At 39.7% G+C, this 117568-nt stretch overlaps 7 protein-coding genes across 7 annotated transcripts; 4 read left to right on the forward strand and 3 right to left on the reverse strand.

Annotated features, from left to right (window-relative positions):
• The first annotated feature begins 10437 nt into the window (after positions 1–10437).
• Positions 10438–11400, forward strand: LOC109554066 (olfactory receptor 8A1-like). The gene has a single exon (XM_019954365.2). It carries the CDS (start codon positions 10441–10443, stop codon positions 11398–11400), a length of 960 nt encoding a protein of 319 aa, XP_019809924.2. The 5' UTR covers positions 10438–10440.
• Positions 11401–28931: 17531 nt separating this feature from the next.
• LOC109554067 (olfactory receptor 8B12-like) lies at positions 28932–29873 on the reverse strand. The gene has a single exon (XM_019954366.2). The coding sequence runs from the start codon at positions 29871–29873 to the stop codon at positions 28932–28934; it is 942 nt and encodes a 313-aa protein (XP_019809925.2).
• Positions 29874–49179: 19306 nt separating this feature from the next.
• On the reverse strand, positions 49180–50121 carry LOC139180679 (olfactory receptor 8B12-like). The gene has a single exon (XM_070782795.1). It carries the CDS (start codon positions 50119–50121, stop codon positions 49180–49182), a length of 942 nt encoding a protein of 313 aa, XP_070638896.1.
• Positions 50122–66696: 16575 nt separating this feature from the next.
• Positions 66697–67867, forward strand: LOC109554254 (olfactory receptor 8A1-like). Its single transcript, XM_019954569.2, has one exon. It carries the CDS (start codon positions 66700–66702, stop codon positions 67615–67617), a length of 918 nt encoding a protein of 305 aa, XP_019810128.2. The 5' UTR covers positions 66697–66699; the 3' UTR covers positions 67618–67867.
• A 9829-nt stretch (positions 67868–77696) lies between these two features.
• LOC109554076 (olfactory receptor 8B12-like) lies at positions 77697–78638 on the reverse strand. The gene has a single exon (XM_019954389.2). The coding sequence runs from the start codon at positions 78636–78638 to the stop codon at positions 77697–77699; it is 942 nt and encodes a 313-aa protein (XP_019809948.2).
• A 12540-nt stretch (positions 78639–91178) lies between these two features.
• LOC109554253 (olfactory receptor 8A1-like) lies at positions 91179–92114 on the forward strand. Its single transcript, XM_019954568.2, has one exon. It carries the CDS (start codon positions 91188–91190, stop codon positions 92112–92114), a length of 927 nt encoding a protein of 308 aa, XP_019810127.2. The 5' UTR covers positions 91179–91187.
• Positions 92115–103012: 10898 nt separating this feature from the next.
• LOC109554077 (olfactory receptor 8A1-like) lies at positions 103013–103942 on the forward strand. The gene has a single exon (XM_019954390.2). The coding sequence runs from the start codon at positions 103013–103015 to the stop codon at positions 103940–103942; it is 930 nt and encodes a 309-aa protein (XP_019809949.2).
• Positions 103943–117568: the final 13626 nt, after the last annotated feature.

Below are 117568 nucleotides of genomic sequence, written 5' to 3' on the forward strand. Positions count from 1 at the left end.
ATAAAAATACAACCCATAATATATTAATTCCACCAATAAAAAACATAAGGAAAGACAGCATTTCAATCAATTTTTTAAAATTAATGCATCACATAGTTTAAAATTCAAATGCTACTAAAAGAGTAGTCAAGAAAACTAATGGTTGCCTTCCCCAAGCAGCCCCACGTCCACTCTGCCATCCAGAGAAAACCACTTTCAAGTATGTTTCCTCTGGTATTCACTTCTGTGTTTCCCCATTATATGCTTATAATAAATACACTTTGAGGATTTTATTATTTTAGACATTATTCATGGCCTGAAATAGGGTCTAAGTCATAATGCGTGCTAAGTCACTTTAGTTGTGTCTAATTCTTTGCTACCCTATGGACTGTAGCTTGCCAGGCTCCTCTGTCCATGGGACCTCCAGGCAAGAATACTGGAGCGGGTTGCCACGTCCTCCTCCAGGGGATCTTTCCAACCCAGGGATGAAACCCACATCTCTTACTACATCTCCTGCATTGGCAAACAAGTTACTTATCACTAGCACAACCTAGATAGCATATTCAAAAGCAGAGACATTACTTTGCCAACAAAGTTTCGTCTAGTCAAGGCTATGGTTTTTCCTGTGTTTTTCCTCACATCATGTATGGATGTGAGAGTTGGACTGTGAAGAAGGCTGAGCGCGAAGAACTGATGCTTTTGAACTGTGGTGTTGGAGAAGACTGTTGAGAGTCCCTTGGACTGCAAGTAGATCCAACCAGTCCATTCTGAAGGAGATCAGCCCTTCAGATTTCTTTGGAAGGAATGATGCTAAAGCTGAAACTCCAGTACTTTGGCCACCTCATGCAAAGACTTGACTCATTGGAAAAGACTCTGATGCTGGGAGGGATTGGGGGCAGGAGGAGAAGGGGATGACAGAGGATGAGATGGCTGGATGGCATCACTGACTCGATGGACGTGAGTCTGAGTGAACTCCGGGAGTTGGTGATGGACAGAGAGGCCTGGCGTGCTGCGATTCATGGGGTCGCAAAGAGTCGGACACGACTGAGCGACTGATCTGATCTGATCTGAGCACCACCTAGAAAGCCCCTAAGTCATAATGGTTATTAAAAAATATTTCTTGAATGCATTACCTCCACTTAATATAGGTGCAGAATTATCTAAAACTCCTTCACCTCAGTACCCCTCCCTATTCTCCCAAAACACTTTTAATACAGTTTTTGGTTCTCAGTATTCCATGCCTACCAGATTAGAACTATGTTTTAATGCAGACTTCCTTATCATACTTAATTCTGCAGAGAATCATCACTGTAGAGACAAATATTTACTTTGGATTGTGTTTCCTTATTTGTACTATTTGTAAGTTTTCTGGAATCGTAATAATTGCCCAATAACAAGTACCTCTCCTTTATATTTTCACATGCTCCATAGTATCTAAGTATTCATTACTATTATTTTCCAAATCTCCAAATATTTGAGACAATCCACCAACTTCATTTCTCTACTAAAGGCCTCCATGCTCTATTCTTTCTGGACTTTTTCTCCTAGAGTTCCCTTTGCAGCTCTCTTGTGTTGAGTCCCCTCTATCCCAAGTCCTGAAATCCTTGTCTTCAGATGCCTCATCTCATATCTGCTTTTTGTATTTTGTTTATGACTCTCCTTTCTCTCTTCTCTCTCTCTCTCTTCCTTTGGCTAGACACTTTTCCTTTACTGATATTTTCAGACTGTTTTTCATTTCATTGATTTCTTTCTACTGTTTACCTATTTCCTTGATTTGTGTGTTTATCTGTATTTCTTCCTTAATTCTGATTATTTTGTAGCCTATTAAGGTGGAAAACTAGATTAATGATTTTAGAATTTTCTTCTGTTCTAAAGTGTCACTTAATGACAAGTTTCACTATTAGAATTGTTTTAGCAGCATTCCAAAATGTTTTATTGATTTATCTTCTTGTTCATTCAGTTCAAAATATTATTTTCTAATTTAATTTGTGATTTCTTCTTCGACCCATGTTTAATTTTCAAGTATATTATCATTTTCTAGATATCTCACCACAAATTATTTGTAGTTTGTTTTGATAAAGGTACATACCATATATGATTTCAACTTTTTAAGGGTACTGTGGTTTGTCTTAAGGTTTCCCAGGTAGCTCAGCAGTAAAGAATCTAAATGCCAGTGCAGGAGACCATGGTTTGATCTCTGGGTCAGGAACATCCCCTCAAGGAGGAAATGGCATCTCACTCCAGTATTCTTGTCTGGAGAATCCCTTAGACAGAGGAGCCTGGCAGGCTACAGTCCATGGGTTCAGACACGACCGAGCACACACATGCATGTGGTATGATTACTCAGAATAGGCTTTATCCTGAAAAGTGCTCCATGTGTACCTGAAAGATTGTGTATTCTGGGTGCAGTGTTCCAAAAATGTCAATTTGTGAGTTTCTGTGTTGTTACTTATTTCTCTACTAGTTCTATCAATTAATTTTTTTATAAAAAAGAGTATTGCAATCTTGAACTAATGGTGGACTTTTTATACTCTCAGTTCTGTCATTTGGGTTCATGTGTTTTGAAACACTGTTAATAGGTAAAATTCTTTGTGAGTTTTATGTCACCTTAATGAATTGACTTCTTTATCATTATGAAATGCCCCTTGTTATTGCTAGTAATATTTCTTGCTTTGAGGTCTGCTTTTATTAATGCTGATATACTCAGTCTGGCTTTCTTTTGATTGATATTTGCATTGTATATTTCTTCCATACTTAAAGTTTTAACTATTGGTATGGCTTCCCTAGTAGTTCAGTTGGTAAAGAATCTGCCTGCAATGCAGGAGACCCAGGTTCAATCCCTGGGTCAGAAAGATCCCCTGGAGAAGGAAATGGCAACCCACTCCAGTACTCTTGCCTGGAGAATTCCATGGACAGAGGAGCCTGGTAGACTATAGTCCATGGGATCCAAAGAGTCAGACACGACTGTGCAACTATGTTCATCTATATTTAAAGTGGATTTCTTGGTAAAGAGTATAATTGGGTAATACCTTTTATCTAGTCTAACAAAAATTTGCATTTAAATTAGAACATTGAAGGTCTTTCCATTTAATTCAGTCATCAATGTGGTTGAGATTAGGTCTACCATCTTGCTACTGGTTTTCTACTTCTACCAATTGCTCTTTATGACATTTTTTTCTTTGACTCTTCTGTACTAGTTGAGTGCTTTGATGGTAATATTTTATCTCCACTATTGGATTATTAGCTGTGACTCTTCATTTTACTACTACTTAGATGTTGTTTTAGGTGTTACAATATTTATTCTTGGGGGTTTGTCCAACTGGAGGGTAGCATGGAAAATTCCTACAGGCAGTTCCTACAGGTAAGCTGATGTAGTCACTGGGATCATGATGTATTTTTCCCTCCTCTAAGGAATCATTTTGGTGCTGCCTGTGTTCAAATGTCTAGAAATAGTTTTTTCATATATCTTGTCTGATCTTCTAGTCGTTTATGGTGTAAATACAGTTCCTGTATGAGTTCACCCTTTGTGGGAGGAAGTGGAAGTCCGCACATTAACTTTTTTTTTTTTTTTTCTCCACAACAAAGCCAGCTCTAGATCCAGATTACCTGGTTCCTATTTCAACTGTCTTCTCATGATAGATACCAAATGAATGAATTTCCCTGGTCATTCATTATAATGAATAATACAATGACAATGCCTTTATTTTCACAAAGTTTATACTCCAGTGAACATCAACCCAATATGTTCCCTACCCATGTATAAATTATATTCTCTTTTGTCACACATGGACTTCCCTGGTGGCTCAGATGGTAAAAGCATCTGCCTACAATGCGGGAGACCCAGGTTCAATCCCTGGGTTGGAAAGATCCCCTGGAGAAGGAAATGGCAGCCCATTCCAGTATTCTTGCCTGGAAAATCCCATGGACAGAGGAGCCTGACAGGCTGCAGTCCATGGGGTCGCAAAGAGTCAGACACGACTGAGGGACTTCACTTTCACTTTCATGTCTTGGCTATTATAAATACTGCTGCTATAAATATTGGGTTGCATGTATTTTTTTAATTATATTTTCCTCCACATATATGCCTAGGAGTGGAATTGAAGGCCATATGGTGGCTGTTTTTAGTCTTTATGGAACCTCCATACTGTTCCCCGTACTGGCTGTACCAATCTACATTCCACCAACAGGGCAGCATGGTTCCCATTTCTCCAGTGTGTGTTATTTATAGACTTTTTGATGAAGGCCATTCTGATGGGTATGAGGTGATACCTCTTTGTAGTTTTGACTTGCATTTCTCTAATGATTAGCAGTGTTGAGCATATTTTTATGTGCTAGTGGGCCATCTGTATGTCTTCTCTACAGAACTGATTATTTAGACCTTCTGCACTTTTTTTTGATTGGGTTGTTTGTTTTTTTCAATATTGAGGTATATAATTTTTATATATATTCATATATTTTGGAAATTAAGCCTTTGTTGGTTGCTTTATTTGCATAATTTTTTCTCTTGTTCTGTAGTTTATCTTTTCATTTTATTTATGGTTTCCTTTCCTGTACAAAAATGTTTAAATTTAATTAGGTCCCATTTATTCATTTTCCCTTTTGTTTTAATTACTCTGGGGGACAGATCTAAAAAGATATTGCTGTGATTTAGGTCAAAGAGTGTTCTGCCTTCCTCTAGGAGTTTTATAGTATCCAGTCTTACATCTAGATCTTTAATCCATTTTGAGTTTATTTTTGTGTATGAGATAGTGTTCCAATTTCATTTTTCACATTTAGCTGTCCAGTTTTCCCAGCACCAATTGTTGGAGAATCTATCTTTTAAAACTCCATTGTATAGTTTTGCATCCTTTGACATAAGTTAACTGACCATTAGTGCACTGGTATATTTCTGAGCTTTCTATTTTGTTTATTTTGTTCCATTGATCTCTGTCTCTTTTTGTGCCAGTACCATGCTGTTTTGATTACTTTGTAGTATAGTCTGAAGTCAGAGAGTGTGATTTTTCCAGCTCTATTCTTCTTTCTCAGGATTGGTTTGAATAGTTGAGGCCTTTGGGTTTTGATAAAAATTTTTAAATTCCTTGTTCTAGTTTTGTGGAAAATGCCATTGGTAGTTTGATAGAGTTTGCATTGAGTCTGTAGATAGCCTTGAGTAGTATGGTCATTCTGACAATACTGATTCTTCCAACCAAAGAATATGGTATATCTTTCCATTTTTGTCTTAAGCTTCTTTCATCAATGTCTTATAGGTCTTTTGCCTCCTTAGGCAGACTTATTCCTAGGTATTTTACTCTTTTTGATGTGATGGTAAATGGGATTGTTTCCTTACTTTCTCTTTCTGATCTTTTGTTTGTGGTGCATAGAAATGCAACAGATTTCTGTATATCAATTTGGTATCCTGAAACTTTAATGAATTCATTCAAGAGCTCCAATAGGTTTTTTTTTTTTTTTTTTTTTTTTTTGGTAGCATCTTCAGGATTTTCTAAGTATCAGATCAAATCAGATCAGATCAGTCACTCAGTCGTGCCCGACTCTTTGCGACCCCATGAATCACAGCACGCCAGGCCTCCCTGTCCATCACCAACTCCCGGAGTTCACTCAGACTCACGTCCATCGAGTCAGTGATGCCATCCATCATTGTCGTCCCCTTCTCCTCCTGCCCCCAATCCCTCCCAGCATCAGAGTCTTTTCCAATAGTCAACTCTTCACATGAGGTGGCCAAAGTACTGGAGTTTCAGCTTTAGCATCATTCCTTCCAAAGAAATCCCAGGGCTGATCTCCTTCAGAATGGACTGGTTGGATCTCCTTGCAGTCCAAGGGACTCTCAACAGTCTTCTCCAACACCACAGTTCAAAAGCATCCATTCTTCGGTGCTCAGCCTTCTTCACAGTCCAACTCTCACATCCATACATGACCACTGGAAAAACCAGAGCCTTGACTAGACGAACCTTTGTTGGCAAAGTAATGTCTCTGCTTTTGAATATGCTGTCTAGGTTGGTCATAGCTTTCCTTCCAAGGAGTAAGCGTCTTTTAATTTCATGGCTGCAGTCACCATCTGTAGTGATTTTGGAGCCCAGAAAAATAAAGTCGCCATGTTTCCACTGTTTCCCCATCTATTTCCCACGAAGTGATGGGACCGGATGCAATAATCTTCGTTTTCTGAATGTTGAGTTTTAAACCAGCTTTTTCACTCTCCACTTTGACTTTCATCAAGAGGCTTTTGAGTTCCTCTTCACTTTCTGCCATAACGGTGGTGTCATCTGCATATCTGAGGTCATTGATATTTCTCCCGGCAATCTTGATTCCAGCTTGTGCTTCTTCCAGCCCAGCGTTTCTCATGATGTACTCTGCATATAAGTTAAATAAACAGGGTGACAATATACAGCCTTGACGTACTCCTTTTCCTATTTGGAACCAGTCTGGTGTTCCATGTCCAGTTCTAACTGTTGCTTCCTGACCTGCATACAAATTTCTCAAGAGGCAGGTCAGGTGGTCTGGTATTCCCATCTCTTTCAGAATTTTCCATAGTTGATTGTGATCCACACAGTCAAAGGCTTTGGCATAGTCAATAAAGCAGAAATAGATGTTTTTCTGGAACTCTCTTGCTTTTTCCATGATCCAGGAGATGTTGGCAATTATCTCTGGTTCCTCTGCCTTTTCTAAAACCAGCTTGAACATCAGGAAGTTCACGGTTCACATATTGCTGAAGCCTGGCTTGGAGAATTTTGAGCATTACTTTACTAGCGTGTGAGATGAGTGCAATTGTGTGGTAGTTTGAGCATTCTTTGGCATTGCCTTCCTTTGGGATTGGAATGAAAATGGACCTTTTCCAGTCCTGTGGCCACTGCTGAGTTTTCCAAATTTCTGCAAACTGAGCATAAATAAATGAAATAGAGATTGAAAACAATATAAAAGATTAGTGAAATGAAAAACTGGTTCTTTGAAAAGGTAATCAAAATTGATAAAACATTAGCCATATTCATCAAGAGAAAAAAGAGACTCATTCTATGAGTTCACCCTCACCCTGATACCAAAAGCAAACAAAGATACCACAAAAAAGAAAATTACAAGTCAATATCACTGATGAACATAGATACAAAACTCAACAAATACCAGCAAACTAAATCCAACAATGCATTAAAAGGATCATACAACATGATCAAGTAAGATTTACCCCAGGGAATCAAAGATGGTTCAGTACTCACAAATCAATCAATGTGATATACCATGTTAACAAATTGAAATAAAAAACTCCTTGTCACATCAACAGAAGAGAAAATAGCTGTTGATGAAGTTCATCATCCACTCTTTATGTTGAGAATGTATTTCAACATAATAAAGGCCATATATGACAAACCCACAGATCACATCATACTTAATGGTGAAAAGCTGAAAGCTTTGCCTCTAATATCAGGAACAAGACAAAGATGTCCACTCTTTTATTCAAAATAGTTTTTAGTCAAAACAGTGACTTTTATTCAACACAGTTTTGAAAGTCCTAACTAAAGTAGAAAAGAAAAAAATAAAAAGAATTCAAATTGGAAAAGAAGAAATACAACTATCACTGTTGACAAGACTTGCTTAAGACAAATTTTAAACTGCCATTTTGACTTAGATATACCAAGATTCCTTCCAGGCAGTCTTAGGCATCTACATATTATTAACATCAGCTAAAAGTCTTCTCTGTACTGATTAGATTGGACTAAAGATGGACAAACAATAGGTAGTAATCTAGAAATCAACAACATAGAAACAGAAAAATGATGAAGCAACAGGAGAGACAGTGAATATTCTAAAGGATATACTTGATGTGAGAAGAAAAAGTGACCAAGATCATCTAACAAATAGGGATCCCAAGATTTAAAGATAAGCAAAGAAAGGGATAAGAGAAGATGTACACACGCCGTTCAAATAATGTTGCTCTTGATCTGTAAGTTGTACTGTATTCTGTTTCTACTTCCACCTACTTCTAAGCCTGGTCCAACATGAATTTTTCCTGAGTCCTTTCAACACAGTGGAGGGCAGTCTCAAACTCTTCCTCAGGAGCTTTGTTTAATGCAGTATAAACTGCTTTCCATGCCAAAATTTCAAGCTACAAAGGCATTCTGGTTACAATAAGCATAAAACTTAAAATAAAATCCTTTACTGACTTTAGTTGAATTTTGCCTGTCCAGAAACATCAGTTCAGTTCAGTCCCTCAGTTGTATCTGACTCTTTGCGACCCCACGGACCAAAGCACACCAGGCTTCCCTGTCCAACACCAACTCCCATGGCTTGCTCAAACTCATATCCATTGAGTTGGTGATGCCATCCAACCATCTCATCATCTGTTGTCCCCTTCTCCTCCCGCCTTCAATCTTACCAATATCAGGATCTTTTCAAATGAGTCAGTTCTTCTCAGGTGGCCAAAGTATTGGAGTTTCAGCTTCAGCATCTGTCCTTCCAATGAATATTCAGGACTGATTTCCTTTAGGATGGACGGGTTGGATCTCCTTGCCATCCAAGGGACTCTCAACAGTGTTATCCAACACTACAGTTCAAAAGCATCAATTATTTGGCACTCAGATTTCTCTATAGTCCAACTCTCATGTTCATACATGACTACTAGAAAAACTGTAGCTTTGACTAGATGGACCTTTGTTGGTAAATAATGTCTCTTTTTAGTATATTGGAGAAGGAAATGGCAACCCACTCCAGTGTTCTTGCCTGGAGAATCCCAGGGGAGCCTGGTGGGTTGCCGTCTATGGGGTCACAAAAAGTCGGACACGACTGAAGCGACTTAGCAGCAGCAGCAGCAGCAGCTTTTTAGTATGCTGTCTAGATTGGTCATAGCTTTTCTTCCAAGGATTGTATTTTAATTTCATGGCTGCAGTCACCATCTACAGTGATTCTGGAGCCCAAAAAACTAAAGTCTGTCACTGTTTCCATTGTTTCTCCATCTATTTGCCATGAAGTGATGGGACTGGATGCCATGATCTTAGTTTTCTGAATGTTGAGCTTTAAGCCAGATTTTCACTCTCTTCTTTCACTTTCATCAAGAGGCTCTTTAGTTCTTCACTTTCTGCCATTAGGGTGGTGTCATCTGCATATCTGAGGTGATTGATATTTCTCCTGACAATCTTTATTCCAGCTGGTGCTTCATCCAGCCTGGCATTTCGCATGTTGTACTCTGCATATAAGTTAAATAAGCAGGGTGACAATACCCAGCCTTGACGTACTCCTTTCCCGATTTGGAACCAGTCTGTTTTTCCACATCTGTTTCTAACTGTTGCTTCTTGACCTACATACAGATTTCTCAGGAGGCAGGTCAGGGGGTCTGGTATTCCCATCTCTTAAAGAATTTTCCACAGTTTGTTGTGATAGACACAGTCAAAGGCTTTGGTATAGTCAATAAAGCAAAAGTAAATGTTTTTCTGGAACTCTCTTGATGTTTCGATGATCCAATGGATGTTGGCAATTTGATCTCTGGTTCCTCTGCCTTTTCGAAATCTAGCTTGGACATCTGGAAGTTCATGGTTCACATACTGTTGAAGCTTGGCTTGGAGAATTTCGAGCATTACTTTGCTAGCGTGTGAGATGAGTGCAATTGTGCGGTAGTTTGAACATACTTTGCCATTGCCTTTCAGAAACATAGCACTCAATAACCACAAAATCCCAGTAAATTAGAATTAATGTAAGTATAAACCTGACATCATTATTTTTTAAATCTCATCAGGTGATATTTATGTGTAACCAGAACTAAGAATAACTGTCCTAAGACCACAGGTTCAGTGAAAAATTACTACAAATTCCATATGCCTAATGAAAATGTACACTTGTATAGCAACAGAATATTTGGAAAATATTGAGTTGGCAAATTGTTTGGGTTTTCCGCAACATCTTACAGAAAACCCTGAACAATAGCCAATCCAATATTTCATGTATATTATTCCATTATATTTTTAACTTTGAAAATTGATATTGTAACTCCATATAATTCTCAAATGTGGAAACTGACTTGTCATTCAGTAATTGGAAGGGCTCTATCATCCCACACTATCTGGATTTAAGATAAGGTGACCTCATGCTTTCATTTCATGGGGAGTATTTTGGGATTGCAGAGATGATAAGGGCCTTTTTCTTTCTGGAGCAAAATTCAACTTTGGTCTCATAAATAAAACACACTTGTAGTTACCTCCAGGGTACTTGGAAAATATGAGAGTGGAAAGGCTCTATAGGGACCCCTATTTTCTCCAACTTCATATTCTTCAAACCATGCCATAATTGTAGGAATCCTAGAAAACATTAGACATGAAGAGACAAACAACTAGAAAAAATGAGTTCAAGATCACTCACTCAGGAACAGAAACTGATACCTACCCACACCAGAAAGGCTCATATATGGTTATTTATAAGTATCTTCAGGGGCTTATGTTTTCATAAGCTCTTATTTCTTTTTTCCACAGAGCTCCCAACCAGAGGAGAATGGCTGCACAAAACCACTCCACAGTGAAAGAGTTCATTCTTGGAGGTTTAATAAATCAGCCAGAGCTCCAACTACCATTCTTCTTCCTCTTCCTTGGGATCTACTCAGTCACCATGATAGGGAACCTGGGTGTGATAACACTGATTTGTCTGAATGCTCAGCTTCATACACCCATGTACTACTTTCTCAGCAGTCTATCACTATTAGATCTCTGCTACTCCTCTGTCATTACCCCTAAGATGCTGGTGAACTTTGTGTCAGAAAAGAACACCATCTCCTATGCAGGGTGCATGGCCCAGTTCTACTTCTTCATTGTGTTTGTCATTGCTGAGTGTTACATGCTGACAGTGATGGCCTATGACCGCTATGTTGCCATCTGCAGACCTCTGCTTTACAACATCATCATGTCTCATGGAGTCTGCTCCCTCCTGGTGGCTGCAGTCTATACCATGGGGCTCATTGGCTCAACCATAGAAATTGGCCTCATGTTAAAACTATCCTATTGTGAGCACCTCATCAGTTACTACTTCTGTGATGTTGTCCCACTCATGAAGCTCTCCTGCTCCAGCACTTATCATATTGAAATAACAACTTTCTTTTTGGCTGGATTTAACATCATAGTCACCAGCTTAACAATCTTTGTTTCCTATGCTTTTATTCTCTCCAGCATTCTCCGTATCCACTCCACAGAGGGAAGGTCCAAAGCCTTCAGTACATGCAGCTCCCATCTTGCAGCTGTGGGATTGTTTTATGGATCTACCACATTCTTGTACTTAAAACCCCCCACACGCAGTTCCCTGGCCCAGGAGAATGTCGTCTCCCTGTTCTACACCACAGGAATACCCATGCTGAACCCCCTAATCTACAGCTTGAGAAATAAGGAAGTGAAAGCTGCCATGCAGAAAACACTAAGGAGAAAACTCTTTGGATGCAAATGTCATTATTCTTTTTCAGGTTGAAAATTGGTAGAGAAATATAGAGGAGAAGCCCTGTAAAAATTTACATACATATAATGGAAAAACAACCACTTATCAATATGATTTATTGAATGTATTTGCTAATTTTTTCCAATTCCCTTTCTCCCTCTCACATCTCTCATGTCTTACTCTGCTTGAATCTTTCTGGTTTCAAGTGGTCTTTTGTTTTGCTTGAGATCAGTTATTTGGTTGGTTGGTTTATTTATGCTTTGCCCTCTGGTAAACAAGGAGATCCAACCAGTCCATTCTGAAGGAGATCAGCCCTGGGATTTCTTTGGAAGGAATGATGCTAAAGATGAAGCTCCAGTACTTTGACCACCTCACGCGAAGAGTTGACTCATTGGAAAAGACTCTGATGCTGGGAGGGATTGGGGGCAGGAGGAGAAGGGGACGACAGAGGATGAGATGGCTGGATGGCATCACTGACTCAATGGACGTGAGTCTGAGTGAACTCCAGGAGTTGGTGATGGATAGGGAGGCCTGGCGTGCTGCGATTCATGGGGTTGCAAAGAGTCGGACACGACTGATGGACTGAACTGAACTGAGCTGAACTGAAAACATGTATCTTGATTATAGCATAAGTTTAGAACATCTAGCAATGAGTTCCATACTGTTCATGGGGTTCTCATGACAAGAATACTGGAGTGGTTTGCTGTTCCCTTCTCCAGTGGACCACATTTTGTCAGAGAACTATCCATTGATTTTTCCCCAACTAGCCCTTTAGAGTACACAGACAAATAGGGATGAATTAAGAAGTCATAAGAAATAGCAAATAGTCTCTTTCTCACCCAGATTTATCCCACTTTTCTCTTTTATTATACTTTTACTGTGTCCTTATACCTGCCACAACTATTGTTTTCCTAAAATGTCCTTCAGCTGAAAATTTATTTCCCCTCCTTTTCCTCTGCGGAGGCAAAACTTTAACGGCCAGTCTTTTGCTGCAAAGCTTAATGTGACAATTAATACACAAAGTAACCAAGTATCCTTGACCCATATGTCTGATCTCCATCTCTGCCATGATCATTTAAATGGTGCCTTCACCCAGTTATTACTATCACCATAGGATCATCACTGAATTATCACCATCCATCTCACATTCATGGATGCTAGGCCAACATATAAGTGTTTGATGGAATTAGTTCATTTCTCAGATGAGGAAACTTTAAGTTAAGTAATCTCAGATAACATAGCTGCTAAACAATTAACGCTGAGATTCACACTGACGGATCGTCATCCCCCCTCTCTCGGCCAACAGTATCTCTGTGTATCCCGCTATTCTTAGCATAATTATAAATTTCCAATGTTTAACTTTTCCTTCCATTATCTTCCCACAGCTTGCAGACATCCAAGGAATATTAGACATCCTTGTAGTCTTTTCTCCATGCTAAATAACATTCTGCAATCTCCGCCTATATGACTCAGTAAACCAGTTGACCTGGTACAAAATGTCTTTCACCATTTCACTGAAACAATGAGTTAGAGAATTAGTTGCCTTGCACTGAAAATATTTGAGGGCATTCTTTTCATTATCATTCATAATTTTTTAATAATACTAAGCTAATTATCAGTCCTCTGTCATTTTAATTATTTAGATACAGTATTTCATAACTTGATGCAGAAAAATGAACAATTCTAAATTTCTTAAGCAGAAAGAATTTAATACAGGAAACTAAATGTTCAGATATTTTTCTTGCTATTTTTAACAGGTGTCACAAAGAGTCGGACACGACTGAGCAACTGAACTGAACTGAACTTTAAATATATCCTGCCATTCCCTTCTGGCCTGCAGAATTTCTGCTGAAAGATCAGCTGTTAAGCCTATGGGGTTTCCCTTGTATGTTACTTGTTGCTTCTCCCAGGCTGCTTTTCATAGTCTTTCTTTGTGTTTAGTCTTCATTAGTTGGATTAGTATGTATCTTGGCATGTTTCTCCTTGGGTTTATCCTGTATGGGACTCTTTGTGCCTCTTGGACTTGGTTGACTATTTCCTTTTCCATGTTGGGGAAATTTTCAACTATACTCTCTTCAAAAATTTTTCTCATATCCTCTCTTTTTCTCTTCTCTTTCTGGGACCCCTATAATTCTAAGGTTGGTGCATTTGATATTGTCTCAGAGGCCTCTGAAACTATCCTCAGTTCCTGTCATTCTTTTTACTTTATTCCACTCTTCATAAGTTACTTCTACCATTTTATCTTCCAGCTCACTGACTTGTTCTTCTGCTTCAGATATTCTGCTATTGATTCCTTCTAGGGTATTTTTAATTTCAGTAATTGTGCTGTTTGTCTCTGTATGTTTGTTCTTTAATTCTTCTAGGTCTTTGTTGATTCTTGCATTTTCTCCATTTTGTTTTCAAGGTTTTTGATCATCTTTACTATCACTATTCTAAATCCTTTTTAGGTAGTTTGCCTATTTCCTCTTCATTTATTTGGACTTCTGTGTTTCTAGTTTGTTCTTTTGTTTGTGTAGTATCTCTCTGTCTTTTCATTATTTTTTTAACTTATTGTGTTTGAGGTCTCCTTTTCCCAGGCTTCAAGGCAAGTTGAATTCTTTCCTTGAAGAAAATTGAATTCTTTCTTCTTTTTGGTTTCTGCCCTCCTAAGGTTGGTCCAGTGGTTTCTGTAAGCTTCATATAGGGTGATATTTGTGCTGAGTTTCCATTTGTTTGTTTGTTTTTCCTCTGGTGGGCAAGGCCGAGTGAGTTTGGAATCCTGTCTGCTGATGATTGGGTTTACACTTTTGTTTTGTTTGTTGTTTAGATAAGGCATCCTGCACAAGGTGCTACTGGTGGTTGGCTGATGCTGGATCTTGTATTCAAGTTGTTTCCTTTGTCTGAGTTCTCACTATTTGATACTCCCTAGGGTTAGTTCTCTGGGAATCTAGGATCTTGAAGTCAGTGCTCCACTCCAAAGGCTCAGGGCTTGATCTCTGGTCACAAGTAGTTTGTTATGGCATTAAGTGAGATTAAAACAAACACACTAAAACCAAAGATGAAACCCAGGCATATGGCAGTTACAAAATCAGGCAAATAATAATTAAAATAATGGAATATACACGTAAACATATATACCCATAAGCAAAGTCAAAACAGTCCAACTAAAATGAAGTACAGTAGATTGACCCAGCAAACAAAGGAAATCAAAAGTTATATTTACCATTTAAGAACAAAACTAACTAAAGCACAAACTGGAAAACAAAACTAAAGCAAAGTGCCAGGTGGAGAATAAAGCAATGAAAACAAAACTAACAGATATGTTAAGAGGAAAGGAAAGAAAGAAAGAATAGATGTGCAATGTTAAATAGAGGTAGATGAAGAAGAGTAATATACACTAAAGATTAACTGCAAGGACAGTTAAGGAAAAGAACAGTAGGAAAGGAAAACAAAGGAATAAATGTAGAAAAAATGTAATAGAATTTTAAAAATTAAAATTATTTTTAAAAGAAGAAAGAAAAAGGAGGAAAAAGGAAAACTCCAAAGAAGTGCAAAAGCCCAATGTAGAGGCAGAGTTTTATAATAGAAGAAAAGGTGTGATTGAATATACACATATACACATATGCTGCTGCTGCTGCTAAGTTGCGTCAGTCCTGTCCGACTCTGTGCAACCCCGTAGATGGCAGCCCACCAGGCTCCCCATCCCTGGGATTCTCCAGGCAAGAACACTGGAGTGGGTTGCCATTTCCTCCTCCAGTGCATGAAAGTAAAAAGTGAAAGTAAAGTCACTCAGTCGTGTCTGACTCTTAGCGACCCCATGGACTGCAGCCCACCAGACTCCTCTGTCCATGGGATTCTCCAGGCAAAAGTACTGGAGTGGGGTGCCATTGCCTTCTCCAATATATACCCATAAGCAAAATCAAAACAGTCCAACAAAAATATAGTACAATAGATTGACCTGGCTAATAAAGGAAACCAAATTTATATCTACCAAAATAAAGCACTAACTAAATAAGGCACAGAACTAAAGCACAAACTGAAAAAAAAAAAAAAAAGCAAGGTGCCAATTTGAGAATAAAGCAATGAAAATAGAACATATGTTGATAGGAAAGGTGAAAATGAAAAGAAAGAAAGATTATCTAGATATGCAAAGTTAAATAGAGGTAAATAAGGATTTACATATATTAAAGATGAACTGCAAGGGGAAAAGAACAGTAGGAAAAGGAAAAAAAAAAGTAGGAATAAATGTAGAAAAAATGATGGGTTTTAAAAATTAAAATTAAAAAAAGAGAGGAAAACTCCACAGAACTGCAAAAACTCAATGTAGAGGCAGAGATTTACAACAACAATAAAAAATATGACTGAGAAAAAAATTTTTTAAGCTCAAAAGCGTAATTGGATTTCATACTGCCTACAAAATCAACAACTACAACAGGGGGTGGAGGAAGGAAAAAAAAAAAAAAAAACAAGAAAAAAAAATCCAAAAGATTCTATAGAACAAGTCAAAAAATAAGAATAATAAATGTTTTTCTTGAGTCACTGCTGTCAGAGTCCTTTCTGTCGCTGGGAGTCACGGTCCACCTCACCTCCCTAGGATGCCCTCCAAAACCATGCTGATCTCTGGACCTGCTGTGGGGGCAGCTCAGAGTATAATCAGGTCCTATTCCTGTGTGTTCTTACCACCAATGTCCACAGCTATCAGAACTAATGCATTTTCTTTCGTGGGAGCTCTCAATGACCTTTAATATATTCCATAAGCATAGTCTGTCTGTTTGACCGTGTGGATTTAATCTGCAGCTTGTACAGCTGGTGGGAAGGTTTGGGTCTTCTTCCTTAGTCACACTGCCGCTAGGTTTAAACTGTGGTTTTATTTCCACCTCTACATGTGGGTCGTCCACTGGGGTTTGCTCCTGAGTCTGCCCTGGAGGACTTGGGTTTGCCGCTGTGAGGGCCAGGTGTGGAGGTGATGCAGCTGCTTGGGTCGCAGGGGTTCTGGCAGCACTAGGTACTCAGGGGCACTGGTGGATAGGGCTGCAGGAAATATAGTGCTCTAGAAGGGTATGGCAACCAGTATTGGCCAATACGCTCCAGTATTCTTGTCTGGAGAAACCCCCTCCCTGACAGAGAAGCCTGGCAGGCCACAGTCTACAGGGTCGCAAAGAGTTGGACATGACCAAAGCGACCCTGCATGCATAGACACAAGACTTTTTTTTGCCTGTGGCAGCTCTGCCCCAGTGAAAGTTGAGCGTGAATGTGGTGCAGCTGTTTGGCTTTGAGGGACCCTGGCGACACCAAGTGTGCAAGGACACAGAGTGCCTCCCCTGCAGGGGTTATGGCCCTATCAGGGTCTTATCGAGCCCCTTGGAGCTGGCGATCAGAAGGCCTCTTTGGCTAGTCTTTCTCTGTAGCTCCACCCTCATGCACTTAGAGGGCTCCCTTCCCTGGGATCCTTTTCTTTTGTTTGGCACATCAGGCACATACAGGGGCCCCCCTGACTGGGGGGCACTTAAAGGAGCACCCTAGTGGGGTCCTACTCTGAAGTTCAGTGCCTCAGGCATTTGATGGGCAAGCCTCTCTATTGTTCAGCTGCCAATGCTGGCATGTGGGGGAAGACAGGCTATGGTGATGGCTCCACCCCTTACATGTGACTCAGCAATATTGCCTTGCTTCCATGGCTACCTGGCTTTCCTTCACAGGCATTTCCAACCACAATTTCCTCCCTCACATTCTATCGATCCGTCTCTCTGCAGTCAACAGCACCTCTCAACCTGGGATTGCTCCACACTCCCTAAACTCCAGATCCCAGCTGCTGCACCTTCCAGAGGACCAGAGTGCCTGTCCAGGGTACGTATGGTTGTGTCAAGAACTGTCTGATTCTCATTCTATTTAGGCTGCCACAGATCAGCTGTTTCACTCTCAGCCTTAAATGTTTCTCCTCTGACTCAGACAATTGCCCCAGTGTGCAGATTGGACCCCTGCTTCAGTTCCCCCACCCACTGAGTGCAGGTCCAGTCTTACTAACACTCCTGTTTTTCCCCCTAGTTCCTTCATCCTACTGAGTTTTGTGTGGTTCTATATATTCTTTTCCACAGGTCAGGTACCCCTGTCCACTGTCAGCTGGTGTTCTGCATGCACTTATGTGTCTGAAGGTGTGTTCCTGATGTATCCATGGAGAGAGATGTACTCCATGTCCAGCTACTCCTCTGCCATCTTGTTCTCCTTCTGTATATCTTCTTTGATGATATATCTTCCAAGGTCTGAGAGATGAGTTGTTGCCAAGGTTCTGGGGAATGGCAGGATGGACAGGTAGAACACAAGAGTATTTTTAGGACAGTGAAACAACTTGTATGTCACTATAAATGTTTATATATATATATATCACTATACATTTGTCAAAATCCACAAAATGCACAATACCAAGAGTGCCCGAATGTCATCTATGGACTTGGGTGGCAATGATGTATCAATGTGGATTCAAAAGTCATAACAAATGTGCAAGAGATATGTGGGAAATCTCTGTACGTTCACTTCAATTTTGCTTTGAGCCAAAAACTGCTCCAAAGAAAAATAATGTCTTTTTTTGAAAATGGTTTTTATATTCACAGTTACCAACAGAAGAAAGCATGCCATACCATGAGGGCTAAACACAGAAGCACAGGCTTGGTCAGGAAGCAAAAAGAGAGGATGTAACTGGACAAGAGACTTTATTGTGTTTTCCACATGGAATAATGAGCAGGGCAGACTAAGCAGGTTTAGGATTGGCTAGTTTGAATAATTTCAGCTGGTTCTGGAACACAAGGGCTGTCCCCAGTTGTATAGAAACTGAATTTGGCTTAGTTAGGGCAGATGGATAGTGGCCCAGAGTTTGAGAGCACAGTAAACGGGGTTGTTGGGTGTATGGGTCCAGTAGTGGTTGGTTTGCATTTGAAGCTACACTCATAAATGAAGGAATTCATCACAACTAAGCCTGCTTCATAAGAAATGCTAAAAAGCATTCTTCAAGCTGATGTTCAGTTCAATTCAATCGCTAAGTCGTGTCCAACTCTTTGCGACCCCATGAACCGCAGCTGATGAAATGGAACTAATTAATAACATGAAAATGTTTGAAAATACACAAGTTAAATGTAAGTATATAGTCAAACTCGGAATACTACTATGATATAATATGGTGGTATCCAAGCCACTAAACTCTAATATGAAGGTTAAAAGACAAAATTATTAAAATAACTATAGCTACAATATTGTGTTACTGGATTATTGTTGTTAGTCTGTAAGTAGTGTCTGACTCTTTACAACCCAATGGACTGCAACATGCCAGGCTTCCCCCTCCTTCATTATCTCCCTGAGTTTGTTCAAATTCATGTCCATTGAGTCAATCATGCTAATAACCATCTCATCCTCTGTCACTCCTTTCTCCTGTTGTCTACAATCTTTCCCAGCATCAGGGTCTTTTCCATTGAGTCAGCTCTTCGCATCAGGTGGCCAAAGTACTGGAGTTTCAGCTTCAGCATCAGTCCTTCCAATGAATGTTCAGGGTTGATTTCCTTTAGGATTCATTGGTTTGATCTCCTTGCAGCCCGCAGGATTCTCAAGAGTCTTCTCCAGCACCACAGTTTGAAAGCATCAGTTCTTCAGCACTCTGCCTTCTTTATGGTCCAACTCTCACAACCATACAAGACTACTGGAAAAACCAAAGCTTTGATCATATGGACCTTTGTCAGCAAGCTGATGTCTCTCCTTTTTAATATGTTTTCTAGGTTTGTCATAGCTTTCCTTCCAAGAAGGAAGCATCTTGTAATTTCATGTTACTGATATACAATATGCTAATGGATATACAATATGAAAAGAACTAAGCTGTGTCAGCAGGGAGAGAGTAAAAGCGTAAAGTTTTTGTACACAATTGAATTAAGTTGCTGTCAGCATAAAATAGACTGTTATATCTATAAAATGTTTTATGTATGCCTCATGTAAACTCAAAGCAAAAAACCTAAAAGATACACAAAAGATAAAGAGAAGGTAGTCAAAGTACACTCATATGGAAAATTATTCAAAAAGGAAAGTAGCCAGAGAGGAGAAAACATACAAAAGAGCTACAAAATAGCCAGAAAACAATAAGATATCATTAGTACGTTGTTACCTATCAACTATTACTCTTAATATAAATGAATTAAATTCACCTATCAAAGGCATAGAGTAACTGGATGAATTAAAAAAAAAAAAAACTCAACTATATGATTCCTGTAAGAGACTCACTTCAGGTTTACTGACACACATGGAGTCAAAAGCCTCTTGAAGAAAGTGAAAGTGGAGAGTGAAAAAGTTGGCTTAAAGCTCAACATTCAGAAAACGAAGATCATGGCATCTGGCCCCATAACTTCATGGGAAATAGATGGGGACACAGTGGAAACAGTGTCAGACTTTATTTTGGGGGGCTCCAAAATTACTGCAGATGGTGACTACAGCCAGGAAATTAAAAGACGCTTACTCCTTGGAAGGAAAGCTATGACCAACCTAGATAGCATATTCAAAAGCAGAGACATTTCTTTGCCAACAAAGGTCCGTCTAGTCAAGGCTATGGTTTTTCCAGTGGTCAAGTATGGATGTGAGAGTTGGACTGTGAAGAAAGCTGAATGCCAAAGAATTGATGCTTTTGAACTGTGGTGTTGGAGAAGACTCTTGAGAGTCCCTTGGACTGCAAGGAGATCCAACCAGTCCATCCTAAAGGAGATCAGCCCTGGGTGTTCTTTGTAAGGAATGATGCTAAAGCTGAAACTCCAGTACTTTGGCCACCTCATGAAAAGAGTGGACTCATTGGAAAAGACTCTGATGCTGGGAGGGATTGGGGGCAGGAGGAGAAGGGGACGACAGAGGATGAGATGGCTGGATGGCATCACTTACTCGATGGACGTGAGTCTGAGTGAACTCCGGGAGTTGGTGATGGACAGAGAGGCCTGGTGTGCTGCGATTCATGGGGTCGCAAAGAGTCGGACACGACTGAGCAACTGAAATGAACTGAACTGAACTGATGGAGTCAAAGTGAAAGGAAGGGAAAAGATAGTTTATACAAGTCAAAATAAAAAAGGACAATGGTAGCATAGTTATATCTGACAAAGTAGGCATCAAATTTAACATGATCACAAGGGACAAAAAATTGTCATTAGATAATGACAAGAGGATAATTCATCAAAGGAATAGAATAACCATAAATTATATGCACTAAATATCTAAGCATCCAATTAATCAGATACTAACAGATCTGAAGGGAGACATTGACAACAATACAAAAAGAACACATGGTTACGACACCCCACTGCCAATAATGGATAGATCACCCAGACAAAAAAGTAAAAAGGAAATGTCAAACTTGAACTATGCTTTAGACTAAATTGTCCTAACAGACATCTATAGAATATACCATCCCACAGCAGTGGAATACTTGTCAAAGACACACAGAACATTTTCTAGGATATATTACATGACAGTTCATAAAGAAGCCCTAGGAAATTTTAAAAGACTGAAATCATGCAAAGCATCTCTTTTGTCCACATTTGTATGAAACTAGAAATCAGTAACATGAGAAAAGCCAGAAAATTCACAAATATGTGGAAATTAAACAGCATACTCCTGAAATACCAGTCGGTCAAAGAATAATTTTTTTTTAAATCTTGAGATAAACTGAATGGAAATACAACATACCAAATCTTATGGGCTACAACAAAAGCAGTTCTAAGAGTGAAATTTTTCCTGCTAATTTTTATTGAAGTATAGTTGATTTACAATGTTGTGTTAGTTTCTCATATACAACAAAGTAATTCAGACAGATGTATAGATAAACATAGATTGTGTGTGTGCTCAGTAGCTTTAGTCTTGTCCAACTCTTTGTGAATCTATGGACTGTAGACTGCCAAGCTCCTCTGGTCATAGGATTCTCCAAGTAAGAATACCGGTGTGAGTTGCCATTTCCTTCTCCAGGGGATCTTCCCGACCCAGGGATTAGACCCGAATCTCCTGTGCCTCCTGCATTGCAGATGGGTTCTTTACTGCTGAGTCACTGGGAAAGCCATAAATATGGCTTTCTCAGAATCATCTTGATTATGTCTTATTACGGTACTTTAAAAAAATTTTTTTAATGCAGTTCCCTGTGCTATAGTAGGACCTTCTGCTTTATCTATTTAAATATAGGAGTTTATGTGTGCTAATCCCAAACTTTGTTTTTTTAGTTTTGTTTTGTTTTTAATTTAAATTTATTTATTTTAATTGGAGGCTAATTGCTTTACAATATTTTATTGGTTCTGCCACACATCAACATGAATCTGCCATGGGTGTAGATGTGTTCCCCATACTGAACCCCCCCCTCCCACCCTCCCTCCCCGTACCATCCCTCCGGGTCATCCCAGTGTACCAGCCCCAAGCATCCTGTATCGAACCTGGAATTGCGATTCGTTTCTTATATGATATTATACATGTTTCCATGCCATTCTCCCAAATCATCCCACCCTCTCCCTCACCCAAAGAGTCCAAAAGACTGTTCTATACATCTGTGTCTCTTTTGTTGTCTCACATACAGGGTTATCATTACCATCTTTCTAAATTCCATATATATGCATTGGTATACTGTACTGGTGTTTTTCTTTCTGGCTTACTTCACTCTGTTTAATAGGCTCCAGTTTCATCCACCTCATTAGAACTGATTCAAATGTATTCTTTTTAATAGCTGAGTAATACTCCATTGTGTATATGTACCACAGCTTTCTTATCCATTCATCTGCTGATAGACATCTAGATTCTTCCATGTCCTGGATATTATAAACAGTGCTTCGATGAACACTAGGGTTAATTTATCCCTCCCATCTTACCCCTTGGTAACCATAAGTTTGTTTCTATGTCTTTGAGTCTCTACCTTTATGTAAGTGAATTTATTTGTATTATATTTAAGATTCCACATATAATCGATATCATATGATATTTATCTTTCAATTTTACTTGCTTCACTTGTAAGATAATCTCTAGGTCCATCAGTGTTGCTGCAAATGACATTATTTCATTCTTTATAATGGCTGAGAAATATTACATTGTCTCTCCTGAGGAAATAATCAGAAATCTAGACAAAATTTTAACACAAACTAACAATTATAGCATTATTTATAATAATAAAACATTGGAGAGCCTGACACAATTTTAATTTTTAACAATAGAAGAAAGATTTTTAATGACATATTTACATGATGAAACCTATGAAAAAGTATGATTCAAAAATATTTACTGATAAGTAAATGCTCCCATTATAATGAGAAATCCAACAGTATTTTATAACATGACATACAGAGCATGATCACACTGGAAAAAATGTTATACTCCAGATAAGATCCTCATTTCCTGATCTCTGAATGGTGGAGTGTGTGTATCAGTTAGCTGTTGCTATATAGGAGTCTCACAAAATCTCACTGGTGTACAGCAATGATTATTTGTTGCTCACATGTCTACAAGATCATTGTGGTGCATCTTGTCTAGTGCATTTGCCTATATGTATACATGTATATTATATATATAAATGTACAAAGATATATGTTTGAATATAGACATATTCATAAGGAATAGCAACAGCTGTTGCTTCTAAAGAGAATTCAGGGATGGAATAACTAGAGGGGACACAGACATATTTTCACTGCATAACCTCCACTTGTGTTGTTTAATTGTTTGCCATGTGCAAGAATTACTTGGTCAAAATGTTTTTACTGTATTTTAATAATATTTAAGAGGAAATAGCAACCCACTTTAGTATTCTTGCCTGGAAAACTTCATGGACAGAGGAGCCTGGCAGGCTACAGTCCAGGGATTTGCACACAGTTGGACTCAACTGAACAACTAAGCATGCACACAAAATATAATTTTAAAATGAAAATTAGAAAACACTCAATTTTTCTCATGAATAAGGAAGTTCTTGAAAGGTGAAATGATACGCTACAGGTCATGCAAAAAGCAAAGGAAGTACTGATAAGTAGATGAAAGAGTTCCAGCAGGAAAGGAACTAAGATTTATTAAGCGCCTGGCATTTAATTCTATCAAAACCTCATGAAGTCAAGACCATTATCTCACTTTTAAAAACAGAGAAATTAATATTTAAAGACATTAAGTAATGTTCTCAAAATCACACAACTATCAACTGAGCTTACCAGATTACTAGAAAACCAACTCCATTACAGGGTCACAAATTGATGATTCCTCTGGTACCTTTTCGGAGAAGGTGATGGCACCCCACTCCAGTACTCTTGCTTGGAAAATCCCATGGACGGAGGAGCCTGGTGGGCTGCAGTCCATGGGGTCGCGAAGAGTCGGGCACGACTGAGTGACTTGACTTTCACTTTTCACTTTCATGCATTGGAGAAGGAAATGGCAACCCACTCCAATGTTCTTGCCTGGAAAATCCCAGGGACGGGGGAGCCTGGTGGGCTGCCGTCTATGGGGTTGCACAGAGTCGGACATGACTGAAGTGACTTAGCAGCTGGTACCTTTTGAAAGGGTCTTAGTCACCTTATTCACCAGGTACATAAACCATACACTCAAAAGGTCTCCTGAATTCAATTCTCATTCCCTGTTGCATAATGAGTAAAGCAAAACCATCCCCCAGCACTCTCAGCTTTATAACTTTGATCTAAAGGGCAAACTAACCACACATTCAAAGTTCCCTTTTTCCCAAAGGAAGAGAAACTTCCCAAAGAAAAGCTCATATGAAAAATGTCTCTTCAGCATTGAATATGTTAATACCTTTCCAAAGAACTTTCCTTTTCTCTAATCAATCATTGAAACCCAAGGTGTTCCAATGTATTCTATACCACTTTACCCAGTGTTCTAGGTGTATAAAACAGTCAAAATGAATTATTTCTTTCCCATATATGACTGCATGAGAAGATCCGTGCAATCTGCAGTGCCTTAAAATCCTCTAGAAATGACCTCTTCTAATAATCAGCTGCTTAGTACTTCATGATAACTAACTAAATCCACAAATTATTTACTCCTATTTTACAACTTACAGACTCTTAAGTAGTCTATCCCAAGCCACAGACTTTTCCATCAGAGCTAAATACCCAAACTAACCCTTCAGTTGAGTTCAGTTCAGTCCCTCAGTCATGTCCGACTCTTTGCGACCCCATGAATTGCAGCACGCCAGGTCCCCCTGTCCATCACCAGCCCCCGGAGTTCACCCAAACTCATGTCCATCGAGTCAGTGATGCCATCCAGCCATCTCATCCTCTGTCGTCCCCTTCTCCTCCTGTCCCAAATCCCTTCCAACATCAGGCTCTTTTCCAATGAGTCAACTCTTCACATAGGTGACCAACATATTGGAGTTTAGGCTTCAGCCTCAGTCCTTCCAATGAACACCCAGGACTGATCTCCTTTAGGATGGACTGGTTGGATCCAACCTGGTTGGATCCCTTGAGTCCAAGGGATCTCAAGAGTTTTCTCCAACACCACGGATCAAAAGTATCAATTCTTCAGTGCTCAGCTTTCTTCCCAGCCCAACACTCACATCTATACATGACCACTGGAAAAACCATAGCCTTGACTAGACAGACATTTGTTGCCAAAGTAATGTTTCTGCTTTTGAATATCCTGTCTAGTTGGTCATAACTTTCCTTCCAAGGAGTAAGCGTCTTTTAATTTCATGGCTGCAATCACCATCTGCAGTGATTTTGGAGCCCAGAAAAATTAAGTCAGCCACTGTTTCTACTGTTTCCCCATCTATTTGCCAGGAGGTGATGGGACCAGATGCCATGATCTTAGTTTTCTGAACTTTAAGTCAACTTTTTCACTCTCCACTTTCACTTTCATCAAGAGGATTTTTAGTTCCTCTTCACTTTCTGCCATAAGGGTGGTGTCATCTGCATATCTGAGGTGATTGATATTTCTCCCGGCAATCTTGATTCCAGCTTGTGCTTCTTCCAGCCCAGCATTTCTCATGATATACTCTAGATATAAGTTAAATAAGTAGGGTGACAATATACAGCCTTGACATAATCCCTTTCTTATTTGGAACCAGTCTGTTGTTCCATGTCCAGTTCTAACTGTTGCTTCCTGACCTGAATACAAATTTCTCAAGAGGCAGATCAGCTGGTCTGGTATTCCCATCTCTTTCAGAATATTAAACAGTTTATTGTGATCCACATAGTCAAAGGCTTTCGCATAGTCAATAAAGCAGAAATAGATGTTTTTCTGGAACTCTCTTGCTTTTTTGATGATCCAGCAGACGTTGGCAATTTGATCTCTGGTTCGCCTGCCTTTTCTAAAACCAGCTTCAACATCTGGAAGTTCACAGTTCACGTACTGCTGAAGCCTGGCTTGGAGAATTTTGAGCATTACGTTACTAGCGTGTGAGATGAGTGCAATTGTGCGGTAGTTTGAGCATTCTTTGGCATTACTTTTCTTTGGGATTGGAATGAAAACTGACCTTTTCCAGGCCTGTGGCCACTGCTGACTTTTCCTAATTTGCTGGCATATTGAGTGCAGCACTTTCACAGCATCATCTTTCAGGATTTAAAAGAGCTCAACTGGAATTCCACCATTTCCACTAGCTTTCTTCGCAGTGATGCTTCCTAAGGCCCACTTGAATTCACATTCCAGGATGTCTGTCTCTAGGTGAGTGATCACACCATCGTGATTATCTTGATCATGAAGCTCTTTTTTGTACAGTTCTTCTGTGTATTCTTGCCACCTCTTCTTAATATCTTCTGCTTCTGTTAGGTCCATACCATTTCTGTCCTTTATCGAGCCCATCTTTGCATGAAATGTTCCCTTGGTATCTCTAATTTTCTTGAAGAGATCTCTAGTCTTTCCCATTCTGTTGTTTTCCTCTCTTTCTTTGCATTGATCGCTGAGAAAGGCTTTCTTATCCCTCCATGCTATTCTTTGGAACTCTGCATTCAGATGCTTATATCTTTCCTTTTCTCCTTTGCTTTTTGCTTCTCTTCTTTTCACAGCTATTTGTAAGGCCTCCCAGGCAGCCATTTTGCTTTTTTGCATTTCTTTTCCATGGGGATGGTCTTCATCCCTGTCTCCTGTACAATGTCATGAACCTCCGTCCATAGTTCATTAGGCACTCTATCTATCATATGTAGTCCCTTAAATCTATTTCTCACTTCCACTGTATAATCATAAGGGATTTGATTTAGGTCATACCTGAATAGTCTAGTGGTTTTCCCTACTTTCTTCAATTTAAGTCTGAAATTGGCAATAAGGAGTTCATGATCTGAGCCACAGTCAGCTCCCGGTCTTGTTTTTGCTGACTGTATAGAGCTTCTCCATCTTTGGCTGAAAAGAATATAATCAATCTGATTTCGGTGTTGACCATCTGGTGATGTTCATGTATAGAGTCTTCTCTGCTGCTGCTGCTGCTGCTGCTAAGTCACTTCAGTTGTGTCCGACTCTGTGCGACCCCATAGATGGCAGCCCACCAGGCTCCCCCGTCCCTGGGATTCTCCAAGCAAGAACACTGGAGTGGGTTGCCATTTCCTTCTCCAATGCATGAAAGTGAAAAGTGAAAGTGAAGTCGCTCAGTCGTGTCCGACCCTCAGCGACCCCATGGACTGCAGCCTACCAGGCTCCTCCATCCATGGGATTTTCCAGGCAACAGTACTGGAGTGGGTGCCATTGTCTTCTCTGAGAGTCTTCTCTACTAACCCTGAAATAACTCTAAATTCTGACTCTCTTAGTCTTGAAATAATGTTGGAAATATTCCAATCAAGCATCTTTATAATCCTTTAAATAACAGAAGTTCTAATTCACTAGCCTGGGTCCCTCAGCTTCTACACGTAGCCATAGGAGTTACCATGCTTCACCTGCTATCTTGGACCTACACACTTGATACCCACACACCACATTTTTAACACAATTCTGTTGTCAGTTGGCCAGGATCAAGTTTAGCAAACATTTGTCTCCTACTCTTGTGAAGAAATGTACTATTCAAAACTTATATACTGAGAACTTTTATTAAATAACTGTAACTAGAGTCAGATTTTAATATACTGATATATCATACTTTCAAAATGAAATCTGCAAGGGCAACAAGGAAACAATGCAAGAACAAAGGGCACAGAGGAAAACGAAGCAGATTCAAATTCAAGGCCTGGATTCCAGTCCCAGCTGTGGCAACAGTTCTGTGGCCCTGGAAAACATATGTAATATTTCTAAGTCTCCAAGTCTGTTAAATGAGGAGACTAGATTAAATGGTTTATAAGACCCATTCAAGATTAAATGATCTATGATTGTAGAGCATATGCATAAAATAATATTAGAATATTCAGGGTGGATTAAGGGGCAGGGGAAATACATCGGAACCAAACACTCAGTGCTCACTCACTTCTGTCATGTCCAATTCTTTGCAACCCCATTGTCTGTAACCCAGCAGGCTCCTCTGTCCATGGGATTCTCTAGGCAAGAATACTGGAGTGGGCATTATCAGAGAAATGCAAATCAAAACCACAATGAGGTACCATCTAATACCAGTCAGAATGGATGCTATCAAAAAGTCTACAAACAATAAATGCTGGAGTAGGTGTGGAGAAAAGGGAACCCTCTTACACTGTTGGTTGGAATGCAAACTAGTACATCCACTACGGAGAACTGTGTGGTGATTCCTTAAAAAACTCGAAATAGAACTGCCTTATGACCCAGCAATCCTACTGCTGGGCATACACACCAAGGAAATCAGAATTGAAAGAGACACATGTACCCCAATGTTCATTGCAAAACTGTTTACAATAGCTAGGACATGGAAGCAACCTAGATATCCATCAGCAGATGAATGGATAAGAAAGCTGTGGTACATATACACAATGGAGTGTTACTCAGCCTTTAAAAAAAAGCACATTTGAGTCAGTTCTAATGAGGTGGATGAAATTGAAGCTTATTATACAGAATGAAGTAAGTCAGAAAGAGAAACACCAGTACAATATATTAATGCATATATGTGGAATTTAGAAACATGGTAACAACAACCCTGCATGTGAGACAGCAAAAGGACACAGATATAAAGAACAGATGTTTGGGCTCTGGGAGAAGGGAGGGTGGGAAGATTTGAGAAAATAGAATTGATGCATGTATATTACCATATTTGAAATAGATGATGAGTCCAAGTTCAATGCCTGAAACATGGCACTCAAAGTTGGTGTACTGGGACAACCCAGAGGGATGGGATGGGGAGGGAGGAGGGAGGGGGGATCAAGATGGGGGGACACATGTACACCTGTGGCTGATTCATGTCAATGTATGGCAAAAACCCACCATAATATTGTAAAGTAATTAGCCTCCAATTGAAATAAATAAATTCATTTTTTAAAAAGGAATACTGAAGTGGGTTGCCATGCCCTCCTCCGGGAGATCTAACGCATCTCTTATGTCTCCTGCATTGGCAGTTGTGTTCTTTACCACTAGTGCCACCTGGGAAGCCCGAAGTGAAAGTGTTAGTTGCACATCCAGACACAAAGACTTAAAGCTTTCCATACAAGAGAGAGGAAAGAATGGAACTTACACCCTTCGTTGAAAACACACACAAGCTAATAAATAAAATATTTTATCTACTTCTTCAAATACTACTCCTTTCTCAAGAAATTAATTTTCCCCAAGGTTTTCCTCAGGGCAGCTTTGACATCCTTGTTCCTCAAACTATATATCAGTGGATTTAACATGGGCACCACAATGGTATAGAACAGGGATGACACTTTCCCTTGGTCAAGGGGCAAAACGGAAGGTGGTTTGAGATACACAAAAGCCCCAGAACCAAAGAAAAGGAAAACCAGAATTATGTGGGAGCTGCAAGTACTGAAAGCTTTGGACCTGCCCTCAGTGGAGTGAATGCGGAGAATGCTGGAAAGGATTAGAGCATAAGAGATGGAGATGGTGACAATGACCATTCCAATAACAGTGGTCACATCTATGAAGACCACCAGTTCGTGCACAGAAGAGCTGTTGCAAGCCAGCTCAAGCAGAGGAGGGATATCACACAAGAAATGATTGATGAGGTTGTCAGCACAGAAGATCAGACTTGCTATGCTTCCTGTGTGGGCCATGGCCCCTGAAAACCCCATCACATACACACCCAACAAAAGCAGTAAACAGACCTTAGGAGACATGGTGACTGTGTACACCAGTGGCTTACAGATAGCCACATAGCGGTCATATGCCATCGCTGACAGGACCAAGGACTCAGAGATGACAAAGAAGCAGAAGAAAAACAGTTGAGTCAAACACCCTGCATGCAAGATGCTGTTCTTCTTTGAGACAAAACTCATCAGCATTTTGGGAGTGATGGTAGTGGAGTAACAGAAGTCTATTAAGGAGAGGTTGAAGAGGAAGAAGTACATGGGGGTGTGCAGGCGTGAGTTCAACCCAATCAGCATTATCAAGCCCAGGTTCCCCACTACAGTGACCACATAGAAACCTAGAAACAGGAGGAAGAGGGGGATCTGGAGTCCTGGCTGGTCTGTTAAGCCTGCAAGGATGAATTCTGTCACCGAAGAGTTCTCAGCTGCCATTCTCCCCTGGAGAAAACCCGGTCCATGGGGGAACGAAAAGAGAACCATTTTGAGAGAAACACCACTACCACCCTCCCAGTACCCACCTCCCATTCTTGAGAATGAAATCCACCAAGACATTTGAGATTTCGTGTGGAAGGAAGGTTTTTACCATTTGCTATGGATCTACCTTAATAGCTAAGTGACTTGACCTTCCAGAGAACAATAAAGAGGCTAGACTTTGCCTCCAGAGTGACCGCTGGCACTTCTACAAGAAGTAGACATATATTCATATTCCAGTTCATTCAAAAATAAGAGATGTCTTTTAGGTCTTTATGTCAGTCCATTTTCTGTGCCCTGTCTCTCCTACTTCTGTTTGACAATGGGGACTTTCCCTTGACTGGCAGAAGACACTGTGACTTCTCAGAGCTCCCACCTCTGGGTCAGTGTTGACAAACAAAGAAGGAGATCCCATATTTTTCCAGGATCTCCTGTCTCTAGTGGCTTTAGAGTTAATGATAATTGTTTCAAGCTAGCACTTATTTAAGTGGCTACTATGTGAGGCTGTGTACTAAGAGCTATGTGACAATACTATTATCCACATTTTGCAGATGAGAAAGCTGAGTTAAGTAACTTACCCAAAACTCAGCCCTAAAACTACTGAGCAGCCGCCAGAAGGTGAACTTGGGCAGTCTGACTCTCACAGTTTGCACTGGTAACCACCATGTTGCATGACTGACCAGGGCCAATCACGTACTCACCTTCCTTTAGTTTAGAGCTGTAAGGCCATACTCCACTGTCTCTTGTCCACAATTGTCCTGGGAAAGAAAATGACCATAGTGAATTGAAGATAGCTGCTTTGAGCTCAGAACTCTCTCCTCACAATCTGGTCTTAAGAATCAGAATCTCTGATTTATCTTGTATCTCATTCTGCTATGAAGAGCATGTTTCCAATTACTGGTTTACTCAAAACCCCTCCAGCTACAAGGAAGAAGGCTGTGCCTTTTCCTGACTAGTGGATAACAGGAGAATGGGGAGTTTTATTAGGATTGTAGATCTCAGTGACTTCATTATTCAGAGACTCCCTCAAGACCATTTCCTGAGAGATTACTTTCCCAGGGATAGAAATGTTTGTTTATACCCTTGATATTACTTGCTTTGGTTTTCATTTTTTGTTGTTGTTGTTTCTTCATTTTTTTATGATATTATACATGTTTTAATGCCATTCTCTTAAATCGTTCCCCCCTCCCCCACCTCTCCCACAGAGTCCAAAAGACTTCTATACATCTGTGTCTCTTTTATTGTCTCGCATACAGGGTTGTCATTACCATCTTTCTAAATTCCTTATATATGCGTTAGTATACTGTTTTGGTGTTTTTCTCTCTGGCTTACTTCACTCTGTATAATAGGCTCCAGTGTCATCCACCTCATTAGAACTGATTCAAATGTATTCTTTTTAATAGCTGAGTAATACTCCATTGTGTATATGTACCACGGCTTTCTCATCCATTCATCTGCTGATGGACATCTAGGTTGCTTCCATGTCCTGGCTATTATAAACAGTGCTGTGATGAACACTGGGGTACACGTGTCTCTTTCCCTTCTGGTTTCCTCAGTGTGTATGGCCAGCAGTGGGATTGCTGGGTCATATGGCAGTTCTATTTCCAGTTTTCTAAGGAATCTCCACACTGTTTTCCATAATGGCTGTACTAGTTTGCATTCCCACCAACAGTGTAATAGGGTTCCCTTTTCTCCACACCCTCTCCAGCATTTATTGCTTGTAGACTTTTGGATTGCAACCATTCTGACTGGCATGAAATGGTACCTCATTGTGGTTTTGAATTACATTTCTCTAATAATGAGTGATGTTGAGCATCTTTTCATGTGTTAGTTAACCATCTGTATGTCTTCTTTGGAAAAATGTCTACTTAGTTCTTTGGCCCATTTTTTGATTGGGTTGTTTATTTTTCTGGAATTGAGCTGTAGGAGTTGCTTGTATATTTTTGAGATTAGTTGTTTGTCAGTTGCTTCATTTGCTATTATTTTCTCCCATTCTGAAGGCTGTCTTTTCACCTTGCTTAGAGTTTCTTTTGTTGTGCAGAAGCTTTTAAGTTTAATTACATCCCATTTGTTTATTTTTGCTTTTTTCCCAATATTCTGGGAGGTGGGTCATAGAGGATCCTGCTGTGATGTATGTCGGAGAGTGTTTTGCCTATGTTCTCCTCTAAGACATTTATAGTTTCTGGTCTTATGTTTAGATCTTTAATCCATTTTGAGTTTATTTTTGCGTATGGTGTTAGAAAGTGTTCTAGCTTCATTGTTTTACAAGTGGTTGATCAATTTTCCCAGCACCACTTGTTAAAGAGATTGTCTTTTCTCCATTGTATATTCTTGCTCTTTTGTCGAAGATAAGATGTCCATAGGTGTGCGGATTTATCTCTGGGATTTCTATTTTGTTCCATTGATCTATATTTCTGTCTTTGTGCCAGTACCATACAGTCTTGATGACTATGGCTTTGTAGTAGAGCCTGAAGTCAGGCAGGTTGATTCCTCCAGTTCCATTCTTCTTTCTCAAGACTGCTTTGGCTATTCGAGGTTTTTTGTATTTCCACACAAATTGTGAAATTATTTGTTCTAGCTCTGTGAAAAAAACTGCTGGTAGCTTGATAGGGATTGCATTGAATCTATAGATTCCTTTGGGTAGTATACTCATTTTCACTATATTGATTCTTTCGATCCATGAACATGGTATATTTCTCCATCTATTAGTGTCTTCTTTGATTTCTTTCAACAGTGTTTTACAGTTTTCTATATATAGGCCTTTAGTTTCTTTAAGTAGATATATTCCTAAGTATTTTCTTCTTTTCATTGCAATGGTGAATGGAATTGTTTCCTTAATTTCTCTTTCTATTTTCTCATTATTGGTATATAGGAATGCAAAGGATTTCTGTGTGTTGATTTTATATCCTGCAACTTTACTATATTCTTTGATTAGCTCTAGTAATTTTCTGGTGGAGTCTTTAGGGTTTTCTATGTAGAGCATCATGTCATCTGCAAACAGTGAGTTTTACTTCTTCTTTTCCAATTTGGATTCCTTTCATTTCTTTTTCTGCTCTGATTGCTGTGGCCAAAACTTCCAAAACTATGTTGAAAAGTAGTGGTGAGAGTGGGCACCTTTGTCTTGGTCCTGACTTTAGGGGAAATGCTTTCAATTTTTCACCATTGAGGATAATGTTTGCTTTGGGTTTGTCATATATAGCTTTTATTATGTTGAAGTATTGCTTTGGTTTTTAGAGACAGTTTCTCTCAACAAACAGTTATCTGGTATAATTAAGAAAAAATCATTGGAAAAATGACTGTTATTACCATTTCTTGAATATCCATTACTGTGCCTGACAAAGACCCTTTACACTTTCTGGCTGCCAAGATTGAAAACATCATGCACATATATTCTATTTCTCATAATAATGATATTCGTTATTAAGGTAAGTTGCTCACAGAGACAATGTGTCTCAGAGCCCACATGCCTGGGTCTGTGTAAATTTAAGCCCGTATATATAATCACCTGATTAAACTTCCTCTTCTTGAGGGTCACTGGAATTCTTAAAGCAGAGTCCCTGCCTTCTGAAATCTGGCAATTTTGGGAAAAGTAACAAATAAATATGAAATGACTTTAATAAAAACAAGAATTATGTCAAGAAACAATTAACACTAAGAGCTATCTATTATAATTTAGAGTAAGATACGCTTTCCAGGTGGCTCAGACAGTAAAGAGTCCACCTGTAATGCAGGAAAACCAGGTTCAATCCCTGGATCAGGAAAATGTCCTGGAGAAAGAAATGGCAACCCACTCCAATATTCCCACCTGGTGATCCCATGGACAGAGGAGCCTAATGGGCTACAATCCCTGCAGTTGCAAAGAGTCAGACAAAACTGTGCAACTAACACTTTCACTTTTCACTTTCATTCAATAGTGTATTCATATTTCATTCATTCTGGGAATAACTGCACTGTCCAGCAAACAAGAAAGAAGATTTCTGTGATTCTCTGCCCTTATCTTCCCATAGGCTCTAAGTCTAGTGGTAGCAAAGGTTCCCTATCAAGCACTTCGTCTCAGCGTCTGTCAGAAGCAGCTTTTCTCTCAACTAAAACTCCCTTTGGCTGTCCCTACCTTCCACCCACTTGTAATCGAGTGCTCCTCTCTATTGACTTTCTAGCTTCTCCAATTCTGAGGCTGACTCCTCATAGATCAGATTCCCAATCCAGGGATATATCCAAATTTGTTCGTCCTCTTTAGTTTGCCTTTGTCTATTGTGTCTTCTACTTCTGAACATAAACTTCTGCCTTGTCAAAATTTTCATTAGATTAAAGCCTCGATGCACTGGTTTTGATGTTTTTACTGAATGATGTCAGATGATGCATGACTGTAGGTGAGATTTTCAAAGTTGAGGTGCTTTGGGAGAACCTATATATGGAAATTGATACAATCACTATGAAGGAAATTATGGAGATTCCTTAAGAAGCTAGGAATAAAACTATCCTATGACCCAGTAGTCCCAGCATTGATTTCCTTTAGGATTGACTGGCTTGATCTCCTTGCTGTCCAAGGGACTCTCAAGAGTCTTCTACAACACCACAATTCAGAAGCATCAGTCCTTCACCTCTCAGTCTTCTTTATGGTCCAGCTCTGACACCTATACATGACTACTGGAAAAACCATAGCTTTGACCAGACGGACCTTTCTTGGCAAAGTCATGTCTCTGCTTTTTAATATACTGTCTATGGTTGTCATAGTTTTTCTTCCAAGGAGGAAGTGTCTTAATTTCAAGGCTGCAGTCACCATCTCAGTGATTTTGGGAGCTCAAGGAAATAAAGTCTGTCACTGTTTGCATTGTTTCTCCATCTATTTGTCATGAAGTGATGGGACCAGATGCCGATCACTCAGCTATAAAAGAAACAAAATTGTGTCAGTTGTAGTGATCTGGGTGAACCTAGAGTCTGCCAAACAGAGTGAGGTAAGCCAAAAAGGGAAAATATATATACTATATTACTGCATATGTATACATGGAATCTAGAGAAATGGTACTGATGAACCTATCTGCAGGGAAAGAATAGATGCAGATGTAGAGTGTGGACTTGTTGAACAGTGAGGGAAGGAGCGGGTGGGATGAACTGAGAGAGTGGGACTGCCATGTGTACACTACTGTGTGTAAGCAGACAGCTAGGGGGAGGCTCCTGTAGAGCACGAGGGGCTCAGCTCAGTGCTCTGTGATGACCTAGAGGGGTCGATGGGGGATGTGGGAGGGAGCCCCTTGGGAGGGGATATATGTATACATATGGCTGATTCATGTTGTTGTATAGCAGGAATTAACACAGCATTGTAAAGCAATTATCCTTCAATTAAAAAATTTAAAAGGAAACTTACCACAGAAATAATGAAAGAATTTGGTTATGGAGCTTCCTCAGGGCTCATCTTTGTTACAAGTAACACCTCAAGGGTCTTCAAAACAAATTTTTATCTTAAGCTTTACATTTCAAGAACAAATGTACTATTTTACAAAGAAAATCTCCCTGTGCAGTGCTATAAAATCTACAATTTCCCAAGGATGAAAGATAAATCAAGATTATGAAGTGAACTGACATAAAAAGGGGATTAACAAGGGGAAAAAACTGACATCATCTCAAGTCCAAAGTGTGTGGCTTAATATGCTGGAGCAGGGAGATGATTCTTAACACAATAAATATCTCCATGGACAAGAAAAAGTGTTTCTAAAAACAGAAGTATTAGACAAATAGAAAACAAAGATTGAAGGGATTAAATGCAATTTATAGACCTTTCAGTTCAGTTCACTTCAGTCGCTCAGTCGTCTCCGGCTCTTTGCGACCCCATGAATCACAGCACGCCAGGCCTCCCTGTCTATCACCAACTCCCTGAGTTCACTCAGACTCACGTCCATTGAGTCAGTGATGCCATCCAGCTATCTCATCCTCTGTTGTCCCCTTCTCCTCCTGCCATCCCTCCCAGCATCAGTCTTTTCCAATGAGACCTGTACTGAAAATGAAAGCCACACTTTTTCTCTAAAAAGTGTTTCAGAACTTTACAAAGCCTTTTCCCAACAACTTTATTCTGGTGGCTAGCTCACATCTAGAAGGGATGTGTTGCTGTGGAAGGAGCCAAATCTAATTGTACTGAGTCTTCTGCCTTGAACTAATCCTGGCTGTACTGCCTTGACCAAGATGCTAAGTTCTCTTTGCTGGTGTTCCCCTCTCTACAGCATGGCAACAGTTAAAACTGATTTGTCTGTGTCACAGTATCGTTCATGAATTACATCAGATATTTTAAACCAGGTGGATATTCTGATGTCCTGTTTACTTGATACCATTGAGAACTTCATTTTCAAGACACTTTAACTTTCCACCTTTCCTTCAACTTCTCCCCACTTATTTTCATTCTCCTTCAAGGTTCCTTATTCACCTGTCCATGAATGTTAATGACAACAGATCCTCAACTTCTTTCCTCTTGTCCTACTCACTTTTTCTGAGCCATCTCATCCACTTGCTCACAATGAATGAATTCAAAGTCCAATCTATATTTCTAGCTGGGATTTTACACCTATAACACCAGCTACCCACCGCACATCTCCACCTGAATGCCCCATAGACATGTGGGTCATCCACTGGGGTTTGCTCCTGAGTCTGCCCTGGAGGACTTGGGTTTGCCGCTGTGAGGGCCAGGTGTGGAGGTGATGCAGCTGCTTGGGTCGCAGGCGGTCTGGCAGCACCAGGTACTCAGGGGCACTGGCGGCTAGGGCTGCAGGAAATATAGTGCTCTAGAATGGTATGGCAACCAGTATTGGCCAATACGCTCCAATATTCTTGTCTGGAGAACCCACTCCCTGACAGAGAAGCCTGGCAGGACACAGTCTACAGGGTTGCAAAGAGTCGGACATGACCAAAGTGACCCTGCATGCATAGACACAAGACTTTTTGCCTGTGGCAGCTCTGCCCCAGTGAAAGTTGAGTGTGAAGGTGGTGCAGCTGCTTGGCTCTCAGGGACCCTGGCGAGGCCAAGTGTGCAGGGACGCAGAGTGCCTCCCCTGCAGGGGTTATGGCCCTATCAGGGTCTTTTCGAGCCTCTTGGAGCTGACGACCAGAAGGCCTCTTTGGCAAGTCTTTCTCTGTAGCTCCACCCTCATGCACTTAGAGGGTTCCCTTCCCTGGGATCCTTTTCTTTTGTTTGGCACATCAGGCACATACAACGGCCCCCCGAATGGTGTCATACTCAGTAGATCGGTGCATCAGGCACTTAAAGGAGCACCCTGGGTGGGGTCCTACTCTGAAGTTCAGTGCCTCAGGCATTTGATGGGCAAGTCTCTCTATTGTTTAGCTGCCAATGCTGGCATGTGGGGGAAGAGAGACTATGGTGATGGCTCCACCCCTTACATGTGACTCAGCAATATAGCCTTGCTTCCATGGCTACCTGGCTTTCCTCCACAGGCACTTCCAACCACAATTTCCTCCCTCACATTCTATCGATCCGTCTCTCTGCAGTCAACAGCACCTCTCACCCTGGGATTGCTCCACACTCCCTAAACTCCAGATCCCAGCCACTGCACCTTCCAGAGGACCAGCGTGCCTGTCCAGAATATGTAGGGTCGTGTCAAGGACTGTCTGATTCTCATTCTATTTAGGCTGCCACAGATCAGCTGTTTCACTCTCAGCCTTAAATGTTTCTCTTCTGACTCGGACAATTGCCCCAATGTGGGGATTGGACCCCTGCTTCAGTTTCCCCACCCACTGAGGGCAGGTCCAACCTTACTAACACTTCTGTTTTTCCCCCTAGTTCCTTCAGCCTACTGAGTTTTGTTCAAATATAGCACAATTGCACTCATCTCACACGTTAGTAAAGTAATGCTCAAAATTCTCCAAGCCAGGCTTCAGCAGTACGTGAACCGTGAACTTCCAGATATTCAAGCTCGTTTTAGAAAAGGCAGAGGAACCAGAGATCAAATTGCCAACGTCTGCTGGATCATCAAAAAAGCAAGAGAGTTCCAGAAAAACATCTATTTCTGCTTTATTGACTATGCCAAAGCCTTTGACTGTGTGGATCACAATAAACTGTGGAAAATTCTTCAAGAGATGGGAATACCAGACCACCTGACCTGCCTCTTGAGAAACCTGTATGCAGGTCAGAAAGCAACAGTTAAAACTGGACATGCAACACCAGACTGGTTCCAAATAGGAAAAGGAGCACGTCAAGGCTGTATATTGTCACCATGCTTATTTAACTTATATGCAGAGTACATCATGAGAAACGCAGGGCTGGAAGAAACACTAGCTGAAATCAAGATTGCCGGGAGAAATACCAATCACCTCAGATATGCAGATGACACCACCCTATGGCAGAAAGTGAAGAGGAACTAAAAAGCCTCTTGATGAAATTGAAAGAGGAGAATGAAAAAGTTGGCTTAAAGCTCAACATTCAGAAAATGAAGATCATGGCATCTGGTCCCACCACTTCATGGGAAATAGATGGCAAAACAGTGGAAATAGTGTCAGACTTTGTTTTTCTGGGCTCCAAAATTACTGCAGATGGTGATTGCAGCCATGAAATTAAAAGATGCTTACTCCTTGGAAGGAAAGTTATGACCAACCTAGACAGCATATTCAAAAGCAGGGACATTACTTTGCCAACAAAGGTCCATCTAGTCAAGGATCTGGTTTTTGCAGTGGTCATGTATAGATGTGAGAGTTGGACAGTAGAGAAAGCTGAGCTCTGAAAAATTCATGCTTTTGAACTGTGGTGTTGGAGAAGACTCTTGAGAGTCCCTTGGACTGCAAGGAGATCCAAACAGTCCATTCTAAAGGACATCAGTCCTGGGTGTTCTTTGGAAGGAGTGATGCTGAAGCTGAAACTCCAATACTTTGGCCACCTCATGCAAAGAGTTGACTCCTTGGAAAAGACTCTGATGCTGGGAGGGATTGGGGGCAGGAGGAGAACGGGATAACAGAGGATGAGATGGCTGGATGGCATCACCGACTCGATGGATGTGAGTTTGAGTGAACTCCGGGAGTTGGTGATGGACAGGGAAACCTGGCGTGCTGCGATTCATGGGGTCGCAAAGAGTCCTACACGACTGAGCGACTGAACTGAACTGAACTGAACTGAGTTTTGCGTGGTTCTGTATATCTTTTCCACATGTCAGGTACCCCTGTCCGCTGTCAGCTAGTGTTCTGCATGCACGTATGTGTCTGAAGGTGTGTTCCTGATGTACCCATGGAGCGAGATGTACTCCATGTCCAGCTACTCCTCCGCCATCTTGTTTTCCTTCTGTATATCTTCTTTGATGATGTATCTTCCAAGGTCTGAGAGATGAGTTGTTTTCAAGGTTTTGGGGAATGGCAGGATGGACAGGTAGAATACAAGAGTATTTTTAGGACAGTGAAACAACTTGTATGTCACTATAAATGTTTATATATATATATATATATATATATATATATATATTGCTATACATTTGTCAAACTCCACAAAATGCACAATACCAAGAGTGCCCTAATGTTATCTATGGACTTGAGTGGCAATGATGTATCAACGTGGATTCATAAATCATAACAAATATGCAACTCTGATCGGGGATGCTGATAATGGGAGAGGCTATGCATATAAGGAGGCAAGAGATATGTGGGAAATCTCTGTACGTTCAGTTCAATTTTGCTTTGAGCCAAAAACTGCTCCAAACAAAAATAAGGTCTTTTTTTGAAAATGGTTTTTATATTCACAGTTATCAAGAGAAGAAAGCATGCCATACCATGAGAGCTAAACACAGAAGCACAGGATTGGTTAGGAAGCAAAAAGAGAGGATGTAACTGGACAAGAGACTTGTGTTTTCCACATGGAATAATGAGCAAGTTTAGGATTGACTAGTTTGAATAATTTCAGCTGGTTCTGGAACACAAGGGCTGTCCCCAGTTGTCTAGAAACCGAATTTGGCTTAGTTAGGGAAGATGGATTGTGGCCCAGAGTTTGAGAGCACAGTAAACGAGGTTGTTGGGTGTATGGGTCCAGCAGTGGTTGGTTTGCATTTGAAGCTGCACTCATAAATGAAGAAGTTCATCACAACTAAGCCTGCTTCATAAGAAATGCTAAAAAGCGTTCTTCAAGCTGATGTTCAGTTCAATTCAGTCGCTCAGTCGTGTCCGACTCTTTGCGACCCCATGAACCACAGCTGATGAAAAGGCACTAATTAATAACATGAAAATGTTTGAAAATACACAAGGTATTTGTAAATGTAAGTATATAGTCAAACTCAGAATACTATTATGATATAATATGGTGGTGTGCTGCTGCTGCTGCTGCTCCTACTAAGTCGCTTCAGTCGTGTCCAACTCTTTGTGACCCCATAGACGGCAGCCCACCAGGCTCCCCTGGGATTCTCCAGGCAAGAACACTGGAGTGGGTTGCCATTTCCTTCTCCAATGCATGAAAGTGAAAAGTGAAAGTGAAGTCACTCAGTCCTGTCTGACTCTTAGCGACCTCATGGACTGCAGCCCACCAGGCTCCTCCGTCCATGGGATTTTCCAGGCAAGAGTACTGGAGTGGGGTGCCATTGCTTTCTCCGAATATGGTGGTATCCAAGCCACTAAACTCTAATATAAAGGTTAAAGGACAAAATTATTAAAATAACTATAGCTACAATATTGTGTTAATGGATCATTGTTGTTGTTTAGTCTGTAAGTAGTGTCTGAGTCTTTACAACCCAATGGACTGCAACATGCCAGGCTTCCCTCTCCTTCATTATCTCCCTGAGTTTGTTCTAAATTCATGTCCATTGAGTCAATGATGCTGATAACCATCTCATCCTCTGTCACTCCTTTCTCCTTTTGCCTACAATCTTTCCCAGCATCAGGGTCTTTATAAATGAGTCAGCACCTCTTTGCATCAGGTGGCCAAACTATTGGACTTTCAGCTTCAGCATGAGTCCTTCCAATGAATATTCAGGGTTGATTTCCTTTAGGATTCATTGGTTTGACGTCCTTGCAGCCCACAGGATTCTCAAGAGTCTTCTCCAGCACCACATTTTGACAGCATCAGTTCTTCAGCACTCTGCCTTCTTTATGGTCCAACTCTCCCAACCATACATGATTACTGGAAAAACCATAGCTTTGATCATATGGACCTTTGTCAGCAAGCTGATGTCTCTGCTTTTTGATACGTTGTCTAGGTTTGTCATAGCTTTCCTTGCAAGAAGCAAGCATCTTTTAATTTCATGTAACTGATATACAATATGCTAATAGATATACAATATGAAAAGAACTAGGCTGTGTCAGCAGGGAGAGAGTAAAAGGGTAAAGTTTTTGTACACAACTGAACTTAAGTTGCTGTCAGCATAAAATAGACTGTTATATCTATACAATGTTTTAGGTATGCCTAAAGCATACCTAAAACAAAAACCCTAAGAGATACACAAAAGATAAAGAGAAGGGAGTCGAAGTACACCAATATGGAAAATTATTCAAAAAGGAAAGTAGCCAGAGAGGAGAAAAGGTATAAAAGAGCTACAAAATAGCCAGAAAACAATAAGATATCATTAGTAAGTTGTTATTTATCAACTATTACTCTTAATGTAAATGAATTAAATTCCCCTATCAAAGGCATAGAGTAACTGGATGGATAAAAAAAAAAAAACTCAACTACATGATTCCTGTAAGAGACTCACTTCAGGTTTACTGACACACATGGAGTCAAAGTGAAAGGAAGGAAAAAGATACTTTATGCAAGTGAAAAATTAAAGAGCAATGGTACCTATACTTATATCTGACAAAGCAGACATCAAATTTAAAATGATCACAAGGGACAAAAAATTGTCATTAGATAATGACAAGGGGATAATTCATCAAGGGAATAGAATAACCATAAATTATATGCACTAAATATCTAAGCATCCCATTAATCAGATACTAACAGATCTGAAGGGAGACATTGACAACAATACAAAAAGAACACATGGTTACGACACCCCACTGCCAATAATGGATAGATCACCCAGACAAAAAAGTAAAAAGGAAATGTCAAACTTGAACTATGCTTTAGACTAAATTGTCCTAACAGACATCTATAGAATATACCATCCCACAGCAGTGGAATACTTGTCAAAGACACACAGAACATTTTCTAGGATATATTACATGATAGTTCATAAAGAAGCCCTAGGAAATTTTAAAAGACTGAAATCATGCAAAGCATCTCTTTTATCCACATTTGTATGAAACTAGAAATCAGTAACATGAAGAAAGCCAGAAAATTCACAAATATGTGGAAATTAAACAGCATACTCCTGAAATACCAGTCAGTCAAAGAATAATTTTTTTTTAAATCTTGAGATAAACTGAATGGAAATACAACATACCAAATCTTATGGGCTACAACAAAAGCAGTTCTAAGAGTGAAAATTTTCCTGTTAATTTTTATTTAAGGATAGTTGATTTACAATGTTGTGTTAGTTTCTCGTGTACAACAAAGTAATTCAGGCAGATGTATAGATAAATATAAATGGTGTGTGTGCTCAGTAGCTTTAGTCTTGTCCGACTCTTTGTGAACCTATGGACTGTAGACTGCAGGCTCCTCTGGTCATAGGATTCTCCAAGTAAGAATACCAGTGTGGGTTGCCATTTCCTTCTCCAAAGAACTCCATTGCAGATGGGTTCTTTACTGCTGAGTCACTGGGAAAGCCACAAATATGGCTTTCTCAGATTCATCTTGATTATGTCTTATTACAGTATTTTGAATGTAGTTCCCTGCGCTATATAGTAGGACCTTCTGATTTATCTATTTAAATGTAGGAGTTTATGTGTGCTAATCCCAAACTCTTAATTTATCCCTCCCCTCTTACCCCTTGGTACCCAAAAGTTTGTTTCTATGTCTGTGAGTCTCTACCTTTATGTAAGTGAACTTATTTGTATTATATTTAAGATTCCACATACAATTGATACCATATGATATTTATCTTTCAATGTGACTTGCTTCACTTGTAAGATAATCTCTAGGTCCATCAATGTTGCTGCAAATGACATTATTTCATTCTTTATAATGGCTGAGAAATATTCCATTGTCTCTCCTGAGGAAATAATCAGAAATCTAGACAAAATTTTAACACAAACTAACAATTATAGCATTATTTATAATAATAAAACATTGGAGAGCCTGACACAATTTTAATTTTTAACAATAGAAGGAAGATTATTAATGACATTTTTACATGATGAAACCCATGAAAAAGTATGATTCAAAAATATTTACTGATAAGTAAATGCTCCCATTATAATGAGAAAGTTAACAATATTTTATAACATGACACATAGAGCATAATCACACTGGAAGAAAATGTTATACTGCAGATAAGATCCTCATTTCCTGATCTCTGAATGGTGGAGTGTGTGTATCAGTTAGCTGTTGCTATAGAAGAGTCTCACAAAATCTCACTTGTGTACAGCAATGATTATTTGTTGCTCACATGTCTACAAGATTGTTGTGGTGCATCTTGTCTGGTGCATAAGCCTATATGTATACATGTATATTATATATATAAGTGTACAAAGATATATTTTTGAATATAGACATATTCATAAGGAATAGCAACAGCTGTTGCTTCTAAGGAGAATTCAGGGATGGAATAACTAGAGGGGAAGCAGCCATATCATCACTGCATAACCTCCACTTGTGTTGTTTAATTGTTTACCATGTGCAAGAATTACTTGGTCAAAATGTTTTTACTGTATTTTAATAATATTTAATACAGGAAATAGCAACCCACTTCAGTATTCTTGCCTGGAAAACTTCATGGACAGAGGAGCCTAGCAGGCTACAGTCCAGGGAGTTGCAAAGAGCCAGACACAACTGAACAACTAAGCATGCACACAAAATATAATTTTAAAATGAAAATTAGAAAAGAGCCAATTTTTCTCATGAATAAGGAAGTTCTTGAAAGGTGAAGTGATATGCTACAGACCATGCAAAAAGCAAAGGAAGTGCTGATAACTAGATGAAAGAGTTCCAGCAGGAAAGGAACTAAGATTTATTAAGTGCCTGGCATTTACTTCTCTCAAAACCTCATGAAGTCAAGACCATTATCTCACTTTTAAAAACAGAGAAATTAATATTTAAAGACATTAAGTAATGTTCTCAAAATCACACAACTATCAACTGAGCTTACCAGATTACTACCAACCAACTCCATTACAGGCTCACAAATTGATGCTTCCTCTGCAACCTTTTGAAAGGGTCTTAGTCACCTCATTCACCAGCCACATAAACCACACATTCAAAAGGTCTCCTGAATTCAATTCTCATTCCCTGTTGCATACAGAGTAAAGCAAAACCTTCCCCCAGCACTCTCAGTTCTATAACTTTGATCTAAAGGGCAAACTAACCACACATTCAAAGTTCCCTTTTTCCCAAAGGAAGAGAACCTTCCCAAAGAAAAGCTCATATGAAAAATGTCTCGTCAGAATTTAACATGTTAATACTTTTCCAAAGAACTTTCCTTTATTACTAATTAATCATTGAGACCCAAGGTGTTCCAATGTATTCTATACCACTTTACCCAGTGTTCTGGTGTGTAAAACAGTCAAAATGAATTATCTCTTTCCCATACATGACTGCATGAGAATATCTGTGCAATCTGTAGTGCCTTAATCCTCTGGAAATGACCTCTTCTAATAATCAGCTGCTTAGTACTTCCATAAATAACTAAATCCACAAACTATTTACTCCTATCTTACAACTTACAGACTCTTAAGTAGTCTATCCCAAGCTACAGACTTTTCCATCAGAGCTAAATACCCAAACTAACCCTTCAGTTCAGTTCACTTCAGTCACTCAGTCGTCTCAGACTCTTTGTGACCCCATGAATTGCAGACAACCAAGTCTCCCTTTCCATCACGAACTCCGGGAGTTCACCCAAACTCATGTCCATCGAGTCTGTGATACCATCCAGCCATCTCATCCTCTGTCATCCTCTTCTCCTCCTGTTCCCAATCCCTCCCAACATCAGGGTCTTTTCCAGTGAGTCAACTCTTCGCATGAGGTGGCCACAGTATTGGAGTTTCAGCTTCAGCATCAGTCCTTCCAATGAACATCCAGGACTGATCTCCTTTACAATGGACTGGTTGGATAGCCGTGCCGTCCAAGGGCTCTCAAGAGTCTTCTCCAACACCACAGTTCAAAAGCATCAATTCTTCGGTGCTCAGATTTCTTCACAGTCCAAATTTCATATCCATACATGACCACTAGAAAAACCAGAGCCTTGACTAGGTGGACGTTTGTTGGCAATGTAATGTCTCTGCTTTTGAATATGCTGTCTATGTTGGTCATAACTTTCCTTCCAAAGACTAAGCGTCTTTTAATTTCATGGCTGCAATCACAATCTGCAGTGACTTGGAGCCCCCCAAAAATAGTCTGACAATGTTTCCACTGTTTCCCCATCTATTTCCCATGAAGTGATGGGACCAGATGCCATGATCTTCATTTTCTGAATGTTAAGCTTTAAGCCAACTTTTTCACTGTGCTCTTTCATTTTCATCAAAAGGCTTTTTAGTTCCTCTTCACTTTCTGCCATAGGGTGGTGTCATCTGCATATCTGAGGTGACTGATGTTTCTCCCAGCAATTTTGATTCCAGCTTATGCTTCTTCCAGCCCAGCATTTCTCATGATGTACTCTGCATAGAAGTTAAATAAGCATGGTGACAATATACAACCTTGATATACACCTTTTCCTATTTGGAACCAGTCTGGTGTTCCATGTCCAGTTCTAACTGTTGCTTCCTGACCTGAATACAGGTTTCTCAAGGGGCAGGTCAGGTGGTCTCACATTCCCATCTCTTCAAGAATTTTCCACAGTTTATTGTGATCCACACAGTCAAAGGCTTTCACGTAGTCAATAAAGCAGAAATAGATGTTTTTCTGGAACTCTCTTGCTTTTTTGATGATCCAGCAAACGTTGGCAATTTGGTCTCTGGTTCGTCTGCCTTTTTTAAACCAGCTTCAACATCTGGAAGTTCACAGTTCACGTACTGCTGAAGCCTGGCTTGGAGAATTTTGAGCATTATGTTACTAGCGTGTGAGATGAGTGCAATTGTGTGGTAGTTTGAGCATTCTTTGGCATTGCTTTTCTTTGGGATTGGAATGAAAACTGACCTTTTCCAGGCCTGTGGCCACTGCTGAGTTTTCCAAATTTGCTGCCATATTGAGTGCAGCACTTTCACAGCATCATCTTTCAGGATTTGAAAGAGCTCAACTGGAATTCCACCACCTCCACTAGCTTTGTTCGCAGTGATGCTTCCTAAGGCCCACTTGAATTCACATTCCAGGATGTCTGGCTCTAGGTGAGTGATCACACCATCGTGATTATCTTGATCATGAAGCTCTTTTTTTGTACAGTTCTTCTGTGTATTCTTGCCACCTCTTCTTAATATCTTCTGCTTCTTTAGGTCCATACCATTTCTGTCCTTTATCGAGCCCATCTTTGCATGAAATGTTCCCTTGGTATCTCTAATTTTCTTGAAGAGATCTCTAGTCTTTCCCATTCTGTTGTTTTCCTCTCTTTCTTTGCATTGATCGCTGAGAAAGGCTTTCTTATCCCTCCATGCTATTCTTTGGAACTCTGCATTCAGATGCTTATATCTTTCCTTTTCTCCTTTGCTTTTTGCTTCTCTTCTTTTCACAGCTATTTGTAAGGCCTCCCAGGCAGCCATTTTGCTTTTTTGCATTTCTTTTCCATGGGGATGGTCTTGATCCCTGTCTCCTGTACAATGTCATGAACCTCCGTCCATAGTTCATTAGGCACTCTATCTATCATATGTAGTCCCTTAAATCTATTTCTCACTTCCACTGTATAATCATAAGGGATTTGATTTAGGTCATACCTGAATAGTCTAGTGGTTTTCCCTACTTTCTTCAATTTAAGTCTGAAATTGGCAATAAGGAGTTCATGATCTGAGCCACAGTCAGCTCCCGGTCTTGTTTTTGCTGACTGTATAGAGCTTCTCCATCTTTGGCTGAAAAGAATATAAGAAATCTGATTTCGATGTTGACCATCTGGTGATGTTCATGTATAGAGTCTTCTCTGCTGCTGCTGCTGCTAAGTCACTTCAGTTGTGTCCGACTCTGTGGGACCCCATAGACGGCAGCCCACCAGGCTCCCCCGTCCCTGAGATTCTCCAGGCAAGAACACTGGAGTGGGTTGCCATTTCCTTCTCCAATGCATGAAAGTGAAAAGTGAAAGTGAAGTCGCTCAGTCGTGTCCAACCCTCAGCGACCCCATGGACTGCAGCCTACCAGGCTCCTCCATCCATGGGATTTTCCAGGCAACAGTACTGGAGTGGATGCCATTGTCCTCTGAGAGTCTTCTCTTCTAACCCTTAAATAACTCTAAATTCTGACTCTCTTAGTCTTGAAATAATGTTGGAAATATTCCAATCAAGCATCTTTATAATGCTTTAAATAACAGAAGTTCTAATTCACTAGCCCGGGTCCCTCAGCTTCTACACGTAGCCATAGGAGTTACCATGCTTCACCTGCTATCTTGGACCTACACACTTGATACCCACACACCACATTTTTAACACAATTCTGTTGTCAGTTGGCCAGGATCAAGTTTAGCGAACATTTGTCTCCTACTCTTGTGAAGAAATGTAATATTCAAAACTTATATACTGAGAACTTTTATTAAATAACTGTGACTACTGTCAGATTTTAATATACTGATATATCATACTTTCAAAATGAAATCTGCAAGGGCAACAAGGAAACGATGCAAGAACAAAGGGAACAGAGGAAAACGAAGCAGATTGAAATTCAAGGCCTGGATTCCAGTCCCAGCTGTGGCACCAGTTCTGTGGCCCTGGAAAACATATGTAATATTTCCAAGTCTCCAAGTCTGTTAAATGAGGAGACTAGATTAAATGGTTTATAAGACCCATTCAAGATTAAATGATCTATGATTGTAGAGCATATGCATAAAATAATATTATAAGATTCAGGGTGAATTAAGGGGCAGGGGAAGTACATCTGAACCAAACATTCAGTGCTCACTCACTTCTGTCATGTCCAATTCTTTGCAACCCCATTGTCTGTAACCCAGCAGGCTCCTCTGTCCATGGGATTCTCTAGGCAAGAATACTGGAGTGGGCATTATCAGAGAAATGCAAATCAAAACCACAATGAGGTACCATCTAATACCAGTCAGAATGGATGCTATCAAAAAGTCTACAAACAATAAATGCTGGAGTAGGTGTGGAGAAAAGGGAACCCTCTTACACTGTTGGTTGGAATGCAAATTAGTACATCCACTACGGAGAACTGTGTGGTGATTCCTTAAAAAACTCGAAATAGAACTGCCTTATGACCCAGCAATCCTACTGCTGGGCATACACACCAAGGAAATCAGAATTGAAAGAGACACACGTACCCCAATGTTCATTGCAAAACTGTTTACAATAGTTAGGACATGGAAACAACCTGGATATCCATCAGCAGATGAATGGATAAGAAAGCTGTGGTACATATACACAATGGAGTGTTACTCAGCCTTTTTAAAAAAAAGCACATTTGAGTCAGTTCTAATGAGGTGGATGAAATTGAAGCTTATTATACAGAATGAAGTAAGTCAGAAAGAAAAACACCAATACAATATATTAATGCATATATGTGGAATTTAGAAACATGGTAACAATGACCCTATATGTGAGACAGGAAAAGGGACACAGATATAAAAAACAGAATTTTGGGCTCTAGGAGGTGAGGGTGGGAGGATTTGAGAAAATAGCATTGATGCACGTATATTACCATATGTGAAATAGATGACCAGTCCAAGTACAATGCGTGAAACATGGCACTCAAAGTTGGTGTACTGGGACAACCCAGAGAGATGGGATGGGGAGGGAGGAGGGAGGGGGGATCAAGATGGGGGGACACATGTACACCCGTGGCTGATTCATGTCAATGTATGGCAAAAACCCACCATAATATTGTAAAGTAATTAGCCTCCAATTAAAATAAATAGATTAATTTTTTAAAAAGGAATACTGAAGTGGGTTGCCATGCCCTCCTCCGGGGGATCTAACGCATCTCTTATGTCTCCTGCATTGGCAGTTGTGTTCTTTACCACTAGTGCCACCGGGGAAGCCCGAAGTGAAAGTGTTAGTTGCACATCCAGACACAAAGACTTAAAGCTTTCTGTACAAGAGAGGGCAAAAAATGAAACTTACACCTTTCATTGAAAACACACACAAGCTAATAAACAAAACATTTTGTCTACTTCTTCAAATACTACTCCTTTCTCAAGAAATTAATTTTCCCCAAGGTTTTCCTCAGGGCAGCTTTGACATCCTTGTTCCTCAAACTATATATCAGTGGATTTAACATGGGCACCACAATGGTATAGAACAGGGAGGACACTTTCCCTTGGTCAAGGGGCAAAACGGAAGGTGGTTTGAGATACACAAAAGCCCCAGAACCAAAGAAAAGGAAAACCAGAATTATGTGGGAGCTGCATGTACTGAAAGCTTTGGACCTGCCCTCAGTGGAGTGAATGCGGAGAATGCTGGAAAGGATTAGAGCATAAGAGATGGAGATGGTGACAGTGACCATTCCAATAACAGTGGTCACAACTATGAAGACCACCAGCTCATGCACAGAAGAGCTGTTGCAAGCCAGCTCAAGGAGAGGAGGGATATCACACAAGAAATGATTGATGAGGTTGTCAAAACAGAAGATCAGACTTGCTATGCTTCCTGTGTGGGCCATGGCCCCTGAAAACCCCATCACATACACACCCAACAAAAGCAGTAAACAGACCTTAGGAGACATGGTGACTGTGTACACCAGTGGCTTACAGATGGCCACATAGCGGTCATATGCCATTGCTGACAGGACGAAGGACTCAGAGATGACGAAGAAGCAGAAGAAAAACAGTTGAGTCAAACACTCTGCATGCAAGATGCTGTTCTTCCTTGAGACAAAACTCATCAGCATTTTGGGAGTGATGGTAGTGGAGTAACAGAAGTCTATTAAGGAGAGGTTGAAGAGGAAGAAGTACATGGGGGTGTGCAGGCGCGAGTTCAACCCAATCAGTGTTATCAAGCCCAGGTTCCCCACTATGGTGACCACATAGAAACCTAGAAACAGGAGGAAGAGGGGGATCTGGAGTCCTGGCTGGTCTGTTAAGCCTGCAAGGATGAATTCTGTCACCGAAGAGTTCTCAGCTGCCATTCTCCCCTGGAGAAAACCCGGTCCATGGGGGAAAGAAAAGAACCATTTTGAGAGAAACACCACTACCACCCTCCCAGTACCCACTTCCAATTCTTGAGAATGAAATCCACCAAGACACTTGAGATTTCATGTGGGGGGAACGTTTTTACTTTTTGCTATGGATATTCTTTAATAGCTAAGTAACTTAAACTTCCAGTGAACAATAAAGAGGCTAGACTTTACCTCCAGAGTGACCACTGACACTTCTAGAAGAAGCAGACATATATTCATATTCCAATTCATTCAAAAATAAGAGATGTCTTTTAGGTCTTTAAGTCAGTCCGTTTTGTATGCCTTGTCTCTCCTACTTCTGTTTGACAATGGGGACTTTCCCTTGACCTCCAGAAGAGACTGTGACTTCTCAGAGCTCCCACCTCTGGGTCAGTGTTGACAAAGAAAGAGATCTCATATTTTTTCAGGATCTCCTGTCTCTAGTGGCTTTAGGTTTAATGATAATAGTTTCAAACCAGCACTTATTTAAGTGGCCACTATGTGAGGCTGTGTACTAAGAGCTATGTGACAATACTATTATCCACATTTTGCAGATGGGAAAGCTGAGTTAAGTAACCTACCCAAAACTCAGCCCTAAAACTACTGAGCAGCTGCCAGAAGGTGAACTTGGGCTGTCTGACTCTCACAGTTTGCACTGGTAACCACCTTGTTACATGACTGACCAGGGCCAAGCACGTACTCACCTTCCTTTAGTTTAGAGCTGTAAGGCCATAGTCCACTGTCTGTTGACCACAATTGTCCTGGGAAAGAAAATGACCATAGTGAAATGAAGATGGCTGCTCTGAGCTCAGAACTCTCTCCTCCCAATCTGGTCCTAAGAATCAGAATCTCTGACTTATCTTGTATCTCATTCTGCTTTGAAGAGCATGTTTCCGATTATTGGTTTGCTCAAAACCCCTCCAGCTACAAGGAAGGAGGCTGTGCCTTTTCCTGACTAGTGGATAACAGGAGAATAGGGAGTTTTATTAGGATTCTGGATCTCAGTGACCTGATTATTCAGAGACTCCCTCAAGACCATTTCCTGAGAGATTACTTTCCCAGGGATAGAAATGTTTGTTTATACCCTTGATATTACGTGCTTTGGTTTCTGGAGAAAGTTTCTTTCAACAGACAGTTACCTGGCATAATTAAGAAAAAAATCATTATGAAAAATGACTGTTATTACCATTTCTTGAATATCCATTACTGTGCCTGACAAAGACCCTTTACACTTTCTGGCTGCCAAGATTGAAAACATCATGCACATCTATTCTATTGCTCATAATAATTATATTCATTATTAAGGTAAGTTGCCCATAGAGACAATGTGTTTCAGAGCCCATGTGCCTGGGTCTGTCTAAATTTAGGCCCATATATATTATCACTAGATTAAACTTCATCTTGTTGAGGGTCACTGGAATCCTTAAAGCAAGGTCCCTGCCTTCTGAAATCTGGCAATTTTGGGGAAAGTAACAAATAAATATGAAATGACTTTAATAAAAAAAAGAAGTGAGTATGTCAAGAAACCATTAACCAAGTGCTATCTATTATAATTTACAGGAAGATACACTTCCCAGGTGGCTCAGACAGTAAAGTGCCGGGGACCAGCCCCGGCTGATCCAGGGTATTTGAAGGAGAGACGGCGTAGGCGAAGATCAGGAAACAATTGCTTAATTAAATGTTAATTAAGGATATAAAGAGTAATAGAATGAGGATAGCTCAGTAAAATTCAGTGGAGAAAAGAGGCTGAAATAAGGATAGCTCAGTGAGGAAATTCAGTGGAGAAAAGAGGCTGAATAATTCAGCCAGAAGGTAAGAGAAAGAACGACAAGGTGAGACCAAGTTTCGGTGAACAAGGCCCGCACTTTATTTTCCAAAGTAGTTTTTATACCTTAAGTTATGCATAGAGGATAATGTGGGAAGGGGTAGAGTCAGGCAGCAAGCCAGGCTTTCTTCCTGCAAACTTATCATACGCAAAAGCTTAGGTGATTTGCATCATCTTCTGGCCCGGAGGCCTGTTAACATTTTAAGACCTTTTCTTCAGAAAACTTATTTTTGTCTAAAGGTGATTGGTCAGGAGCCACCCTCCAAAAGCATTAGATAAAGTTGCATTCCTACAGCGCAAAGGTGTGGTGGGCTATAACAAGAAAAAGAATTAACTCAAGGGTCCCAGGTTACAAACATTAAAGCTACTACTTACACCAATTATATTAATCAATACACTGCCAGGGACACAGCAGGTAAGGGATATGGAAACTTAGCAGCAAACATTGGCCCAACAAGTGAAAATCCCTTCACCAATACAATTTCTAATCATCTTTTAACTACTCAAAAGAATCTGTGTTTAGACAGTTTAGAACATCTCCTGCCTCTCACAGTTGGGAGGCTCTGAACAATCACATGTGGCCGGAAAAACCTATTCAGGCAGGCTAGAGGATTTCCAAAGGAGTTTGTAGGTTAAACACTGTCACACCCAGGAATCCTTAACTGGAGCTGTAAGCTAACTCTTTTTTCAGAGAGGTAGTGGGGGACAGCCCCCTGTAAAGTCAGAGGTGTAGGTGAAAGCACAAAGCAGAAAGTAGGCAGACTCTGGTTTTGGGGGTATATGCTCGAGAATTTCCAGGGGGACTCCTGAAGCTCGATCCCGCCTTTGCGTATGCCGAGCCTCCTTCCTCACGACCTTTGTCATGGGCGGAGTTCCTCACGCTGGCTACCGGCAGTGATAGAATTCCAGTTGAGCTATTCCAGATCCTGAAAGATGATGCTGTGGAAAGTGCTGCACTCAATATGCAATATGCACTATGCACTCAATATGCAATATGCCGGCTCCCGGCAGTAAAAAGTCTGCCTGTAATGCAGAAAAACCAGGTTCAATCCCTGGGTCAGGAAAATGTCCTGGAGAAGGAAATGGCAACCCACTCCAATATTCCCACCTGGTGATCTGGTGGACAGAGGAGCCTAATGGGCTACAATCCCTGCAGCTGCAAAGAGTCAGACAAAACTGTGCAACTAACACTTTCACTTTTCACTTTCATTTAATAGTGTATTCATATTTCATTCAATGGTGTATTCATATTTGATTCAATAGTGTATTCATAATTCATTCATTCTAGGAATGACTGCACTGTCCAGCAAACAAGAAAGATTTCTGTGATTCTCTGCCCTTATCTTCCCATAGGCTGTAAGTCTAGTGGTAGCAAAGGTTCTCTATCAAGCACTTCGTCTCAGCATCTGTCAGAAGCAGCTCTTCTCTCAGTTAAAACTCCCCTTGGCTGTCCCTACCTTCCACCCAGTTTTAATCGAGTGCTCCTCTCTATTGACTTTCTAGCTTCTCAAGTTCTCAGGCTGAATCCTCATAGAGCAAATTCCCAGTCCAGGGATACATCTAAATTTGTTCTTCCTCTGTAGTTTGCTTTTGTCTATTGTGTCTTCTACTTCTCAACATTAACTTCTGCCTTGTCAAAAACTCATTAGATTAAAGCCTCAGTGCACTAGTGTTGAGGTTTTTACTAAATGATGTCAGATGATGTGTGACTGTAGGTGAGATTTTCAAAGCTGGGGTGCTTGTGGGAGAAACTATATATGGAAATTGATACAATCACTATGAAGGACATTATGGAGATTCCTTAAGAAACTAGGAATAAAACTATCCTATGACCCAGTAGGTCACTACTGGGCACATTGCCTGTGAAGATCATAATTCAAACTACACAGTGGAAAAAATGACAGACTTACTTTTGAGGACTCCAAAATCACTGCAGATGGTGACTGCAGCCATGAAATTAAGACACTTGCTCCTTGGAAGAAAAGTTATGACCAACATAGACAATATATTACAAGGCAGAGACATTACTTTGCCAACAAAGGTCTGTCTAGTCAAAGCTATGGTTTTTCCAGTAGGCATGTATGGATGTGAGACTTGGACTATAAAGAAAGCAGAGCACCAAAGAATTGATGCTTTTGAACTGGGATGGAGAAGAGTCTTGAGAGTCCCCTGGACTGCAAGGAGATCCAACCAGTCCACCCTAAGGGAGATCAGTCCTGCATATTCATTGGAAGGACTGATATTGAAGTTGAAACCAATACTTTGGCCACCTGATGCAAAGAACTGACTCATTGGAAAAGACTCAGATGCTGGGAAAGATTGAAGATAGGAGGAGAAGGGGATGACAGAGGATGAGATGGCTGGATGGCATCACTGACTTAATGGATGTGAGTCTGAATGAACTCCGGGAGTTGGTGATGGACAGGGAGGCCTGGTGTGCTGCGATTCATGGGGTCGCAAACAGTTGGACATGACTGAGTGACTGAACTGAACTGAACTGAACTGGGCTGCAACACACCAGTCTCCCCGTCCTTTACTATCTCCAGGAGTTTGCTCATACCCATGTTCATTGAGTTAGTGATGTCATCCAACCATCTCATCCTCTGCTGCTCCCTTCTCCTCCTGCCCTCAATATTTTCCAGCAATAAAGTGTTTTCCAATGAGTTGATTCTTCACATAAGATGGCCAAAATATTAGAGCTTCAGCTTCAACATCAGTCCCTCCAGTGAATATTCAGGGTTGATTTCCTTTAGGATTGACTGGCTTGATCCCCTTGCTGTCCAACGGACTCTCAAGAGTCTTCCCAACACCACAATTCAGAAGCATCAGTCCTTCACCTCTCAGTCTTCTTTATGCTCAAGCTCTGACACCTATACATGACTACTGGAAAAACCATAGCTTTGACTAGATGGACATTTGTTGGCAAAGTAATGTCTCTGTTTTTTAATACACTGTCTATGGTTGTCATAGTTTTTCTTCCAAGGAGCAAGTGTCTTTTAATTTCAAGGCTGCAGTCACCATCTCAGTGATTTTGGGAGTTCAAGGAAATAAAGTCTGTCACTGTTTCCATTGTTTCTCCATCTATTTGCCATGAAGTAGTGGGACCGGATGCCGATCACTCAGCTATAAAAGAAACAAAATTGTGTCAGTTGTAGTGATCTGGGTGAACCTAGAGTCTGTCAAAGAGAATGAAGTAAGCCAAAAAGAGAAAATATATGTACTATATTAATGCATATGCATATATGGAATCTAGAGAAATGGTACTGATGAACCTATCTGCAGGGAAAGAATAGATGCAGATGTAGAGTGTGGACTTGTTGAACAGTGAGGGAAGGAGCGGGTGGGATGAACTGGGAGAGTGGGACTGCCATGTGTACACTACTGTGTGTAAGCAGACAGCTAGGGGGAGGCTCCTGTAGAGCACGAGGGGCTCAGCTCAGCGCTCTGTGATGACCTAGAGGGGTCGATGCGGGATGTGGGAGGGAGCCCCTTGGGAGGGGATATATGTATACATATGGCTGATTCATGTTGTTGTATAGCAGGAATTAACACAGCATTGTAAAGCAATTATCCTTCAATTAAAAATTTTAAAAGGAAACTTACCACAGAAATAATGAAAGAATTTGGTTATGGAGCTTCCTCAGGGCTCATCGTTGTTACAAGTAACACCTCAAAGGTCTTCAAAACAAATTTTTATCTTAAGCTTTACATTTCAGGGACAAATGTACTATTTTAAAAAGAAAATCTGCCTTACAATGCTATAAAATCTACAATTTCCCAAGGATGAAAGATAAATCAAGATTATGAGGTGAACTGACATAAAAGGGGGATTAATTAGGGAAAAAACTGACATCATCTCAAGTCCAAAGTGTGTGGCTTAATATGCTGGAGCAGGGAGATGATTCTTAACACAATAAAACATCTCCATGGACAAGAAAAAGTGTTTCTAAAAACAGAAGTATTAAACAAATAGAAAACAAAGATTGAAGGGATTAAATGCAATTTATAGACCTTTCAGTTGAGTTCAGCTCAGTCACTCAGTCATGTCCAACTCTTCATGACTTCATGGATTGCAGCATGCCGGGCCTCCCTGTCCATCGTCAACTCCCGGAGTTTACTCAAACTCATGTCCATTGAGTCAGTGATGCCATCCAGCCATCTCATCCGCTGTCATCCCCTGTTCCTCCCACCTTCAGTCTTTCCCAGCAACAGGGTATTTTAAAATGAGTCAGTTCTACGCATCATGTGGCCAAAGTATTGGAGTTTCAGCTTCAGCATCAGTCCTTCCAATGAATATGCAGGACTGATCTCCTTTAGGATGGACTGGATTGATCTCCTTGCAGTCCAGGGGGCTCTCAAGAGTCTTCTCCAACACTACAATTTGAAAGCATAAATTCTTTGGTGTTTAGCTTTCTTTACAGTCGAACTCTCACATCCATACATGACTATGGGAAAAATCATAGCCTTAACTAGATGGACCTTTGTTGGCAAAGTAATGTCTGCTTTTTAATATTTGGCCATAACTTTTCTTCCAAGGAGTAAACATCTTTTAATTTCATGGCTGCAGTTACCATCTGAAGTGACTTTGGAGCCAAAAAATAAAAAAATAAAGTCTGTCACTGTTTCCACATCTATTTGCCATGAAGTGATGGGACCAAACGCCATGATTTCAGTTTTCTGAATGTTGAGTTTTAAGCCAGCTTTTTCACTTTCCTCTTTCACTTTCATCAAGAGGCTCTTTAGTTCTTCTTCTCTTTCTACCATAAGGGTGGTGTCATTTGCATATCTGAGGTGATTGATATTTCTCTGGCAATCTTGATTTCAGCTAGTGCTCCCTCCAGTCCTGTGTTTCTCATGATGTACTCTGCATATAAGTTAAATAATACAGCCTTGACGTGCTCCTTTTCCTATTTGGAACCAGTCTGTTGTTCCATGTCCAGTTCTAACTGTTGCTTCCTGACTTGTATACAGGTTTCTCAAGAGGCAGGTCAGGAGGTCTGGTATTCCCATCTCTTTCAGAATTTTCCACAGTTTTTGGTGGTCCACACAGTCAAAGGCTTTGGCATAGCCAATAAAGCAGAAATAGATGTTTTTTTGGAACTCTCTTGCTTTTTTCGATGATCCAACAGATGTTGTCAATTTGACCACTAGTTCCTCTACCTTTTCTAAAACCAGCTTGAACATCTGGAAGTTCATGGTTCACGTATTGCTTAAGCCTGGCTTGGAGAATTTTGAGCATTACTTTACTAGCAAAGCAAGTAAGAAGCCCTACTCTCTGGGGTGACTTGATATGTTTTATGGCAGAAACCTTGTCAGGGATTTATACCAACCAGCCAGTGGACTTCCCTGGTAAAGTCCTGGTAAAGTCAGATGGTAACGTGCCTGCCTGAAATGCAGGAGACTGGGGTTCAATCCCTTGGTCGGGAAGATCTCCTGGAGAAGGAAATGGCAACCCTCTATAGTATCCTTGCTTGGAAAATCCCATGGACCGAGGAGCCTGGTAGGCAACAGTCTATGGGGTCACAAACAGTCAGACAAGACTGAGTGACTTCACTCTCACTTTCACTTTACTAGTAAAAAGTGCAATTATGAGATGAGTGCAATTATGCGGTAGTTTGTGCATTCTTTGGCATTGCCTTTCTTTGGGATTGTGATGAAAACTGACTTTTTCCAGTCCTATGGCCACTACTGACTCTTCCAAATTTGCTGGCATAATGAGTGCAACACTTTCACAAAATCCTCTTTTAGGATTTGAAATAGCTCACCTGGAATTCCATCAACTCCACTAGCTTTGTTCATAGTGATGCTTCTTAAGCCCCATTTGACTTCACAATCCAGGATGTCTGGCTCTAGGTCAGTGATCACACCCTCGTGATTATCTGGGTCATGAAGATCTTTTTTGTATAGTTCTTCTGTGTATTCTTGCCACCTCTTCTTAATATCTTCTGCTTCTGTTAGGTCCGTACCATTTCTGTCCTTTATTGTGCCCATCTTTGCATGAAATGTTCCCTTGGTATCTCCAATATTCTTGAAGAGATCCCTCAGTTCAGTTCAGTTCAGTTCAGTCGCTCAGTTGTGTCCGACTCTTTGTGACCCCATGAATCGCAGCATGCCAGGCCTCCCTGTCCATCACCAACTCCCGGAGTTCACCCAGCCTCATGTCCATTGAGTCAGTGATGCAATCCAGCCATATCATCCTCTGTCATCCCCTTCTCCTCCTGCCCCCAATCTCTCCTAGAAACAGAGTCTTTTCCAATGATTCAACTCTTCGCATGAGGTGAAGAGTTGAATTTGGTCACCTCATGAACAAAGTACTGGAGTTTCAGCTTTAGCATCATTCCTTCCAAAGAAATCCCAGGGCTGATCTCCTTCAGAATGGACTGGTTGGATCTCCTTGCAGTCCAAGGGACTCTCAACAGTCTTCAACACCACGGTTCAAAAGCATCAATTCTTCGGTGCTCAGCTTTCTTCACAGTCCAACTCTCACATCCATACATGACCACTGGAAAAACCATAGCCTTGACTAGACGGACCTTTGTTGGCAAAGTAATGTCTCTGCTTTTCAATATGCCCTAGTCTTAACCATTCTATTGTTTTCCTCTATTTCTTTGCATTGATCACTGAGGAAGACTTTCTTATCTCTCCTTGCTATTCTTTGGACTTTAGTGACTGCTAAAATATTGGAGACAGACAGAAAGAAAGACCAGTAGCAGTCAAGGGAAAATATGTGCATGAGAAAATATACCTGACATAGAGTAAGCACTAGGTATTACAAATAGTTAAAAAATATCTTTAATGTAGTCAAAATGTTAAAGAATACATACTTTAGGGATTTACTTTCTGAATGTATTTTTCATGTGTGTGTGTGTGAGTGTGTATACATAAGATTTTATGTGTGTGTATATTGCTTTTATGGTCAGTAGCTAAGTCATGTCCAACTCTTTGGGACCCCATAAACTATAGCCTGGCAGGCTCCCCTGTCCATAGAATTTCCCAGGCCAGAGTACCAGAGTGAGTTGTCATTTCCTTTTTCAGGTGATTTTCCTGACCCAGGAATCAAATCCACATCTGCACTGGCAGGCAGATTCTTTACCAATGAGCCACCAGGGAAGCCAAAAATTGCTTACAGGAAAGCTTATCAGGTGATACTGAGAATAGCAGCAGAAACTGGGAGGAGTTTAACTCACTCCAACAGCAGGTGAATTTAAGAGTGCTAAAACAATGTCTGAAGGAGGTGCATCATTCTTTGGATCTAGAATCTCAAGTCTAATCACATAGAACTCTTCTACAGAACAAACACCCATGTTGATAAGAAACAGACAACATCTTAAGAGAAACCTATTTGGGAAAGGAGGGACAATTTAAGATCAAAAAGAAAATGAGAATTCAAGAGAATTTTTATTGGTTTTTTTTATTTGTTTGGTTCTTTTATTTATTTTTTTGAATCGCCAGTCCAGGTTTGATGTAAGAGAAATTTTTAACTTCAAAGCTAGATGAAAATGATCCAATATACACAGAAAAGAACAGAAACACAGAAATATAATGAAAGCAAGGGAACAAAACAAACACTAAAATTTAGAGTTTATAAAAATTCTCATTAGGTTAAAAAATAATAAAGGACTGAAACTTCTTCTGAAAAGGAACACACCATGTCAAAGAATACTGACTCAGAGTGAAAAACTGCCAATCACACTCTAGCAAAATTATTGGACATTAAGGAAAATGAAAAGATCTTTTGAGTACCCAGAAATGGGTAGTGTTTAGTATTTATTTACCTTTAAATATAAGAAGGGTGGTCAACAGCGGTTGGGCATGCGGGAAATGGGGAGATGTTGGTCAAGGGTACAAATTTCCAGTTTGTACAGTTCCACAGAACTCAATAAGTCTGTGGAATATAATGTACAATATGGTGCCTATAGTTAACACTACTGTATTGAACACCTAAAATTTGCTGAGAGTATATTTTAAGTGTTCTTGGCTCACACAAAAAGGTAACTATGTGAGATGAGGGATATGTTTATTACTTTGATTGCAGTCATCATTGCACAATATGTATGTATGTCAAATCACATAGTACACTTACAAATATCACATGTGCAACTGAGATGTATATAATTTTTATTTGTCAATCATATTGCAGTAAAGCTAAAAAAATATAAAATAAAAACAAAAGTAATCAAGGTTAATTACTAAAATTAAATAAAATTAATTCTATTTCAATGAAAAAAACAGTTAACTAAAATTAAACAGGATTTTTTTTTTAAGTAAGCTTAGGGAATTTGTTTTTGGAGAAATGTCAAATATAAAAGATATAAAATAAAGCATTTTTATAATAAAGACTATAAATACAGTTCATTGTACATGTAGGTGAAAAACTAATGGTGCATACCAAATCACGATGGCAGTGACTAATGACAAAGGCAATGATATTGGTAAAAGTAGGATGATATTCATGGTAATGACTGACGTGGTCATGGTGAAGATAATGATAATGATAATGAAGCTAAAACTGTCCAGCTTCTGGGATTAGGTACCAGACTTACCAGGCAGGATAATTCTCCCAGTAGAAGAAAAATTAACACACCTGGGAGTTAACACAGCTTTCATAGAGCAAATGGAAACACACACTAATTGTTCATTGAGGACCCAGTCTCTGGAGCAGGCATTCCAGGGGAGTGTCTACCTACACACAAAAATACCCGGTGCACCAGGCTGTATGACCCATTTCTATGACTGGTTGGTCCCTTTACCTGAAAATAGATGTAAGTCTTGTAGCTTTCTATTTTCTGATATTTATTTCTTGAGCACTGGAAAACCAAGTACCTTCTAAGATTTCCAGGTAGCAATGTTCCATTTTTCCTCAACACAGATATTCAGTTATGGTTTTAAGGCAGCTGTGTACGATGAGAACAAGGTATCTTCCATGAATTCCCATTTCTACTACAGACCTTTTATACACACTATTTTCAATCATATGTCTCCCTTCTCAGAGCTTTTCCCCTCACTTGGAAAGGAAATATATTTGCTTTTATAATTCTGATTGCTTTCATTAGCAGCAGTTCTTTGCTTCTGGTGAGCTGATAAAACTACTAGTAAGATTTTTAGCAACTAACAAGAAATTTAGGGGTCATTTATAAGTTAGCCAGAAGATTACAGGAAAATATCACTGTTGCCCATGATTTTGTATTCAATAGAAAAGGTGTTTACATCAAAAGACAAGAAATAAAATCTCTACTTCCTAACAATATTCGGTTTTCTGGAACTTTGATTCCTAGTAATGAGATGTTTGTGAATTTTCTGTTCCTCATCATTTTAGGAGACTCTGATTTGACGGAAGAAGATACATAAGATATGTTTTAAATCTGCTGTCATTATCTAGATGAAAATTGCTTGTATCTTTTTTAAAAAATTGAAATACAATTCAAAATTATGTTACTATTGTTGAAAATTTAAATACCTCACTGCCAATAATTTAAGGTATACATTTTATTATAATGCAGATTTCCTTATCTTCAGTACCAAAATGAACAGAAGTGATATTACTGTTGCTGAACAAGTCAGTCAGTGTTTTTTAATGCTACAGAACAAAGCAGGTTACAAACCAACATGTATAGTATGCTCACTTTGACTAAAAAATAAAAAACCTGTATATTAATGTACACATTTGTAAGTACATATATGCACAGAAGAAGATCTAGTAGAACATACATAGCAATTTTATATTCTCAGTTGAAAGAATATGACAATTTGATTTTCGTCTGTGTGTTTACTTGTCTACAATGCAGATATATTGCTTTTGTACTCTTAAAAAAGTTTCTGGAGATATAGCAATGAGATCTTTCATTGGCCTTAATGTACTACATTAAGTTTACCTAAAATATAAAGTTTCACAAAGAGACAAGTTATAGCCAGACAGCACAGTATAGTAAAGGCAAAACAGACTCATGGTTACAACTCCTGGGCTCTGGGTTCAGTTCTACTTTTCATAGCCATGACTTTGGGTGAATTTGAGTATCAGTTTCCTAGAACAGGACTTTGCTAATGATTCCAGAAAGGATCAGATAGTAAATACTTTAGGCTCTGCAGTCCATAAGATCTCTGTTGCTGCTCCTCAACTTCTGCCATTCTGTCAGGAAAGCAGTTTGGTGACCTTTGTGTGCATGCTCAGTCACATCAAACTCTTCGCCACCCTATGGGCTGTAGCCCACCAGACTCCTCTGTCCATGGGACTCTCCAGGCAAGAATGGGTTGCGATGCTCTTCTCCAGGGCATCTTCCCAACCCAGAAATCGAACCTGCATCACCTGTGTCTCCTAAATTGCAGGGGGATTCTTTACCATCTGAGCCATCAGGGAAGCCCCCGTGACTTTAAAGGAAGGCTTAAAATCTCAACCCTTCAACCTGGAACTAACATAGTGCTGTAGGTCAACGATACGTTAATATAAATAAATAAATAAATAAGTCAGAGAAAGACAATTTGATTCTAATCTTGTCTCTTTGCTATCTAATACCTCAATTCTTAAAATTTATAGTTTATCAAATGAGTAAAAGAAAATCTCAGCACTTAATTTTCAAATAGCTGATGATTTTCTAGATATCACTCTATAAATTATTTATAGTTTGTTTTGGTATGGGTAAATGGTGTATGTGATTTCAGCTTTAGTGCCCAGAATAGGTTTTATCATGAATAGGCTTTTCCACATGTAACTAAAGGTTTGCATATTTTGCTGCTCCTGTGTGGAGAGTTCCAAAAATGTCAGTTTGTGGGTATTTTCTCTGTCATTGCTAATCTTTCTACTAGTTCTGTCAATTAATTAGAAGAGTATTGCAGTCTCTAATGGTGGACCTGTATATTCATTCTTTCTGTTAGTTTGGTTCATGTGTTTTGAAACACTGTTGATAAGTGAACTCATTTAGGAGTCTCATGTCCCTTAATCAACTGCCTTCTTTATCATTCTGAAATGTTCCTCCTTATTTCTAGTAATATTTCCTGCTTTGAGATCTACTTTGCTCACTGCTGATATAGTCACTCTAGCTTTCTTTGCCTTGATATTTACACGGTATCTTTTTTTCTGTACTTACAATTTTAGCTATTAATGTCTTTATATTCAAAGTGGATTTCTTGGAAAACCATACAATTGGGTAATGGCATTTATCCACTGTGACAATCTCTGCATTTTCATTAGACTAATTAAACTATTTGTATCTAAATCAGTCATCAAAATGTTTGAGCTTAAATCTGCCATCTTGCAACTGTCCTTTATTCCACTTTTTCTTTTTCCTTCCCTTCTTTTAGACTGACAGTTTTGATGACTATATTTTATCTCCACTATTAGCTTATTAGCTATAGGCTTTTTATTACTTACTTGTTGTCCTACATTTTATAATATTCATTCTTTCTAGATCTATTCACCTGGAATGTGGCGTGGAATCACTGGTGCAATCATTGGGCTTATGATATATTTCTCCCTCCTCTCAGGAATCAGTTGTCAGACGTCAGGAAATGATTGTTCATTGTGCCTTGTCTGGTTTTCTGGTTGTTTATGGTATAAATACAATTCCAGTATGAGTTCACCCTTCATGGGTGGAAGTAAGAAGCCCGCTCACTAATTTTTAAGTATTTTAAATATGTTGTGAAATTTTAAGATTAAAAAAATATATATCTTTTTCACTCACATGCTCATCCATAAATTGAAATAACAAAAACTAAGATATGGAGTAGTTTTAAATGGTTATTTCATCCAATGACCAATCATGTTTAGAATTTGGGAAACTTTAACTGGAGTCAGAGAGGTGATCTTCCAGGGGCTTACATTTACCACTGACAATTTCTCAATAGAATCTACCAAATTACTTCCAGAAGTCAGTTTACCAGAAGAAAAATACTCTAAGCTCTTATAAATTATGTTTCCTTCAGTTTTTTCTCATTGGGTGAAAAGGAAAATTGAAGAAAAGCCATCACAAGGAGATATGATACCCAGTGACAGGAAAGGCTTCTCAGGACCAATTGTAAACTGCCATTTTGACTTAGATGTACCAAGATTCCTTCCAGGGAGCCTCTTGGTCATCTGCATATAATGGCCATGGCTAAAAATCTTCTCTGCATTGATCTTAGGTTGACTCTAAAAACAGAAAAACCATGAGAAGTCATTTTGAAATCAACACAAGGAATAGAAAAACGATGAAGCAACAAGAGAGACTAGTTATTCTAGAGGATACATTTGGTGTGAGGAAAGAAAGTGGCCATGGATCAGCTGGCCACTAAACACAGCAGGGTTTAGCAAAAACAGGGGACAAGGGAAAATGTCCATGTACCACTCGAATAACTTTGCTCTTGTTCTGGGAGATGCACTGTATTCTTTTTATTATTATTATTATTTTTATTTTTAAGCTTTACAATATTGTATTAGTTTTGCCAAATATCAAAATGAATCCACCACAGGTATACCTGTGTTCTCCATCCTGAACCCTCCACCCTCCTCCCTCCCCTCCCCTCCCTCTGGGTCGTCCCAGTGCACCAGCCCCAAGCATCCAGTATCGTGCATCAAACCTGGACCGGCGACTCATTTCATACATGGTATTATACATGTTTCAATGCCATTCTCCCAAATCTCCCCACCCTCTCCCTCTCCCACAGAGTCCATAAGACTGATCTATACATCAGTGTCTCTTTTGCTGTCTCGTACACAGGGTTATTGTTACCATCTTTCTAAATTCCATATATATGCGTTGGTATACTGTATTGGTGTTTTTCTTTCTGGCTTACTTCACTCTGTAGAATAGGCTCCAGTTTCATCCACCTCATTAGAACTGATTCAAATGTATTCTTTTTAATGGCTGAGTGATACTCCATTGTGTATATGTACCACAGCTTTCTTATCCATTCATCTGCTGATGGGCATCTAGGTTGCTTCCATGTCCTGGCTATTATAAACAGTGCTGCGATGAACACTGGGGTACACGTGTCTCTTTCCCTTCTGGTTTCCTCAGTGTGTATGCTCAGCAGTGGGATTGCTGGATCATAAGGCAGTTCTATTTCCAGTTTTTTAAGGAATCTCCACACTGTTCTCCTTTTACTCCCATCTACTCTTAAGCATGATCCAACCTGAATTTTTCCTCAGTCTTTCAATGCAATGGAGAGCAATCAATCTCAACCTCTTCCTTGGGAGCTTTATGTTACTCAGTATAAACTGCTTTCAGTGCCACAGTTTCAAGCTACAAAACCATCTGATTGCAATAAACAAAAAGTTAAAGAAAAAATCTTTACTACCTTCAGGTGAATTTTGCCACCTGCTATAAACAGAGCATTCAGTGTCTAGCAAATGCCAGTTGGTCAGAATGACTATAAGTCAGAACCTGACATATTATTTTTTAAAATCTCACCAGGTGACTTTTACGCATAACCAAAACTAAAAATAAGTATCCCAGGAACTCAGGTTCAATTAAAAATTAGGACAAACTCCAGATGCCTAATGAAACTTTATATTTGTATAACAATTGAGTATTTGGGAAATATTTCATACACATTATTCCAATACATTTTTTAATTTTGGAAATTGATATTGTAACTCCATTTAATTCTCAACTGTGGAAACTCATTTGTCACTCAGTGATTGAAAGGGCTCTAACTACCAGCCCTCACTATCTCAGCTTAGGATAGGGTAACCACATGTTTTCATTTTATGGGCAATATTTTGAGATTGCATAGATGCCAAGAGACTTTCTCCTTCTGGAGCAACATTCAACTGTAAACCTAGAAATAAAACACGAGAAACAGGAGGGTGTTAAAATCTCCAGGAGTGGCTGTTTTATCCCCACCTTCATATTCTTTAAACCTTGCAAAAAATTATCTGAATCCTAGAAAATATTAGGAGTAAGTAGCGTTAGTCACTCAGTCGTGTCTAACGCTTTGCAACCACAAGGACTGTAGCCCACCAGGCTTCTCTGGATTCTCCAGGCAAGAATACTGGAGTGGGTTGCCATTCTCTTCACCAGGGAATCTTGCCGACCCAAGGATCAAACTTGGGTCTCAGGCATTGCAGGAAGATTCTTTACTATCTGAGCCACCAAGGAAGAAGGAGTAAAGATACAAAACAGTTAGGAAAATGTGAGTTCAAGATCACTCACTCAGGAACAGAAGCTGATACCTCCCCTTACCAGAAAGTCTCCTACACAGTCATTTCTCAGTATCTGCAGGAGCTGCTGTGCCATGCTCAACATTCTTATAAGTTTGGGGGAGAGTGGATACATGTATATGTATGGCTGAATCCCTCTGTTGTCCTCCTAAAACTATCACAGCATTGTTAATTGACTATACTTCAATATAACATTTAAAAAAATTTTTTTGTTGTTGGTATACTTGAATCTTTATTTAGTTTTATTTTATTTTTACTATTAAGGCTACTTGAACAAGACAATGAAGAAACCCCAGAATTGAAAAGCAATTGATTTTTTTAATATAAATTTATTTATTTTAATTGGAGGTTAATTACTTTACAATATTGTATCGGTTTTGCCATACATCAACATGAATCTGCCACAGGTATACACGTGTTCCCCATCCTGAACCCCCCATGATATAATACAATGAAGACAGCCTTTCATGTCCTAGATGCTGTTGACTGAATCCTCAGATGTGTCTCCAACTGATACCAAGGGCTGACTCTATACAACCTTTCATAGGCTCTTCTTTCTTATCTCCATAGGGTCCCCAAACAGAGGAGAATGGCTGCAGAAAACCAATCCACAGTGACAGAGTTCATTCTTGGAGGTTTAACAAATCGGCCAGAGTTCCAGTTCCCACTCTTCTTCCTCTTCCTTGGGATTTACTTGGTCACCATGATAGGGAACCTGGCCATGATAACCCTGATTTGTCTGAACCCTCAGCTTCACACCCCCATGTACTATTTCCTCAGCAATCTGTCCTTGGTGGATCTCTGCTACTCCTCTGTCATTACCCCTAAGATGCTGGTGAACTTTGTCTCAGGGAAGAACACCATCTCCTATGCAGGGTGCATGGCCCAGCTCTACTTCTTCCTGGTGTTTGTCATTGCTGAGTGTTACATGCTGACAGTGATGGCCTATGACCGCTATGTTGCCATCTGCAGACCTTTGCTTTACAACATCAACATGTCTCATCGAGTCTGCTCCCTGCTGGTGGTTGGGGTCTATGCCATGGGGCTCATTGGCTCAACTATAGAGACTGGTCTCATGTTGAAGCTGTCCTGTTGTGATTTTCTCATCAGTCATTACTTCTGTGAAATCCTCACCCTCATGACACTCTCTTGCTCTAGCACCTATGACATTGAGATGACAACTTTCTTTTTGGCTGGATTCAACATTGTAGTCACCAGCTTAACAGTCCTTGTTTCCTATGCCTTCATCATCTCCAGCATTCTCCATGTCACCTCCACAGAGGGACAATCCAAAGCCTTCAGCACCTGCAGCTCCCATCTTGCAGCTGTGGGATTATTTTACGGGTCTTCTTCCTTCATGTACTTAAAACCCTCCACAGCCAGTTCCCTGGCCCAGGAGAATGTGGCCTCCATGTTCTACACCACAGTGATCCCTATGCTGAACCCTCTGATCTACAGCTTGAGAAATAAGGAGGTAAGGGCTGCCATCCAGAAAACTCTGAGGTGAAAACACTTTGAATGTAAATGTCATGATTTCTCAGGTTGAAAGTGGAATAGAAATATAGGGGAGAAACCCTCTAAAATTCATACGACACATGAATGGAGAAAAACTGCTTCTCAACATGTCTGAATGTTTTCCATCTTCCCTTTCTCCCTTTCACATCTCTCATGCCTCTCGTGTCTGCCTGCCCGTTTTGAGTTCATGTTTTATTCCTTTAGGGATAGTTTGTTTTTGGTTTTGTTTTTGTTTTTTTTTTTTTTTTGCTTGTCTTTGGCCCTCTGATAAACATCTATTCATCTTGACTGGAACATAAGATAAATTAGAACTTACAGCAATGAGTTTAAGAGGGTTGTTCATTGATTTCTCCTCTTCTATAAAGAATATATTATCCAAACTAATACTAATTTAAGCCTGTAGTACACATGACAAATGGAGGTGAATTTGAAAGTCACCAAGAAGTAGCAAATACTCTTTCTCAACCAGATTTGTCCGTTTTCTCTCTTATTATGCTGCCACTGTGTACTTATTGCTTCCAAAGTTATTTAAATATTCCTTTACTCAACTAATGCCATAATCACCATCATAACCATAGTATCATCATCACTACATCTAACACTTTTGGATGCTAGTCAACTGTTTGAGTGTTTTGCTAAATTATCTCATTTGAAACTTTGATTTAGAGAGGTTAAATAACTTTCTCCAGATGACACAGCTGGTAAACAATTAACACTGATATTCAAACCCACACCTCATCTTACCCACCCCCCGCCCCATCTCTTGGCCAAAGGTCTCTCTAGGCAGCTTATCAGTCTTGGCATAATCATAACCTCTCTGCTGCTGCTACTAAGTTGCTTCAGTTGGGTCCGACTCTGTGCGATCCCATAGACAGCAGCCCACCAGGCTCCTCCATCCATGGGATTTTCCAGGCAAGAGTACTGGAGTGGGTTGCCATTTCCTTCTAACCTCTCAGTTTCAAACTTTTCCTGACAATACCTTTTTTGCCACTATTTTCCCACATCTCCCAGACAACCAAGGAATATTCAACATTCCTGTAGTCTTTTCTCCTTCCTCAATACTGACAGTCTGTAACTACAGTCAACCTGACTCAGTAAATCCAATCAGCATTAGATAAAATGTCTTCCACCATTTGATCAAAACAGTATCAGGGATTCGTGTTAAATAATTAATTCTCTTACACAGCAAAAGATTTGTGGGCATTATTTTAATTGTAACTCATAATTATTTTAAGATAATAGTAAAATAATGATTAGTTTTTTGTCATTTTATTTTAGGTACAATACCTCATTCCTCACTCAGACATGGAAAAATGAATAATTCTGAGTTTCTCTGAGATTTAACACTCTGAGATTTAAATGCTCATAGTAATTTTTTTTGATTTGATTAATAAATTGTCTATATTAGGTGTACAGAAAAACTGAGCAAATGATATGGAGATTTCCCATGTACTCTCTGACCCCATGCATGCACAGCTTCCTCCATTAACAACATCCTCCATGAAAGCAGTATATTTGTTAAGATAGATGAACACACATTGATGCATCATTATCATCCAAAGACCATAGCTGACATTAGGGTTCACTGTTGGTGTTGTGTATTGTGAGTTTGGACAACTATGTAACGACATATATTCATTATATGTATGAACACTGTATACTGGTCATTACTAGAGTCTCACTGTTCTAAAAACTCTGTGCTCTACCTGTTCATCCCTCCCCCTGCAGAATCCATGACAACCTTTGATCTCTTTACTGTTTCCTGTGTTCCTTGGTTTTGCCTCCTCCAGATTCCTGTAGATTTGACTTATATCACCTTGTACTGTGTATTTTAGTTTCCTCCGTATCTTTTTATAACTTGATAGCTTATTTCTTTTGAGCACTGAGTAATATTTTATTGCCTGGATATACCACAGTTTATTTTCCATTTACCAACTGAATGACATCTTGATCGTTTCTAAGTTTTGACAACTAAGAACACAGCATGAGGAGACAATTGTGCAGACATAGGTTTCAGCTCCTTTGGTTAAATACCAAAGAGCACAGTTTCTGGATTGTGTGATAAGAGTGTGTTTCGTTTGATAAGAAACTGCCAAACTGTCTTCCAACGTGACTGTGCCGTTTTCCATTCTCACCAGCAGTGCATGAATTCACGTTACTCTGCATCCTTACCAGCACATTCTAATAGGTGTGTAGTAGTGTCTCACTCTTGTTTCAACTTGCACTTCCTGATGACAAATGACGTGCAGTATCTTTTCATAGGCTTATTTGCCATCTGTATATCTTCTGTGTTACGTGTCTCCTAAGGTCTTGGGCCCATTTTTAATCAGGTTGTTTCTTTACTTTCCATATTTTTGCTGAAATATATTTGACATATAACATTGTGTGAATTTAAAGTGTACACATGTTAGTCTGATATATTTTATATGATTGCCATGATAGCAATAATTAGCACCTCTCTCAAGGAAGCCTGGTGTGCTACAGTCCATGGGGTCACAACAGTCAGACACCACTGAGTGACTGAACAATAACAGCAACACATTATATAGTTATCAGTTCGTTTTAGCGGTTTAAATGAGTTTTATTCTCTTAGCAAGTTTGAGGACTGTAATACAACATTGTTGCCTATTTTCACTGTGTGGTACCTCAGATCTCTAGGACTTATCTACCACTTACTGCAAGTTTGTACCTTAAACATATGTCCTATATCCCTACCCACCACCCCCCAAGTAACCACCATTTTACTTCTACAAGTTTGATGTTTTTAGATTCCACCTGTAAGTGATATGCAGTATTTGTCTTTCTTTGGCTGACTTACATTATTTAGCATAATATACTCAAGGTTCATCCAAACTTTGTAGTAAATATTTTAGATAACAGTTCTTTATCACATATATCTTTTGCAAATATTTTCATGTAAACTACAGCCTGTCTTTTCATCCTCTTGACAATGTCCTTCTACAGAGTAGAAATTTTTAATTCTATTGAAGTCCAGCTTCTCAATTCTTTGTTTTATAAATCATTCTTTTCATCTTGTACCTAAAAGATCATTGCCACACCCAAGGTCATCTAGATTTCTCCAGTTACCTTCTAGGAACTTTACAGTTTTGTAGTTTACATTTAAGCTTGAGATATTTTAGGTTAGTTTTTGTGAGCAATGTGAACTCTTGTGTGATTCATTTTCTTACATGTTGTACGGAACCATTCTTTAATAACATTATCTTGGCTCAATTGTTCATTTTCTTTTTTCTTTACAAAAGTCAGTTTTCAATGATCAGTCGTCTATATTTATGTGGGTCTATTTCTAGGATCTCTATTCCATTGATCTCTTTGTCTAGCCTGCCTAAAATACACGATTACTATCACTTTAGATCAATAGTAAGTCATGATATTGAGTAGTGTCAGTCCTCCAACTTTTAATTCAGTTCTACTTCTTCAGTGTGCACTGGCAATTCTGAGTCTTTTGCATCTCTGTATAAACTTTGTAATCAGTTTGTCATTATCTACAAAATAGCCTGCTGTGACATTGACTGGAATTGTATAGAATCTATAGATCAAGTTCGGAAGAAGTGAAATCGTGACAATGTCAAGTCTTCAGGTTCACACACATGGAGTAACTCCATTAATTTTGTTATTCTTTCAGTTATTTCATCAGCATTTGGTAGTTTTCCTCATAAAGATTTTGCACATATCTTGTTAGATTTATTCTGAAGTATTTCATTTTGTGTGGTGCTAATGTAAATGGGATTGTGTTTGTAACTTTAAATTCTACATGGTCTTTGCTGATACAGGAAAGCAATTGACTTCTGTATGTTAACTTACATCCTTATTATAATCACTTTTGGTTTCAGGAGTTTTCTTATTGATTCTTTTAGATCTTCTGCATGACAATTATGCCATCTATGAAGAAAGACAGTTTTATGTCTGTCTTCCCGATCTGTATACATTTTCTTTCCTTTTCTTGTCTTACTGATTACCTAGGGCCAATACTATATTGAAAGCAGTCATGAGAGGGACATCCTTGCCTTGCTCCTAATCTTAGTGAGGAAGTTTCAAGTTTTTCATCATTAAGTATGATGTTAACTTTAGGTTTTGTGTAGGTGTTCTTTTTCCAGTAGAGAAAGTTCCTCTTTACTGTTAGTTTTCAGACAGTTTTTATCATGCATGAGTTTTGGACTTTGTCAAATGCCTTTTCTGCATCCATTGGTGTGATCATGTGATTTTTCTTCCTTAAACTATTTATCTGTTGAATTACATCAACTGATTTTTAAATGCTGAAACAATCTTGCACAACTGGAAAAAATACCACTTAGTCATAGTGTATAATTTTTTTCTATATTGTTGGATTCTATTTGCTGATATTTTGTTGAAGATTTTTGCATCTGTGTTTATGAGAGAGATTAGTCTATAGTTTTTGTTAGTTTTTCTTATATACTGTCTTTGTCTACTTTTGGATGTAAGGTAATGTTGACTTCATAGAATGTTCTTAGAAGTAATTACTCTGCTTATATCATCCAAGAGAAATTTTAGAGAATGCATATCATTTCTTTTTAAAATATTTGCTAGAATTCACCATTGAACATATGTAAGCCTGGAAAGGATGGCAACAGTGGGCTGGTGCTAAGGTGCTTAGTTGCTCAGTCATGTCCAACTCTCTGTGCCCTCATGGACTGCAGCCTGCCAGGCTCCTCTCTTCAAGACATTCTCTAGGCAAGAATACTGGAGTGAGTAGCCATTTCCTTCTCTAGGGGATCTTCCCAACCCAGGGATCGAACTCAGGTCTCCTGCATTGCAGGAAGATTCTTTACCATCTGAGCCACCAGGAAAGCCACCAGAGTGGGCTGGAGTAGAGTATTTCCTTTTCTTTACATAGAAGGGTAAACCCAGCTGAAGCTTTCCCCTGTGGCCTGCCAGGCCTGTGAGGAAAAGTCTTGTAATTATTTATGCTCCAGTTCAAAAGATCACACATAGATATTTGCTTGGAGCATGACTCCTCAGCTTCAAGGGTCTATTCAGACCTATACTATGAGTCCATTCTCATATGTGATGTGTTCACTCCAAGGGGAGATCAGGCAGAAACTGTATGCAGGGGATGAGGATGAGAACTGAGCACGTGGACTGGAGGTGTTTATGCTGTGTATGTGTCAGCCCTCACATTTTAAGAGGAGTGGAAATGAGGAGGAGTGAGAATAAGCCATGGCCCATGGGCAGGTGCCTAAGAACAGGGTGGCTCTCCCTGAGCAACTGCCTTTGGCTTGGAACTTCAAAGCATCTTAGGATTCTAATCAGGCCTTCCAACGTTGTTAAAGTAGTTTGTCCAGGTAGGAAATGAGAACATAATTCATTTAACACCATATTAGGTTTATTTTTTATTTACTTTTTATTGTGGTTAAAAAAAACACACCCATAACATAAAATTTACTACCTTAATATGCACTTTAAGTGCATAGCTCAGTTCAGCAGTGTTAGCTATGTGTACACTGTTGTGAAAAAGATCTCTGGAAATTTTTCATCTTGTGAGTCTGAAACTCTATTCCCGTTACACAACAACTCTCCTTTTCTTCCTCCCTGCAGCCCCTGGTAACTACCATTCTACTTCTCTTCTTATGAATTTGACTATTTCAAATAGCTTATCTAAGTGGAATCATACAATATTTGTCTTTTTGTGGCTGGCTTATTTCACTTAGCATAATATTCTCAGGTTCATCCATTGTAGCATTATGGCTGGATTTCCTTACTTTTTCAGGATGAATGTTTATTTCATTGTATGTATGTATCAAATTTTGTTTATTCATTCATCATTGATGGACATATGGGTTGCTCCCACCTCTTAGCTATTGTGCACACTGCTGCATGAACATTGGTATGCAAATCCTACTTTCAATTCTCTTAGATATATTGCAGAAGTAGGATACTGGATCCTATAGTAGTTCTTTTTTTTTTTAATTTTTTTTTTAACTCTACAATATTGTATTGGTTTTGCCATCCATCAACATGCATCTGCCATGGGTGTACATGTGTTCCCCATCCTGAAGCCCCCTCCCACCTCCCTCCCCATACCATCCCTCTGGGTCTATTTTTTATTTTTTTAGGAACTTCCCTACTGTTTTCTATAGTGGTTACTTGCCGAGGTCCAGCCCCGGCTGATCCAGGGAGTTCGAGGCAGGAACAGCGTCAGCGAGGATCAAGATACAATAGCTTCCAATAGATTGGAAATGACACATATACACTGTCGAAACTCTGTGTAAATACATAACTAAAGAGAACTGATTGTGTAGTACAGGGAACTCAGTGCCCTGTGGTGACCTAGATGGGAAGAAAATCCAAAAAGGAGGAGGATATATGTATAGCTGATTCACTTTGCTGTATGGTAGAAACTAACATAACATTGGAAAGCAAGTATACTACAATAAAAATTAATTATAAAACTAAATAAAATAGACAGCCAACAAGAAACTACTATATAGCACAGGGAACTCTCCTCAATACTCTGTAATAGTCTAAACAGATAAAGAATTTGAAAAAGAATAGATAGATGTGTACATGTTACTGAATCACTTTGCTCTACACCTGAAATTAACACAACACTGTTAATCATCTCTACTCCAATATAAAATAAAAATTAAAAAATAAACTGATTTTCTATTAATACAAAGAGTAAAATAAAATAAAATCTTTGTATGATAATTACACAACTGTGATTACATTAAAAGCCACTAAATGGAAAACAAATATCTACTCCACATGTGTTTGTTGTGAGAATCAGTTAGAAACAGTAGCAATTACCCAAGAGAAGCTCTTCTCAAAGCAGAAGCATGACAGGGCAAGTCCTACCTTGCAAACGCATCCCTTGCACCCGCTTACATCGCATCTGCTAATATCTGATTGACCAAAATGGCTCACGTGTTCTAGCTGACCATCAGTGAGGCAGAGAAATATATGCTACATAAAGACGCTTACTCCTTGGAAGGAAAGTTATGACCAACCTAGATAGCATATTCAAAAGCAGAGACATTACTTTGCCAACAAAGGTCCGTCTAGTCAAGGATCTGGTTTTTCCTGTGGTCATGTATGGATGTGAGAGTTGGACTGTGAAGAAGGCTGAGCACCGAAGAGTTGATGCTTTTGAACTGTGGTGTTGGAGAAGACTGTTGAGAGTCCCTTGGACTGCAAGGAGATCCAAACAGTCCATTCTAAAGGAGATCAGTCCTGGGTGTTCATTGGAAGGACTGATGCTAAAGCTGAAACTCCAATACTTTGGCCACCTCATGTGAAGAGTTGACTTATTGGAAAAGACTCTGATGCTGGGAGGGATTTGGGAGCAGGAGGAGAAGGGGACGACAGAGGGTGAGATGGCTGGATGGCATCATCGACTCGACAGACATGAGTTTGGGTGAACTCTGGGAGTTGGTGATGGACAGGGAGGCCTGGCATGCTGCAATTCATGGGGTCACAAAGAGTTGGACACGACTGAGCGACTGAACTGAACTGAACTGAACTGAAAATGAAACCATGGCAAGGTGTAGATCCATAATACTACTAACTGACAGAATTCTGACCAATAATGCAAACTTCCACACTGAAGCATAGTCATCCCTAAGCATCTGCAAAGGATTGGTCACAGGACCCACCTTGGATAACAAAATCTGCAGGTGCTCAGGTCCCATAATCAGTGTTTCAACACTCTCAGTTTTATAACTTCACCTTTGATCTGTGTCAACTAAATGGCAAACCCTGTCACTCATCCAAAGTTGCCTTTTCCCCAAAAGAGAATCTTTTCCAAGAAAAACTCACAAGACAGTGACTCCTCAGCTCTTAACATGCTAGCACTTTTCTGAAAAACCTTCCTTTATCTCTAATACATCATTGAGATCAAAGTGTTCTGATGTATTCTGGACCACTTCACTCAATGTTGTAGATAGATAAACCAGTAGAGAGGAAGGCTGTGTTTCCCACACATGCCTGCATGAAAAGATCAGTGTAATCTATAGTGCCTTAAAATTCTGTGGAAATGGCCTATTTTAATAGTCTGCTGCTTTTAGTACTACCTTGATAACTAACTAGATCCCCAAATTATTTACTTCTTCATTAGAACTTACACTTAGTTGAGTATCTTGAGCCAGAGTTTTACATCATAGCTAAAATGCCCAAAATAATCCTTAGGAAAAAATTATGAAATCTGACTCTCCTAGTCTTGAAATAATGTCTGAAACTTTCCACTCAGCATCTTTCTATTAAACCTATAGAAGTTCATAATCACTAGGCCAGTTCCTGCAGCTGCCATGCATAACAAGGAATTACCATGCTTCACCTAGTATCTCAGATGTACATACTTGCCACCCCCACAACACAATTTTAACAAAGCTCTATTGTCATTGGTCAAAATGCAATATTCAAAAATGACTTGTTGTGAAGTAAATTAAATTACTATAAGCAGAATCAGGCTTTAATATGCTGATCAGTTCAGTTCAGTTCAGTCACTCAGTCATGTCCGACTCTTTGCAACCCCATGAATCACAGCACGCCAGGCCTCCCTGTCCATCACCAACTCCCAGAGTTCACTCAAACTCATGTCCATCGAGTTGGTGATGCCATCCAGCCATCTCATCCTCTGCTGTCCCCTTCTCCTCCTGCCCCCAATCCCTCCCAGCATCAGTCTTTTCCAATGAGTCAACTCTTCACATGAGGTGGCCAAAGTATTGGAGTTTCAGCTTCAACATCAGGCCTTCCAATGAACACCCAGGACTGATCTCCTTTAGGATGGACTGGTTGGAGCTCCTTGCAGTCCAAGGGACTCTCAAGAGTCTTCTCCAACACCACAGTTCAAAACCATCAATGTTTTGGCTCTCAGCTTTCTTCACAGTCCAACTCTCACATTCATACATGACCACTGGAAAAACCAGATCCTTGACTAGACGGACCTTTGTTGGCAAAGTAATGTCTCTGCTTTTCAATATGCTATCTAGGTTGGTCATAATTTTCCTTCCAAGGAGTAAGCGTGTTTAATTTCATGGCTAGAGTCACCATCTGCAGTGATTTCGGAGCCCAAAAAAATAAAGTCTGACCCTGTTTCCACTGTTTCCCCAACTATTTCCCATGAAGTGATGGGACAAGATGCCATGATCTTAGTTTTCTGAATGTTGAGCTTTAAGCCAACTTTTTCACTCTCCTCTTTCACTTTCATTAAGAGGCTCTTTAGTTCCTCTCCACTTTCTGCCATAAAGGTGGTGTCATCTGCATATCTGAGGTGATTGATATTTCTCCCAGCAATCTTGATTCTAGCTTGTGCTTCTTCCAGCCCAGCTTTTCTCATGATGTACTCAGCATTATAAGTTAAATAAGCAGGGTGATAATATACAGCCTTGATGTACTCCTTTTCCTATTTGAACCAGTCTGTTGTTATCATACTTAAAAATGAAATCTGCAAAGGCAGCAACAAAGTGAAGCAAGAAAGCATAGCATAAAGGAAAACAAAGTAAATTGGAATTCAAGGGACTTGATTCCAGTCCCAACTGTGGCACCAGTTAGCTGTATGGGCCTGGAAAACATATAATACTTCTAATTCTCCAACATCTGTTATTGAGGAGATTAGTTTAAATTATATATAAATTATAGATTTAATGGGTTACATATAATTTAACCCATTCAAAATTAAATTATCAATAATTGCAGAAAGTTTTCATAAAATAGTCTTGGAACACTAAAGGTGGGTCAAGGGACATGTAAAATAGGTCTGTACTAAACATTGATCTAAACGTAAACCAGTCCAGGTTCGAGGCACGATACTGGATGCTTGGGGCTAGAGCACTGGGACGACCCAGAGGGATGGTATGGGGAGGGAGGAGGGAGTAAGGTTCAGGATGGGGAACACATGTATACCGGTGGCGGATTCATTTTGATATTTGGCAAAACTAATACAATTATGTAGAGTTTAAAAATAAAATTAAATTTAAAAAAAAGAAAAAAAAGACTTAAAGCTCTCTTTCTATATAAAAGGGAAAAAAAAACTGGAATTTGCATTCTTCATTGAAAACACTGATAAACAAAGCATTGTATCTTTTTCTCCAAATATTACTCCTTTCTCAAGAAATTAATTTTCCCCAAGGTTTTCCTCAGGGCAGCTTTGACATCCTTGTTCCTCAAACTATATATCAGTGGATTTAACATGGGCACCACAATGGTATAGAACAGGGAGGACACTTTCTCTTGGTCAAGGGGCAAAACGGAAGGTGGTTTGAGATACATAAAAGCCCCAGAACCAAAGAAAAGGAAAACCACAATTATGTGGGAGCTGCATGTACTGAAAGCTTTGGACCTGCCCTCAGTGGAGTGAATGCGGAGAATGCTGGAAAGGATTAGAGCATAAGAGACGGAGATGGTGACAATGGGCATTCCAATGTCGATAGCCACAAATATGAAGACCACCAGCTCATGCACATAAGAGCTAGTACAGGAGAGCTCAAGGAGAGGTGGGATGTCACACATGAAATGATTGATGAGGTTGTCAGCACAGAAGATCAGACTTGCTATGTTTCCTGTGTGGGCCATGGCCCCTGAAAACCCCATCACATACACACCCAACAAAAGCAGTAAACAGACCTTAGGAGACATGGTGACTGTGTACACCAGTGGCTTACAGATAGCCACATAGCGGTCATACGCCATCGCTGACAGGACGAAGGACTCAGAGATGACAAAGAAGCAGAAGAAAAACAGTTGAGTCAAACACCCTGCATGCAAGATGCTGTTCTTCCTTGAGACAAAACTCATCAGCATTTTGGGAGTGATGGTAGTGGAGTAACAGAAGTCTATTAAGGAGAGGTTGAAGAGGAAGAAGTACATGGGGGTGTGCAGGCGCGAGTTCAACCCAATCAGCATTATCAAGCCCAGGTTCCCCACTACGGTGACCATGTAGAACCCTAGAAACAGGAGAAAGAGGGGGATCTGGAGTCCTGGCTGGTCTGTTAAGCCTGCGAGGATGAATTCTGTCATTGAAGTGTTCTCAGCTGCCATTCTCCCCTGGAGAAAACCCGGTCCATGGGGGAAAGAAAAGAGACCCGCTTAGAAACAAGACCACCAACCTCCCAGTACCCACTGTCCATTCCTGAGAATGGAATCCACAGAGATATTTGAGCTTTAGTGTGGAAGGAAGGTTTCTACTGTTTGCTATGGACCTACCTCATAACCCTAGTGTCTTTCACTTCCAGAGGACAATAAAGAGGCTAGACTAGGCCTCCAGAGTGAGAACTGGCACTACTTGAGAAAGCAAAAAGCAGAAAACTCATTCAAAAGTAAGATAGATATCTTTTAGATCTTTAAGTCAGTCCATTTTCTGTGTCCCCTCTCTCCTGCCTCTGTTTCAGTTGCTGACACTTGGGGACTTTCCCAGGAAAGAATTTTGACTGGCAGAAGACACTCTGACTTCTCAGAGCTCCCACCTCTGGGTCACTGCTATCACATCAAAAAAGTGGGGTGATATTTTTTCCAAAATCTCCTAACTCTAGTGGCCTTAGGTTTAATGATAATATTTTAAGCTAGCACTTATTAAGTGGTTACTTACGTGTACGAAGAGCTATGTGACTATATTTTTATCCTCATTTTGTAGATGAGACAACTGAGTTAAGTAACTCATCCAAGTCCCAAAACTGCTGAGTAGCAGCCAGAAGGTGAACTTGGGCAGTCTGCCTCTCACGGTTTGCACTGGTAACCACCACGTTATATGACTGACCAAGCACACACTCACCTTCCTTTGGTGTAGAACTGTAATGCTATACTTCAGTGTCTCTTGTCCACAATGGTCCTGGGAAGAAAATGACCACATCAATAGAAGAGGACAGCTTTGAGTTCAGAACTCTCTCCTCCCAGTCTGCTCCAGAGAATCATAACTTCTCATTTATCTTGTATCTCTTTCTGTCTTGAAGAGCTTGATTTCCAATTACTAACTTCCCAAAACACCCTCCAGCTACAAGGAAGAATATTGTGCCCTTTCCTGACTCGTGGATAACAGGAGAATAGGCAGTTTTATTAGGATTGTAGATCTCAATGACTTGATTATTTAGAAACTCCCTCAAGACCATTTTCTGAGAGATTATTTTCCCAGAGGAAGAAATGTTTGCTTATACCCTTGATAGTGCTTAATTTGGCTTCTAGAGACAGTTTCTTTCAACAAACACTGATCTGGTACAATTAAGAGAAAAATCACTGTGATAAAAATGGCTGTCATCACCATTTCTTGAATATCCAATACTGTGCATAACACAAATCCTTTACACTGAGTTCTGGCTACCAAGATCGAAAACACCATACACATATATTATTTATTTCTCACAATAATAATATTCATTTTAAAGGTAAGTTGCTCAGAGGGACATTGTGTTTCAGAGCCCACATGCCTGGATCTATCTAACTCCAGGTACTTATTTTGTAATCACTAGTTTAAACTTCCTTCCGGTGAGAGCTGCTGAAATCCATAAAGCAATGTCCCTGCCTTCACAAATCTGGCAGTCTGTTGGAAAGTAACAAATATGCAATGACTTTAATAAAAACAAGAAGTGTATCAAGGAAATAGTAACACCAAGGGCTATATATACTCATAAAATTTAGGGTAGGACACTCAATAATGTATTTATATTCCAATTTATTTCAGGAAGAACTGCACTGTATCTAGTTTTAACAAGGAAATTTTTGTGATTCCCTGCCCTTATCTTCTCAAGGGGTGTAAATTTAATGGTAACAAAGAATCTCTGTCAGGTAACTGCTTTCAACTTCTGCCAGGAGCAGCCTTTCTCTGAATTAAAACTCCCTTTGGCTGTCCCTGCCTTCCACCCACTTTTTTTTTTATATATAAGTTTTTTTTTCTGTTTATTTATTTTACTTTACAATATTGTATTGGTTTTGCTATACATTGACTTGAATCCGCCATGGGTGTACGTGTGTTCCCCATCCTGAACCCCCCTCCCACCTCCCTCCCCATCCCATCCCTCTGGGTCATCCCAGTGCACCACCCACTTTTCATCGAATGCTCCTCTCTATTGACTTCCCAGCTTCTCAGGCTCACAGACTGAATCCTGTTAGATAAGATTCCCAGTGCAGTGATACATCCAAATTTGTTCTTCCTCTCTGGTTTGTTTCTGTCTTTATCTTCTCCTCCCCAACACAAACTTCCGCCTTGTCAAAAATTGTTTATCCTTTGTCTTGATCTTTCCATCTTTTCTTACTTTCTTTAATATCAAGCTTACATACTCAGAATTTTGACCTGAAAAGACTCAGGAAATTACCAAATCCAGTGTTTCACAAACATGGCTAAGCACCACAATTTCCTAGAGTGTTTATTAAAAAGAAATTCTGAGACAAGTGAGGGAAATTAAGAGATATAAACTTCCAGTTGCAAAATAAATGAGTCGTGGGTATAAAATGTACAGTCTGGGGAATATATAAGATAACTATACTATCTTTGTATAGTGACATATTGTAGCTCGACTTACTATAGTGATCACTTTGAAACATACAGAAATATCAAATCACCATGTGGTGTAACAGGAGCTAACATAGAGTTGTAGGTCAGTTACTCTTCCAAAATCAACAAACTCATAGAAAAAGAGATCAGATTTATGGCCCCCAGAGGCAGGGGCTGGGGCAAGGAGTGGGGGTAGAGATGGATGAAGACAGTCAAAAGGTACAAAGTTCCAATTATAAGATGAGTAAGTATTAGGAATATAATGTACAGTATGATAAATAAAATTAACACAGCTCAATGTTATATATGAAAGTTGAAAGTAAATTCTGAGTTCTCATCACAAAAAATTTTTTTCCTATTTCTTTAATGTCATATCTATATGAGATGATAATTATCTATAGTGATGATAAGTTATCACTAAATGTATTATAATAATAATTTCATAATGTAAGTCAAATAAGTATGCTGTACACCTTAAATATATACAATGCTGTATGTTAGTTATAGCTCAATCAAACTAAAAGAAGGAAAAAGGAAAAATTCTGGGCTCCACCCACATCCTCTGAATCAGCATGTCTGTGGGTATAAATGGCAGCCATATTTTTAAACCTTCTCTAGTGGTTCCAATGCCAGAAACTTGCATATCCACAGAACTGATACTTATCCACATCTTAGAGACACAGAGAAGACCCAAGGGAGTAAAGCCAGTTGCCCAGGGTCACAGATCTAGTTCACATCTCCAGGTTTCCAGCCTCTCCTGGTCCATGTTTCCATATGACCTTCAGCTTGGCAGGCACACAAAGAACAAGCTATAGTAATCAGACTTCTGATTTCAAGTATAGCAGAACAGCTATTATCACACTTACCCTGTGACCATAAGCAACTATCAGACTGGAGATAATATAAAGCAACTATCTTCAAGCTTTGGGAAGCAGACAGCACAGAGATGAAATTCTTGAGAGAAGGCAAGAATGTAAGGTGACTGACACATTCATCCTAACTTTCTCCCTAATGACAATTTCCAAACAAAGCATAGTGAAGTGGAACCCAAGCAAATTACAACAGTCTGTACGAGTAGAATAAATAAAGATCAATGCTCAAGGATGCTAAGATAGCTGAAATTTGTGGGGCAAAGTATGGAGACGAAGAACCCAAAGATAAAGACCTCCAGGCATTTGCATACCAGGAATTAGGATGAGATCTGAAACTGATACCTTCGAAGTAAGAGCTAGTCTTCAGACTAAGGGCAAAACTGAACTGGATCCATCTTAGCAAAGCCTGAATTCAGATCTCAACAGGATCGAGGTGATCTAGTAAATTACCTGCAGCCAAGGACAAACTCGAACATTCTGTAGAGAAGAATAACATGATCTACAGTCTGTACAGTATATTCATGATGTCCATCATCATAAAATGAAAAATTACTATAAATACAAAGAAGCAGGAAATTATGACCCATTATCAAGAAATAGAGCTGTTATAGGATTCCAGAAATCCTACTCCTGGGCATATATCCAAAGAAAACCATAATTTAAAAAGATATATGCACCCTAATGTTCATTGCAGCACTATTTACAATAGCCAGAACATAGAAGCAACCTAAATGTCCATCGAAAGAGGAATGGATAAAGAAGATTTGGATAAAGAAGATAAACAATGGAATATTACTCAGCCATAAAAAGAATGAAACAATGCCATTTGCAGCAACACGGATGGACTTAGAGAGTGTCATACTGAGGAAAATACATCAGAGAAGTATAAGTATCATATGATGCTTTTCATGCATGGAACCTTAAAAAATGGTAAAATGAACTTATGTAAAAGCAGAAATAAAGTCACAGATGTAGAAAACAAGCTTCTGGTTACTGGGGGGAAGCAGGATGGGGGGAATAAACTGGGAGATTGGGATTGACATATATACACACTACTACATATAAAAGAGATAACTAATAAGGACCTGCTGTATAGCATGGGGAACAATATTCAACAATTTGTAATGACCTATATGGGAAAAGAATCTAAACAAGAGTGCTGTACATATACACTCTGTTTCCTTTGCCGTACCCCTGAATCTAACACAACATTGTAAATCAACTATACGCCAATAAAAATTTTAAAAGAAACAGGAAAATGTGACTCATAATCAAGAAGAAAAAATATTCAGTAAAATCAGATCCACATGTGACCTGAATGTTGCTATTAGCAAAGACTTTAAAGTAGCTTCTCTAATTATTTAGTATTTAAATTTAGTTGAAAGAAATATAAAATTAACTAACAAATGGCAAATTCCAACAGATCTATTAAAACAGTAAAAATAAAGGAGATTTTTCCAAAAAATTCAAAACTGAAAAATACAGTATTGGAAATTAAAAATTCATTAGGTTGACTTAATAGCAGGCTCAGCACAGCCAAAGAAAGTTTTGCTAAAAGCAAAACAGAACAATGGAAATTATCATACTAAAATGCAGATAGAAAAACGATAAAGACCACAGCAACCATAGACTTTAGAACAATGTCAACATATGTGTAATCAGAGTTTCAAATGGTGGGTTAGGTGAGAATTGGAGTAAATAGAATATTTTTAAAGATTATAGATGAAAATTTCCACGATTTCATGAAATAATGAACCCACAGAATTTTTTTTAAAAGCCCAGAATTGGTTTTAGATTATCTTATTTACAAAGCAGAAATAGAGACACAGACATAGAAATATGTCTGAATGTGTGGATACCAAGAGGGAGTGGTGGGATGAATTGGGATTTGGGATATATACATTATTGACACTATGTCTAAAATAGATAACTAATGATAACCTAACTGTGTAGCACAGGGAACTCTATTCTGTGCTCTATGGAGACCTAAATGGGAAGGAAATACAAAAAAGAGGGGATACATAATGTATACACAGAGCTGATTTACTTTGCTGTACAGTAGAAACTAAACATTATAAAGTAACTATACCTCAATAAAATTTTCTAAGTGCTTAAGATGGTAAAATGTATGCTATATGTTTTTACCACAACAAAAACTGAAGCAGTTTCTGTTCTTTCCTAGGAAAAAACAGCCCAGGAAACCATAAGCGATATGAATATAAAATACACCACACCTAAGCATATCATACTTATACCAATGAAAACCAAAGAAAAGAGAAAAAGTCTAAAAGCAATCATGATAGAGGGGACATTGCTTTCAGAGGAGCAAAAAATATAACTGATCTGTTACTTAAAAACATAAGTCAAAGAACATTGAAATTACATCTTTAAAACTGAAAGAGAAAAATCAGTTCCATATTCTATTTGTGGTAGCATATTCTTCAAAAATAAAAAAGAGAGAAAAAATCTCAAACAAATTAAAGGTGAAAGAATTTGTCCACAATAAAGCCTACAGTACCAAAAAAAAAAAAAAAAAAATGAGGGGCAGGAGGGATCAGTTCAGTTCAGTCGCTCAGTAGTGTCTGACTCTTTGCAACCCCATGGACTACAGCCCACCAGGCCTCCCTGTCCATCACCAACTCCTGGAGTTTACTCAAACTCATGTCCATTGAGTCGGTGATGCCATCAAACCATCTCATCCTCTGTTGTCCCCTTCTCCTCTTGCCTTCAATCTTTCCCAGCGTCAGGGTCTTTTCAAATGAGTCAGGTGGCAAATATTGGAGTTTCAGCTTCAGCATCAGTCCTTCCAATGAACATTAAGGACTGATTTCCTTTAGGATGGACTGATTGGATCTCCTTGCAGTCCAAGGGACTCTCAAGAGTCTTCAACACCACAGTTCAAAGACATCAATTCTTTGGCACTCAGCTTTCTTTATAGTTCAGTTCTCATACCCATACATGACTACTGGGTAAACCATAGCCTTGACTAGACAGACCTTTGTTGGCAAAGTAATGTCTCTGCTTTTTATTTATTTTTATTTATTTATTTTTTAACTTTACAATATTGTATTGGTTTTGCCATATATCAACATGCTTTTTAATATGCTGTCTAGGTTGGTCATAACTTTTCTTCCAAGGAGTAAGCATCTTTTTATCTCATGGCTACAGACACCATCTGCAGTGATTTTGGAGCCCAGAAAAATAGTATGCCACTGTTTCCACTGTTTCTCCATCTATTTGCCATGAAGTGATGGGACCAGATACCATGATCTTCGTTTTCTGAATGTTGAGCTTTAAGCCAACTTTTCCACTCTCCTCTTTCACTGTCATCAAGAGGCTTTTTAGTTCCTCTCCACTTTCTGCCATAAGGGTGGTGTCATCTGCATATCTGAGGTGATTGATATTTCTCCCAAAAATCTTGATTCCAGCTTGTGCTGCCTCCAGCCCAGTGTTTCTCATGATGTACTCTGCATATAAGTTAAATAAGCAGGGTGACAGTATACAGCCTTGATGTACTCCTTTTCCTATTTGGAACCAGTCTGTTGTTCTGTGTCCAGTTCTAACTGTTGCTTCCTGACCTGCATACAAATTTCTCAAGAGGCAGATCAGGTGGTCTGGTATTCCCATCTCTTTCAGAATCTTCCACAGTTTATTGTGATCCACACAGTCAAAGGTTTTGGCATAGTCAATAAAGCAGAAATAGATGTTTTTCTGGAACTCTCTTGCTTTTTTGATGATTCAGCAGATGTTGTCAATTTGATCTCTGGTTCCTCTGCCTTTTCTAAAATCAGCTTGAACATCTGGAAGTTCACGGTTCACATATTGTTGAAGCCTGGCTTGGAGAATTTTGAGCATTACTTTGCTAGTGTGTGAGATGAGTGCAATTGTGCAGTAGTTTGAGCATTCTTTGGCATTGCCTTTCTTTGGGATTGGGATGAAAACTGACCTTTTCCAGTCCTGTGGCCACTGCTGAGTTTTCCAAATTTGCTGGCATATTGAGTGCAGCACTTTCACAGCATCATCTTTTAGGATTTGAAATACCTCAATTACCTTGAAAGAAAAAGTTTAATTTTAAAAATCTCATCATAGTCATTTTCATAGGTAATTTATTACTGAATGCATCTCTGAGAAGTGCATATTCTTATAAACATATTTCCCTTATAAATGAGAATATATGGGAAAAGAGTTCTCATTAATTCGGCACAAAAGTAATAGCAGTCTGCAGTGTTGAAATTCGTTGTTTGATATTGGAATACATTCTGATTAATATAGTCTACATTCTTGTTTCCCTCATCCTCCTGCCATTCTACACTGTCAGGCTACAGATGCTAAAGCAGGGTGACAAATTTAGCACTCCTTATCAATTAACATTTCCTTACTGAAATTACTGTTTTTAACACAAATATTCCAATGTGTTTTTTAAATGTTTTAAAATAAACATTTCAAGTCTAGTTGATTATGTCTTATGGTGAATAACTAATAATGAGTAATTTTCCTAATGATAGTGACTGTTGATGATGAAGGCAATGACCGAGATAGTTGTGGCTGTGGTGGTAGTGGTGGTGGCGATGATGATGATGGAGTCATTGGTGGTAAATTCTTTAAATAGAAACACTAAGTACTAAGTTTCTCAAGCAGCAAGTTGACTTCCCCAACAAAAGGAAAATTAACACATCTGGGGGAAAGGAAAAAAAAAAAAACATGGTTCCCAACACAGCTGTAAACCAAGACTCTAATTGCTCTTTACTGAGAACCCCAGTCTCTGAAGTGACTACATCCCAGGAGAAGGTCCGCCTATATATGTAAACAGACTCCCCCCAAGTTTCCCAATCCCAGGCACCTATTATTCATGATAGCTCTGGCCCCTTTGAGTACATTTAGGACTAGATATAAATCTAAATGGTCCTCTCATTTCCTGACATTTATTTCCTGACTGTTGAAACCAAGTCATTCACTAATATTTCCAGGAGATTATCTTTCATTTTTCCTTAGCACAGGTACTTAATTATGATTTAAAGCAACTATATCAGAACAGTATTTCTTTCATAAACTCCTATACCTAATGAGGCTATTTTCAACCATATGTTTACCTTCACCTCTAAGTAATTTTTCTTTGTGTGCCGTGTTCTTATGGGCAGCAAACCTGAGCCTCTGATGGTCTGCTAGAACTGGAGGTAATAATTGTGGTGACTGATATTAAGTATGGGGTCATATTTTCCTATTTTATATTATTAGATGATATGGGAATCAATAACTAAGTCAATGCTGTCTAGGATTTTCCCATCTGCACTACACTCGATGAAAGCTGTTTACTGTACTGCTCTGTGAAGCACTTTGATTCCTGATAATGGTATATTCTAGGTGGATTTTCTATGTTCTTAATATTTTAAGAGGTGGAAACTGATTAGAAGGGCATATATAGATATGATATTTTCTATCTGTTGTTGCTACCTAGGGGAATTTTTCTTCTTTGTAACAAATGAAAATAATATCTAAAAATCTTAGCTACCTCTGCCAATAGTTATTATGAAGTTAACAATTGAACCACCAATAAAATAACATTTAAAGTTTTCAGTGCAATGTAGCTTTTCTTGTCTTTATCCCACATCTTAAGGATTTAAAGACTCTTATACCTCTTGAGTGGAGGAGGAAATGGCAACCCACTCCAGTGTTATTGTCTGGAAAATCCCAGGGACGGGGGAGCCTCATGGGCTGCCATCTATGGGGTCACACAGAGTCGGTCATGACTGAAGTGACTTAGCAGCAGCAGCAGCAGCAGCATGCCTCTTGAGAAACCTATATGCAGGTCAGGAAGCAATGATTAGAATTGGACATGGGACAACAGACTGGTTCCAAATAGGAAAGGCTGTATACTGTCACCCTGCTTATTTAACTTATATCCAGAGTACATCATGAGAAACGCTGGGCTGGAAGAAGCACAAGCTGGAGTCAAGATTTTGGGGAGAAATATCAATCACCTCAGATACGCAGATGACACCACCCTTATGGCAGAAAGTGAAGAGGGACTAAAAAGCCTTTTGATGAAAGTGGAAGAAGAGAGTGAAAAAGTTGGCTTAAAGCTCAACATTCAGAAAACAAAGATCATGGCATCTGGTCCCATCACTTCATGGCAAATAGATGGGGAAACAGTGGAAACAGTGTCAGACTTTATTTTTTAGGGCTCCAAAATCACTGTAGATGGTGATTGCAGCCATGAAATTAAAAGACGCTTACTCTTTGGAAGGAAAGTTATGACCAACCTACATAGCATATTCAAAATCAGAGACATTACTTTGCCAACAAAGGTCCAACTTGTCAAGGATCTGATTTTTCCAGTGGTCATGTATGGATGTGAGAGTTGGACTGTGAAGAAAGCTGAGCTCCGAAGAATTAATGCTTTTGAGCTGTGGTGTTGGAGAAGACTCTTGATAGTCCCTTGGACTGCAAGGAGATCCAACCAGTCCATTCTAAAGGAGATCAGCCCTGGGTGTTCTTTGGAAGGACTGATGCTAAAGCTGAAACTCCAATATTTTGGCCACCTGATGTGAGAGCTGACTCATTGGAAAAGACTCTGATGCTGGGAGGGATTGGGGGCAGGAGGAGAAGGGGACGACAGAGGATGAGATGGCTGGATGGCATCACCGACTCAACAGACATGAATTTGGGTGAACTCTGGGAGTTGGTGATGGACAGGGAGGCCCGGCGTGCTGCGATTCATGGGGTCACAAAGAGTCGGACACGACTGAGTGACTGAACTGAACTGAACTGACTGATACCTACAAAAGGGCATCCGGTGGTTCAATGGTAAAAAACCCACCTGCAGTTCAGGAGCTGCAGGCAACACGGGTTTGATACCTGGGTCAAGAATATGCCTGGAAGAGGGCATGCCTACCTGCTTCAATATTCTTGCATGGAGAATTCCATGGACAAAGGAGCCTGGCTGGCTATAGTCCATAGTGTCACAAAGAGTTGGACACAACTGAAGTGACTGAACACGCACTCATATACCTAGAGAAACATATATAGCTAGTGCCAGACTTATTACTGTTATAGGAATCAAATGAGACAGCGTATTTAAAGCACTTACATTAGAAGCAGGTTAAAAATGTTTTTAAATATATATATATATGCTTATACACGTGTATAATATATATATGTATGTGTATAGATATATATATACACTTATATACATGTATGGAGTAGGAAATGGCAACCACTCCAGTATTCTTGCCTAAGAATTTATGGAACAGAGAAGCCTGGCAGGCCACAGTCCATGCAGTCACAAAGAGCTGGACAAAACTGAGTGACTGAGCACAATACACATGTAAGTACATATATGCATCAAAAAATCTAAAATGATAGCCATGACTGCTGCTAGCCTCCAGTTAGCAAGAAAGTGGTATTGTATTTTTGCTTATTTGTGTTTCTGATTTTCTACAATGCACATTTATGGCCATGATAACTTTTTTATATACGTCTGAAACTGACAATAAAATCTATCCGCTATGTCCAAAATTCAATATATTAAGTTTACTAAGTAATAATAAAGTGCTACACACAAAATAACCTACAGCAAAGCGACACAGTTCACTGATAATGAAACACACTGGTGGTCAGAAGTCTGAGGTTTTAGACCCAGTTCTGTGTCTTGCTTGGCTTTATGACTTAGGGTAGTTGAATTTTTAGGCTTCGTTTTCCTAGAGAGGAGGGAAATTATAGCATTCGTATTTTTTATATGCTGTGCACAACCTAACACATCCAGTGTAAAGCACATTCCACCACAACATTGCTCCGAGCTGTAGATGTGCAGATTTCTAAGGCTACACACTTGGGCCAGGGGAAGAGCTCAAGATCAGAGGAAAGCAAGTCCTTGATAATTAGGAAGCCTCAGGAAAGTCACTGTTGTCTGGTACTGTGGTTTTCTCAATGTGAACATGGGTTTAAAACTTGTGCTCTTAGATATATTCATTCACATACCCAAGACTTGTGGGACAAGTTAATGAGACTGACCTCTGAAAAGCATTATACAAAAGATAGTAACTGTATAAGTAAGCAATTAAAACAGTGCAAATTTAAGGGTTCTAGCTTAAGAAAGACCTGTCAGAGAAGGGATATCTATAGATATACTCAGCAATGATAATCCATGCTTCTTACAGAAGCATGTCTATAATTTCAGTACTTTGTCATTAAGGAGATAATGGAGCCATGGTTTGATATTATGATCTAAAAATAGATCTAATAATAATAATATTGAGATCTTACTCTAGACTATAGTAGGTAACTATAGAGGTTTGTCATCAGGCTTCATGACAGATGAATTTTCATGAGAACCTCTCATTAAAAAGTGAGTGGAAAGCAGCCATCAATACTTTTTAAATGCTCCAGGTGGTTATAAATACAAGAAATGGAATTGCCTTGGGCATGATTTGATAAAAATCTAAGAACAAATTCCAGACACCCAATGACAACTCACATTTTTATAGGAACTGACTTCTTGAAAAAAATATTTCTAACTATGCAATATCCCATACTACTTTTGCAACCAACTTTGGAATTAGTATTACCATTATTAGTATATTCATCTTTCAGTTACAGAAATTGACCTTTAACTAAAAGATACTGATATGGTAACCCTTTCACCCTAGTACTGCATCAATTTGAGATAAGTATTCATATGTTCAAAATAATGAATATTTAAGACTTGCATAGACCACAGGGAAATTTCATTTCTGAAGCAAATACATCTCCAACTACAAAATATGAATTCTACTGCTTATTACGTACATGATTGAAGTTTTCAGACTTGAGCCTGCATCAGCCTTTCCTGGAGACAGTATGATACACAGATCACTGCGTCCCATCCCAGAGTCCCTGACTTCGTAGGTCTGGGGTGAGGCCTGAGAATCTGCATATCTGATGTCTTCAAGTGACGCCAATGATGCTGGCCCAGGGACTGGACTTTAAAACTCACTACTCTAGGATATTTCAGAAATGTGCATGTTGTAAAAGTTCTCAATCTTGCCCCCTTTTCCTCTCATCTCCATGATCTTTGAAATACCTAGGATCTGGTCTTCCTCCCGAAAAACAGCAGGATGAGGGAGCACTCATCAGAAAGGATCCCAGGATCGCTCACCTGGCCTGAGATGCACAAACTAGCTTGACCAAGCAAAACATGATGTGAGCTTTCACAGAGATCTTCATTTGTGTCCCCACAGGACACCCAGCCAGAGGAGAATGGCAGAAAATCACTCCACAGTGACAGAGTTCATTCTTGGAGGTTTAACAAATCAGCCAGAGTTCCAGCTCCCACTCTTATTACTCTTCCTTGGGATCTACTCAGTCACCATGATAGGGAACCTGGGCATGATAACCGTGATTTGTCTGAACCCTCAGCTTCACACCCCCATGTACTATTTCCTCAGCAACCTGTCCTTGGTGGATCTCTGCTACTCCTCTGTCATTACCCCTAAGATGCTGGTGAACTTTGTGTCAGAGAAGAATATCATCTCCTATGCAGGGTGCATGGCCCAGCTCTACTTCTTCCTGGTGTTTGTCATTGCTGAGTGTTACATGCTGACAGTGATGGCCTATGACCGCTATGTTGCCATCTGCAGACCTTTGCTTTACAACATCATCATGTCTCATCGAGTCTGCTCCCTGCTGGTAGCTGGGGTCTATGCCATAGGATTCATTGGTTCAACCATAGAGACTGGCCTCATGTTGAAACTGTCCTATTGTGATTTCCTTATCAGTCATTACTTCTGTGACATCCTCCCCCTCATGATGCTCTCTTGCTCTAGCACCTATGACACTGAGATGACAGTCTTTGTTTTGGCTGGATTTGACATTGTAGTCACCAGCTTAACAGTCCTAATTTCCTATGCCTTCATCCTGTCCAGTATCCTTCACATCAGCACCACAGGCGGAAGGGCCAAAGCCTTCAGCACGTGCAGCTCCCATCTTGTTGCTGTGGGGATGTTTTATGGAACAACTGCCTTCATGTACTTGAAACCCTCCACGGCCAGTTCCCTGGCCCAGGAGAACGTGGCCTCCGTGTTCTACACCACAGTGATCCCCATGCTGAACCCCCTGATCTACAGCTTGAGGAATAAGGAGGTGAAGGCTGCCATGCAAAAAACTCTGAGAGGAAAAATGTTTTGATACAAATGTTATTATTCTTTTTCAATTTTAAAAATAAGTTGCTAGGGATCCCAGAGGGAAGCCCCTGAATGCTCACCCACCCAGAATGGGAAACTCTTCCTTCTCTGCATGGCTGGGTGACTGCACCTGACTCTTTCCTTCTTCCTTCGCCCCTCCTCTTTCTCTACTCTCATTTCTATATGAAGCTGCTGCTGCTGCTGCTAAATCGCTTCAGTCGTGTCCGACTCTGTGCGACCCATAGATGGCAACCCACCAGGCTCACCTGTCCCTGGGATTCTCCAGGCAAGAACACTGGAGCGGGTTGCCATTTCCTTCTCCAATGCATGAAAGTGAAAAGCAAAAGTGAAGTCACTCAGTCATGTCCGACCCTCAGCGACCCCATGGACTGCAGCCTACCAGGCTCCTCCATCCATGGGATTTTCCAGGCAAGAGTACTGGATTGGGGTGCCATTGCCTTCTCCATCTATATGAAGCTAGCTGATATCAAGTTCTTTTTTTATTATTTGGGATCTATTTTCTTTCTTCTGTCCCTTTGGTAAACTCTATTGTCTTAATTGTAATTTAACACAAATTTTAAATTTTCACAGGCTCACAGATATAGAGAACAAACTAGTGATTACTACCAGGGAGAGGAGAGGAGGGAAAGCAAGATAAGAGTAGGGGATTAAAGACACAGACTGCTACATGTGAAATGAACAGGTAACAAGGATGTATAGTACAGCACAGGGAAAGATAGCCATTAGTTCACAGTAACTTTAAATGCAATAAAGTATAAAAATATTGAATCACTTTGTTGTACATCTGAAACTAATATAGTATTGTAAATCAGCCACACTTCAATAAAAATTAAACTTTCATCATTGAGTTTCAAAGTCAACCACTTTTTTGTTATCTTCTATGCTGTCATCTGGAGAAGGCAATGGCACCCCACTCCAGTACTCTTGCCTGGAAAATCCCAAGGACGGAGGAGCCTGGTGGGCTACAGTCCATGGGGTCACTAAGAGTCAGACACAACTGAGCGACTTCACTTTCACTTTTCACTTTCCTGCATTGGAGAAGGAAATGGCAACCCACTCCAGTGTTCTTGCCTGGAGAATCCCAGGGAGAGAGGAGCCTGGTAGGCTGCCGTCTATGGGGTCACACAGAGTCAGACATGACTGAAGCGACTTAGCCGCAGCAGCATGTAGAAAGTATTATTCAATTTCATTTCTCCTTTTTGCACTTGGGAGTATACAAGGCAGAGAGGTGAACTGAAAGTCACCAACAAGTGACGCCCAGAGCATTTCTCATCTAGACTTCCTCCTCTCCACTCTCTCACTCCTTTCTCCCGATCTCTACCAAAGGAGTTGTACTTGATTCCTTTATGACTTTCTTAGTAACAATAATAATAATGCCAACATGTTTAGGGAGGCTTACTCTGAGCTATACAACTCTTCTAAATGCTTTACATGCATGATTTCAATTACACCTCACAACAGTTCAGTTCTGTTGTTTTCCCCATGTCACGTGGAAAGTGGAAACTTGGTTTAGTAACTTTCTCAAGATCACACAGCTGGTAAACAAAGACACTGAGATGCAAACCCAGGTCTAAGTGACTTCAGGACTCATACTCTTGGCTCTCAAACGTTCCTTTTGCTTTAGCCTGGCACATCACCTTCTGAACAGCCTATTAAGCCTGCCCTTTCAATTTCACATGCCCCCTGAAACCAATTCCTCAGAACCCCACCTTTTGTCATCTGCCCTAGCCTCTTCCTATTTGTAGACAGCTTCTTCGGTAGAACTAAGGGGAGATTACACTAGAGTAACACACTAGTTTGCCTGGTACTTCACCACTTTTAGCACTGGAAGCCCCACACCCTGGAAAATCCCTTGGTCCCACACAAACCAAGATGGTTGGTCACCCAGATTATCCATTGCTGCAAACCCTCTTGCCCTGCTTAATTAACTCAGAGATCTACTGCCAACCTCACCCAGCAAATCCAGTGGCAATGAGACAAAGTCTCTCCCCATTCTCCTTGCTTTATACCAATATCAACGATACATGTTTTAGACTCAGCAGCCTGATATAATGCAAACACCTTGTACAGTGTAGATATCTTCTTGTCATTTCTAGCTAGTTTCAGTATTCTATTGTTTATATCAGTGGTTTATTATGGGAAACTGGGATACTCCAGTTTTCTCAAGCAGAAATGGCATTAACAGAGGAAATGACTTGGTACGTTTTTTTGAATGACTACGGAAAGGGTGAGGGTGCCTCTCAAAGTGACTTCACAGCAGATGTGATCTACTCATCAAGAAGCTCCAGCTTCCACTGTGATCAATGCCACCCTGACAAGTGGCCCTCATACTCACAAAATCAGTAAAGAGTAACTGAACCCAGGGATTGAACATCACCTGGAAATTTGTTAGAGACACAAATTAGGGGTTCCTGCTCCACACCTACAGAATTATGGGGTGGGCCCCAGCAATCTATATTTTAATAGATCTCCTGTTGATTCTGTTATACACTAAAAAGTGAGATCTTCCTCACTCTCACCCTTAAAATTTCACACAAAAAAACATTGAATTAGTGAGAACTAATTTATTTTGGCCACCTGATGCAAAGAGCTGACTCACTGGAAAAGACCCTGATGCCAGGAAAGATTGAGGGCAGGAGGAGAAGGGGGCGACAGAGGATGAGGTGGTTGGATGGCATCACTGACTCAATGGACATGAGTTTGAGCAAATTCCAGGAGATTTGCTCCTGGTGTGCAGCAGTCCATGGGGTCACAAAGAATCAGACATGACTTAGCAACTGAACAAGAAAATTCACATCCATGACTGTAGCTACAATGCAATCTGGAATATGGAATTTTCAGCTTTTTAACCTGACTAGAAGGTGAGTAGAATTGAGAGAGCCATTCCAAAGTGTCCACTCTACTTATTTTTCATGGGGAGGAGGGCACCCCAGGCTGGGGTGCAGTGTTATAATAACCTGTTTTGAATCTTATGCCCCTGCACCATCTTCCTGCTGAAATGAAAACAGCACTTCTTTTTCCTGCTTTTCTTACACATTTTCCTGTTTATCTGAATATATAATAATTTTTGATATGATGCTGCAGATTTGTTGACTTAACTGTTTTTTATTTCTTTAAAATATCTTTAAGTTTATTTTGGCAGCCAGTGAAGCTACTTGAGTGTCTTGATGTTTCTGAGGCTTAATATTTAAGTTTTGTTAGTACATATCAAGTACAGCTTTTATTCTAGAACAAATTTAGCACTGCTGCTGCTGCTAAGTTGCTTCAGTCATGTCCGACTCTGTGCGACCCCAGAGATGGCAGCCCACCAGGCTCCACTGTCCCTGGGATTCTCCAGGCAAGAACACTGGAGTGGGTTGCCATTTCCTTCTCCAAGGCATGAAAGTGAAAAGTGAAAGTGAAGTTGCTCAGTCATGTCTGACTCTTAGCAACCCCATGGACTGCAGCCCACCAGGCTCCTCCGTCCATGGGGTTTTCCAGGCAAGAGTACTGGAGTGGGGTGCCATTGCATTCTCCGAATTTAGCACTAATGTTAAGTAAAACTTCTGAGCACTCCAGGGAATGCTACAGGTTTTAAAGTTGATCTCCTTACTGGCTTATTGTTAGTAAGTCTTGTCTGACTCTTTGCAACCCCATGGACTGCAGCATGCCAGGCTTCCCTGTCCATCACTATCTCCCAGAGTTTGCTCAAACTCATGTCCATGGAGTCGGTGATGTCATCCAGCCATCTCATCCTCTGTCGTCCCCTTCTCCTACTGCCCTCAACCTTTCCCAGCATCAAGATCTTTTCCAATGTGTTGGGTCTTCGCATAATGTGGCCAAACTACTGGATCTTCAGCTTCAGCATCAGTCCTTTCAATGAATATTCAGGGTTCCCAGACCTGTGTAACTCTGATAATCAATTATTAACTTAAAGTTTCCAGTTATTTATTCTTTGCTCAACTTCATGGAGATGTCTTAGAAACATATGGCCTAGACAAAGCTCGGACAAAGACACAAGAACTGATTTCTGTCCTTCTTTCCCTGTGGCTGCCTATGCTTCACTGGCCATTCCATCTACTTCAACCTCCCAACATTTTGCTCCACTCTTCTCAACTCTTCAAAAATGTTGTCCTTTGTTTTCATATACCTTCTTTGGGCCATGATCTAGAAAGTGTCCCCAGACAAATAGGGTAAATATAAAGCTCCTATCATTTGTTCCTCTTCTGTCTTGGGTCATAATTCAGCATCAATGTTGTCCAATGTCTGAAAGCACTTATTTCATATATATATATATATATATATATATATATATATATATATATATCATCCAGTTTTTCATTGCTTATGGTGGATGGCTTATAGAAAGAACACAATTCAGTCCATAGCACACACCCACAAGTGAAAGAATATTATTACAGTCTACAAAAATGAGTAAAGACACATTTCAAAAATGATACAAGGTGTGAAAGAGAAACAAAACTCAGAAAAATGCAATAATTGTACAATAGCTCAAGAAACTACTAGAAATAAAAGGAAAAATAATTTAGGAAATTAAACTGAATTAGAAGTAATAGAAGAGCCAATAAACCCAACAGGTGATGCTTTAGGAGAACCAGAAGGTGGAAAGGGGGGATTAAAAAAAAAGAAAAAAGAAGAAATTTATGGGGAGAAACAAATGTGAATACCAGGCAAAGGAGAGCTAATCTTTGGTGAGTAGGAGCCACAAAGAAGAAAAGTAAAGCAAGGGACAGAACAAACAATGAAAACTATAATACAAGGAATTTTCCCAGTTTTAAATAAAGATACATACAGATATACAGAAAGAGATGGAGATGGATATTTGAAGGACATATTGAAAAGAAATATCACACCTAAGAAAACTGCTGAAGAATGAATATCAGAACGTATCCTCAAAAAATTATTGAGAACCAAACAGTACAAATTTTTGAGTTCTTGTTGAAAGACCTATAAACAATAACTAACCCAAAAGCAATGAACTCCTTTAGCGCCTAATTTGTAGCCTTGAAACACCATTGCATACCTGCGTGCTCACTTGCCCAGTAGTGCCAGACTCTGCTGCCCCATGGGCTATAGCCCACCAGGCTCCTCTGGGATTTCCCAGGCAAGAATACTGGAGTGGCTTGCCATTTCTTCCTCCAGGGGATTTTCCCAAGCCAGAGGTCAAACCTGTGTCTCTTGTATCTCCTGCATTGCAGGTGTATTCTTTACCACTCTGCCACCTGGAAAGCCCTTGAAATACCATATCAGGACTAAAAGTAACCAAGTTTCTTGGAGAAATGGTTGATTTCTAGTCTGAAATTTATGAGAAAAGTTCAGAACATTGTCATATCAGCTAGTAATTAATATTAGAGACTAACTGTACTATGTCCAAAAGACTTAAGAGACAAACTGAAAAGAATTCCACAGGCCAAAGACTGAAAATTTTGAGCAACAAAAGGATAATAATTTCAACGGACCGAAATACATAAAATATTATTAAATTAGTGAGATTATAAAGATACTACAAAAAAATAACCAATCATCTTTAGAAGATAATAAGAAACCAAGTTATCTTAAAATTAAAAAATGAAGGTGATGTGTTTTTATATGAACTGTGGTGGTGGATGCTCAAATTTGTGCATGGTAAAAATTTGCAGTGGAGTAAATGTACACACCAAGAAACGATTATAAATAAAACTGAGGAAATCAGAATAAGATCAGTGCATTGTCTATGGCAATGTGTGGTATTCCACATATGATAATTTGGAAAATGTTACCATGGCAGGAAACTGCATAAAGGGTACACAGGATCCCTCTATATTATTGCTAGACCTACATGAGAATCTACAATTATCTCAAGAGGAAAATTTTAATTTGAAAATCATTAGTAACATTTTCATAAATGATGTATTCCTGAATGTATTCTTGACAACTGCATATTCCTATAAACATATTTCTGTTATGAATGATAATATATGAGTGAAGAGATCTTATGTCTACCTATTTATGCACCTCAACTCCTGCCATTTGAACGCTGTTGGTCTACAGGTGCAGCAACGGGGTGACAAATTTAGCATTCCTTATAAATTCATATTCCTTTACTGAAATTATACAGTGTGTTTTATTAAAAACCTTGAGTCTGTATTAAACCCTTTAAAACAAACATTTTAAGCCTATTGATTATGCTTGATGGTGAATAACTAATGATGAGTAACAAGCTTAATGGTAGTGATTGATAATGGCAATGACGGTAATGACAGAGGTGGTTGTGGTGGTGGTGCAGTGTTGGTTCTGGTACTGCTGCTGTTGATGATATAGTTGTGGGATGTTTAATGTTTGAAAGGAAGCATTAGACTATAGTTTCTCAAGCAGAAAGATGACCCTCCCAATAGAAGGAAAATTAACACACCTGGGAGACAAAAAAAAAAACATAATTCCCAGCACAGGTGCAAACCAAGACACTAAGTGCTCCTTTACTAAGGTCTCCAGTCTCTGAAGTGACTGCCTCCCAGGAGAAGTCCTGCCCACATATATATATGGCACTTCTTGTTTCTTCTCTTTATGTATATATAAAAAGACTCCCGAGTCTCCTAAGCTGAGGGACCCATTTTTCATGACAGTGCTGATCCCTTTGAGTAAATTTAGGACTAGATGTAAATCCAAATGGTCCTCTCATTTTCTGATATTTACTTCCCAACTGTTGAAACCAAGGCATCCTCTATAATTTTCAGGGGACTCTTATCCATTTTTCCTCAGCACAGGTACTTAATTATGACTTACAGCAATTGTATAAGAAATATATTTCTTCCATAAGCTCCTGTTTCTAATGCATTCTATTTGCAACTCTGTATTTATCTTCATCTCTTTTTTTTTTTTATCTTCATCTCTTAACATGCTTCTTATTGTTTTCAGAGGTGGAAATTGAGTAGAAGAGAATATGTTAAGATATTTTAATCTATTGTCGCTACCTAAAGGAAATTTTTCTGCTTCATAATAAATGGAAATGATATTCAAAAGTCTTAGCTATCTCTAATTCTCTCTCTTCATTAGTTATTATGAAGTTAACAATTTAAACAATAACTTAAAATGTAAAGCTTATAAATTCAATGCAGGTTTTCTTGTCTTCACACCATATCCTTAGGATTTAAAGATTCTTGGATCACAAAAAAACTGTGGAAAATTCTGAAAGAGATGGGAATAACAGAGCACCTGACCTGCCTCTTGAGAAACCTATATGCAGGTCAGGAAGCAACAGTTAGAACTAGACATGGAACAACAGACTGGTTCCAAATAGGAAAAGGAGTACGTCAAGGCTGTATATTGTCACCATGCTTATTTAACTTATATGCAGAGTACATCATGAGAAACGCTGGGCTGGAAGAAGCACAAGCTGGAATCAAGATTGCAGGGAGAAATATCAATCACCTCAGATACGCAGATAACACCACCCTTATGGCAGAAAGTGAAGAGGAACTAAAAAGCCTCTTGATGAAAGTGAAAGAGGAGAGTGAAAAATTTGGCTTAAAGCTCAACATTCAGAAAATGAAGATCATGGCATCTGGTCCCATCACCTCATGGGAAATAGATGGGGAAACAGTGGAAACAGTGTCAGACTTTATTTTTCTGGGCTCCAAAATCACGGCAGATGATGACTGCAGCCATGAAATTAAAAGATGCTTACTCCTTGGAAGGAAAGTTATGACCAACCTAGATAGCATATTCAAAAGCAGAGACATTACTTTGCCAACAAAGGTCCATCTAGTCAAGGATCTGGTTTTTCCTGTGGTCATGTATGGATGTGAGAGTTGGACTGTGAATAAGGCTGAGTGCCGAAGAATTGATGCTTTTGAACTGTGGTGTTGGAGAAGACTCTTGAGAGTCCCTTGGACTGCAAGGAGATCCAACCAGTCCATTTTAAAGGAGATCAGCCCTGGGTGTTCTTTGGAAGAAATGATGCTAAAGCTGAAACTCCAGTACTTTGGCCACCTCATGCGAAGAGTTGACTCATTGGAAAAGACCTTCATGTTGGGAGGGATTGGGGGCAGGAGGAGAAGGGGACAACAGAGGATGAGATGACTGGATAGCATCACTGACTCGATGGATGTGAGTCTGAGTGAACTCCGGGAGTTGGTGATGGACAGGGAGGCCTGGCGTGCTGCTATTCATGGGGTCACAAAATGTTGGAAACGACTGAGTGACTGAACTGAACTGAACCCCTAGATAAGAAATATAGTTACTGCCAGAGTTATTATTATTATTACAGGAATCAAACGACACAACATATTTTAAAGTGCTGCAGTGAAAAAAGTAGGTTACAACATTTTTTAAATACACATGTGCTTACACACATAGGTACATGTATGTATTGAAAAAATGTAAAAAGACAGTCTATTGTTATTCTCCAAGGAACAGGAAAATGGCACTGTATTTTTGCTTATTTGTACTTCTGATTTTGCACAATGCAGATGTACTGCCTTGGTAATTTTTAAAAATATATCAGAAATAATTGACAGTAAAATCTATCATTTGTGTCCAAAAATTCAATAAATTAAGATTACTAAATAATAACAAAGTGCTACACACAAGACAACCTACAGCAAAACAACATAGTTTACTGAAAACAAAAGCAGACTGATAGTCAGAAGTCCTGGGTTTTAGACCCAGTTCTGCATCTGTGGCTTATTTAACTTTTAGAGCTTCTGTTTCCTAGAGAACAGGAAAATAATACAACATTCCTCTTTTTTATATGCTGTGCACAATCTAAGACATCAAGAATAAAGCATGTTCAACCACAACATTACTTAGAGCTATAGGTGTGCAGATTGTAAGGCTACATGCTTGGGCCAAGGGAAGAGCTTATGATCAAAGAACGCACTTTCAGTTCCCAGTCCTTGGTTATTAGGAGGTGTCTGAAAAGTCACTTCTTGTCTGGCAATTCCGTTTTCTCAATATGAAAGTGGAATGAAAATTCTTTGCTAAACACGTTTGTCTTTCTACTCAAAACCTTTCAGAGGAATTGAGATTGATCTTTGATGAGCATTACACAAAAGCTGAAAGTGAAAGTCACTCAGTCGTATCCAACTCTTTGCATCCCCATGGACTGTAGCCCACCACGTTCCTCTATCCTTTTGATTTTTCAGGCAAGAATACTGGAATAGGTTGCCATGTCCTCCTCCAGGGAATCTTCCCGACCAAGGATGGAACCTATGTCTCCTGTGTTGCCTGCACTGCTAGGTTCTTTACCATCTCAGCCACCAGTGGAGGTCTTCCCCCAATGGATCAGCTGGAAACGAATCAACCTGCAATGCCCGAGACACAAGAGATGCGGGTTCCATCCCTGGTTTGGAAGATCCCTTAGAGGAGGAAATGGCAACCCACTCCAGTATTCTTGCCTGAAAAATCCCATGAACAGAGGAAGCCTGGCAGGCTACAGTCCAGTGGATTGCAAAGAGTCGGACATGACTGAGCAACTAAGCACAGCAGCACACAAAAGTTAGTAGCTGTTTAATGAGCAATGAAAATAGTGCAAACTTAGGGTTTTATCTTAAAACATAAATAGATAGATGAGGAAAGGGATATCTATAGGTATCATATCCTGCAATGATGATCCATGTTTTCTTACATCCATGTCTATAATGTCAATACTTGGTCGTTAAAGAGATAATGGCTTCATATTATGATCTGAAAATAAAAACAACAACAATAGTGAGAATAGCTATTGATTACTTCCTCTAGACCAGCAGTCCCCAGTAATTTTGGCACCCGGGACTTGTTTCATGAAAGACAGTTTTTCCACAGATGAGAGTCAGGGCGGAGAAGGGGATGGTATGGGGATGATTCAAGTGCATTGCATTTATTGTGCACTTTATTTCTATTATTAATACATCAGCTCCACCTGAGATCATCAGGCATTAGATCCTGGAGGTTGGGGACCCCTGCTCTAGACAATACTAAGCACCAGCACCAAGGCTTTACCACAGACAGATTAAATGAGAACCTCTGTGGACCAAACACAGCCATCAATACATTTTAAATGCTCCAGTTGACTATAATTATACAGAGTTGAAATGATTGCTTTAGAGCCTAAAATCCAGGAAAAAACTAAGAAAGAATTTTTGACACCTAATGACAACTCACATTTTTTTATGGGAACTGACTTCTTGAAAAAATAATTTTCTAACTATGCATTATCCCACATTATGTTTACAACTCCCATAGCTCTTGATATCACTAATTTCTTCATTTTTAGATGCAGAAATTGACTTGTAACTCAGTGATACTGTTGTATCTACCATATCCACCTAAAACTGCATCAATTTGAGACAGATTATCATATGTTCACATTCAGTCAATATTTGGGTTTTGCACTGACGACATGGGAATTTCATTTCTGAAGCAAAGTACATCTCCAACTACAAAATATGAATGCTAGCACTTATTACCTACAGGATTGAGCTTCTCAGATTTGAACCTGCCTCAGCCTCACCTGGAGACAGTGTGATACACAGATCACTGGGCCCCATCCCAGAGTTCCTGACTTGGGAGGTCTGGGGTGAGGCCTGAGAATCTGCATCTGCAATGTCTTCAGGTGAGCAAGCAATGCTGGAGCAGGGACTAGACTTTAAGACCCACTACTCTAGGATATTTCAGAGACATGAATGTGATAAAAGTTCTGGATCTTGCCCCATTTTACTTCTCATCTCTATGACCTTTGAAATACTCAGGGTCTGGTCTTCCTCCCAAAATAAACAGCAGCATAAGGGATCATTCATCCCAAAGGATCCCAGATTCACTTAGCTGGCCCTTGATGCTCAAAACTAACTTCACCAAGCAGTGCAAGAAGCAGCCTTTCAGGTAGTTCTTCTCTCTCATCCCCACAGGACCCGCAACCAGAAGGGAATGGTTACAGAAAATCACTCTACAGTGACAGAGTTCATTCTTCAGGGTTTGACAGAGCGACCAGAGCTCCAGCTCCCACTCTTATTCCTCTTCCTTGGGATCTACTTGGTCACCATGATAGGGAACCTGGGCGTGATAACACTGATTTGTTTAAATGCTCAGCTCCACACTCCCATGTACTATTTCCTCAGCAACCTGTCCTTTGTGGATCTCTGCTACTCCTCTGTCATTACCCCTAAGATGCTGGTGAACTTTGTGTCAGGGAAGAACATCATCTCCTATGCAGGGTGCATGTCCCAGCTCTACTTCTTCCTGGTGTTTGTCATTGCTGAGTGTTACATGCTGACAGTGATGGCCTATGACCGCTATGTTGCCATCTGCAGACCTCTGTTTTACAACATCATCATGTCTCATCGAGTCTGCTCCCTGCTGATGGTTGGGGTTTATGCCATGGGGTTCATTGGCTCAACTATAGAGACTGGCCTCATGCTGAAACAGTCCTACTGTGAACGCCTCATAAGTTATTACTTCTGTGAAATCCTCCCCATGATGAAGCTAACATGCTCTAGCACCTACCATGTTGAGATGACAGTCTTCCTTTTGGCTGGATTCAACATCATAGTCACCAGCTTAACAGTCCTAATTTCCTATGCCTTCATCCTGTCCAGTATCCTTCACATCAGCACCACAGGGGGAAGGGCCAAAGCCTTCAGCACGTGCAGCTCCCATCTTGCCGCTGTGGGCATGTTTTATGGAACAACTGCCTTCATGTACTTGAAACCCTCCACGGCCAGTTCCCTGGCCCAGGAGAACGTGGCCTCCGTGTTCTACACCACAGTGATCCCCATGCTGAACCCCCTGATCTACAGCTTGAGGAATAAGGAGGTGAAGGCTGCCATGCAGAAAACTCTGAGAGGAAAACAGTTTTAAGGCAAATGTTATTATTATTCTTTCTCAGTTTTAGAAATAAGTTGTTAGGGATCCCAGAGGGAAGCCCTCTGAATGTTCACCCAGATGGGATGGGTAACTGCCCCTTCTTTGGGTGACTGGGTGACTGCTCCTGCCTCCTTCCCCCTTTCTTCCCACCCTCTCTTTCCTCTAATTTCTGTTTGAAGACAGCTGATGTTGAATTCAAGTTTTCTCTCATTGGGAAACATTTTCTCTATTCTGACACTGAAAGATGAACTCCCCATGTTGGTAGGTACCCAATATGCTTCTGGAGATCAGTGGAAAAATAACACCAGAAAGAATGAAGAGACAGAGCCAAAGCATAAACAACACCCAGTTGTGAATGGGACTGGTGATGGAAGCAAGGTCCAATGCTATAAAGAGCAATATTGCATAGGAACCTGGACTGTTAGGTCCACGAATCAAGGCAAACTGGAAGTGATCAAACAGGAGACGGCAAGAGTGAATGTCGACATTTTAGGAATCAGTGAACTAAAATGGACTGGAATGGGTATGAATTTAACTCAGATGACCATTATATCTACTACTGTGGGCAAGAATCCCTTAGAAGAAATGGAGTAGCCATCATGGTCAACAAAAAGAGTCTGAAATGCAGTACTTGGATGCAATCTCAAAAACGACAGGATGATCTCTGTTTGTTTCCAAGGCAAACCATTCAATATCATGGTAATCCAAGTCTATGCCCCAACTAGTAATGCTGAAGAAGCTGAAGTTGAATGGTTCTATGAAGACCTACAAGACTTTCTAGAATTAACACCCAAAAAAGATGTCCTTTTCATTAGAGGGGACTGGAACGCAAAAGTAGGAAGTCAAGAGATACCTGGAGTAAGAGGCAATATTGGCCTTGGAGTACAGAATGAAGCAGGGCAAAGGCTAATAGAGTTCTGCCAAGAGAACGCCCTGGTCAAAGCAAACACCGTCTTCCAACACCACAAGAGACAACTCTACACATGGACACCACCAGCTGGTCAACACCAAAATCAGATTGATTATATTCTTTGCAGCCAAAAATGGAGAAGCTCTATACAGTCAACAAAAACAAGACCAGGAGCTGACTGTGGCTCAGATCATGAACTCCTTATTGCCAAATTCAGACTTAAGTTGAAGAAAGTAGGGAAAACCACTAGACCATTCAGGTATAACCTAAATCATATCCCCAACCAGTCCATTCTAAAGGAGATCAATCCTGTGTGTTCAATGGAAGGACTGATGGCTAAAGCTGAAATTCCAGTACTTTGGCCACCTTATGCTAAGAATTTACTCATTGGAAAAGACCCTGATGCTGGGAGGGACTAGGGGCAGAAGGAGAAGGGGACAACAGAGGATGAGATGCCATCACTGCTCGATGGACATGAGTTTGGGTAAACTCCAGGAGTTGGTGATGGACACGAGGCGTGGCATGCTGCAGTCCATGGGGTTGCAAAGAGTCGGACACGACTGAGCAGCTGAACTGAACTGAACTCTCTACTGTCGTTTAACATATGCTCTAAAGTTTCACAGACTCACATACAGAGAGCAAACAGTGGCTACGGGTTGGGGTGGTGGGGACAGACATGAAGGCCAGGAGAGTAATCTCACAACTACAATGTATAAAATAAATTAGGAATACGGATGTATGGTACAGCACAGGGAAATAAACCCATTACTTTATAGTAACTTTAAGTGCAGTAACTATAAAAATACTGAATGACTATGCTGTATGTCTGAAAGTAATATAATATAGTAAATCAACTACATTTCAATTAAAATTAAACATTCATCACTGAGTTTTAGAGTCATTTCATTTTTTTTTTCTAATCTTTTAGTTTAGAAATGATCATAATTTAGTTTTTCTGTGTAGAAAATATTTCTCAACCCAGTTCCTCCTTCTATGCATTTGGGAATACACAAAGCAGAGAGAGATGAATTTGAGAGTTTTCACCAGGAAGTAATACTTGGAGCTTTCTCATCTAGACTTCCTCGTTTCCTCTCTTCCACTCTTGTCTACTTTTTTCTGCCCAAGAACTTCCATCTGGTCCCTTTGTGTGGCTTTTTAGTCACCATAATAATAATGCCAGCCACTACCATGTTTGGGGCACCTACTCTGAACCACACAGTTCTTCTAAACACTTTGTGCTGCTGCTGCTGCTGCTAAGTTGCTTCAGTCGTGTCCAACTCTGTGCAACCCCATAGACGGCAACCCACCAGGCTCCGCCGTCCCTGGGATTCTCCAGGCAAGAACACTGGAGTGGGCTGCCATTTCCTTCTCCAATGCATGAAAGTGAAAAGTGAAAGTGAAGTCGCTCAGTCATGCCTGACTCTTAGCGACCCCATGGACTGCAGCCTACCAGGCTCCTCCATCCATGGGATTTTCCAGGCAAGAGTACTGGAGTGGGGTGCCATTGCCTTCTCAAAACACTTTGTATGCCTTATTAAATTACACTTCACAACAGTTAGGTACCACTGTTTTCCCCCTTTTCACTGTAGAATTTGGTATAGTAAATTGCTCAAGGTCACATAGCTGGTAAACAAAGACATGGGGATTCAAATCCAAGTCTAAGTGACTCCAGAGCCCACACTCTTGGCTCTCCATCAGCATGCCCTTTGCTTTAGGCTGGTGTTCCCTCTTAGTCTTTAAATCCTGCCCTAATTGTACTCTTCCAATTTCAAAGGCCTCTTGAAATCAGTTCCTCAGGTTCTCAACTTTCATCTTCCCTAATTTCTTCACATGTACAGGCAACTTCTTTTTGTATCTAATGAAAGTTTATGCCAGAGTGACCAGCTCACCAGAAAGTTCACCAGAAACTTTACCAGTTTTAGTGCTGGAAGCCCCCATCCTTGGAAACCCCTCAGTTCCAGAAAAAAAAAGTATGATTGGTCCCCAGATTACACATTGTTGCAACTCTCTTGTCCTGCTTAATTAACTGATTCATCTACTGCAGACCTCATTCAGTTAATACAGTGGCAATGGAACCAAGTTTCTCTCCACTCTTCTTGCTTTATCCAATAGCAAGAATACATGTTTTAGACTCAGCTGCCTGATATAATGCACAAGACTGATAGAGATTTCTTATCATTTCTAGCTAGTTTTGGCATTGTCTCGTATCAATCAGTGGTTTACTATCAGAAACGGGTATAACTCTAGTGTTCTGAAGCAGAAAGGCAGTGAATACAGGGACTGACTTGCTTACAGTTTATTGAATGACTAAAGAAAGGGTGAGGCTGCCTGCAAAGTGACTTCACAATATATAATACCCACAGCTGCCATTATGACCACTGCCACATGTAAAATGGCCCTCGTACTCACAAAATTATTAATAAACAGCTGAGCTTGGATAGAGCATTACCTGGAAACTTGCCAAAGACTCAAATTTGGGGTTTCTGCTGCCAGAAAACAATGCTAAAAGAAGCCCTGTTCATAGTCACAGCTTGCCCCCTCAGCTCTTCTTCTATCCGACTCCACACTCAAGGTATCCATCCATACCTCGACACATACACATTCCCTGGCTATCCTTTGCTCTGGGGGTGAACAGCCAGCTGTGTGGGCTTCCTTTGGACGATGGCTTTTGGGAAGAGTCTCATCAGCAAGTACAGGGTATGCAGGCATGGAATTCTGTATCCCAACACTAGGAACAAAGTCCAGAAGGAGATGCACAGACTCTGGTGGACACCCCTTGGGTCCATCCACACCCTGGGGAGGGAGACAGCCAGAGAAGGGCTAAGGACAGGTACTTCTCACTCAGTATGAGGAGGTTACTACGACTTCTGTGCAGAGAGGTGACCTTGCCTGTATGTTTGTCCACGGCTGCTGCTTCTCTCCCCAGCTGGCAAGTCCCAGTTACTATGTTTGTGTCCCTTATATTACAGTTTACAAAGCATATTCATTTTTAGAGTGAATTTCAATTTATATGCAGAAAACCATTCTTTGTGGGAAAGTCATATTAAATTGAAGACATTTTATTTCAGCTTTCTTGGAGTACAGTATTTTTTCCCTTATTATGAGTGGCATGGGGCTTCCCTGGTAGCTCAGCTGGTAAAGAAGCTACCTGCAGTGCAGGAACCCCAGTTCAATTACTGGGTTGGGAAGATCCCCTGCAGAAGGGATAGGCTACCCACTCCAGTATTCTTGGGCTTCCCTGGTGGCTCAGATAGTGAAGAATCCACTTGCGATGCGGGAGAACTGGGTTTGATCCCTGGGTTGGGAAGATGCCCTGGAGGAGGGCATGGTATTATGCTTCCCTAGTGGCTCCCAGGTAAAGAATCCGCCTGTGATGTGGGAGACATGGGTTCAATCCCTGGGTTGGGAAGATCCGCTGGAGAAGGAAACAGCTACCCACTCTAGTATTCTGGCCTGGAAAATTTCATGGACTGTATAGTCCAGGGGGTCACAAAGAGTCGGACAAGACAGTGACTTTCGCACACAAGAGTGGCATAGTCTTTTCTTCAAAAGAAAAGAAGGCTGTGAGGGCGTATTTTGTCTTTTCATTCATTTTTAATACCATTAGAGACAGAAGGACTATATATACAGAGTGCTCTCTGAGATGTGTCCTCTGATAAGTGCACACAGCCTAAACCTCAAAGGGCATTTTTTTTTTTTTTTTTTTTTTTTTTTTTTTTTTGCCTATAATTGACAATGTTGTAGGGCTTCCCTGGTGGCTCAGGGAAGAAAACTGCAATGCTGGAGACCTGGGTTTGATCCTTGGGTTGGGAAGATCCCCTCGAGGAGGGAATGGCAACCCACTCCAGTATTCTTGCCTTGGAAATCCCATAGACAGAGAAGCCCTGGGGTCTCAAAGAGTCAGATATGACTGAGTGACTAACACTTGGCAATGCTGTATCATATACTTAAAATTTTACTACTAGGGTGGATCTTGTTTTAAGTGATCTTATCACAAGAAGAATAACAATAAAGAATGAAAGAAAAAAAAAAACCAATAAAGAATGAGGGAAGGAGGGAAGGAGGAAGAAAAAGGAAATGTTTTAGAGATGATGCGCATGTTTTCAACACTGATTATGGGGAGAGTTTCACAGGTGTATACTTCTCTCTAGAATCAAGTTGTATACATCATGTACAGCTCTGTGAATGTAAATCATACCTCAATAAAAATGGTTCTTTATAAAAATTAGGAAAGCATATTAATACTCAAAGTCAATTAATAATCACAATCTTGTAGATCATCTATATACCATTTACAAATAAAAGAAATTGGGCTAAGTCACATGTCCAAAGTGTGAAATCTCCCCCTCTATCCCTGAACTCCAGCAGCCACTGACTTACTTTCTATCAATATACTATCTATCAATATAACAATTGATTAGTTATGACTGATTAGAAGATACAATATGTACCCTTTTGTGTCTGGTATGTTTTGCTCAACACAGTCCCTTAAATTCCTTTATTTTGTTGTGTGTATTAGTTATACATTTCTTTTTGATTAGTAGTACATTTCTTTTTGATATATTCAGGCAATGAATTACTTGGATAAATATCAAAGAGTGGAATTGTTTGGTGATAGAACAGTTTATGTCTATCATAAATTTCCCAGGTGGCTCACGGTAAAGAATCTGCCTTCAGTGCAGGAGACGCTGGGAGATACTGGTTCGATTCCGGGGTCAGGAAGATCCCCTGAAGGAGGGCATGACAACCCACTCCAGTATTCTTGCCTGGAGAATCCCATGAACAGAGGAGCCTGGCGGACTCCATGGGGTCACAGAGTCGGACATGACTGAAGCAACTGAGCATGGGCATGAGACCAGTTTATTAGAAACTGCCCAACAATTTTTAAACAAACGGTCTGATTTCATTTTCCAACAGCAGTGTATGAGAGGCTCACTTGCTCTGCGTTCTCAACAAACTTGATATTCTCAGATTAACATCTCTAGTGAATACATAGTGCTCTGTTAATGTGTTTTCAATTGCAGTTCAGTTCAGTTCAGTCGCTCAGTCGTGTCCGACTCTTTGCGACCCCATGAATGGCAGCAGGCAAGGCTTCCCTGTCCATCACCACTAATACCTAACGATAATCAGCAAATGTTCATATGTACCCTGATGATTTTAAATTCTTCTTTATAGTGCCTATCCAAATTTTTGGTTCAATTTTAATTAGTTATTTGTCTTCTTGATTAGTGAATTTGTCAGAGCTCTCATATGATCTGAATACAAGTACTTTGACATATCTTCCCCTGCCTGTCTTGTCTTTTCACTTCTTCAACAGTCTATTTCAAAGAATAAAAGGTTTTATTCTTAAGTCCAGTTGTCAGCTTTTGTCTTTTATGGTGGGTAATTTTGTGCTTATTCTAAAATCCGATAGCCTGTACCAACATCTTGATAATTTTCCTTTTTTCCCAGAAGGTTTAAAGTCTTAAATCTAATATCTGTTTAGTTACAACTTTTTAACATGAAAGAAATTTAACATTTACAAAGTAAACAGAATAGTTTACTAAATAGTCATATTCCCAACACCCAGCTCAACAATTATCAACATTTTATGCTTCTTTGATTATCTCTATCTCCACCCAACAAATATAGTATGTTTTAGCCATTGTATCTTCAAGTATTTTTGTTTCCTCCCTTCCTTCTGGGATTCTAATTACACAGGTGTTGAGACTACTTGAGATTGTTCTACATGTTATGGAATTTGTTCTGTCATTGAACTTCCCTTCTTCAATGTCTAATCTGCTATTAAGTCCATCCAAAAAATTTTACTCCATATTTTTCATCTCTTAAAGTACACTTTAAATTTTTTAATACCTTCCATGTTTCTTTATATTATGTTCATATCTTCGTCAAAATCCTTGGGTAAATAAATAAAGCTGTTTATAAATTCTTATCTAGTATTACCAGACAGATATTTCTATTTGCACATATCTTCTCCTGATTTTATTTTTTTAACTAATTTATTTACTTTAATTGGAGGCTAATTACTTTACAATATTGTAGTGGTTTTTGCCATACATTGACATGAATCAGCCATGGGTATACATGTGTCCCCCATCCTGAACCCCCCTCCCACCTCCTTCCCCACCCCATTCCTCAGGGTTGTCCCAGTGCACCGGCTTTGAGTGCCCTGTTTTATGCATCTAACTTGGACTGGTCATCTATTTCACATATGGTAATATACATGTTTAAATGCTACTCTCTCAAATCATCCCACCCTCGCCTTCTCCCAGAGCCCAAAAGTCTGTTCTTTACATCTGTGTCTCTTTTGCTGTCCCACATATAAGGTCATTGTTACCATCTTTCTTTCTTTTTTTTAATTTAAATTTATTTATTTTAGTTGGAGGCTTAATTTCACATATATGCATTAAAAACCGCACTGGTATTTTCCTTTCTGAATTACTTCACTCTGTGTAATAGGCTCCAGTTTCATCCACCTCACTAGAACTGATTCAAATGTGTTCTTTTTAATAGCTGAGTAATATTCCATTGTGTATATATGTATATGTACCTCATGCGAAGAGTTGACTCATTGGAAAAGACTTTGATGCTGGGAGGGATTGGGGGCAGGAGGAGAAGGGGACGACAGAGGATGAGATGGCTGGATAGCATCACTGTCTCAATGGACGTGAGTCTGGGTGAACTCCGGGAGTTGGTGATGGACAGGGAGGCCTGGTGTGCTGCGATTCATGGGGTTGCAAAGAGCCGGACATAACTGAGCAACTGAACTGAACTGAACCACAACTTTTGAACTGTGGTGTTGGAGAAGACTCTTGAGAGTCCCTTGGACTGCAAGGAGATCCAGCCAGTCCATCCTAAAAGTGATCAGTCCTGAGTATTTATTGGAAGGACTGATGTTGCAGCTGAAACTACAATACTTTGGCCACCTGAGGTAAAGAGCTGATTAATTTGAAAAGACCCTGATGCTGGGAAAGATTGAGGGCAGGAGAAGAAGGGGACGACAGAGGATGAGATGGTTGGATAGCATCACCAACTTAAAGGACATGAGTTTGGGTAAACTCTAGGAATTGGTGATGGACAGGGAGGCCTGGCGTGCTGCAGTCCATGGGATTGCAAAGAGTTGAACAAGACTGAGTGACTGAACTGAACTGAACTGAACTGAACCACAATTTTCTTACCCATTCATCTGCCGATGGACATCTAGGCTGCTTCCATGTCCTAGCTATTGTAAACAGTTTTGCAATGAACATTGGGGTACATGTGTCTCTTTTGATTCTGATTTCCTTGGTGTGTAGGCCAGCAGTGGGACTTCTGGGTCATATGGCTGTTCTATTTCCAGTTTTTTAAGAAATCTCCACACTGTCTCCATAGTGGATGAACATAGTGGCTGTACTAGTTTGCATTCCCACCAACAGTGTAAGAGGGTTCCCTTTTCTCCACACCCTCTCCAGCATTTATTGTTTGTAGACTTTTTGATAGCAGCCATTCTGACCAGTGTGAGATGGTACCTCATTGTGGTTTTGATTTGCATTTCTCTGATAATGAGTGATGTTGAGCATCTTTTCATGTGTTTGTTAGCCATCTGTATGTCTTCTTTGGAGAAATGTCTGTTTAGTTCTTTGGCCCTTTTTTTGATTGGGTCATTTATTTTTCTGGAATTGAGCTGCAGGAGTTGCTTGTATATTTTTTAGATTAATTCTGTAAGTTGCTTCATTTGCTATTATTTTCTCCCATTCTGAAGACTGTCTTTTCACCTTGCTTATAGTTTCCTTCATTTTGCAAACACTTTTAAGTTTAATCAGGTCCTATTTGTTTATTTTTTCTTTTATTTACATTAATCTTGGAGGTGGGTCATAGAGGATCCTGCCGTGATTTATGTCAGTGTTTTGCCTATGTTTTCCTCTAGGAGTTTTATAGTTTCTGGTCTTACATTTAGATCTTTAATCCATTGTGAGAAATAGATTTAAGGGCCTAGATCTGATAGATAGAGTGCCTGATGAACTATGGAATGAGGTTCGTGACATTGTACAGGAGACAGGGATCAAACCATTCTCATGGAAAAGAAATGCAAAAAAGCAAAATGGCTGTCTGGGGAGGCCTTACAGATAGCTGTGAAAAGAAGAGAAGTGAAACACAAAGGAGAAAAGGAAAGATATAAGCATCTGAATGCAGAGTTCCAAAGAATAGCAAGAAGAGATAAGAAAGCCTTCCTCAGCGATCAATGCAAAGAAATAGAGGAAAACAACAGAATGGGCAAGACTACAGATCTCTTCAAGAAAATTAGAGATACCAAGGGAACATTTCATGCAAAGATGGGCTCGATAAAAGACAGAAATGGTATGGACCTAACAGAAGCAGAAGATATTAAGAAGAGGTGGCAAGAATACACAGACGAACTGTACAAAAAAGATCTTCATGACCCAGATAATCACGATAGTGTGATCACTGTCCTAGAGCCAGACATCCTGGAATATGAAGTCAAGTGGGCCTTAGAAAGCATCACTACAAACAAAGCTAGTGGAGGTGATGGAAGTCCAGTTCAGCTATTTCAAATCCTGAAAGATGACGCTGTGAAAGTGCTGCACTCAATATGCCAGCAAATTTGGAAAACTCAGCAGTGGCCACAGGACTGGAAAAGGTCAGTTTTCATTCCAATCCCAAAGAAAGGCAATGCCAAAGAATGCTCAAACTACCACACAATTGCACTCATTTCACACGCTAGTAAAGTAATGCTCAAAATTCTCCGAGCCAGGCTTCAGCAATACGTGAACTGTGAACTTTCTGATGTTCAAGCTGGTTTTAGAAAAGGCAGAGGAACCAGAGATCAAATTGCCAACATCTGCTGGATCATGGAAAAAGCAAGAGAGTTCCAGAAAAACATCTATTTCTGCTTTATTGACTATGCCAAAGCCTTTGACTGTGTGGATCACAATAAACTGTGGAAAATTCTTCAAGAGATGGGAATACCAGACCACCTGATCTGCCTCTTGAGAAATTTGTATGCAGGTCAGGAAGCAACAGTTAGAACTGGACATGGAACAACAGACTGGTTCCAAATAGGAAAAGGAGTACATCAAGGCTGTATATTGTCACCCTGCTTATTTTACTTATATGCAGAGTACATCATGAGAAACGCTGGACTGGAAGAAACACAAGCTGGAATCAAGATTGCCGGGAGAAATATTAGTCACCTCAGATATGCAGATGACACCACCCTTATGGCAGAAAGTAAAGAGGAACTCAAAAGCCTCTTTATGAAAGTGAAAGAGGAGAGTGAAAAAGTTGTCTCAAAGCTCAACATTCAGAAAACAAAGATCATGGCATCTAGTCCCATCACTTCATGAGAAATAGATGGGGAAACAGTGTCAGACTTTTTTTGGGGGGGCTCCAAAATCACTGCAGATGGTGACTGCAGCCATGAAATTAAAAGACGCTTATTCCTTGGAAGGAAAGTTATGACCAACCTAGATAGCATATTCAAAAGCAGAGACATTACTTTGCCAACAAAGGTTCGTCTAGTTAAGGCTATGGTTTTTCCTGTGGTCATGTATGGATGTGAGAGTTGGACATTAAAGAAAGCTGAGCGCCAAAGAATTGATGCTTTTGAACTGTGGTGTTGGACAAGACTCTTGCGAGTCCCTTGGACTGCAAGGAGATCCAACCAGTCTATTCTGAAGCAGATCAGCCCTGGGATTTCTTTGGAAGGAATGATGCTAAAGCTGAAACTCCAGTACTTTGGCCACCTCATGCGAAGAGTTGACTCATTGGAAAAGACCCCGATGCTGGGAGGGATTGGGGGCAGGAGGAGAAGGGGACGACAGAGGATGAGATGGCTGGATGGCATCACCAACTCGATGGATGTGAGTCTGGGTGAACTCTGGGAGTTGGTGATGGACAGGGAGGCCTGGCATGCTGCGATTCATGGGGTTGCAAAGAATCGGACATGACTGAGCGCCATACTGACTGACAGAGCTTATTTTTTTGTATGGTGTTCGTGTTCTAGTTTCGTTCTTTTACAAGTGGTTGACCAGTTTTCCCAGCACCACTTGTTAAAGAGATTGTCTTTAATCCATTGTATATTCTTGCCTCCTTTGTCAAAGATAAGGTGTCCATAGGTGCGTAGATTTATCTCTGGGCTTTCTATTTTGTTCCATTGATCTATATTTCTGTCTTTGTGCCAGTACCATACTGTCTTGATGACTGTAGCTTTGTAGTATAGCCTGAAGTCAGGCAGGTTGATTCCTCCAGTTCCATTCTTCTTTCTCAAGATTGCTTTGGCTATTTGAGACTTCTTGTGTTTCCATACAAATTGTGAAATTATTTGTTCTAGTTCTCTGAAAAATACCATTGGTTGCTTGATAGGGATTGCATTGAATCTATAAACTGCTTTGGGTAGTATACTCATTTTCACTATATTGATTCTTCCTATCTATGAATGTGGTATATTTCTCCATCTATTTGTGTCATCTTTGATTTCCTTCTTCAGTGTTTTATAGTTTTCTATATATAGGTCTTTTGTTTCTTTAGGTAGATTTATTCCTAAGTATTTTATTATTTTTGTCGCAATGGTGAATCAAATTTTTTCCTTAATTTCTCTTTCTGTTTTCTCATTGTTAGTGTATAGGAATCCAAGGGATTTCTGTGTGTTAATTTTATATCCTGCAACTTTACTATATTCATTTATTAGCTCTAGTAACTTTCTGGTGGAGTCTTTAGGGTTTTCTATGTATAGGACCATGTCATCTGCAAACAGTGAGAGTTTTACTTCTTCTTTTCCAATCTGGATTCTTTGTATTTCTTTTACTTCTCTGATTGCTGTAACTAAAGCTTCCAAAACTATGTTGAATAGTAGTGGTGAGAGTGAGCACCCTTGTCTTGTTCCTGACTTTAGGGAAAATGCTTTCAATTTTTCAGCATTGAAGATAATGTTTACTGTGGGTTTATCATATATGGCTTTTATTATGTTGAGGTATGTTCTTTCTGTGGCTGCTCTCTGGAGGGTTTTTATCATAAATGGATGTTTAATTTTGTCGAAGGCTTTCTCTGCACCTATTGAGATAATCATACTGTTTTTATCTTTCAATTTGTTAATGTGATGTATCATATTGATTCATTTGCAAATATTGAAGAATCCTTGCATCCCTAGGATAAAGTCATGATGTATGACCTTTTTAATATGCTGTTGGGTTCTGTTTGCTAGAATTTTGTTGAGGATTTTTACATCTATGTTCATCAGTGATATTGGCCTGTAGCTTTCTTTCTTTGTGGCATCTTTGTCTGGTTTTGGTATTAGGGTGATGGTGGCCTCATAGAATGAGTTTGGCAGTTTACCTTCCTCTGCAATTTTCTGGAAGAGTTTGAGTAGCATAGGCATTAGCTCTTCTCTAAATTTTTGGTAGAATACACCTGTGAAGCTATCTGGTCCTGGGCTTTTGTTTGTTGGAAGATTTTTTATTACAGTTTCAAGTTCTGTGCTTGTGATGGGTCTATTAAGATTTTCTGTTTCTTCGTGGTTCCATTTTGGAAGGTTATACTTTTCTAAGAATTCATCCATTTTTTTCCAAGTTGTTTATTTTATTGGCATATAGTTGCTTATAATAGTCTCTTATGAAATAAAAAGTTATTTCTCTGTTGTCTGTTGTGATTTCTCCATTTTAATTTCTAATTCTGTTTATTTGATTCTTCTCCCTTTTTTTCTTGATGACTCTGGCTAATAGTTTGTCTATTTTATTTATCTTCTTGAAGAACCAGCTTTTAGTTTTGTTGATTTTTGCTATCGTCTCCTTTCTTTTTCACTTATTTCTGTCCTAAGTTTTATAATTTCTTTTCCTCTACTAACCCTGGGGTCCTTCATTTCTTCTTTTTCTAGTTGCTTTAGGTGTAAAGTTAGGTCATTTATTTGATTTTTCTCTTGTTTCTTGAGGTAAGCTTGTATTGCTCTGCACTGCTTTCACTGAATCCCATAAGTTTTGGGTGGTTGTGTTTTCGTTTTCATTTGTTTCTATGCATATTTTGATTTCTTTTTTTATTTCTTCTGTGATTTGTTGGTTATTCAGAAGCATGTTGTTTAGCCTCCATATGTTTGTATTTTAATAGTTCTTTTCCTGTAGTTGACAACTAATCTTACTGCATTGTGATCAAAAAGGTCTCTTGCTTTTCTTATACATTTTTCTGCTTATCAGAATATCTAATTTTTGACAGGATGCTGGAGACTTGTTGAATGTCTTGTTTTTTGTTTTTCACAGTGTCTTAAAGTTTATTTTCAGCAGTCAGTTAAACTTTGTGCAGATTGTTTTGCTGTTTTTGAGACTGTATCTAATGGGTTTTGTTAGTGCAGCATTTATTCAAGAGCTAATTCAGAACTGATTCTAAGACACAAACTTCTTGGCTTTCTGGGGAATGCTACAGGTAGGTTTTCATGGAGCGTTCCTTATTGAGTGATTGGTAGACAACCATCCCACAGACCTGTGTAGCTCTGATAATCAATTATTTAGCTTAAATTTTCTTGCTATTTCTTCCATGTCCAGCTTTGTGGAGTTTTATCTTAAAAATGCACACCCTAGACAAAGCTCAGACAAGACACAAGGATATCTATATGGAGATTTCTAGATTTCTTTCTCTGTGGCTTTTCATGCTTCATTTGCCACTCCAGCTACTTCAGCCTCCCAACATCGGTCTCTCTTAGTTTACCAGAAATGCTGTGCTCTGTT

This window comes from Bos indicus, chromosome 29, assembly GCF_029378745.1.
Source record: "Bos indicus isolate NIAB-ARS_2022 breed Sahiwal x Tharparkar chromosome 29, NIAB-ARS_B.indTharparkar_mat_pri_1.0, whole genome shotgun sequence".
NCBI lineage: Eukaryota > Metazoa > Chordata > Mammalia > Artiodactyla > Bovidae > Bos > Bos indicus.

Excerpts from the sequence above, each read along its gene's own strand:
- LOC109554076 (XM_019954389.2), bottom strand. The coding sequence starts at position 78,638 with ATGGCAGCTGAGAACACTTCAATGACAGAATTCATCCTCGCAGGCTTA.
- LOC109554066 (XM_019954365.2), top strand. The coding sequence starts at position 10,441 with ATGGCTGCACAAAACCACTCCACAGTGAAAGAGTTCATTCTTGGAGGT.
- LOC109554254 (XM_019954569.2), top strand. The coding sequence starts at position 66,700 with ATGGCTGCAGAAAACCAATCCACAGTGACAGAGTTCATTCTTGGAGGT.
- LOC109554077 (XM_019954390.2), top strand. The coding sequence starts at position 103,013 with ATGGTTACAGAAAATCACTCTACAGTGACAGAGTTCATTCTTCAGGGT.
- LOC109554253 (XM_019954568.2), top strand. The coding sequence starts at position 91,188 with ATGGCAGAAAATCACTCCACAGTGACAGAGTTCATTCTTGGAGGTTTA.
- LOC139180679 (XM_070782795.1), bottom strand. The coding sequence starts at position 50,121 with ATGGCAGCTGAGAACTCTTCGGTGACAGAATTCATCCTTGCAGGCTTA.
- LOC109554067 (XM_019954366.2), bottom strand. The coding sequence starts at position 29,873 with ATGGCAGCTGAGAACTCTTCGGTGACAGAATTCATCCTTGCAGGCTTA.